The sequence below is a fragment of the Aulostomus chinensis genome, chromosome 17 (assembly GCF_037954235.1).
Source record: "Aulostomus chinensis isolate RoL2024-O1b breed Wild chromosome 17, RoL_Achi_v1.0, whole genome shotgun sequence".
Classification (NCBI taxonomy): Eukaryota; Metazoa; Chordata; class Actinopteri; order Syngnathiformes; family Aulostomidae; genus Aulostomus; species Aulostomus chinensis.
The window spans coordinates 13,518,135-13,659,032 of record NC_141336.1 but is presented as its reverse complement, the minus strand read 5'-3'; the positions used below and the strand labels follow the sequence as shown (position 1 = coordinate 13,659,032).

At 41.7% G+C, this 140,898-nt stretch overlaps 9 protein-coding genes and 1 non-coding gene across 18 annotated transcripts in view; 7 read left to right on the top strand and 3 right to left on the bottom strand.

Annotated features, from left to right (window-relative positions):
- myo10l1 (myosin X, like 1) overlaps window positions 1–14,124 on the bottom strand; it is a 47,170-nt gene extending 33,046 nt beyond the window's left edge. For both annotated transcript variants that reach the window (XM_086182457.1, XM_086182458.1), the window contains exon 1: window positions 13,767–14,124. In XM_086182457.1, coding sequence (XP_086038583.1) covers window positions 13,767–13,787 — 21 coding nt within the window. In that variant the 5' untranslated portion in view covers window positions 13,788–14,124. The remainder of the gene's footprint in view (window positions 1–13,766) is intronic.
- Window positions 14,125–24,536: 10,412 nt separating this feature from the next.
- On the top strand, window positions 24,537–36,575 carry atg9a (ATG9 autophagy related 9 homolog A (S. cerevisiae)). Its single transcript, XM_086183006.1, has 20 exons — window positions 24,537–24,698; window positions 25,006–25,061; window positions 26,265–26,416; window positions 26,525–26,568; window positions 26,735–26,799; window positions 26,930–27,079; window positions 27,559–27,700; window positions 27,813–27,953; window positions 29,125–29,245; window positions 29,359–29,534; window positions 29,616–29,738; window positions 30,876–31,063; window positions 32,197–32,350; window positions 32,515–32,694; window positions 33,264–33,476; window positions 33,572–33,804; window positions 34,070–34,187; window positions 34,280–34,544; window positions 34,876–35,024; window positions 35,111–36,575. The coding sequence occupies exons 3-20, from the start codon at window positions 26,314–26,316 to the stop codon at window positions 35,117–35,119; spliced, it is 2,574 nt and encodes an 857-aa protein (XP_086039132.1). The 5' UTR covers window positions 24,537–24,698; window positions 25,006–25,061; window positions 26,265–26,313; the 3' UTR covers window positions 35,120–36,575.
- Window positions 36,576–36,915: 340 nt separating this feature from the next.
- trnak-uuu (transfer RNA lysine (anticodon UUU)) lies at window positions 36,916–36,988 on the top strand. The gene has a single exon. It is a non-coding gene; the product is annotated as a tRNA-Lys (tRNA).
- Window positions 36,989–37,373: 385 nt separating this feature from the next.
- Window positions 37,374–41,722, bottom strand: c17h21orf58 (chromosome 17 C21orf58 homolog). 2 transcript variants are annotated; one of them, XM_086183090.1, is made up of 7 exons: window positions 41,678–41,722; window positions 41,497–41,545; window positions 41,229–41,302; window positions 40,535–40,708; window positions 38,138–38,228; window positions 37,926–38,059; window positions 37,374–37,832 (listed from the first exon to the last, which is right to left on the bottom strand). In XM_086183090.1, exons 2-7 carry the CDS (start codon window positions 41,528–41,530, stop codon window positions 37,614–37,616), a joined length of 726 nt encoding a protein of 241 aa, XP_086039216.1. In that variant the 5' UTR covers window positions 41,531–41,545; window positions 41,678–41,722; the 3' UTR covers window positions 37,374–37,613. The 2 variants fall into 2 exon arrangements, with proteins under 2 accessions (XP_086039216.1, XP_086039217.1); XM_086183091.1 differs by lacking the exon at window positions 41,497–41,545 and having other exon boundaries at window positions 41,678–41,721.
- Window positions 41,723–42,527: 805 nt separating this feature from the next.
- pcnt (pericentrin) lies at window positions 42,528–77,652 on the top strand. Of its 5 annotated transcripts, XM_086181983.1 has the most exons (62): window positions 42,528–42,689; window positions 43,462–43,491; window positions 45,669–45,839; window positions 46,310–46,453; window positions 47,260–47,409; window positions 47,548–48,422; window positions 48,507–48,845; window positions 49,352–49,745; window positions 49,960–50,376; window positions 50,463–50,681; window positions 50,861–50,956; window positions 51,063–51,206; window positions 51,311–51,388; window positions 51,473–51,560; window positions 51,706–51,785; window positions 51,952–52,249; window positions 52,379–52,479; window positions 52,706–52,817; window positions 53,027–53,153; window positions 53,382–53,501; window positions 53,586–53,664; window positions 53,818–53,922; window positions 54,027–54,138; window positions 54,222–54,262; window positions 54,345–54,479; window positions 54,592–54,838; window positions 54,918–55,068; window positions 55,551–56,004; window positions 56,083–56,280; window positions 56,427–56,498; window positions 57,189–57,293; window positions 57,624–57,776; window positions 58,476–58,622; window positions 59,989–60,149; window positions 60,554–60,726; window positions 60,841–61,022; window positions 61,115–61,277; window positions 61,450–61,692; window positions 62,171–62,403; window positions 62,586–62,693; window positions 63,541–63,561; window positions 63,897–64,133; window positions 64,248–64,421; window positions 64,593–64,745; window positions 65,091–65,258; window positions 65,361–66,374; window positions 67,247–67,417; window positions 67,534–67,723; window positions 68,051–68,385; window positions 68,471–68,573; window positions 68,683–68,855; window positions 68,934–69,209; window positions 69,362–69,519; window positions 70,015–70,144; window positions 70,287–71,069; window positions 71,440–71,652; window positions 71,773–71,979; window positions 72,895–73,121; window positions 73,202–73,281; window positions 73,373–73,493; window positions 73,571–73,698; window positions 76,323–77,652. In XM_086181983.1, exons 1-62 carry the CDS (start codon window positions 42,642–42,644, stop codon window positions 76,364–76,366), a joined length of 12,399 nt encoding a protein of 4,132 aa, XP_086038109.1. In that variant the 5' UTR covers window positions 42,528–42,641; the 3' UTR covers window positions 76,367–77,652. The 5 variants fall into 5 exon arrangements, with proteins under 5 accessions (XP_086038109.1, XP_086038105.1, XP_086038104.1 ...); XM_086181979.1 differs by having other exon boundaries at window positions 51,311–51,560; window positions 73,373–73,481; XM_086181978.1 differs by having other exon boundaries at window positions 51,311–51,560.
- Window positions 77,653–77,852: 200 nt separating this feature from the next.
- On the top strand, window positions 77,853–85,289 carry senp2 (SUMO specific peptidase 2). The gene is made up of 17 exons (XM_086182837.1): window positions 77,853–78,183; window positions 79,582–79,643; window positions 79,746–79,858; window positions 80,305–80,368; window positions 80,501–80,564; window positions 80,722–80,896; window positions 81,464–81,570; window positions 81,677–81,753; window positions 81,853–81,901; window positions 82,096–82,150; window positions 82,246–82,398; window positions 82,505–82,636; window positions 83,164–83,388; window positions 83,653–83,732; window positions 83,837–83,921; window positions 84,017–84,112; window positions 84,196–85,289. Exons 1-17 carry the CDS (start codon window positions 78,011–78,013, stop codon window positions 84,256–84,258), a joined length of 1,773 nt encoding a protein of 590 aa, XP_086038963.1. The 5' UTR covers window positions 77,853–78,010; the 3' UTR covers window positions 84,259–85,289.
- Window positions 85,290–85,725: 436 nt separating this feature from the next.
- On the top strand, window positions 85,726–89,614 carry LOC147246382 (transformer-2 protein homolog beta-like). The gene is made up of 8 exons (XM_086182838.1): window positions 85,726–85,889; window positions 87,098–87,237; window positions 87,368–87,527; window positions 87,773–87,961; window positions 88,242–88,357; window positions 88,454–88,573; window positions 88,700–88,770; window positions 88,990–89,614. Exons 1-8 carry the CDS (start codon window positions 85,827–85,829, stop codon window positions 88,998–89,000), a joined length of 870 nt encoding a protein of 289 aa, XP_086038964.1. The 5' UTR covers window positions 85,726–85,826; the 3' UTR covers window positions 89,001–89,614.
- Window positions 89,615–90,827: 1,213 nt separating this feature from the next.
- On the top strand, window positions 90,828–96,752 carry LOC147246381 (obg-like ATPase 1). Its single transcript, XM_086182495.1, has 11 exons — window positions 90,828–90,952; window positions 91,285–91,382; window positions 91,483–91,626; window positions 91,718–91,845; window positions 92,738–92,913; window positions 93,008–93,088; window positions 93,348–93,445; window positions 93,535–93,675; window positions 94,011–94,107; window positions 94,737–94,859; window positions 94,963–96,752. The coding sequence occupies exons 2-11, from the start codon at window positions 91,285–91,287 to the stop codon at window positions 95,062–95,064; spliced, it is 1,188 nt and encodes a 395-aa protein (XP_086038621.1). The 5' UTR covers window positions 90,828–90,952; the 3' UTR covers window positions 95,065–96,752.
- A 495-nt stretch (window positions 96,753–97,247) lies between these two features.
- LOC147246380 (transcription factor Sp3-like) lies at window positions 97,248–107,150 on the top strand. 2 transcript variants are annotated; one of them, XM_086182494.1, is made up of 9 exons: window positions 97,248–97,445; window positions 97,731–97,828; window positions 98,399–98,629; window positions 98,712–99,317; window positions 100,829–101,038; window positions 101,119–101,323; window positions 101,427–101,616; window positions 102,853–103,049; window positions 105,060–107,150. In XM_086182494.1, the coding sequence occupies exons 2-9, from the start codon at window positions 97,760–97,762 to the stop codon at window positions 105,314–105,316; spliced, it is 1,965 nt and encodes a 654-aa protein (XP_086038620.1). In that variant the 5' UTR covers window positions 97,248–97,445; window positions 97,731–97,759; the 3' UTR covers window positions 105,317–107,150. The 2 variants fall into 2 exon arrangements, with proteins under 2 accessions (XP_086038620.1, XP_086038619.1); XM_086182493.1 differs by having other exon boundaries at window positions 97,249–97,405.
- Window positions 107,151–109,077: 1,927 nt separating this feature from the next.
- uggt1 (UDP-glucose glycoprotein glucosyltransferase 1) lies at window positions 109,078–134,874 on the bottom strand. Of its 2 annotated transcripts, XM_086181852.1 has the most exons (41): window positions 134,823–134,874; window positions 133,752–133,890; window positions 133,595–133,674; window positions 133,131–133,261; window positions 132,912–133,024; window positions 132,272–132,446; window positions 129,838–129,934; window positions 129,656–129,734; window positions 129,332–129,432; window positions 126,224–126,323; window positions 126,055–126,115; window positions 124,057–124,148; window positions 121,611–121,761; window positions 121,382–121,501; window positions 121,213–121,298; window positions 120,687–120,822; window positions 120,446–120,577; window positions 119,867–120,031; window positions 119,383–119,503; window positions 119,191–119,289; window positions 118,978–119,001; window positions 118,156–118,250; window positions 117,849–118,055; window positions 117,601–117,732; window positions 117,321–117,451; window positions 117,145–117,240; window positions 116,760–116,862; window positions 116,570–116,649; window positions 116,281–116,470; window positions 115,809–115,967; window positions 115,603–115,688; window positions 115,414–115,498; window positions 114,346–114,434; window positions 114,166–114,270; window positions 113,987–114,071; window positions 111,778–111,960; window positions 110,659–110,819; window positions 110,463–110,577; window positions 110,109–110,225; window positions 109,397–109,547; window positions 109,078–109,312 (listed from the first exon to the last, which is right to left on the bottom strand). In XM_086181852.1, the coding sequence occupies exons 1-41, from the start codon at window positions 134,851–134,853 to the stop codon at window positions 109,293–109,295; spliced, it is 4,623 nt and encodes a 1,540-aa protein (XP_086037978.1). In that variant the 5' UTR covers window positions 134,854–134,874; the 3' UTR covers window positions 109,078–109,292. The 2 variants fall into 2 exon arrangements, with proteins under 2 accessions (XP_086037978.1, XP_086037979.1); XM_086181853.1 differs by lacking the exon at window positions 118,978–119,001.
- Window positions 134,875–140,898: the final 6,024 nt, after the last annotated feature.

The window sequence follows — 140,898 nt, the reverse complement described above, 5'->3', positions numbered from 1 at the left end:
AGGGGAAAGTGTAGAGTTTTTTTTCTATGACCATTTGTGACATAAGTCATTAAGAGGTGTCAAATTGATATTGCATCTTCCATGGGCAAAGTACTGCATGATGTTATCAACGTGTGTGAAGAAAGAAAAAAACATTTTTAAAAATGTCTTTTCTGAGCAGGTAATGCTGTAAGTTAACGCAGGCTGTGCGACGTGGTCAGAATCAAACACGGAAGCTATTAAAACAAAAACATTTTTCAGAAATAATCATAATGACCCATAATGTGTATTTAATGGCTAATTGGGTAAAGTTAAATATGAGAACAGTGTCATAAGGTCAGAATATCACATGTTTTATTCTAATGCAGCTTTTAAACCAGAAAAAGACCTAGAGAAAGAGAAAAAAACACCTACACTATACTGTGATACAATGGTATCCACATTCTGCAATGTATCGTCTAATGTCACTGCATCAATTTTGCGTCTTTTTTTCTTTGCCCCATCCTATATATGACAAGTTACTTGTTAAAGACAGTAGCCATGCGATGTCAGAGGGTAACTTAAAAAACTACCAAGTACTGAGAGCTACAGTACATGCTAATGTTAGCATCTAGCTCACACCACAATGGTATATGAGAATTAATCTCACTCTCGGCTTCACCTGAAAATACCTAACGAAAGTCTGAGCTGTGCAGCAGACTACATGTTACCTTTAATGCTAATTCATTATCTTTGCAGTTACAAGCCTGCAAACACCAAGAACCACTCCGACAATTAAAAAATTCAAGAGCCTCCACTGCTGTCCGTCCATTCTCTCCTCAACAACTCTCTATATATAGCCACTTCGCATCTCTCTCTCTCTCTCTCTCTCTCTCTCTCTCTCTCTCTCCCTCCCTCCCCCCCCATCTCTCTGTGCAGTCAGTCAGTCTGTCTCGTCCGTCCCCAGTCAGATTCCAGCACACAAAGTCCGTATAAAGATGTTGATGCCATGACTTGACCCGGTGACCACCACTCGCCTCAGGCTTTGTGAACCAGTATTTCACTCCATCCTGTTATAACAGATAATATAATATAACAATACAACTGATGACAGGCTCTGACCCCATTCAAACCTCTAATACTGAACCTTTAGGACGTTTTAGCAAACGATTACATCCAATATACAGAAGCTTCCTTCTCTCCTCCTCTTATTTACACTACTCATGTAGTTCTCTCCATTCTTGGCTTTAAGTTAATTGGACTTAAGCCCCAGATCGATGTCCTAGGCTGGTGCCATACGATCTCTGGGGTAAGGAGGAGACAGAATGTTATTAATGACCTGCCACCATACAACCTACATACTTGTGCTCCTTCTCGTCCTACACCCCCAGCCTTTACTGGCTCAGGCATACAGAATGGCCCTGCATGACAACAAACTCCCAAGCTTTCTTTGCGCTATTACCAATGAAATCTGAACCTGAAAGCAGTCAAAGCTCGGCCGACGGCTCAGTCATCACCTTTTCAACAAGCTCCATTAAACCTCATTGTCACTTTACCCTCAAACGTGACCCCCCCGCCCTCCCGTCTTGAAAGGCACTGAAAGACCAGCAAAAAAATCTGCTTGAGAAGCTCTATTCGCTGCTCTTTGTGCTGCAATTACTGTAGTTATGTTTGTCATCTCAAGTGAGCTGTACTTCAAATGACTGGTAGATCTCTCGCTGCACTCGGGCATGAATACTTACTACACCTAAAAAAATGCACTGTTCGCTAAAATAAAATAACACGGCAGCTGCCCAGGATGATCAGTTTGTATGGATAATTTGAGGCAACAAACAAGGAAGGAAGGTGGGTTTTGGTGGGTGAGGTAAAGTTTGAATGTTTTTGCCAAACAGCAGGAAGAATTATTTTTCTGATTGACAATGGCTTGCAAATGGGTGTACATTTTGTTTTCCTAATGATATTGCACATTATTTGAAATCATTCATTCATCCATCATCAACTACCTATCCTGTTCAGATTAGGTGGTGGGGGTGGGGGTATCCCAGCTATCATGGGGCAGGAGGTGGGGTACACCCTAGAGGAGTCACCAGTCCATCACTTGGCTCACATATAAAGACAGACAACCCTTCACATTCATGGGTAATTTTAACATTTCCAATTAACCTAACTTGCATGTTTTTGGCATGTAAGGGGAAGCAGGGAGCACCCAGAGGGAACCCACGCTAACACTGGAAGAAACATGTGAACTCCACACAGGAAGGTTGTATTTGAAATAATACAAATCCTTCAACTGACAATATTAGAACATGTAGGAAATGTCTACTGCAGTGCTTCATGTGTTATAGCACTACTTGTCCCAGCTAAAAAAAGTTCAGTGATTGTTGTATCCTAATGATATAAGGATGTTAAAATCATATCAATAAAATGTGGCCATGAAAATGCTAACTTAAAAGCTCCATCCATCCTTCCATTTTCTTCTGCTTATCCTGTTAAAGGTCACGGGGGGGCTGGAGGCGGTCCCAGCAGCCTTCGTGCAAGAGGCAGGGTTCACCCTGGACAGGTCACCAGTCCATCACAGGGCCAACACATAGAGACAGACAACCATTCACACTCACAGTCACACCTACGGTCAATTTAGAGTATCAATCAGCCTCGTCCCCTCTTGATGTCTTTGGACTGTGGGAGGAAGCTGGAGTACCAGAGAGAACCCACACAGGAACAGGGAGAACATGCAGACTCACACAGAAAGATCCCGTGCCTGAGCTGGGACTCGGACCCAGAGCCTTCTTGCTGTGAGGTGACAGTGCTGACCACTGCACCACCGTGCCATCCACTTTAAAGCTCTGCGAGTGTAAAATAATATCATAGGAATATCCCACAAATCAGTGTCCTCCTAACCCTCCTGTTTCCTGTCTATCCAATCTCTATCTAATAATAGATAATAATAAAACAGTATCAAAAAAAAGAATAATGGGTCATAATGTTCTACCATTTGAAGAAGGTTATCACCAAATTTTTCTTTAGAGAATCGAATTAATTCAAGGAAGATTCTGCATAAACATCGCCATGCATGGTTTTACTCTCAGAAAAAAAATGGAGCAGGTTAGTTCTTTCAAGAGTGAAGCACTTAGGGAGAGGACATAAGAGAGACCATCCTGACCATATGACAGTTTTTCCTTACTGAACGCACAGACAGTGTGTGTGTGTGTGTGTGTGTGTGTGTGTGTGTGTGTGTGTGTGTGTGTGTCTGATAAAGGTCTTGAGTTTCTGCTCGAGCGATCACATTGACCGCTGTGCCATTTGATGAACAAACTCTCTCTCTGATGAAGAACACACCCCTAGACACTCACGCTCCAACAAACACTGATCATTTCCTGACACAAACATATCATCACTGTCAAGCGTGCATTCAAACTGCACATTCAGGCGTCATTTATGAACCTCAACTGAGCTTCACTTTTACAGTAAAACACACAAACGCAACCAGAATTTGACAGATTTTCTATTTTATTGTGCTGCGCCTGTACAATCGATACTGATTTGAAGCTCAGCAGATATTTTGACGTCATAGCAGGGTAAATATAGTAATAACTGGTCAAATTAATTCCGATCCAACTCTAGTTCTTGACATACCCATTAGGTTAGTGATCCACGTACATGGAACTCAATTAATACTTGATTATCAGCTATTTTCTACAAAAATGTCAAATGAATGCTGAAAGACTTGGCTGAAAAAAAAAGGTGTAAAGGCCTGGAAATAGCTTGAAGGCTAAAAAAAAATACTGAAAAGCTGAAGCTAAAATAAACTGAAAGGTGAAGAACGCTGAATACTTTTTAAAAAGTACAACAAGCAGAAAATGGAAGCACAGATGTCTTTACGCAGGTGTTAGATGGATCTGAAAGATGAAGGATTTGCTCATTCTATCAATTCACTTCTGTTGTAAACAAACAACTTGGAAAAACTTATAATTTCAAAAAAGTATGAAAGGAAAAATCTACAAATCACACACAGTATATCCTTAAGAACTAAACATTTTTAAGCAGAATTGTTCTGTAGTAGAAGTAAAAACAAATAACTTTAGGGTCTCATTGTAAGTGTGTTTAATTCCACCTCATCTTATAATAATATGACAAAATGGCTGCTGTGGCACAGCCCATTGATCAAATCAGTGATGCAAAATATAATCACTATACAATATTGGTGAAATGTTACCACAGACTTGAACATTTCCAAAATTGCAGTTGCAGAAGAAAAGTCGTAGTTAAAAGCGTAATAAAATAAGAGGAGACAACCTGGAGGGTCAAAAAGGAAATGAGACGTTTAGTGCACTTAACCATATATGGAATGAAGGGGTTTTTTTTTTCCTAGTGACAGTGTTTATATGATTTCATGAAAACCGCCTGATAACTTGAAATCTGTGTTTTAATTCTTTTCTTTTTTCAAGTCCAATATAAACTATTAACAGTTACAAAAAGAGAGAGAGGAGTGACTCACAGGGATAAAACCATATCTGACAAGCTGACTGTCAAAAAATGGACGAGAGGTTACAAGTAGTGGGGGGAGAGGGAGAGAAAAAGAAAGAGACGGATAAATAAAAGATGAGTGAAGGAGCTGACCAGTAGCTACAGAAGCTCATGGGGGAAAATTAAAGACCTCCAGCATGAAGGAGGACATGAAGATAATGGGGGGGGGGGGGGGGGGGGGTAGGTAGGCTCTCTGGAGACTAAAGGTCAGGGGTGCGTTCAGAGATAACTTTGACTGTGTGTGTTTGTCTGAGTGCTACTGCTAAACATCCGACACACATCCAAAAACTGTTTTGTTTTTTTTTGGAGATCATGTTGTTTTATTAACATTTTATACATCCTCAACCGTCATAAGCTTCTGCCAGTGATGCGTGTCTGATTGTGGAGGGGATGTGGGCGTGGCTGGATGTGACCTAATCAGGCGAAGAGAGGAGGGGATGCATTAATCACAGATGTGGGACTACTTTTAGTAGCTCGTTTGTTAATGGATGCTGCGTTTATCTTCATCGCTAATGGGTTTCTGTTGTTTTCCTGTCCCCATTAATATAATTTTGAAAAAAATAATGAAGGAAAAAAATGTGTGTGGCAACTTGGCTTCATTCATGAAATTTTCTTACTCACAAATTTGTTCTTAAACACAACAAGATTTTCTCTTTTTTTTAGCCCCTGATTTTGTCATCCAGTCTCGTAGAGTAAAATGAGGGTTTTAATGTTTTTAAGAACTTTTAAGAAGACATTTTGCGCAAGAACTTTCCATGAATGGTGTCCAATTTTATTTAATCATACTTCTTCTCATGCTAACTACGCAACATTTTTACCGTTATTTTCTGGCAGCGTTAGAAGAGCTTAAAAAAGAAAACGATTTTTGAGAGGCACATGAGTTTGTTTTTGTTTTTGTTTGTTTTATTTCACCAAAGTTGCGATAAAGCCATAAGATTCTGCTGGCATTGAGCGACGCAGCTTACGTCATTGACCTAAACTGTGTCAGTAATATTCCATTAAAGGTGATAATACAATCAGGACAGAAAGGCTTTCAGTGGATTATGGCGGCGGGGGAAGGAAAGTAACAACTTGAGTGTGTGTGTGTGTCTGTGTCTGTGTGTGTGAGAGAGAGAGAGAGAAAGAGAGAGAGAGAGAGAGTGTGGGTGTGTGCGTGTGTTTGTGAATGGGTGTGCGGGTGTCACCTGTCCTATATGAGTCACATCTGTCAGTGGGATTACAGTTGAAATTCAACACTGCAGGTATAAAACATCTGGGTCAAATACAGACACAGACAAAGTCACTAATAAAAGGTTTAAATTATCTAAAAAAATATATAAAAAACTAAGTAAATTTCTGGAAATCATATCACACCCAGAGATGCAAAACACATCCATATGGACCTGCTTACATACATCCCCTGACCTCCCCTTATATTTAACTCTAAAATGGCCCCCTTTCTACCTCTTTGCAAGCCAACAAAATGTCCCCTCTTCTTCCCATACTGTCATTAATATGCACACAAATCTACACACACACACACACACGGGGAAGATATCAGCTCTACTACACTGTATTACTGGAGAAGTGCTGTACTTTTACTCTAGAATATCTGAAGCTTTGGAATAATGACCTTTTAACCCGTCCTGAATCCTAAAACAAACAAATGATTTATCCAAAGTAAAGCAGATCAGAGTATACTGCTAAATTACAGACGGGGATAAAGGCAGCGGATAGAAGCAGCTGTTAATGTTATTGTGTGTGTGTGTGTGTGTGTGTGTGTGTGTGCGCATGTGTGTGCGTGTGTATATAGTTTAAATCCTCTTTAAGAGGCCAGTTTTGAGCAGTCTGCTAATTATCACATTCTCTCTCATCTTGGATTAAACTACAGTCACACACCCCCACCAGTACCATGGCAACAGGACTCCACAGCAACAGTGAGGAAACAGGGCTCCATGGAAACAGCCTTTTTTCCTTCAGGCATTAGTGGGTGCTGGGAAATGGAGTTCCAGTGCAGGGAACTGTGATGTATACTGTTATGTCTTTATCAATTTAGAGAGTGTTTTCATAATGCAAATGGAAATGCTAGCAGCTGTTAGCGTAGCTTGTTGGGCCCGAAGAGACAAATTTGTGATTTTGCGCAATAAAAATAAGTCTGACTCAACCTTACCGCATACAAGAAGAGAAACATACAAAGGGAAGTTAAAGTAATTTTGGAAACACATTTAATATTCAAACTTAGTAATGTTCATTTCTTATATATAGTTTATGAGCCTCTTACCAATTTAGGATTGTACATATCACAATTTTAAATGCACTTGAATCCCGTTTAATAATCTAAAAATATCAACTAAACTGGCAAGAACTTAAAAAATCCAGAAGTAATTGCAATTTAATGAGGATATAAAGTCAAACTCTTGTTATAACACTATAATGATTAGAAAGTGACTAATATGACTGATCCCAACATGTTTGCCATCAGCAGGGTGTTGAGATCAAATACACTCACTTATGGAGCACAGTAGATGACCCAGATCATTGTGTCAATGCTACAAAACACTCCTTATACACTCATATAGTACTACATAAATATTAATGGTGTAATTATGGCATTATGCCATGACTGACTCTCCCATGCCACTTTATTACATACATTTGTACAATCTTGCATGATCAAATCAGTTCGGAAGTGATTATAAAGATAATCATATTTAGTTTTGATTGACACTGTCAGAAATGTAAATTTAAGTTCAAGCTTATTATTGAGGTTGCATCCTATTGAGAGGTGTGTTTAACATTGTGGAGAGCAGAATATTCAACACAGCTTTCCTTATAATGTTATCCATGACAAACTCAGTTATTAAATGTTTAGTGAGGCTTCATTAAACCCCATAACTTATGAGCTGGTTCTAAACTGCAGTCATATCAGAATTTACAGCGCACTCATGACTGTAGGATGACACACTGAACAGTTCTCAAACTCAGAATATCCCACAAGGAAGCGGAGAGTCTTTGAAAGCTCGATAAAGTAGATTTTGACGTCACAAAACGTGGCTGCATTTGTGGAGACGAATGAGAAACGTACCTGCTCCGTGCCAAAATGTGTCTCTTTGTTGTTAATTTAGTTCGCCTACAATAGTGAAGTGAAACGATTGTGAAGCTTCCTGTGTAACACAGGTAACATTTGTCTAAACCGTCACCTGCTTTATTTCATGTGTATTTTATTTATACAGTTGATCACATGGTTGTTGAATAAAGCTGGTTTTGTGGAGGTGCTGACGTTGCCTGCTTGTGATGAAAACGCTCCGTTCCAAAAAGGAACTTTCCCACTTCCCAGCTGCTATTAAAAGCTCTTTTAAAAGAGGAAAAAACGGTTCTGAGAGAGTTTCATTAAGTAAAACAGCTTTAATGCAGTTTGACTAACGTGGAGTTGTAGCGTCATGCCTGCGCATGCAGAACGAGCAGGGGAGTGAGACAGGAATAAAAGTGAGAGAGGGAGAAAAAAAAAAGTGTGCCAGAAGGAGGCGGGGAACTAGCGGAGCTGTGCTGTTTGTTGAAGGAGATGGAGACGCACCAAGAGAGAGTGGCCGCGGGGAGAGAGAGCATCAGAGGGAAGGGAACGACAATGACGAGAAAGAGAGAGGCAAAGCTGATGCAGCTCCTAAGCAGAACAAATGTGTTTGGAGCTACTGAATATAGGTCACACATCTCCAGTGACTATTCCCTTCCCTCCACTGAACCAGCTTCCTGCAGCTCATACCAAATCCTGTATAAATTGGACCAAACTCTATGGACACAGCCTCCGCTAAATTTACCCCTAAGCTTTTTACATTGTTGTTGGATGGGTTAAATGCACCCCGCACGAAGGAAAGGATTGATTTTGGGTTGTTGTTGTTGGGGGGGTTTTTTTGTCTTTTTTTTTGTTGTTGTTCCATGCTTTCTACTCTGAAGCTGCTTTTATATGTTTTGGTTGGCTTGCATAAATGTTTCAGTTTATTTTCAATCAGCCATACAGAGCGCATCCACATGATTAATATTTTACTGTAGAGCTGGTTCTTTGCGTGAAAAATCAACCTTGGCGAGAGAGCTTTCATGGCCCGATAAGTAGTTCCAATATGGTATATGTCGGCTAAGTACACTCGACAAATTGCGAAGTAATAAATAATGATTTAAAGCCTGTTCAGCTACATAATCTGAGGAGAGTGACGGTGTGAAGAGGAGGCGGAGGGAGACGGGAAAAGTGTGAAAAGTGAAGCAGCAGCCACGATAGGAGGCGCGTGATCACGTGTCACAGAGTAACCAAAGCTGTTCACTCCGTATTCACACCTGTCTGTCTCCTGGTTATCAGTTCATGGTGACTGGACACCTGTAATCCAGCCCAGATCTACCGACACAAACAGAAGCCCCTGAGACCAAATCTCATCTCATTAATGCCCGCAGAGAGAGATTCAGGTGGTGGGAATCACACGGTACATCCCAATGAATAACTCACAGGTTAAGGAGACATATACATTACACTACAGAGCTGTCATGTGAATAGAAAGTGAAAGGTTAGAAGTTTCCAGGGAAAATGCAGCTGTTTTTACGGTAACAAACACAAGATTTAAAAGAGATCATTCTCAGTGTATCTGGACGGAAGGAAAAATACAACGAAAAGAGTTATCCACACTGTATGTTTCCAACAATAATGTTGTTTTTATTTACCTGAGGAGTAAATTATCATACCACAAGCTGTTCTCTTTCGATCATTCAATCTGCATTAGCAGATGCAGTTTGAATGCTTCCCGTGGAACTGTACAAAAAATTCTTCTTTTTTTTTTTTTTTGAGAACTGAAGAGGTAACGTGTGGAGTTGTTCAGATTTTTTTAAAGGCCGAGAATTGGATGACACGATTGATGTGGTTTGTGTTTGAATGGTAATTTTACAGCAGTTGCCATGCAATCAGAAACACCAGGGAGAGAATATGCAGCATGCCAGAAGAACATGGTCAGAACCGCTTGAAAACGCTCGTTAAATCACTGACTCGCTGGGCAACCTTGACAAAAATGTATCTTGTAACCCAGTTTCCAAAGCATACTTCATTATTATTATGTTAAATGTTTTTGAAAAGTGCAGACTCAGTGGACCTGTAGCACATCGAGCAGGCAAGCCGACAACTAAGAATAACAAGCCTCAGATTAATGAGCTCCATTCTTAAAGCAATATTTCAACAACAAAATTGTGTTTTGTCTTTCGAGTACTCGCACATTGATGCCTCAGGCTCGCAAAGACTTTGCTTTCTTTTGCTGTATCACTTCTTTATACGTGTAACTCCGGAATGCAGAAAGAGCCAGCCATGTATATTCAGCTACTACAACTACAACTACTAAGAGCGGCAAAACTGTTTAAAAAATGTAGAGTATCAACTTTCAAGCGCATCATCTGGTATAATCCATGCCCTCTTTCACCAGCTGTATTCTCGTTCACCCACAAACACTTTGAATCTAAAACAAAGTTTAGCGCCAACCTTAAGGAGCGGGGACGAGCCATCAACAGACAACAGTGAAACTATCTAAACATCCTAGTGCATCGTCTCGTATGATGCACGTCCTCCTCAGCTTGTGAGCAAGCGTGACCAGCTGATGCCATTAGCTACCAGCTGATGCCATTAGCTTTCATGCTAAGTATACTGAATGTGGCTGGCACTTTCTGCATTCTGGGGACACATAGAATTGAGGCAGCGGTGTAAGAGCAAGCTCCCTGCACCTATGTGTGAGCACGTGAAATAAAATTTTGTCAATCAAGTGTTCCTTTAAACATCTCTGTCAGCTGATAAAAAACTAATTTCCCTTCAGTGTCAAGGAAGTGGCGAGATTGTGCTGCCTTTAAACAGAGCAAGGCCGGCTATTCCCCCTGTATCCAGTGTTTATTCTAAGCTAAGCTAACTGTCTTCTAGCCCCAGTTTAATATACCCTACAAACACGAGAGCGCCTTCAATCTAGCCAGCTAGCTCCCAGCACCAAGGTACTAGATACAGGAGAGGGTCCCCCTTCCTAGTGTTTGTTTTTGTGGTGTTAAATGAAAATCTACAGTTCCGGTATTGAAAATTAAATGAAGAAGACACACACAGATCCTCAGGGCAGAGTTGACTAATCTCACTTTCACCAAATTATTCGGGCCGTGTCAACAAACACTGTAGTGTTTCAGCGAAGAGGCGCTCTTCAGAACATGGTTCACTGCATTTTGTTGACATGGCCAGATTAAATTGGTGACGATTACTCAACTTTGCCCGGAAGACTCTTTTACCTTTGGGTATTCAACATAGAAAATGCTCCAGAATTTTCAAACCATTCTCACTGAAGACTCTGTTTTTTTTTGTTTTTTGTTTTTTTTATTCTGTCAATTGTATCACACTGATTACATTTTACTGTGTGTTTCCATTCCAAGTTCTTGGCACAGAATTTATTCACTTACCAATTTTGTGATAATCGATTGAATGTAGCAATATATGTACATTTTTCATGTGTATAGTTATCTTTCATCAGAATTAACTAAAACAAAATTGTTATAATTTTTTCTCGAATGGATTGGGTTTTTTTTTTTGTTGGATTTTTTTGGGCCCGTTAAAGATATATTTCACCATCTGCATTTAAAAGTCCATCATTTCACTGCTGTTGTTTGATTCCTTAAATTGTGCTTTCTCTGAAATGGAAATATTTTGGAAATTGTTGCTATATGACTAGAGAAAAACGGTAGTGGGGGGGGGGGGCTGTGGCGTTCTCTTTTGCTCAGAAGTTGGAGAACCTTCAGCAACCGGAACAAACTGGGCTTGTTGCCTACTAAGGTCACTCTGAGCTACTTGTAACTGAAAGGAATTGCCACTCTATCTATCGATTAGACAAACAAGAGAAACCAGGATCTTTTTCTGTCCAACCCCTGCAGCCAAACACCACCGCGCTCAGGTAAAGCTGCAGCTGAAGAATTACACGAGGTTTGAACAACAACCCTGGAACCAGCAAGAGTCACCCAGAGGGAGCTCTGGAAACACACAACATGGAGGAAGTTACACATTCGTATTTGCGTATATTTCTAACACTGGAATGATTTAAAGCGATTCAAAATCACAAAATTGTCCCAATAAATGTCTTTATAGACGCATCGGAAATCGGAAGGGGTAACACTATCGCTTCATTGAGGAACTGAGGTGAGTGTTCACATCGAGGTGACGGTCCGAGAATTTCCCCGCTGAATTAAAGGGCATCAACAATTCTCTGAAGGACAGGGTTATGTTCTGTGAATTCTTAGGGAATTGTTCAGGGGTCATTGCAATATGTTCCCAGTGCGTGCCCGATAATTTGAGCAACAGGGCAAACTGGTTTTCCAGTCTCCCTTTCATCTGGTTAAATGCAGATGAAAAGTTCTGTTGTAAAATGTTCATTTGCTGATAAGGACTGTAAAGAGTTGCCACAGCATCTTCCTTGTAAATCAGTCAAATACGTTACAAGGCAACATCCTTTAATCCAGCAGAGACGTTCTCTGAACACTCTGAGAACCTTCAAAGCATCCTCTTAATAGAGGGGTGTGTATTTTTTTTAACATAACCAGGGAGGCCTTCTGTATTTTTGTTTCGATTCAGAACTTTTAAAGTCACTACAGGTTCTATATTCTACTAGTAACCAGCCCAGTTTGAATATGAAAGGATTACTCTGTAGTCTAAATCCACCTGACATTTCACGCTCGGCTGGCCAGCCAGCTATCATGTTTTCTGCCTGGGTTGAGAGGGAGACCAAAAGAGAGATCAGCTGTTTACTCTTTCTGGTGAAAGGATAGGGCAAAAAAATGAAGGAAATAAGTTTGAGAGATGGAAAGATGAAGCAGTGAAACTGAGTTGATGTCGGATAACACCCTTGGACTGATCAGTCAGCGGCCCCCGACTAGATGAAGTCATTTCTGCATGTGTTAGATATTCATTGTATGCAGTACTGCAGGCCTGAACATCATAACTCAATAAGTCGGTCCATTTTAACAACAGGCTTTCAAAGTCTTTGCTGTGTGGGGCTGTGGGGTTTGCTAGGGTGGTCAGTCAATCAATGCAAGGATCAATATATCAGAGAGAGGGATGGCTGGTACATTTTGCTGTTGCTGTGTGTCATTATATTATTAATGTGACCTGAAAACAAATAAATCACATGGTAGCCACAATTCAAGTGTTGCTGTCAGGACGGGATGCATCATATTTCCCAGCAACAAACACAAAAAGAGCAGCTACGATCAACACTGCCCAACACACACAAGAGCACTTACACACCATAATAAAAGTCATGACATCACAGCCAGTGTGAGAGACATTTAAACCCGTATCAGATTAACTTAAGAGGCAGGGGGGATAAGTAGCTTGGAAAGGACGGATACTGGCATCAAAGAAGACATGATGATGTTTCGTGAGATTGTGTGAATGTGTGTGTTTGCAGACCACAACACAAATGAATTAAAGAAGGGTGTGTGTGGGGGTGGTGTGGGGGTGGTGTGGGGGTGGTGGTGTGCAATGAGAGCAATAACAAGACTGAGATGAAATCAAGTGAGGGGATTTTTCCAAGCATAGCCTACAGTGCATGAAGAGTGCAAGGATTTATTTAATATTCCATCATGATGCTCGATGTAACCCTTCATATCTCACCTACACACATATGTCTCTCATCCCGCACCTCCTCCCCCTTCCACTCCCCGAGAGAACGACCCTCCCACACCCCCTCCTCAACTCCCGCAGCTGTGCACCGGCCCATACCCACCCATCCATCCCTTCTCTATCCCGTTCACGGCGCACTTAAAATGCAGGAGAGGTGGTGGTCTCCTCTAACAGCAGCAGCAGCAGCAGCAGCAGCGTACTGTTGCTGTAACCCAGGCCAACACCGTGTACCCTCCGTTAACAGATTGACTTTAATCCCAGAGCCAGCCTTATGGATGCAAAAGCCCGTGTCAGCTCTCGTTTGGCCAATTTATCTGCGGCTCGGCTCTGCAGTAGATCAGCAAGCCGGTAGCCGGGCCTTAATACTCTGCAATGATCCTGAGATGAACACCGTTTGTTTTTAATCGATATAACGTTCAGCAAGCATGCTAATTTCTTATGGTTTCGTGTCAAGACGGTGAGGAACGGTTGCGGTCGAGGCTACTTGGCAAAGCAACACCTGCCATCAACCAAAACCCCGTGTAAATCATACTGCAGTAAATGCAGTGATATATGAGCGCTGATTTATGCGATGCCAAGATCGTCTTATATGTCACGATGTTTTGCTCGATAACAGTGACACACATTCTCAATGGCTTACCTCTACAAAAAACGCCTCCATCCTCCCTACTCCTCCCAGACGATGCGCGTCCGGCCCCGCAGAGCGCAGACACGGTCTCCGGTCTCTCCAAGGGAAGCGTGAGCGTGGTGGCCAAGTCTGAGGAAAGGTAGCGGTGCCTCTGTGTCGGCGTTTCCCATTCACCGAACATTTATCTTCCAAAGGGGCTCAGATGTACAAACAGCGATACGAAAGGGCTCTAATGCCACATGAACAAAATCCAAGGAGGCTGTTATGAAAAATTCAAACTGTCCCCGCCAGGGATCCGTCGGAGAGCGCTAATTGAAGCACCAGGTCGTGGTAGTGTTCCAGTATGTAAATATGTGTGTGAGTGTGTATGTGTGTGTGTGTGAGAGAGAGAGAGAGAGAGAGAGAGAGAGAGAGAGAGAGAGAGAGATGTGTGTATGCTGAGTATGTGAGGTGTGTGTGCGTGTGTGTGTGTGTGTGTGTGTGTGTGTGAGAGAGAGAGAGAGAGAGAGAGAGAGAGAGAGAGAGAGAGAGACAGTGCAAGGAGCTGAGATAGAGGACCAGTCCGGGGGCAGATTGAGCTTGATGTTGCCCACCGCGCACACCGACGGGGGCGGTGCAGATACAGCCTCCCCCAATACACGGAGCTCAAACAATTACACACACACACACACACGGCCGAGATATTGTATGAATATATGCTTTAGAAATTTAACAATAAAGCAAAAAAAAAAAACTTAAAAATTGGAACTGCATATTGACTTGAAGTTAGATCACAAAGCTCTATATTTAACCTGAATGAAAATGAGTGAAAAGGGGATGAATGCAAAAGGATTGAATTTAATTTTTTTTATCAATTTAGAATTAATTTGTAAAATTCAAATAAAGATGACCAGTTTACTGATCGCCAGTATCAGAACAAAAACACAAAGCAATTTCCATCCAAATTTTGCACAACAGGGATGTTTCTCTGCACCAGCTGTCACCTACTGTAGGAGTCAAAGTCAAATTTATTCATCCCGTGAGGGGAAATTAAGTTGTCGTAAGATATTTAAGAAACATTCAACGACACAACACACCAGTTAATAAATACCATAGAGACAACAATCACAACACAGATAGACAAGGACCAGTAAAATAAAATAAAACACAGAGCAAGATCGCTACATGGAGAGGTCACGATGAGCAATAGTCCAAAAGAACAGCGTGCCTGGAAGCATTGTCGAAGGATGAAACAAATGTATTTGTTAAGTTGTGTTGAGATGAAATCTTCCCTGACTCTCAATGAGTTTACCACAAAATCAGATATGAAGCAGAGCTGCCAGCAGTATTCACGCTGAGGCTTCTCCAAAATCGTACAAAGAGCAAGACTGAGAGGAGGAAGGTTAATATTTCTGTATAATCACTCCTAAAAAGAAGCCTCCCCTCACTGCATAGAAGGACTAAGTTGGGTTTAGTCAGTCCCTGTGGGGTCTGAAATTATATCTCATCATCTCACACATGTACACCTAGGACCAGAGTAGTGGGGGTAAAAACAACCCCAATTCACAACAGAAAATATTTAATGTCCGCAAAGACACCAGTTTATATTACTGAGGCATAACAGGACAGATGGTTTATGGGATGTACGCTGTGTGGGGTTTTACTCTTTGCGTACGACCAGGCTGCAGGGGCCAGGTGCACCCATCAGCAGCCCTGCAGGCAAGAGGCCTCTTTGGGGTACGGCATAGTGAAACTATGCTTGTTCCCTCTGGAGCCCTGGAGCTAAAATGAGGCCTCCTATATTCATTTGAGCGTGTGGAGGTATAATTTGGCTCTGGCCTCCATCTTCATCACTGAGACAGTTCAAAAGATGGACACAAAAACAGGGCCCCCCCTTTTTTCCGGTGTGTGTATGGACATACACACAATCAGGAAATGAAGTATGATCCTTCATATGAACTTTCCTCAGGGAAAGTGATACTCTAATAGCAACACAAACAGTACTAAAGCATTCTAAGGCACCAATCAACTTGCTTCTCTTCCCTCGAGTATCGAAACTTGCCTTTGTGATTCTAAATCTTAATAACTCAAAGAATGATCTTTATCATAGAAGCCTTGAGGATAAAAAATACCCAGGTCCTCGTGAGGAAAAGGCTTCAAAATCATCACATGGAAGGAGACAAGACTGTAGACACTTTGAGTTTTAATCATAAAGCCTTCTATTTGTAATGGCTGGTTTCAATAACAGGAAAAAAACGATCAGTTTCCATCATTTAGGTCTTCAGTTGGAGGAATGGACATCAAGCAGCGCTACATCGTCTTTAAATGTTCTTCGGGAAACAGTTACACTTCATGGAGGCTTGGATGTAAAAGAGAACATTTTGTATTTATTATATGACAGCGTCTCTCTGTAAATGTCACTGCTTCTGCTTTACTTTCATCCAGTGATATTACTTTCTAGAGATGCATTCAGGTACCACAACCTGTTTGGTTAAAGCTTTCTCAGCCTGATCTTCAGCAGTGATTACAAATCATGATGGACTCTCAAATGATCCCCATTGTTTGCTGAGAAGTCTGTCTTTTAAAGTTTAATGAAGCGCTTCCCTCTAGGACACTGACACAATTAATTTGATCAATTCCAGCAGTGTTTACTCTGCAGAGACACGTCAAGATGGCCGCTATGAGGAAAGGTTACACTTCATGTGGTCTACACAAAACACCACCCAGTGGGTACATCAGGATGCAAAAAACAAATGCAATTAACTTTTTTTTTCTTCTCCAAATTAGGCTACTGTGGAAGTCAATATCCCAAATGCAACAGCTTCATATTTTCAGGAAAAATCCCTGGAGTGGAGCGACAGGGGGTTGTTGCTGCTGACAATTACACAGCTAAAAGCCATCGACCCAAAAAACTCATCCAGCATGCACATGGGTAGAAACACAGACATATACTCGATGAAATATGTGGACATAAAAAAGTCTGTTCTATTAAATTCTCATTGCCATGACAACAGTGACTGAGTGACCCTCGGTGGTGAATTGATAGATTTGGTCTTAGCGAGCCTGCAGCAGAACTCTGCTTACTCATCTGACCATGGCTCAGTGTCTGAGGCTCTCTCCTTGATGTCTCCTTCTCGTTTTACAGTTATACTGCCTGTGTGTGTGTGTGTGTGTGTGTGTGTGTGTGTGTGTGTGTGTGTGTGATGAGAATGAATTAAGTCACTTTGAAGGACACAATCCAGACTTAACACCAATTAATTGGGGATGGCATGTGCTATTGAAGACAAAAGCTGTGTCCCCAAAAGGCCAATGCAGGTGTGGGTGGGATGGTTTTTGTTAGTTTGTGGAGACCCTTTGTGGAACAAATACCAGAAACATCTTGTTCTGTAGTGTGTGTGTGTGTGTGTGTGTGTGTGTGTGTGTGTGTGTGTGTGTGTGTGTGTTCTTGTACTTGCTACATGTTGAGGACTAGAATACGTACACATTTAACCAACAGAGTGAGAACATTTTTTTGAAAGAGAGGACATTGTAGCCAGTCCTCACATCTTCAAAGGGCCATTTGAAGGTCAAGACTTGGTTTTAGGGACAAGGTTAGAATTAGGTTCTGGTTAGGTTTAGGGTCAAGGTTAGGGTCAAGTTTAGGGTCAGGCAGTCAGTTGAGATGGTTAGGTTTAGGGTGAGGGGTTAGGGAATGCATTACATCAATGAAAGTCCTAAAAAAGATAGGTACACAAAGATAAGTACAAGGGTGTGTGTGTGTGTGTGTGTGTGTGTGTGTGTGTGTGTGTGTGTGTGTGTGTGTGTGTGTGTGTGTGTGTGTGTGTGTGTGTGTGTGTGTGTGTGTGTAAATCAGAGAGAATTGCATGCTGTGGACAGATCATCAATATGTCTTCCTGTAGAAAACACATTCAACATGATTAACTTTCAACAGTCAGAACGAGAAGTAAAACACATTTTTTACCGGAGGGGGACTTTTATCTGAATGTTCATATGCAAACATATTAAAGCATACTGAAACAGACTAAATATCCATTTAACACATGTATGTGGCGTGACTTTGTGTGTGTGTGTGTGTATGTGTGTGTGTGTGTGTGTGTGTGTGTGTGTGTGTGTGTGTGTGTGTGTGTGTGTGTGTGTGTGTGTGTGAGACTTGAGGGGCAGAAACCAGATGGTGCTCAGTACAGTGAGTTGTGGTATGCTGTCCTCTATTTATCAAATTAAGGCATCATTATACACAATGAATTTCTAGCAGCTGTCTTTGTAGAGAAATGGAGAAATCTGAAGGGAAAAGACGACGTTCCAGGATTGGGACAGACTTTTCACCCAGCTCACCAGGATTGAAGTCACACAAACCTAACAAATCTAGGATTGCAAAAGTGTATGTTTTAAGCCATTTTCAGGGACACAAATCGGACTAAAATTCAAATAACTGGGGCCAGCCTTCCCTACTGAGGACAGAAGCTTCTTCAAAAGGTTTTGTGTGTGCATGTGTGAGAAAGAGAGCATGTTCTACTAATAGGCATCACTTATTATGTCACAGCCAATCAGTTTTACAACCTGATGCCTCCATAAATCTCTCATCAGTTATTAACCTTCTCTGTCTCTATTGCTCCTGCTCTGTGACCCGACCCTCTCAAATCAGACACATCTGTTTACGGTTGTCTGAGTGGACACGGTGATTCAAAGACATGCAGAGAGACTCAGTTTGAAGTGCCCTGACTGGTCATCAAGGCCTGGGGGACAAAAGTGGTTCTCAATGAGTTCTTTTTGGCTTTCTAAGTGGTCCTACATATAAAGATGCAATTGTATGGAATAAAAAAAGATATATAAATGCCCTAAAATATATGATCAAAATTTTATAATCTGGCTCAAATATGCCTAGTTTTTAACATCATGAAATATTATTCTGCCATGAATCAACTGAGTGTTCAGGCAGTTCATGAATGAGCTACAGTAAATGCAGCAGCTTTATTAAACTCTTGTTTTCATCCATCTACATTATGGTTTGTGTGTCTTAGGGCAAACACACTAGCAAATGCAATATGAAGCAGATGAGGTTACTCAGAATTGCTCATTTCATTTTCTTTTCTCATCGATATTAAACTCCTGCGAGAGTACAGTGAACACATCTGTCCGCAGCAGCATCTTGTCAACTTTAGCCATTTTGATTCCCTAAAGGCTATTTTGGCCTTTAATTAAAAAAAAAGCTTTTCATGCTTTTCTTTCTAGTAAAAATGAAAGAGTTTTAAACATGATCAATTTCTTTATTTCAAATTGAATATGTTGTTGATATGAAATACACAAATGACTATAACAATATCAAATATTAAATTTGTACATATGTTTGTTGGAAATAATTATGTGTGCGTGCGTGTGTGCGCGTGTGCGTGTGTGTGTGTGTGTGTGTGTGTGTGTGTGTGTGTGTGTGTGTGTGTGTGTGTGTGTGTGTGTGTGTGTGTGTGTGTGAGTGAGGGACTGTGCACTCTGAACTCCCTGGGGTGAATGATGTATGCTTGTATGATGTTAAGCTCCCTTCTCACATGAACACAGCCTCTCACAGACTGACATATATGATGTCACCTGATCTGCATGACTCATCCAATACGCACGAATCAGCAGTAGTCTGAATAAGAAGTCACATTTCTGGGAACGAAGAAGGTCATCTTGGATTGAATTTGCTGATGAAATGTAGGTGTTAAAGTTATAACTGTGATTAGCAGACTGTGAAGTGTGTTAGTGCTGCTGTCTGGAGCTATGAACTATTTTTAAAACTTGTTAAGCCGGTAGTGCATTATCAGCAAATTAAAGTTTAGGTTTGACCTTCTCTTCTCTCCTCACAAGATTTAAAATATCATCTCAGAGTAATCAAACAAGTTTTCAAGTTTTGTGTGTGTTCCGATAACAGTTCCATCACCCCAGTGTTCACATGATTAGCATTTAATCTAACCAGATTTTTCATGACATTTAGAGACAATATTGCGTTTCACTTTGAAGTATATTTTGTGCCACAACTGATTGGTTTGATTTCGGTTTGAAAAAGTGTGCAGTAGTTAAATTTAGCCAGGTGTGACTCTCATATCAACAACAGGAACAAGCACTGTCATTTATATTTTAGGGATCATTCCAAGATGAATCGCATGAAAAGGGACACCAAAATCATGACCTCACAATAATTTTTAAAGCATTTTTTTTTAAAGTACACACTGTGGGTATTTTACAGGTTGAATAATACCATTGCCTTCATCTAATACCTCACACTGGAGAATATAATTATATTTTGACCTTTTTTTTTTGCCTTTAGCCCAATGTATAAAATTACTCAGTGTGTGTGATAGTGAATTAAAAAGCTTATCAGAATAAGATATTGCCAGCTATTTAAAAGGTTTCATTGTTGTTTTTACAGTTTATTTCAGAGCTACTCTTCCAGGGTCCATACAAATTAAAAATATTAGGAAAATTAAGGCTGCTGGAGCTGTGCGTCAGGGGTACCAGCACGGGAAAAACGCAACAATAGAAATTTAAATGGGAGGTTTTGTGTCTGATGCTGCACCCCATGTAACAACTCCATCCCCGCTGTATTAGATTCATAGGGGAGCAGATACAGGAAGGGGCCTGATCTTATTAAATTGTTCTGATGACTTCATTCCCATTTCCCTCCCCCACAACACCCCCCACCCTTCTCTACCCACGCCCCCACCTGCCATGCCCCACCCCCACTCTGACTAACCCAGCACCTCCCATGGGTTGTATGGCAGCATGACAGCACGTCTTTGGACCACATTAGCTATCAATGCAACCCCCTAATTCCCAGCAGACAGTTGGGTAATTTAATCAGTCTGCCATAGCCTGCAGTGGAACTTAAATGATTACACACACACACACACACACACACACACACACACACACACACACACACACACACACGTGTGCGCGTGCACACACACATCCATTTCACACAAATTGTAAACAAGAGGTGATAGAAGAGATCATTTAATTTAGATCTTTATGGGGTTGTGTTAATAAACCATAAGGGGGGAAAGGAGCCAAACTCTGAGCACTGATTGTACAACAGAAGTGAATGTTGACCTGTTAGTTTTTGGATTTGGTGACCAAAGTGATCATATTTGGATAAGCACGTGGAACTCAGGATGCATCCATAGGTCACATTAAACTGGATGCTGATTTGGCAGGCAAAATTACAATTTGATCAAATTGTTCGAAGCAGGAAAACTCCCCAGGACAAGATCGTAGATGTAGGTGACCAGATGCATGAAACTCTGCCCATGTGCGCACAAACAGAAACATCAGTTTACTGAGCTAACTAATGATATGTAAACTATAAAATATATGAAAAGTGTTATCAACAAAGGCCTGTGAAACTGAATGGCTATACAGTTTTATTTGCACGTATGAGCAGACCCGTATTATTACAGGGACAGTAATATTTGGAAACAGTTCAGAACAGGGTTTAGCCTCATGAAGATTTATTGTGTTGGGATCAAAATATTTGAAGTGATGCATAGAAACTTTTACCCGGATTTCAATTTGATGTCTCTCAGAGGAACAATTTTGGAAATTGGCTTGAGCTGGCTGATCGACTTCCCTCAAGACTCCTGTGGATTGGCATTGCTTATCTGCTGCTGTGTCCAGTCATTCTGGTGTGGCAGATTCTCTCTGCCTAAGGAGCCAAACTCTGAACGCTGACTGTATGGTACAAGCAGATGATGACCTGTTAGTTTGTGGATTGGGTTTTGGAGACAGAAGTTATTATATTTGGATAAGCGTGTAGATTTCGAGTTACATCCTAACGTCAAATTAACTGTGATAATAAACTGTTCTGCACTGTTGGTATTGATACAAGCTGCACTAGCATCACCAGTGGCTAGGCTAGCAACACTGGGGTTACTGCTGGCTCTGTCAGAAATGGTAGTGGAAGCCCCAGAGGAAGCTGATATTTTGGAGCCATTTCTTCATATTTGTTCAAGTTAGACAACACATTTGGAACTATAGGGGGGAACTGAACATCCTTTGGGAGCAACCCTAGAAGACTCAACTGCAATCCCACTCCCCATCTGTGTGTCAGGTGCTTTAGTGTAAAATGTGAAGTCAGAGGAAATCCGAGGAAGAGAAGGGGGCAGGTCTTCAGAATGCAGATGGAAAAAAAAACACAAAACACTTGCTTGTTTTCGATCAAGGATTTTGAGGATACTTCACTATTTTATGGTGTACCTTAACTGTGTGTAACCCCAGTTTGGAGATGTAGGACTAAGGTATAATATTCTCATAGACTTTTATGTGATTCAGACATCTTTTGAAACCAATGTGGGCCCCCCCTGTGGTTATTAGAAACAATGCAGATTTAAACACCCACAGCCACTGGCTTCACTCTTCAGACTGACTAAATCAACCAATCAAGTTTCATGTTCATTTTAAGATACTGTACCATTTCATTCACTGTAAATAGTTGTTTTTTTTGGGGTGGGGGGTGGGAGGGAGTCAGACCAGAAAAACTAAACTTCCTTGAATCGTGTCCAACTTGTGTCCATCTGTAATGCTACACCATCCATCCATCCATCCATCCATCCATCCATCTTCTTCCGCTTATCCTGTAAAGGGTCACGGGGGGGCTGGAGCCTATCCCAGCAGCCTTCAGGCGAGAGGTGGGGTTCACCCTGGACAGGTCACCAGTCCATCACAGGGCCAACACATAGAGACAGACAACCATTCACTCTCACAGTCACACCTACGGTCAATTTAGAGTATCAATCAGCCTCGTCCCCTCTTGATGTCTTTGGACTGTGGGAGGAAGCTGGAGTACCAGAGAGAACCCACACAGGAACAGGGAGAACATGGAGACTCCACACAGAAAGACCGCGCCTCGAACCTGGAACCTTCTTGCTGTGAGGTGACAGTGCTGACCACTGCACCACCGTGCCACACATTGCTTGTAAAAATTAAATAAAGTAATTAAACCAAAAACTCCAGAGATCATTCATCAGATGTATCAAAAGCATACACAGAATGACATTTCAGTTACTGCTTGGTGTTTATCAGCAAGTGAGCTCTGCTGTGACAGACCTTTCTACTGGATTAAATTGAATGAAGTCTAATCCTAATCACAACAGATTAAATTACCCAGATCACTATAATAGCTTGATTACACTGACTCCCACCAACTCCAAAGACCCCTACACACAACACACAAACTGATGTGCCATCATGTATGGTTTTATTGTAGGAGGAAGGAGAAGGTGACAGAGCCAGAGAAGCAAGCTAACAAACTGGAAATAAATTTGTGTGCGCGCGCGTGCATGCATGCGTATGTGTGTGTGTGTGTGTCAAGTGCCTCTCTGTGGTCCAACAATCAAAGTGTTTCTGAAAACTTAATCTAAATAGACGTGTGTAACTAATTTAGCTCTGCTGAGGAAAAAGGTTCAGTACACAAAGGTGCGTACATACAGCCGACATAAATACACAGTGATTGGTATTAACAGTGAAACTAATGCAGTGACACAGTAAACAAAAGCCCAGCTGTCACTCCAGAGGCTTAACAATCATCTATGAATATGCAAAACAGTACAGAAGGTGAGCTTGGCTCTCCTAACGTTCACCTTGCTACTGTGGAGTCAGCTCTCTCCTCTGCTTGAGGCTCTAAAAATTAAGGTGCATAGACAAAGAAAAGTTTGAGGGGACCATTTTTGACATTAGTTTGTATTATTAACTGAACAAAAATGTTATTTTTCTTAATTTCAGAGTCTAAATCTGAGTCAGGGTTCATTTCAAACCAATCACCTTTACAATCGAGCAACAAATACTTCACAAAGATGAACTTGTTCTTGACTACATGTTCATATATAAAGCACATTTGTTTAATCATATTGAGGAAATGTGCAAATACTGATTTAAGTTCTTACAACAACTACAGTTGTGAGCTATTATTTAGTGTATGAATTGCAAGACAAATCAATGCTAATTGAAAATAATGCATTCACTCAAGCTCCTTTGTGTACAAATTTGATGCACAATACACAAGTAAAGGGATAAATTAGCATCACAACGCCTCCTTACATGCTGTTTACACAGTAAAAGACCTGAAATAGTATTAAATAAACATAACATGGTAATTTAATACTGACATCCTGCTGCATAATGAATACTTCTGCATCTGTTACATCAATATGACTTCTTTTATCACTGATGAGTTTGTATTATTGATGACCAAAGGGGACAGTTATTTCTTGTTTTATTATAAGGTAGGCTACTCCACATATAATCAAAACAGGGGTGGATGGAACAATCCTAATATATCAATATTGTGATGTTAAATCTTGTTACTTTCTCCCACATGAAAATATATAAGCATAGAGGAAAAATGTCTGTATCAGGACTGTGACGCTGTATTTACTTGGTGTCAGACAAAAACCAAATTTGGCGGCATCAAGCCCCCCTCATCTAAAATTATATTTAAAGTTTTGTCAGAACACAATAAATCCCTAAATTAGTGTAATCTAAATTTATTTTAGTTCAGCTCTGCGTGACTATCAGATATCATTAAGGAATGTTTTTGTATACTTTCCTTTCCTTGCTCCTCTGACAGCGTTGTAGTACTACAAATAACAACCAGGCGGTGGTACTAGTCACACATTTAAGGAGACAAACAAGAGAGAATGTGAAGAGGCCATCATGGAAGCTCATACAGGGCGTGTCACAGCGGCAAACACACTCAGAGCCCGCCTCTACACAAATATGATTGGCTAGTCGCTCCAATGACGTCAAACTCACTTTCTGATTGGATGGTGTCCCTGTCTGTTCGCTGTCACTGAGACGCCACACTCTGAGCTGTTTCGAAAATGAAACTGGCTCATGGTTGATTTCTAGGAAGTCGCAAACGAATAAAATAGCTAAGATAGAAACCCAGGGATTCTCAGTTCCTAACGGACTCACTGGAGTCATCGAACAGTGACGGTAAGCAGTCCGAGCGGAGGGATTTCGGCGATAAGGGGATGTTTTTGTGAGAAAGGCAGGCCTGTGCTGTCAAACCACGACAACAACACCTGATTAGGCTCCCTCTTATTTTGGCTTGAACGTGTCACTGCTTATACTTGTGCAGCATAAATTCATTCAGATTTAAGCTGATTTTGACCTGTTGAATGAGCTTTGAACTGCATATGTCGAAATATGACTCAACGCCCTGCCCTCCAGTTTGTTCTAGGTAAGAGAAGAAGAACATTGGGAAGTATTTATGGAAGTGTATCTTACTTTTTCATTTTAGGTGGGAATGTTGAGTAAACATCAGAGCTGGAGAGGACGTACTGTACTGCCATGAAGGTAAGCATGTTTCTGTGGCTGACATTTAAAGCTGGGCTCTGTGACTATGTGGTTTGTACAGGTTGGAGGTGTTCACAGTTAATGAGGCATCAGGTTAAATTTACCTGCAGTATAAGTACTTCAGTCGGGAGTGATTGCAGTTTTTTGCATTCACAAATTTGAGTTAGTATTATATTATTGCTCTTGAGCAGGTTAAAGGTAATACAGGTCACTTTTTGTTATCTTTTACTGAGTACCTGCCAAATCTCATTGTTTTTTTCATTATTTTTGTGTATGCTATACTAATTTCCGTGCAATCAATGTGTTGAATCAAACTTAAAGGACTGTATTTGTTCATATTATCATATTAATTGAAGGCTTTTCACCACATGTACTTTGAGAAATCTCTCCTCCTCAGTGCACACACAATTTATTTCAGTGAGCCTCAGTCAGGTTGGATGTATAGGAGCGTGACCCCAGTGACCCTTCATGTAGCTTTTGTGCAACTATCCAGAGCTATAAGGAGGAACAGCATGGATCATTCTGATAAAGACACATGACTTACACTTATTATTACCTCCACTTAGGAGTGTTTTCAGTGATTGTTTGGGAGGAAAACTAACTGGTTTCCACTTTGGTGGAGGGGTGTTATTTTTCCTCTTAAAATTTGGAGGAACTCCATTTGACATTGTGAAAATTTGCATTTATTTGCATTTATTTTGCACTGTGTTGGCTGAGGTTCTGCTTCCCCACAGAATCACGCGTTAATAAAGCATGAAATCTTACACGTGTGTCCACATAGGAGAGGGGGAAATGTGATCCGATTTTCATTGTCTGCATCAGACAAAGTGGTTTCGGTCTTCTATAGCTGATATCCTTTAATTTTTATGAACTGCAATCTCTGGATTTACTCAGGACTTAAAAATAAAAACATTCAGTTTGTGGTTTTTTTGTGGTTGGCAAATTTTTAAAAATGCCTTCTTGGTGAGAGAAGTCCGAGTTGAATGGCCTAACAGCTTCAACTTGACAGAAACACTACAGTAAGTTAGACAGCCGCTCCGCGCAGGCAGGCAGATGATTATGGGGATGTTTCACGTTTAAAGCCGAGTTAATGTCAAAATAAAAAATGTCCCTTTTTCCTGTCTGTTACATTTTGTAATTTTCAAATCCCCGCCTCTTTTTCTTGTCACTGCTTTTTCCCCTCCCGTCACTTCTCACTACCAGTCTGTAGCAGAGGGCTTGACTACCTGGTGAGACTGAGGCTGCTGTCACTATGGCGCACTTTGACACAGAGTACCAGCGCCTGGAGGCGTCCTACAGTGACTCTCCCCCCGGAGAGGAGAACCTGCTGATGCATGTGCCAGAAGGAGCTAAGTGTACGACACACTCGTATACACAAATCGCACAAACAATTCCTTCTTTCGCGCACTACCAGTGATGCATATTAATAACAGAATTTCTAATTTGTAATTAATGCTTTGCAGCTCAATGGCACCACATAGAAAACCTGGACCTGTTTTTCCAGAGGATATCCTTTTAGGTGATCTGTTCATGTATTTCTTACACGCTACGCGTTCAGTGCCGAGGGACAATGTGAGAATAATCTGATATTGTTTCTTAAATTAAGAATAGTACTTTCCTCTGCTTTAATCATATTTTTGTTGAACACTACAATAATCCTTAACGTCCTTTACGTGTATAATCTGCATCAGAAGAATGGATTCACCTGTATGCTGCTGGGAGAGATCTTTGAGCTGGTGTATGTATCTGTTTAATAACACGTTGTTTAGAAGATATTTTTCCGTGGATTGTCCCTGTCAAGGGAATTGATTTAACTAATGAAGTTACTTTGTCTTTCTTCTACTGCCACATCTTCTTTGTCTATGCAGTCAGTTGCTGTTTGTGGTCGGCTTCACGGTGTTCCTAGCTAACTGTGTGGACTATGACATCCTGTTCGCCAACAAGTTTGTAAATCACACAGATTCATCGAAGGTCACCTTGCCTGATGCCTTCCTCCCCGTGGATGTCTGCAGCGCCTGGTGAGTGAGACACAACGTCGAGCAAATTCATTTAAGGCAGAGAATCTTTTTGGGGGATGTACTTTGTAACGGAGATGCTGCCGAATGGTTCTCAGCCTGGGGTTCGCAAGCCTAATGTGGGTTGGGATATAATTTCTGGGGTCTAAGAACAGATGTATGAAAAAACATTTGCCTGGAAACTGTAACAGTGATATTAGTTGTCATGGCATTGATTTTGTCGAGCGTGAGAGTCTGCTTACATTTGACAATTAACTAATGATATGTAATCTAAAAAAAATCTATGAAAAACGTTATTAGCGAAGCCCTGCGAAACTAATCGTCTATACTGTTTTATTCGTGTATGTGAACAGACCCATTTTCCTCAGCAAGATATTATTCAACCTTTCCTTGGGCAAAAAAAATCGCAGGAAGCAGAACTGGTTGTTTTGACTCATAAAGGTGGAGAACAGCAAAAATACATAAATCCTTTCTTCCCGAAGCATCCGAGACAATGCATTTGTCATCTTTGTGCTGATGATCTCTGGGGTGTTCTGGCTACATCGCTTGGTGAAGTTCATCTACAACGTGTGCTGCTACTGGGAGATCCGATCCTTCTACATTAACGCCCTAAAGATGACAATGGTGAGACAGGCACAGAAACAGTTTAGAACAGGATTTAGCTTCATGAAGATGTTGTTGTGCTGGAATCAAAATATTTGATGTTCAACATTTAACCCACTGTGCTTTTTTTCAGTCAGAGCTTCCCTATGCAACTTGGCAGGAGGTCCAGGCGAGGATAGTGGAGATCCAGAAGGAGCATCAGATATGCATCCATAAAAAAGAACTGACAGAACTTGACATTTACCACCGTATCCTCCGCTTCAAAAACTACATGGTTTGTAGAAACTTTTCCTGGATTTTGATTATTAAAAAATAATTGTTGAGAAAGAGCCTGTGAGAAGTTCCAAATGTGGGTTTTCGATACATTTTTTTTAAAACGCTCACAAGCTCTAGCTGATAAACTTCGATTTAGAAATGAAAAGTTGTCAAAAATATCTAATTGTGTTTACTTTGTTGCCAGATGATGGTGTGATATTTTTTTTTCTGGGGATCTGTAGCTTGATGTAAATCAGAGGAACAACTGTTGAGAGGACTGAATCAAAGAAAGAAATACTTTTTATGTTTATTTATGTAGAATCGTTCAAAAACAGTTTGGGAGCTAAAATAATACATGTGTGGACTCATCTAGATAAGGTCTGCCATGTTCATGGGCGTCTCCTCGATCCTGGTCTCATAGAAGGTCTCTTGGAGAAGGAGGAAACTTGGAGGAGAGATGCTCACGACGAAGCATGTCATAGACACAGCCAGGGGTTCCAACAACGATCTGAGGGCATCAACTTCTCCACCTCATGGCGGATGCAGGCATAGCAGGTCACTGCCATGTGTTCATTAAGGGCCAGAACCTCCTTCTGGATTTGTTGAGCCAGCTCCTTGGTGGGGGCCCGAACCAGAGCCTGAGTGGCCCTCAGCCTCATGCTGATCTGCTGGAGGGTGGCAATGGCGAAGGTGGCAGTCTTCCCAGTGCCAGACTGGGACTGAGCAATTACATCATAACCTTTAATGCAAGGTATGATGGCTTTCTTCTGTATAGCAGAAGGCTTCTCTAAGCCATATGCATAAATCCCCCGAAGCAGCTCCTCACGCGGGTTCATCTCATCAAACTGTCCACTGTGTGATTGCGGTTGCTTTCAGTGACATCTGCTCTATGACGGTTTTCAAACTTAGCAGGCATTATTGCAAACAAGTATTAGTACGTCGAATGCCTCAAAGGTGAACAAACTGCTGTTGTTCTAAGAATCCCCAAAGGTTGGCAGTACACTATGATCTCACAATTCTGATTTTAATCATTGACTTTGATCTCTTGACTTTGGTCCCACAGCTCTGATTTTGATCTGACTTTAATCTCTGACACCCACAGCATGTCACCCAGTAGAGATGGGATGATTATCGACACTTTCAAACACTGAAATAGCGTGACCTCTAACTTGTTTCTTATAATTCTGCAGGTTGCCATGGTGAATAAATCACTCCTTCCTGTGCGCTTTCGACTTCCTTTACTTGGAGACAGCGTGTTCTACACCCGGGGTCTCAAGTACAACTTTGAGCTTATCTTTTTTTGGGGGCCAGGTGTGAGCTTATGTTTTGGCTATAATTGATTTGTACATATGTGTATTTGACTCAAATTTCAGAGGTTCTTATTTTTGCGTCTTCTGTTGTCCTTTCTCTGATTTCTTTTGCAGGCTCTCTGTTTGAGAACGAGTGGAGCCTAAAATCAGAGTATAAAAGAGGAGGAAACCGGCTTGAGCTGGCTGATCGACTTGCCTCTCGAATCCTGTGGATAGGCATTGCTAATCTGCTGCTGTGTCCAGTCATTCTGGTGTGGCAGATTCTCTACGCCTTCTTTAGTTACACTGAGGTAAATAGAGCTCAAACTCTCAACAATGCCCATTTTACTGTCAGTGGTCAAGACAGACGTTTGTTGTATGTGTTAACATAGGTAATCAAGAGAGAGCCAGGTTCTCTTGGAGCAAGATGTTGGTCTCTCTACGGTCGATGTTACTTGCGTCACTTCAATGAGTTGGACCATGAGCTCATGTCACGTCTTAGTAAAGGCTACAAGGTCAGTCGCTGTCACTGCCATAAAGCTTCTTTTCACTGAGAACCCAGATCTATACCTTTTTTACTTAATTGAATGGAAACATTAGCCCTCATGTATCAATCCAGCATAGAAACTGTTGTACATCTGAGCATAGGAGTCATTGTATGACTGGATTTGTGTGATTTATTCAACTGGTCATACCTCGCCGATCACAGATAAATACAGCGGCTGAAATCATTCACCATTTAAATCTCATCCCCCAATGTACTCTGGTTTTAGAAGCCTCACCCTTCCATTTCACCACATGGAGAAACATAATCTGATGTTTAGGAGGAACTTCTCTAACCTGGAGAAACCTTCATGTCAGCTGATCAGCCGAACCAACTAGTTTTATATGACAGCCTGAAAAGTGAATTAAAAGAAAGTCAAAACATGCAGTTTTAATTAAAACCACTGATTGCGGTCAACAGGGTTGCCATCATTAATCAAACACGCGTGGGAGAGACGCATGGCTGTGCTTGCATAGGTTGCGGCAGAGAGAGACACAGAAGCATCACTTTGAGCATCAGAACATTTAATAACATCCTGTTCACTGCAATACTGAGCAGAACCCCACAGGCATGTCACTCCCCCGCTGAGCACGACAATCATCTGTCCTGTAATAGCCTGACGCACCCCCACTTGTTACCCGTGTACACATTAGGACTGTTGAACTTGTGCTCTTGCTCTGTAGCAGAGTTCATCATGTACTGAATATATTATCTGAATGTAAAGCAGTGTCGGTAACCAGAGAGGCAATGACTCCTCCCTCCTATTGCCTGTGTCAAGGCGATAACCATAAGCTATATTTTTATTCATGTTGTATGAGCTGCATGTTCTTAGATGACCATCAGAAGCATCCTCTGACTCCTCCTGGTCTGCTGAAAATTTGCACACAGGATCTCAGAGCTAACCCTGAGCTCAGATTTGATTGTAGCCTCCGCTCATTTCCACAGTGATAAATGAGATTTGTATTGGAATGACCAGACCGCCAATGCTCGCCCATTTCCTGTCATACATTAGTTTGATAAATGAGGGCAAGTGTTGCTGTGAAGAAGAATGGAGTTGATAATTAAATCTGTTTTTTCCTCTGTTTTTTTTTTTCCCTTTTTCATTTAGGCTGCATCCAAGTATATGAACTGTTTCCTCTCGCCACTGCTGACTGTAGTGGCCAAAAACGTTGCATTTTTTGCTGGGTCTCTTCTTGCAGTCCTTATCGCCTTGACCATTTACGACGAGGACGTGCTCGCGGTTGAACACGTCCTCTCATCCATCACACTGCTTGGAGTGTGTATCACAGTCTGCAGGTGTGGACGAGTGCATCTATAAACTACGTTCATCTCCCTAATGAGCACAAATGAGCATGATCGCTTTTTTATTCTCATTTAACCAGCTGTTTACAAACATAGAGACAAATAATTTAACGGTAAGTCAGGGTAACATATCTGTGTTAGACATATCCTTGAATTAGATGTAGAGATTGGAAAAAAGTACTTTAAAACCTCCCCAGAATCGTAATCCTCGAATGCACTTTAACATCTGATTATGCTTTATGAGAGGGTTTCCTTCCAAAAGTAACTATTAAGTCAGAGAAGTGTGTCATAAATTTAAATTTGAGTATTTATGAACATTGCCATGAGTTCATCATCAGTCAATACCAATAATACACAAGGAATTTATGTTAATTAACTAATTATGTGAGATCCTTGCTCAGAATTATTAAAACTCCAAATTTGAAGTTGAAGTATAGCGATTATGCTGTATTATCCTTTCTGTCAGGTCCATTCACGTCAAGAAACACAAGAGATGATAATGAGCTTGATTTGTTTGTTATTGTACAAATCGGCGGTATGGCTCTGTTCAGAGGAGTCCCCTGCGAATTTTTCATGAGCACCATGAAACAGGGGACCAGCAGCGTGAGGGAAGGTTCTCCCAGTTTAAGACTGGAAGAGCAAACATACCCCCGTGAACAGAGCAGCAACATGACATGGAACGAACTATGCCATGTATACACGACAAGGTGGAGCTGGGGAGGTGGAGGGTAGCAAGTTGCGAGCAGGAGCAACTGTACAGCAAATAGCAGCGGCAGCAGATAGCAGATAGCAGCAGCAGCAGCAGCAGACAGCAGCAGCAGCAGATAGCAGTAGGCAGCAGCAGATAGCAGCGATGATGCAGGCAGAGCAGCAGCCAGAAGCTAGCAGAGCGGGAGTTGAGGCCGGGTGATATTTAAGTTGAGAGGGGCCAATCAGAAGCAAGGGATTTGATCAGCTGATGCTGAGCAGCTGTGATCAGCTGATTGATCAGTTTGATTGATGGACGGGAAGCCAATAGCGCTTGACTACCACGGCCTGACAGAACTAACGCTAACGCTCAATTTATATCACTTAAGTTGCAAGATTTCAAAATGTGTTTCAAGCCACCGGTTTCTTTCTCTCCTCAGGTCATTTATTCCTGATAAGCACATGGTGTTTTGTCCTGAGCAGCTTTTGCGAGTCATCTTGGCTCATATCCACTACATGCCTGACCACTGGCAGGGCAATGCACACAGATATGAGACCCGGGACCAGTTCTCCCAGCTCTTCCAGTACAAAGCAGTGAGTACAAATACCGGACCTTGAAATAAATATTAACCCAACAACATTCAACTCGTTCAAATTGCCATAGAACCCTCTAATGGTAGGATGATGGCAGGATATTGGTTTCATCCAGCATTTTGTACGATGCGGTCACTGGCCTCTCTGTGTCTGTTTGCTGGCAGGTGTTTATTCTAGAGGAGCTGCTGAGTCCAGTGGTGACACCCATCATCCTTATCTTCTGTCTGAGGAGGAAGTCTCTGGAGATCATTGACTTCTTCAGGAACTTCACTGTAGAGGTGGTCGGGGTGGGAGACACTTGCTCCTTTGCTCAGATGGACATCAGGCAACATGGACATCCTGCGGTGAGGAACTGCCACATGAAGTGCAACTATACAAACACACACTGAATACACAGATCGTCCTAATCTGTAAATAATGTGTCATGTATAGGTGGGTTGAGTTACAGACTGGAGATAAACCAGTTTACCAGCATATTCTGTTTCTTAGGGCATTTAAGATGGCTACCATTAAGTATTGTATTTGTAATGTTGCAGTTACACTAAAATGTAATTAATAAACAACTCTAAATACAGCAAACGCAAGTTTCTAGCCTATGTGACAGTATTTGACTAAGAACTCATGGATAAGGAACTCTGCTATAGCTATTATTATTTCTAGTATAATACTTGTTATACTTGTTATAAGTTTGAACATCCTGGTGCATGGCCTATTTTAGTTCCCTCTGAAGAATGTACTAGTACAATAGTAAGGGTTTCCTCTGTATACATGTGCTGCTAAAACAATAATTTGATGTCCCATCCTTGAGGTACTTTCTGTTTAGTGTCCTACTTGCTTGTATCTGAGAAAGTACAAAGTAAGTGTATGAGAGTGTTGTGTATCTCTGAGTTGACGTTCTGTCCTCCCTCTACAGTGGATGTCAGAAGGGAAGACGGAGGCGTCCATCTACCAACAGGCAGAGGACGGGAAGACAGAATTGTCTCTGATGCACTTTGCTATCACCAACCCTCAGTGGCAGCCTCCACAGGAGACCACCCATTTCATCAGCCAGCTAAAAGAACGAGTTCACAGAGAGGCAACTGGGCTTCCGTCAGACACTCACCCACTCTCTTTCTCAGAGTCTGAAGTACGGTGATAAACATTCTAGCTTTAGTAACACAGTGGTGATGAGTTACATTTCTGGAAAAACTGGACTGACTGTTATGTCTGGCTCTCTTACAGCCAAGGAGCCTCATTGCAAACCTTCTGGCCGGCCCATCTACACTTGCCTCTGTTCATTTCTGTCGAGATGGTTCTTTAGCCAATCACGCAGCAGCTGGAATAAATGACGGTGCATCTGCTTTACGCTCGCTTTCTCCAATCAGCAGCAGTCTTCACCTGAGAGGCAGCTTGAGTGCAGCTCACAGAGCTGCTGGCCACACGTCAGCCATGAGCAAGGCAATGGCTGGCTCCGGGTAGGAAAATCTCCTCTTATATGGCTAACAAAACACCTTTTCGGGTTTCATCTCTCTCTCCAACTTAAAATATCAGTCATTCTGCTATATGGAAGTTAAAAATAGATTGCCGCTCACAGCTGTGAGTAAAAATCTACCACATATATAAGATTTGTATCAGTGACCCACCAGTCTTAGATTTAAATGCAAAATTTTGTGCATCACTTCTCTGTGTTCTGCAGCCTCTCATCCTCATTCCCTTCACATATTTGTGTTTTTCCCACAGGACTGATGCCAGAACTGTGAGCTCTGGCAGCAGTGCATGGGAGGGTCAACTCACGAGTTTGGTCCTATCAGAGTACGCCTCAACCGAGATGAGCATCCATGCACTTTACATGCATGAGGTAAGTGAGTGTGTACACAAATATGATTCACTTAGGTCCCTGAATAGCTCACTATATGATATGGGATATTCTTACTTCTTGTTTCCTTATAGCTACATAAACAACAATCACGCAGCGAGCTTTCCCGTCACACGTGGCACAGACAGGAGAGCGACGAAAGCAGCGACAGCGTCCCAGACGAGGTGAGGAGCGAGCCCAACACTCGCAGCAGAAACTTCCCTCGCTCACACACCTTCCCCACCACCGTACCCAGTCCCAGTGCCATTCCCACCTCAGCTACAAGCAGTACCAATGTGGGCCAGGAGGTGGTGTCGTCACAGAGCAACAGCCAGCGCCGCCATAGTGGAACAAACATAGGTGACTATGTTTTTAGTAACTTGTCCCCATTTCACAGCAAGACAGGATTTACATACAGCGGTATTGAATTATCAGGTGTGGTTGAAAAGTATGAAAATGTTTTTCTGTTGCTGTTCTTTTTGATAGTAGTGTCACTCATTCAGAATGGGACAGAAAATGATGGATTAAAAATAGTACGTAACTGTTCCCCTTTGGTCTGGCCGAAAACTAGTTTTTATGCTATTTCAATAATTGTCTGAATCAGTTAAAAACATTGTCCAGTTTTGCGGTTGTATGCAAGATATGGCAACTATTAACACTTTCTAATGTGCCCACTGCCATTGTTTTACAGACTCTTTAGGTGCTGGTGGGGTCAAGGTTGTTAGGTCGGCTCGTGTGCCCATGGGCGGATGGGCAGAAGAGGGTCAAGCAGCAACACGACACCATGAACCACTACCAGAGGAAAGCTCAGAGGATGAGATGCCACCACACATACACAAGGTAAATGCTGTTAGTGGGTGCAGAGCAAATTAGCAAAAACATGGAAGTGCATTGCAATTAATTTTTTTTACTCCTGATCTCTTTAGGTTACATAACCAAGCCTTGCGAAGTGCCAGTTTGTCTCCCCTTACATCGTCATTGGCATCCTTGACCAAACTTTTCTCCAGGATTGACCCGATCTGACATGGTTGAAGATGGGACATGTGTGAGAGCAGTCAACCATGATCCCTTCAATCACTGAACTAATGAAAGCACCTGGACAACTTATTTCCGTCAAAGATACAGAGGCAACTTAGTGACTTACTACTTGCCTTACAAGGCAGATAGCATACATCGCTGAATCCATGGATCACAAGAGGACCTGCAGGACTAAGTTACTTCTGATAGCTACTAAAAACATCAGATTACACAACTCAATAATATCAACAAAGATAATAATGAAAGTGCATGTGTTGTAAACAGAAATGTTTTTGAACACTTCAGAATCACTCTGTGGCCAAAAATACAAATCAGTTTGCTTGAAATGTTATCACAATAACCCAAACTGTGTTGTTTGTATGGTTACCAATTTTTTTAAAAACCAAATTACACAAGAAGGGACATTTGAAGAATGTATGGTATCTCTCAAACAATGACAGCATTCACCACATGGTGTTCATAAAGATGCGGGTAGCACTGACTTTCGTTGTATCTTTCTGTCCGTGTATCAATAGCAGGTTGATCTATAGTCTATCATATGTTCTCTTTGTTAATTCGCCTTGTTTTTATTTTCTTTTTTGCATTCATTGCATTACATTGATCAAGTCCTGCAACTTCCCAAAAATGCACAGTTTGCACTAATAGATGCTTGTTTAAAATCTCATTGAAGAACAAGATATTCCGTTTGCACACGTGCACTCTGTAAATAAATGTTATTCAGGTTAATTCACTGCATACATAAACTAAATTAGATCATCAAATAGATAAATTATAAGAATTGTGATGTCTTACCTGAGAGGATGCATACATTTTGATTTGATTTTATTATTATTTTTATTGTTTATTAAACACAAGGTTGTCTTAAGCATGTTATATTGACTTATGTGCCATATAAAAAGCCTTCAAGCACAAGTGCATGACCATCAGCCTCTAATTCTACTCAAGTTATCATTAGACCACAAGAATATCATGACCAACCTCCTTTTCATGCATGACCGCCATTCATAGGCCTACACATTTCTTAGAAGAGCAAATGCACTTTAGTACTTTGTTAATGCAGAAGGTGTCATTTAACTGTTTGTATGTATTTTTTTAAATCATTTTATTTATCAGAGGAATGTGCCATGGCGGTTTGTTTCAAATTATTTATCAGGGTTGTTGTTTCCTGTCGTGCTTTTTAATGGGATTAAGAGGCAGTAGGTGTCAAAATGCCAGACTTATGTCATGGTCAAGGGTGCTGTCATACAGTGTGGTAATGTAAGCGTAGAAGTGGTTCTTGTCCTTTTCATGTGTTTTAGACCCTGTAAAAAAATGTTACCATTTGTACATATGTAAATTCATCCATTAAAATTGAGGAAGTTGTTTTGTGTATATATTGTAAGAACAACCATAGTAAATATATTTCCTCCATTAGTATTCAGCCAATGCTTCAAATAGTTACAACCGTAAATACAAGAATACCTCAATGCGTTACTCAGAAGACGTTACCATGTTTGCTAGCACGTTTAGCATGTGCTAGCTAGCATGAAGCACTCCGGCTTGTTCAGCATGCTAGCAGAACGCAGAAATTCAGGAAGCTAGACGCATATAGAACGGTACTGTTGGGGCACCTACGAAAACATATCGTTTTTGCGACGAAAGGCCAGTCAACGATGACGTGTTTATATATGTAGCGTGTTTGACCTGTGCCAGAGCCCGGATAGCTCAGTCGGTAGAGCATCAGACTTTTAATCTGAGGGTCCAGGGTTCAAGTCCCTGTTCGGGCGATATGTTTTTTTAAGTTTCCTCAGGTCCTCTCCAGTAACTCATTTTCGTGACATACTGGCCCCATAGCTAGTATCATCAAAAGCTTCTATTTTAAGCCAAAAAGCGTGCGTAATACGGTGATTTACGAAACACATAGTCAGGTTGTAAGTAACTTTACATGTGAAGTTGATATGCCTTTACATTCATTTTTAAAAATCACTTTAGTCAAATCACTGTCAGCTTAACTGTTACACACCTTAACAAGCTTATGCCACAATGTCAGACACCCACCACTGAACAAGCGTTTGCATTTTCAGCTGAACAGCAATTATGGGGTTTATTTTGTCTCCCAAAACAGCAGTAAGTTATTAAAACATTCAAAATGAACCTTCAGTTCGTGGGTTTTGTGTTTTCTGGTGTTAAATACCAGGTTGTGTTGGTTAAAATGTAATAAGTGTCTCTTTTTCGTGCATCATTTGTACATCTCTCATAAACCTGTAGTTTTCGTTTGCTTTTAATTTCTAGGATTTTTATGATTGATCAGCTGTATATCTATTATTGTGTGTATGCAGAGACATCACGGTGCTTAGAATCCTTCAGAGACACATGACAGTTCAATAAATTACATAAGTGCTGTCAAAAACCCTACACATTGAGTGGTGGGAATGTAAAGGGTGCAGCTCCAAGGGGTGCTGATGGTCCTTCTGCTTGTCCTGCTGGGACTGATGGGAGCCATGATGGAGAGAAGCTGAGAGGAGGCAGCTGTGCTGCTGCAGGGGGAGGACCATTGTGGCGGTGGTAGAGAGTGCTCTCCCTTGGTTTAGCCTCCGGCTTTACAGAAAAGGATGTTCCCTGGTATCCATCCTGGAAATATATATTTGTGAATTTGCTTTTTAAAAAAAGAGTAATCATTGTGTTTGGGTAACTTCACTGGATATGTAAATAATTAATGTGTACCTGCCCAAGATATGGAGTGTGTGTGGCACAGGGCCCGGACCCTCCAGGTGGGATAGTCATGGCTTTCAGCATCATATTGTGCATTATGATTTGGTGGATCTGGGCATTTTGCATCAGCATCAGTTCCACCATGCCTAAAGACAGAGCACCCAAACATAGAAACATACGAATACAGATTCACATGACAAGAGATGTTTACTTTTGTTACATACCCTCTTTTATGCTGCTTGAACCTGATGTGGGATATGTTTGTGGCAGAGGAATCGGAGGCTGCTGTATGATGATGGCAGGCCTCTGGGGTAACTTAAGTGAGAAACAGAGAAAGAAAGTGATTTATTGTTTCTTTGAAATATTTAATTTACACAATTATATAAATACACACTACCAGTCAAAAGTTCGGACACGCCTTCTCATTCCATGTTTTTTCTTTATTTTTTACTAATTTCTAAATTGTAGCTACATAGTGAAGACATCAAATATATGAAGCAAGATATATGGGACTGTAGGCTGCACGGTGGTGCAGTGGTCAGCGCTGTGGCCTCATAGTTAGAAGGTCCCGGCTTGGGCACGGGATCTCTCTGTGTGGAGTTTGCGTGTTCTCTCTGTGCCAGTGTGGGTTCTCTCCAGGTACTCTGGCTTCTTCACACCATCCTAAGACATGCAATTGGGGACTAGGCTGATGGGACATTCTGAATTGACCATAGGTGTGAATGGTTGTTTGTCTCTCTACGTTGGCCCGGTGATGGACCTATCCAGGGTGAACCCCGCCTCTCGCCCGTTGATGCTGGGATAGGCTCCAGCCCCCCCCCGTGACCCTTAATGTAGCAATAAGCGGAAGACAATGGATGGATATATGTAGCAAAGAAAAAAATGTTAAATATGTTTCATACTTTAGATTCCTCAAAGTAGGCATCCTTTGCTGACAGCGCTCCAAACCCTTGGCCTCCCTTCAATGAGCTTCATGATGTTGTCAGCTGAAATGGTTTTCACTTCTCAGGTTCGCCTTGTCAGGGTTCATTTGTAGACCTTCTTGCCTTCTGAATGTGGTTGGGACCATCAGTTGTGTTGTGCAGAAGTCAGGTTGGTACACAGCTGACAGCCCTGTTTGACAACTGTTGGAGTTCATATTACAGCAAGAACCAGTCGGCTAAGTAAAGAGACACGACAGTCCATCGTTACTTTAAGAACTGAAGGTCAGTCAGTCTGGAAAATTGCAAAAAATTTGAATGTGTCCCCACATGTAGTCACAAAAACCATCAAGCAGTACGATGAAACTGGCTCACATGAGGCCAGTACCCCAGCAGTTAACAGCACCTCAGATTAGAGTCCAGATGAAAGCCTCACAGAGTTCTAGTAGCTGACACGTCTCTACATCAACTGTTCAGAGGAGACTGAGCCAATCAGGCCTTTATGGTCTAACAGCTGCTAAGAAACCACTAGTGAGGAAAAGCAACAAGCAGAAGAGATTTGTTTGGGCCAAGAAACTCAAGGAATGGACATCAGACCAGTGGAAATCTGGGCTTTGGTCTGATGAGTCCACATTTGAGATCTTTGGTTCCACCCATCATGTCTTTGTGCGATGCAGAAAAGGTGAACGGATGGTCTCTACAGGCACGGTTCCCACCGTGAAGCATGGAGGAGGAGGTGTGACGGTGTGGGGGCTTTGCTGGTGACACTGTCGGGGATTTATTCAAAACTGAAGGCACACTGAACCAACATGGCTACCACAGCGTCCTGCAGCAACACGCCATCCCATCCAGTTTGCATTTAGTTGGACTATCATTGATTTTTCAACAGGACAACGACCTCAAACACACCTCCAGGCTGTGTAGGGGCCGTTTGACCAAGAAGGAGAGTGATGGAGTGCTGCACCAGATGTCCTGGCCTCCACAGTCACCTGACCTAAACCCAATCCAGATGGTTTAGGATGAGATGGACCGCAGAGTGAAGACAAAAAGGCCAAGAAGTGGTCAGCATCTCTGGGAACTCCTTCAAGACTGTTAGAAAACCATTTCAGGAGACGACCTCATGAAGCTCACTGAGAGAACGCCAAGAGTGAGCAGAGCACTAATCAAAGCAAAGGGGGGCTTTTTGAAGAAGCTAAAATATAAAACATGTTTCAAGGTATTTCACACTTTTTTGTTTACCACATATTTCCATATGTGTGCATTCATAGTTTTGATGCCTTCAGTGAGAACCTACATTGTGAAGTCGTGAAAATAAAGAAAAAACATTAAATAAAGAGGTGTGTCCAAACTTTTGACTTAATGTATATTTTCCTGTCCCCATACAACATTGTCACATGTCCTTAAATATACGATCTGACAATGTATCTAAATATGCTAAGTGGAATTCATTGTACGTTCTGCAAAAAGTGCAAAATCCAAATCTTGCATTGTTTTTTTTTTTTGTGTACATTATGCTTTATTGTCCTTACTGCAAATCAGTCTGGATAACAGTGCTGATTTAAATACTTGTCACTAACTTGGGAAAAAAACAAGGGCAGAAGGGGATAAGGAACGTAAAAGAGGATTCTGTTCATTAAACACACGACATGGAAACAGAGAAATAGATCCACAGGGGGATTTGGATGTTTTTGAGTGTCTCACAGTCTGCTGGAAGATGAGTGGCAGCAGAGGTGGGTCAGATGGTTGAGGTGGAAGGTTGAGTGGAGGTTGATGGAGGTGAGTTGGTCTCCTGAGTGGGAGCAGTTGAGGGGTAGAGGCTAACTGTGAGCCTTTCAGCGGCCCACCCTCTAACAAGTCCTGTAACAAGTATTCCTCCTACAAAGGCAATCAAACAACATACTCATTCTCGTAATATGTGCTCACAAATGACAGCAGCCATGACTAATATTGTGTACAATTACAATGCATCCAGTAACTTAAAGCATTTCCTTCACAAAGCTTCAAGCAGCAGCTAGAAAGTTTCTTTTAAACATGGTTCTAAAAAGGTTTGAGCGTGTCTGAGCAAGTTTTGCAGCTGTCAGTTAGCCAGGAGGGTCGCCATTAGCGTAAAAAAAAAAAAAAAAAAAAAAAAAAAAAAATATATATATATATATATTTATAAAAGGTTCTGTCATTGTACAGTTTTGCCCATAAATTGTTTTCACTGCCCCTCAAAAAGTTTTACAGGTTCAAAAATGTTTCAAAGCTTCTAAAATCTTAAGAACTTTATAAATCTTTACCCTGCATGAGTCGTGTTATCTTCACCTTAATCTTTGTCATCTTTTTTCTTTGGAAGTATAATATTTAAAACTTTGAATACAATACAATTTGAATTTAGAAAGATTTTTGTACTAACCTTCAGTTTTTGCAGTAGCTCCTGCTTTCTCCTCAGTGCATGGTGCAGTGCTTCCATCTGAATATCGTAACTTCCTGAAGAGACCAAAGCTCTCAAAGACAAAGCCCTTGTTTATCCTCTTTCATGTTAACTTTACAATCAAAGTATGTCATCCTCATATGTTCCCCAACTCTTTTTTTTTGTGGTCAAAATGTGAAACTGTTCATTTGCTTCAACAAAATGGTATTAAAATCAACAAATATACACAATGCAGAAAATATTCTCTTACTTGAAGACTGGGCAGATCCTGCTCTTTTATCCATTACGTTTTACAGTTTCTAAGAATTTCAATAGAGAATTTTTTTTTTTACAGTTTGAATGACCTAAAACTGACAATATTGAATAAAGTGGCAACAATTTCTTATTAACTATTTCCACTTGAACAAAACACAACCTTGTCTTTTACCTACCTTCGTCAGCAGTTTGTGGCTAAATCTTCTAATCTCAGCTACGGGATTGCCTTAGTAAAAGGTAGGGAAAACGAGAGAAAATATCAAACATAGCTTTCTCTGGGCTCTGGAATAAAAACAGGTGAGATAACATTATGTTTGAAATTGGAGCTACCTGGAAAAGTGACATTTGAAGTCACGCAGGCTAGATGTAAACCCTTTTGTTTAGTTAAAATACACATTGGTTACCATGGGACACATCTGTTTACCACTGGTATGACATTTCCTCTAGTTTCTAGGCTGGGGTGGGAGGGGGTGAGAGAGATTTTCTCACCATAAAAACTTGACAAATTTGTTTTAGATCACATTTTGTGTTGATAAATAATTTCGTTGACTGCTATAAGTCCCATTCTACCATCATATTATAACAACTGAAATATGTATATAAATCTGTGTGGGGCTGCAATGGACGATTGCTTAAAAAGAGACATCTCGTTTAACGATGAGAATAAGTGACACCTCAGCCATAACTACGTAGTTCTGTAGTCCCAATAAAAAGCTGGACGCTACTTGGATTTAATGACTCATGTAGAAATGTAAGCAGGTGTTTGGTGTGTTGGCAAACTGATTGGCAACAAGAGCTGTCTATCTAAGCTTGGCCACCTAACACAGCCACCCTATTGGTCACCTACATTCCAGATTTGAGAAACACAGCCGATGGGAAGTATGGCGCTGGTTCATGTGGGAACATCTACACAGCGCCCATTGGCTGAAGATGCAGAAAGCAACGATGTAATTGGTCCGTTTGTGCGGGGAAAACTCGAAAAGGGCGGAGTTGAACTTACTTGGCGGCCATATTGAATATTATCTGTTGACAGTTGTATCTAAAGGAAGCTAACTTATGCGATAAGTGAACGACTACCTACCTTTTTGTCCGATTTTGGACATTTGTGCATAATTTAGAAGGTTTTGTTTTAAACAAGAGATGGATGAAGATGAACGACAAAGAAAACTAGAGGCTGGGAGAGCTAAGGTATGTTGCTAATATGCTAATATTGAATGCTAGCAGTTAGCTTACTCTTTTGTCATAGCTCTCGTTTTTTCATCCACTCAAAATTATTTTGTGTTTCGTTTGCGTGGCCTTGCTTCTAATTGCCAGTCAAATTATAGACGCGGCTCACTTGACTCGTTTGCCGCGTATAAATGGCGGGTTATGCATTATGTTGGTGATCAGTACATTGATGGAGCAACATTAACTTCACTTGATATGATATGCACATGGACTAAGTTAGTAAAGGTCACACGTTTGCGCTCCGAACAGAGTAGATAAAACACTTAAACCACCTAGGAGATAACAGTTTTATCATGTAACATATATGTTTGCAGTGTTTTGAGTGTTGATACTGCAAATGATGCAGCAAATGCATTTCCTGTTAGAAAATAATGCCCATGCGAACGCAATATAAAAATATTTTCATGCTACGTTTTGTCATAAGTTACCACGCTGTGGAAATGGACGCTGTGTTCACTACAAAATCTGGATGAGCAAACAGTTGTTTTCTGCTTCAGTGGAAGGCCGCATTAATAATGGGCCAATAATCAAGAATGCCTGTCATTCAAGCATAGTCAAAAAATTTCGTTTCTAACAAAGTGATAGGCTTAAAGTAGATAATGAAATTGTATTTGTCATGAATAATAGTCCATCTCAACCACATATTATTTTGAAACTCCTTCCAACAGCATAAGGGTAATGTCAGTTTGTTGGATGATATTTAGGAAATAACTACCAATATTCCTTATGACAGAAACCCTCCAGCATGCCACAGAACAAGTCGGTAAGTATTAAAAGAGAACTTTCACTCATGGGAATTTGAGCTTGTGGAAATTATTCTTTTGTGATTTCTCTTTTTGCTTGGGTGGGCAATAGGGGCATATTTCTGCTTTTCTGCACTCTGTTGTGATTACTCTTGACTTGAATTTAAGCCCCCCTCCTACTATGATGAATTACTCATAACACATGTTTTTCAAGAGGCAACAGGGAAAGCTGAATATCTTCTTCAGACTGCACAACTTCTGTACACTGTCATGCTGATTGCACGCCGTCAGGTGGTGCATTGAGCCCATGAGATTTTGTAATGTGATTGTGTTGCACTTGCATCTTACATGGATGGTGTTGCTATGGTAATGCACTGCTGTCAGTTGCCTTTACTGTGCTTGGTGCATCAAAAATCTCAGATTCTTTGCTCAATTGAAAACATGCCATTACGCATTGCTACAAACCCCTGAAAAAAAATGTTGTCCTAATGTTTTCATTGTTGTTACACAATGGTAGCATTCAATTCCCCACTTGAATCTAGCCACTACACCCTGCTGTCTAGTCAGATGCGGAAGTGGCCTTGAGCTAAACACAGCTCATCTGGCTGATTTGTCTCTCTGAGGCATGATTTGTGTTGTGGCAGGCAGAGGCGGTGAACAGAATGATTGTACAAAGGGTGGAGTTCTAGATGAGAAGTGAATGAACATATGAACCTTGGGAGGTGGAGAGAGATGTATTGTATAGAGATGGTGTGGTCAAGGAAAGGTGCAATCATTTGAATTAAATGTTAATCTTAAACCTGCTTGTAGAGATGGAGGATGTAGAGAATTACATTTGAGCAGTAAAGCACTCATCAAAGCTATGATAGGGTTTTTACGAGCAGACGTGCAACACATCATCCCTTTCACGCCGGCCAATATGCACACTCATTATCACCATGCACATGTATGTGACTCATCACACAAAGCAACAAGTAGGTCTCCTTGGGCCATGTAATCTCAAATTGAATTGAGTGTGCACACTCTGATGCTGCTTGCCACACACAGAGCTCTGTCTCCTCCTCTCATTTTCAGTACATCTCTCAGTCTCCACCCTCTTTCCTCGGTCTAGACACGTACAATCCCCTATCCAGAGTTTGTGGATCCCTCTGCACTGTACATTTGCTATGGCAGGGAGTTTTAGGATGATGTGTTGGGGCAGAGTGCGCTGTTTCTTAGAGATTGGAAGACCTACTGTACATCTGGACAGTAAGGCTGCCACCCTGATGAGGATGAATTGACAGGTCCGACCACCAGCAACAAAGGATCTTGATGGAGGGCTTCATGAGGGTCTCTGTCACAATATGAACTGCTGTAATCTGACTTAAGCTGCTTAAAGAAGAGAGAGCTAGACTGACAGAGAGAGAGAGACGTACACACAGACAGACAGAAAAGGAGGAGTATGTTGCAAAGCGAAAAATGCCTGAGGTGGATTTGTACCTCTTCGGTCCCATTGGAATTCAAGTGAAATATCATGGCTTTGAACAAGGATTTTTTTTTTCACTGTCCATGAACTTTACTTGTTTAGATTCTTTATTTAGATAGATTCTTTTATTTTTTCCATGTTTTTTTTTTTCTTTCCAATAAGGACTCAAGAAGCTCCAGTCAGCCGGTCTGCATCATCGTTTTTTGACTTTCTCTCGGCTGGAAAAGGAAGTGGCAGAGATGGATGTGAACTTTTTCTTACACCGAGCTCAGTTTCTGCCCTGCTTAGAGGTGGTTTAATGCCGCTCCAAAATTTGTGTTCCTCAAGGGTTTGATATTGCTACCTGGAGATTTGATACTCTTTAGCGTCATCTCCTCATTTTGAACCTGCATACCATGTCAGGTCATGGATTGAATCTATTCTGGGCTTTAGTTGGGGATTTCGTCTTGCTTCATTGGTGCAGCATCTTTTTTTCTTTTTTTTTTGGCTGAACAACTCTGACTCATCAAAATAAGGGATTCAAAGTTTTTTCTCTATACTATGGGGACAATCAACATCTTAAGAATTCACATCTTTCTGTGATTTGTGAATGACTTTTTTGATCATTTTTCATCTGAAGAGATCATTCTGATCTCCCATTTGACCCCTGAGCCTTGCAATGCTAATAGTGTGGTGGTGCTCAGTGGTCCTGACCTATGTGTCCATCTACCTCTCCTTGTCCTTTATGCGCAGCTTGCTAGCTTCCGACAGAAGCGGGCGAAAAGCGACGGTGCGGGGGCGGCGAAAAAGACGCCGAAGAGGAAGAGCCAGGTTGTCTCGCAGAATGACTGCGCAACGCAAAACCGCCACATAGAGCCAGCACCTTCATCAGCCAATGACACGGAACTGAACAGCAAACATGAGGTACACGATTAGAAAACAGATTATCAGTCTTGAATCATCAATAGAGTTACATGTGGACGATGGGAGGGGGAATCAAATTTGTGTTCAGCTCAACAGGATTGGTTTAACTGGTCATTTCTTTTAGTAAAAATGAATGAATGACTAAACTCTTAACAATGCATGGATCATACAACCTAACCTCCAGTATTTGTCAAATGTATTAAATCACTATATGCTTTAACAAGTGGACCATGCCCCTTGCTCCGTAAACATATATTAGAGAAATGGGTCACTAACCATCATGCTGCCTGCAGGAAATGTTGTCATAGCAACCTGGCCGGGATTATCTGTGATAGTATTTACTGCCTTTTTTAAAAGAAAAATGCACCTACAATAGAATGTGGCATACAAATTGCAGTATTTTTGTGGGTTCTATGATCTGTCAAAATGGGGAAAATATCGCTTGATTCTAAATCTCTTTAACCGCCTAGGACACCCAAACGACCAGGAATTCAGAGATTCAGCAGAACCAGCGATGGGATGATCAGCCTCCCACCAGGGAGCAAAGCCCATCTACTGTGGAAGAGTTGGAAAATGAGGAAATAGTTGCACTCATGGGCAAAGAACAGCTAAAGGTATGCAGTCAAACATCTTCTCAGAAAATCTTAATTCTTGCATGTTTTAGGATATCATTTTTCATGATGCATGATGAACTCCCCCTGTTTATTCTTTATTTTTCTGTAGTAGTTTCCTTTGGTTTATTGATGTTATGCTGTTCTAGATTTGAAATGCTGGCATGATTTTGAAGTGACTAACCAAAGGAAAAATGGGTTTAAAATAAGCATTTAGCATTCTAATGCTGCTCTTAATTACTCAGAGAAAATGTTACTTGCTAATGTACCAGTGTATTGTGATCATCTCAGTTCTGCGGACACTTTTTGTCCTCATGCTTTGTTTACCCACTAAGCCAGATAATGACAGTTAATGTTATGGCAGTGTGTGTAAAATGCATTGTGCTACTGTGTGTGTGTGTGTGTTTTGTGTCATCACTTACTCATGGGGAATGTAAATGTCTTGTTTTGCCTGGCTGCTTCACTGCTCTAAAGCAAAAACATGCAGCATGGTTAATCAGCACTGAGTGTGGAGTGGAACAAGGTTCAACAGAGTGTCTTAAAATTATGGAGGTGTTGTAATGATAGTGTAGTGTTCTTTTCTATAAGGGGGAATGGCGGATTTAGGTCATCCAGTCTTGTTTTCTTCATACATTCCTTTTGTACTATTATGTTGAAATGCATGCTGTACTCAAGGCTTTATGGATTAAAAAATTGGTTTGGGAAAATAACAATCTTTCCCTATATTTATTATACTAGTGCCATTGTGTTTGATTTTCAACCTGTGCTTATTGTATTTTCTATACTGACCCATTCTTTTGCCCTGGCAGCAGTTACAGCAGGCTGTGGAAAAACGAAATGAAATAATTGCCAAACTCAGCTCCAACCTGCAGGAGGCCCTGGCCAGTAGAGATGAGGTACAACTGGAGGCGCAGTCCCTTGCTGGTCAGATTCAGGCTCTACAGAGACAACTGCAGCAGGTAAGCAAAACTAAAAACAAATCTATGGTAGCGAATCAGAATTATTGCAGTTTTAAAACGTCACCTTTGGCTACAGTTTTTGGAAAAAAAAGAATTAAAAAAAAAGGTCTCATCTCCTGTCAATTTTCTTTCCCACAGACAAGTGTGGAGTTTCTGCGCATCAAAAGTCAGTCAACAGCAGAAGTTCTTAATGTCAATCAACAGCAGCATCGGCTTGGCAGTGGTTCCCAAAATAGAGACGTCAACCATAAGGAGACATTTTTGGAGGAATTGGAAATTCCAAATCCTGACAATGACACCAAAGCCAACACTGTTCAACTGAGGGCTAGACTAGAAGAGGAAAGGGAGAACAGCCAATGCATACGTGCCGAACTAGAGAAGGAGAGAGAGAATCACCAACATGTGCTTTCTTTACTGGAGGAAGAGAAGAGGAATAGACAAAAGGAGCAAGAAGAAAGGGAGGCTCAGCTGCAGGAGCTCCAAACCCAGTTGAACCAAGTCCAAACTCAGTGCCTTGAGATGCAACAGTTTAAAGAGGAGAAGGAGAACCTGAACCGAGATGTGCTTGAACTGAGGAAGAGGCTTCAGGAGGAGGAAGATGCACAGAAAGCCAGTTCTACCCTTCATATCCAGAGCCTTGAGGAGGAGAGACTTAGACAGGAGGAGCACATGAGGATACTAAAAGAGGAGCACAAAAAGGAGATGGAGAGAGTCAGGCAGCTGTTGGAGGAGAGGGTAAAAGAGCTTAGGATTAAAGAGGAAGAGGTAATGGGACTTAAGGCTTCTAAGAATCTGCAGAACCAAGCAAAAATTGGTTTGAGTTGTGGTAACAAGATTAGTGTGGATGAGGACAATCTGGAAAGTGGACTTGATCAGGATGGGATGAATGTATCAATACCTCGAGACCTTTTGATGGAGCGCTACTTGGCTTCAGCAGCCCCTAGACACTCACGCCTGTCAGTTAATGAAAGCTTTGACGAGTGCAGTCAGCTGGACATCTCTGCAGGATGCAGGTTTGAAGAACTGTTCTGTTTCTATATTCTTGGCTGCATAAATCCCTCAATCTTCTAACCTTTTTGTTTTCCCTCATTTCATAGTTTTGAGCTGAACAGTGAAGTGTTGGGTGACCAGCCTCTGTTGTCCATTTCAAACTGTCACTACGAAGAGAACCGCATCTTCTGCAGCAGCTCCCCTTGCGTCCCCGTGGCTGATGATTCTAATACTCACTCTCAGTGGCTTAACAACTCTGCCTCCGGAGAGTTGGAAATTGGTGAAGTTTCGGAGCAGCATTTTGAGGAGACGGGTCTTGAAAAAGAGCTTTTAATCCAGCAGTGTGGAGAGCTCCGTGAAGATCTGGCTGCCAAGGACAAGGACTTGAGTGTGTTAAGAGATGAAGTCATCAAAAGTGCTGAGGAGTTGGAGGAGGCTAGGAGCAGGTAAAGCTAATCCAGGGCTTTATTGCAAATCAATGGGCCTCATTCATGAAATGTTCTAATGCACAATTTATTTTATTTTTTTGAACACTGGGAATTGTAGCCCTCAATTTCTTCATACTGACACTGAGATAAACCTAATCGGTGTTTGTAACTAATTACTCCAAACATGTCTTATTTATCCCTTGTAACATTTAAGTCTTTGCCAAAGTGGGTGGTTGCCAGCTAGAGGTGCACAAGAAATATCTGGAGCAAGGAGCCACTTATACCTGTTTGGCATTTTTCCCATGTCTGTAAGACAAAATTGAGGATTAAAAAAACTCAGATAGCATATAAGAACAAATATCTGCATAGGACTTTTCATGAATGAGACCATTTGTCTTTAGATTAGGTTTAATGTTGTAAAGCACATTTATTATTCCTTGTGACAACTTCAGTTTTGATTTTCATTTTCTTTATTGATGAAGCTAAAAACACAAGATGAAGTTGGACTATGTTTGTGTCTTCAGGTGGGCCCAAGTGACAGAAGAACTTAGGGAAGCTCTCATGGAACTTGAGGAGGAAAAAGAGAAGAGAAGATATATTGAAGAGGAACAAGACAACCTTAAGAACAAACTCAGTGCCTTAATGGAAGACAGGGAAAATGAGAATGCAGTACTGTTGACAGGAATGGAGGCTGAAATCTCTGCCAAAACATCCCTCCTTCTCTCTGCTTCTTTGTCAGCAGAGGAAGATAAGCTGGTCGGGGAGCTAAAGGAGGAGCAGGAGAAGGAGTCAGCATTCCTGTCTCATCAAAAACAGCAGGAGCTGCTCATAGCGTCTCCACAGGAGATGAAAATGACTATAAACTCCACCAAACAGAGCCCAAAACGCGGAGATGACAATAAGCTGCAAACACTACAGGTATATTCAAACACGCTTACCAAGGGTGGAACAAACCTGCTGTTTTCTTCACACATTCATTCTCTATCTCATTCATTCTCTGTTGGTCTGTTCTAGATAATGGGAAATAATTCATTTAGTAGCTCTCAGTAGTAAAACCCTTTTTAAATAGGATCATGGTAGATGAAAGAATGCACAAAAATATTTAAGATTTTCTCTCTCTGCCCCCCTTAAGGCCCATTGTGACAGTCTCCTATCAGAGCTAGAGGAGACAAAAACAAGATTTAAAACCACATCAGCCTTACTTGATCAAAGAACTACAGAGATGGACACAACCTTAAAGGAGCTTGTAACTACTCAGGCCCAGGTACAAAATGTCCAGTCGGAGGTTGAGAGACTGCAGAATGAGCTGGAGAAGAACCAGAGCCGTTTGGACCTTGCTGAGAAACTGAGGGGTGACCTTGAATCTGAGATGCTCTTTCTGAGACAAAACCTAACCAACCTGGAAGAAGCACAGGCTCAGACGGTGCAGGAGAGAGAGGAGCACAGGAAAAAACAGAAGGAGATGGATGAACTGATTAAAAGGATGGAACAAGTGCTGGAGGAGGAACTTGAACAGTTTGAGGACCTGCTAAAAGCTAAAGATGTTGAGGTGAGATGTGTATATAATGTACACTTTATTTATTTTCCTCCAATTAACTGCAGTCCACAATTTACCATTAGAATTCATTTTCCCAGTTGGCTGAGGAAAGGGAGAAATGGGAGGATGAGCGACAGGAGAAAGTGAAGGAACTCCTTGATATGAAACACATCCTTGATGGACAAAAGAGGGATTGGGAAGAAGAGGTGAAGGCTCTATTGGAGAGGCAGGTCTTAGTTGTGGAAGAGGCCACTGAGATGCTGAGGACATCTCACCAACAAGAGATAAAAGACCTGTTGGATAAACATCATCATGAGGTGGGATTTTCAAACTGTAAACTTTAAAGAATGGCTATTACAAAGATTTTTAAGTGCAACATGGGGTAAAACATGAACAAATTTATTGGAAGTCAAAAATTTAGATTTGGTTCACCATTACAACAAGTTCTTGTTTCCCATATATGTTCCATGAAATGTGTCACTGTTGTAATTCCTAGATTTCTGAGTTGAACACTCACCATGCTACCAAGCTATTGGAGCGTCAGACCGCCATGGAGGAAGAGCAGAAGAGACAGATAAGCCTAATCAAACAGGTATTCAAAGAGGGGGGGACGTCTTACTGAAGTAACGCAAATAGCTCTCTGGGATATGAGGCATCTATAAGCAAAGTTCATTTACCTTTGTTTACATTCTTTGCAGGTAACCGAACGAGAGCATAAGCGGATGATGTCAGAGCTGATTGCTAAACACAATGAGGAGCTTCATCAAGAGAGGACAGAACTCTGCATTGAGCTGAAAGAGAGCATGGAAGCTGCCCACCAGGCCGAGCTGCAGCAGGCCCAGGTATCCCGCCGATTCACAGAGGCTGTAACCCCTTCATGCACCTGAATCTGTAGCTTCGTTACAAGAGTTTTAATATGACTGACGTTATGCTTTCATTCCCAAAGGCTCAAAAGCTGATCGAGCTTGAAGCCTTGCGCCTAAGCCTGACAAGCATCCACGTAGCCGAGCCAGAGCTCTCACAGGTATGTCTAAATCAGGACTTGACTTCTATCAAAATTCAGACCTCCATGAAGGAGATATTTAACCATGTGAGTGCTGTCCTGCAGGCCCAGCATCAGTCAGAAGTGGAGCAGATCAGACAACAGAACCAGCTGCAGCTAGAGCGACTGCGTGAGTTGCACCAACAAGAACTAGGTGAGTCTGAACTGCTTGTAAGGTCACCTGAATTATTAAGTTTGTCCAAAAAAAATCAAAGTGACAGATGTTACTTTCAAAGTCTTTGATGTGGCTGAATCCTTTCTTTAAAAAACAAACAAACCCAAACCTGTATTATGCTCAGGTGTGTTGAAGCAACAGTTGGAAACTTGTGTTGCTGTGGAGAGATCATCCGTGGAGGAAAAGCAGGCCAAAGAGATACAGGTGAAGCTGTCTAAAAATTGTGTTCTTAATGTTACATTTGAAGTTCTGTGCTGTTAAAATGTAAATAAATGCAGTTATTGCATTGAATATTGATAAAGTGATCATCATTGAGGTACTTCACTCTGTTTATGTATTGAAATTTGTATCGTTTCTCGACTCCGAACAGGCTCTTAGATCACAGTGGGTGAGGGAAGCTGAGAGCACCCAATCGACCCTCCAAGCATCTCTCTCACAGATGCAGAACGACCTCACCATCACCCAGACAGAACTCGCTAACGCTCGGGCCTCCCTTGCTCAAACCAACCAAGCTCTAACTGAAGTACAAGAAACTCTGTCCAAGAACCAGACAGAGCTGCAGGAATCAAAGGCCAGGCTGGAGAAGTTCCAGACCTCCAGTGAGAAGCAGAACCAGAACCTACAGGAAGAACTGAAACAGGCCTGGGCTGATAGAGATGCTGCTGCCTGTGAGTTGCTCTCTTTTATAATTCTTCCAGCCTCTGTCTTAACAACTGTTTTGTAGTCTTTTATATGGTGTATTATTTTGGAAAAAAAAGTGTTAATTCTGTCTTCTCTGTTGTTAAAATGCCGATCAGGTGCTCTGGAGGAGTTGGTTTCAAGTCACAAGTCAGTTCTGCAACAAAAAGAGCAGCAAGCACTCCACCTAGAGGAGAAGGAGAAGCAACTACAGCAAGAGGTGAACACATTAGCTGCGGTGGCATTAGCATGATTTTATGTTGGCACTTAGATCTCCTACAGCAAAGCTAATGGAACTGCTTGGTTGGGTTTTTCCACCTCTAGATATTTCAGTTCTTTTGCTGATACTGGTCTCTTGAATAGCAAGGACATAACTAATATTCAAATCAATCTTTGCAATACATGTAACTGTTGAGATAAAATGACGTTTCTTCTCTGTGGACAAGGTATTGCGGCTACAGGAGGAGAAGGACTTGCTGAAAAAGAACTCCGAGCAAGAAGTAGGTCAGTTGTGGACCCAGCTGGAGAGCATGAGGACTAGTCGCCAAGAGTTGGGAGGTGAGATCGATAAACCAACCCAACATCAGGGAGTGTCGTCTCCACTTTTATATTTTAAAATCTGTTAAGAAATTTGAGGCAACCACTAAACAGTATGTTAGTGACCTGCTCAAAATACAGTTGAATGTATGATGAATCTCAAATATCATCTTTATGTGTTTTATTTAGAGTGACTTTATTTTTCTTTCTTTCTTTTTTTATTGTTTCAGAGCTGAAGGAGCAGCTATTAGCTCGTTCTTCTCGTGTTGATGACATTGAGCGCCTCAAGACTCAATTTAATGAACAAAAACGTGAAATTAAAGAGCAGAATGAAGCTGAGCTGGAGAGCCTGAGGAGGTACGTGCACAGAGAGGCATGGAGGCGCATGCGTACTCTACCCTTGACGTCTGTATTCTCACTTCCACCACAGCTGTGATTTATAGAATGGAATAGAAACGGGTGTCTAGATTATGGTTATTTACGGAAATACACAGCGTATCTTGTACAGCTTTACAATATTTTATCCATGATCTTTGAATCAGACCAGATGCAAATGTTGCACACTGCTCTTCACTCCTCCTTCAGGTACTTTGAGAAGCGCTTGAGGGCATCTGAGGAGAACTACAGAGAGGAAATTGCTCTGCTGCAGCTGAGGCTGGTTGAAGGAGCTCTGGAGGAATCTGTGCTTAAAACGGCAGATGGCAGGTACGTCAGTAGGCCACTGACTTATCACCTGATAATTGTACTGAAACCTGGCATTCATTCATTTTCATATCATTGCCTATACAGCTTCATGTCTGGAGGCATACCTGAGGAGGAAAAAGATAATGTGCATTGTGATGCAGGTGTCAAACCAGAAAAACACAAGGTAATGATGCACGCATATGTGAAAATATTCATCGTGTTGGATATTTAAAGCAAACTGAAAGTTCCAGGCTCAGCTTTTACAAGCTATTTAAGGCATATATTTCTTAAAATTGCAAAAAAAATTATTTCAAGCATTATGGTTCCTCTCATCCAGGAAGTGCTTGACAGTTTGCGCCTTCAGCTGGAGGAGAAGCATGAGAAGGAGCTGGAAAATCTACGGTCTTCTTTGGCTCTTTCCTTTGAGGGAGAACTGCAAAAGGTCACACATATAAACTCTGTTTAGCACTCTGTCCTTTTTGGAGGCTTCTCTCTTTTGTCCTTACTTTCTTATTAATCTGTTTTGTTGTTTTACGTGTATATTAGGTGCGTTCAGATTCGACGGACCATTACTATGAAGATCTGCAGGAGATTAAGACTCTTCATGCCCTCGAGCTAGAACAACTCAGAGCCAAGCTATCTGACCGTCACTTGCAAGGTACTTTCCTTGACACCTCAAACTAATGTATTTCTGATTTGAGAAGTTGTTTTATTTAAAACCCTTGGTGATCTTTCCCCCAGAGGTTACTCGTGTCCGTTTGGAGGCAGCAAGGCAGGTTGAGGTGAGAAAAGATAATCCGACAATCTCCTTATTTCAAATTATTTTTCAGCCACATAATGCAAGGATGTGGTGATTTCATTTAGGTGGAAGTTGAACAGAGAATGTGGTGTTATGATGAGGAGCTTCAAACAAGAATGATGATCATCTACAACCAGGAGAACAGACTTGCTGACTTGAACGAACAGCATGCCGCAGAATTTAAGAAGAACGCACAAAAGGTACTTATGTCTGCAAACATGAGCCCTATATGAATATTTAAAGACACTTTTAACAGTACAATAAAGTAATGTCAAACCATATAGTTTAAAATTTTTCTGTGGACTATTGCAGTTGAAACTGGAGTTCGCTGGGGAGCTTATTCATCTTGAGGCAGCTCTGAAACAAGAGAAGGAAAATGTGCAGGAGCAGATAAAGAGGATGAGAGAAGAGCTACAAGTGCAGCATGAAGCTGAACTCGCTGCCTTGAGGAGCAACCTTATGAGAGAGATGGAGGAGGAGAGGACACGCTTGGGGAAAGCACTTAAGGAAGAGAAGGAGAAATTAAAGTCTCTACAGGCTGCACTCGACAACAGTGAGAGTAAGATCACTTTAGTGGATTGAAAGGAAGGTTTCATTTATTTCTTCTTCCTCATCTTGTAACATTGTTGGTGTTTCAGGCTCAGAGGTCTTAGAAGTGAAGCAAAAACTGGAAGCTTGGTATAATGATGAACTGCAAAAGGAAAAGAGCTGCATGGCAAAGGAAATCAAAGAGATCACCGCTCTCCTCCAAGAACAGGGTGAGGAGCGGCTACACCAAGTCCAGGAGAGGTGAGAACTAGTTTGGATACAGTCCCTAAAGCAGTAGCTTAAGTGTAGATCTGCAGCCTGAGACAACTCTGAATTAAATTTCTATGATAAATGAGTGTTGTGGTGTGTATTACACACACACACACATTGTAAAAAAAAAAAAAAGCTATTGAACACACACTCTAGATATACATGTATTATGATTATGTCCACTGACATGATTTCATTCTTTGAATTTATACTGTAACGTCTTTTTCAACGACAAAAAAAATACTGTAAAAAACGTTGATGTTATATAGATATGGCAGATATTCCATTTATGATAAAATGCAGTAAATTCTAGAATTTGGATTGACATGAACCAATCAGAGCAGTTTCTTGAAAAATACTTTGAAAATATAAGAAGACAACAGAAATGTTTTCTGCAGCAGTCCTGCAACTATGGTCGCACAGCCAAGTCAGCTGGCACATTTAAGGTTACATGATTTTGTCTGTCTTTTTAGGTTTCAAGAGGAAAAAGCAGTGTTGGAGAAATGTTTCGCCCAGAAAACTGAAATCTCTCTAGCAGAGCTGAAGAACAAATATCAGTCTGAACTGGAACACGAGAGAGCAAGTCTACAGAACAAACACTGCCAAGAGATGGACACACTCAACGTCAAACACAAAGCCCAACTTGATTCCCTCAGTGCCAGTCACAGAGATCAGCTTGTTGCTATGACGGTTGAGCTTGAGTCCAAGCACAACGCTGAGGTTGTTGCCCTGGAAGCAAACCTCAATTCCAAACGAAAGGATGATCTGGAACGTCTGGAGTCCGTGTTTCAAGAAACCAGTCAAGCTCAACTTGAGGCTCTAGAAGCCGAGTTAGCGCGCAGACACCAGGAAGAGAGGGATGAACTAGAAAAGAGGATGCTTGGTAATATGGACACTTTGGAGGCCACATACCTGAAGGAAATACAAGTAAGAACATGAGAAAGTAAAAGCACCATGCTTTTAATACTTATTTACATTTTAATAACATTGCATTTTTTATCTTAGACTCTTCGTGATGAAATGGTACAACTTGAAGAAAAATATCACCAAGACCTTAACTGTCAACAAACGGAGCACCGACAGATAACAGAGCGCCACGTTGCAGAGCAGCTATCCATCAGGGAGGAACTGCGGAAGGAGCTGGCTCAGCTGCACATGGAGAAGTTCCGGGCCATGGCAGCAGAGCTCAGCCACGCCCACATGGTGAGAACAGACAGTTTATCAAGAAATTTGGCTACTTGCCTCAGCTCATAAATTCTTTTTCATTGTCAGTGTTTAATTTCTACATTGAGATTATTAAAATCAACTCACAACAAACCTTCAAGTTAATGTCACGATTGTGTTTATAGACTGAGCTGTCATCTCAAAAAGAGTCCTTGGATGCTGAACACTGTAAAGCTCTGGGGACCCTGAAGAAGCAGGTATTAGTCTATTAAGCCCCCTAATACTCAATTTTTTTTTTGAAAGAGTTTTTTTTTTTTTTTAACCTGCCTTACCACGAGAACGCTGATTATACCGTGAATATCATGTGTGTGAACCCACTCTGTGGAATGAAGCAGACACTCTACCAGCACATTTTGCAGCTGTGTGAGAAGAAATAATTCCATATTTGCAGGTGGTAGTAGTCTGTAGTTGTTGCTAAGCCAGGGAAAAAAACCTAGGAGTGCAGTTATAAACAAAACAGTATGACCATAGTGCCTTCACTCCATCCTGTTTCTTGATGTAGGTGATTACTCTTACCAAAGGCCTCTGCAGCTGATTAAACATGATCAATCGGCCTGAAAAGCCACAGACAAGGACACACCACAACGATCAATATGAAACAAAATTTGACACTTTTTTATCAAAAATATATCTACTGGAATTCCAGTAATATCGATAGTTTCAGTTTTAGATTCCCTTTAGTTCTTACCATGGTAACAGCCACTCCTGCTGTCTATCGTAATAATAAACAGTCAATGAAAGGCATGGAAAGTGTTTAAGCTGTTACCAGAATGAAATCACTCACCATCAAATTGAGTGCTTCAGACAAACATCAAAACTCGGTTTCTGTTTTCCTCTTCAATGCTCTCAGAAATGTACACTTGTCTTACCATCTTCTGCTTTTTCAGGTTTTAGAGCTCGAGCAACAGCACAGCGCTGCCCTCCAGGAGCTCTCGCATACCTACGCTGCTGAGAAAGATCAGCTCGTCCAACAGCATCAACTCCAGCTTCAGGTATGTAACATTGCTACGTGGACTCTTTGTATGTGAGTGTTGTGTGTTGTGTGTGTGTTTGTTATGCAGGGTGAGTAAACATCCTATTCCCTGTCTGGTTTAAATGTGTGTCTCTGGAGTTTTGGTTTGTGTACCTCTTACAACCCATTAGAGAAGGGGATTACATTGGCATTATTCATCCTTTTTATAATGTTGTGTTTGTTCAAAGTGGCACAGAGTATTTAGATTTTTTTTTTCTGAAAGGGCCCCACGAATGTGAACCTTTGACTTAATGCTTTTTTTTCCTTTTCCATTTTTTTTTTTAATAAATTTTAAACGAATATGTCACAGGATTTGAAGGGTATCTCTGCGCGGGAGTTGGAAGCATGTCGCAGAGAGCTTGAGGAGGAGTCGTCAAGGCAACGTCAGCATTTCCTGGAAGAGATCGAGCTCCTTAAAGTCAAATCAGAGGAGAGCCTGCAGGACAAGATTAATCAACTGAAGGTAAAGAAAAAAAAAAACTGGATGAAATTGGAAGTATGTGAAGTCATTTTCCTAATGTTATTTTTTTTTGGCCATATAATCAATTCAGTATGTTACTAAATATACTATTGCAGTATTTTGCCTAATCTTTTTTTTAGCTTCCACATTCATTCACCTCCAAGTCCCTGTTTGAAACATTATTATGTAACAGCCCTGGATTACTGAGAGCCGTGTGTGTGTGTGTGTGTATGTGTGTGTATTGTGGCATTGCCCCTTTTAAGCTCCAGCTGCACCAGTTCACTCCTAGGAATCGTTATTTCTCTTGGACGCTATCCCACCAGAGCTTTATTCAAACCCAGTTTCCACATAATCCCACCATCATATATGTAGAAGTGTGCTCATCCGTCTGTCTGTTCTCTGAATCCATGTGCCGCTGGGGTGTGTGTGTGTGTGTGTGTTTGTTACTGCCATCTGAACAGTGGCTAAATGGGATGGATCTAAGCTTTTTATCCTCTGATGCAGAAGGTTTTAAGGCCGAAGGTACTTGTTTTCAGACATTTGACTTTTCCAAATGTGCATGGAGTAGTCTGCTTCTGTCCAGTGAGACATGGCCTGAGATCTCTCTAGCTGAGGAGCAAATAAACATATACTGCAGCTTTTTTTTTTTTTATTCATGCATCCCTGCTTTTGTTGCACTCCCTTTTTTTGTTTGTTTGGAAGACCGACTTTAAGGAGAAGAAGGAGGCGGCGCTTGAGGACCTGAGACAAACCTTCACATCTGAACAAGAAGAAAAAGAGCACAACTACACGGGCAAAATGAGCCAGCTCACTGCCCAGCTGCAGCAGCTAGATGCTGTAGTAGCCCAGGTACCAGACACACATTAACACACATCAAATCCCTGCCCAGTTTGGGCAAGACTAAACAGGTCCTTTAACAGAGGTGTTCTGTCATGGTTATGGAAGTGTTTTATTAACTGAGAACCAGAGGGCATGTAGAAGATGTGAGAAATACGAGAAAATGAATGCTAAGGCGATTCGTCCAAGGGCTAGACTTTCATCTAGGATAATCTGGAATTGAAGTATTTTGTTAGATTCTCAAATAACCTGGTATTTATGTTTGAGCATGTGTATAGCAACTTCATCCAGACCTTAATATACAAACAGATGGTTAAATCTGTGATGCTGAATGCACACCAAAAGCATTTGTGTCTTGTCGTTTTTTTTTTCTCTTCCATATAAAGTCTTTTGTGCAAAGTTTGAGGCAGGGCTTTTGTATTCATTTAGTTTCTGTAAACTAATCGTTTGGCAAGCGAATCTCTGCACTTTTCTATGGCACCTACTCTTAGTAGCTTGGTTCTTTATTGTGGGATATTAAAACATACACTCACCCTCTTGAGGTTAGCAAAGAGACTCTTAAGAGGGGTTGGGAGGGGGCTGTTGCCTAGGCAACAGCATTGTTTTGTTGATGCAGGTGGCTGCATGAGACATTTTTAATGGGAAGGAGCGGGAGGGAAGGAGAAAGAGAGGGAAGACATGGTGAATGCAGAGGAAGAGAATGAATTGCTTGACAATGGAAAGGTAAGAAATCACTGCAATATACCAACTACCTTCCCTCCCACACTTTTTTACAGTATTTAACTTTAGACGCTAGTGGATTTTCCTGGATACATTTCTCTGTGGATTTGGTTTTGATTCCGTTTAGCATGCAGGATCTGCTTACTGTTCTTGGCATTGGTATGATAAATACGGTGATATTCAGGATAGACAAAAGTGGGGAGGTAAGCCTTATTTTTGATGGACTTTCATTAAAATATAGAGTGGCTCTCAGTGTGATATGTGCATTTTCATAGTTAGACCCTTTACACAGCAACCATTGAACATGTCAGATCACGGTTCACATAGGAGGAACTATTTAACGACTTTGTTTTGGAGTATTACGTATTTCTACAAGGTTGTTTTTTTTTTAAACTATCCTTTGAACTTGACATCCAAGGACACTATGCACAAGCCATGGCTGTAAGACTTGTGAGATTTGTATTGAATTCATCTGAAGTCTTATTTTTCATGTTGCCATTCCTAAATACGTAGCACTTTCTCTTCCTGCTTTTAAAAGATGCTTTAAAAATGAACTTGATTATTTTGTGCGATTCAATTTATCTGACTTTTAGTGTTGTTAGAATTTACAATGTTCCATATGTCTTTTTTTAAAATTTGCTTTCAATTTTTATTTCAGCTGCGAGCAGAGGTCGGCTGTCTGCAGGGAGAGTTAGAGGGAAAGCGTGCGGAGATGGAGACCCTAGACACCCTCCTCCAAAGAAGGGAGCGGGAGAGTCAGGAAGGAGGCAACCTTCTTCAAATGCTGACAGATGACTTGCAGACTGCTAAAGAGGAAAGGTAAACAATATGAAGTGCTGTCTTGTAAGCACCGCAGTTAGCGCAAGTGTTATATTATGTGCAGTTGTTGGCTCAATTAAAACTCGCCATCAGTTCATTCTGGTTAATATTTCCTGGTAATGTTTAACTTTTTGACATGGCAAGCACTTTTGAATTGCAGCTTGGAGCTGTTCTGCCTTCAGGTTGCTTTTAAACATGAAATCAGGGTTATATTTGGTGAGAACCCAGAAATATAATTTACTTTACACACGGCCAATTTTCCAATCCAAAAGTATTAAACTGTCTTTTTTCATTTAGAAATAATGTTTCACTCTTGGCTTCGTTATTTTGTAAACTGCCATTTTGTCCCCCCCCCCCTTTTTAAATATTTCTGCACATGACTCTTTTGTCTAATATTCTTCCAGATGCAAACTACATCAGGCCAATGATCAACTAAAGAAGGTGCTGATTGAGATGCTCCGTAGCACTATTGCAACAGAAGAGCTGATTGGACAAAAGATCAGTGCCAGAACCAAGACATCCGAGCAAACATCTCACCAGAGGAGCTCAACAGGGAGCAAAGACGCACAAGAATCAGGTTTGTTGACAAGCTGCATGGTTAACAATTCCTGATCATATGGAATCAGTATTGTATTCTCAGAAAAAAGATGTTAGTACTCAATGCATAAGGTAATTGTCATGTCTTGAATAGGCATTTCAGTCGCAGATATGACATCAGACGACCTGGAGCTGACCCACCAGCTCTGTGAGAGCCTGCTGGTTTCAGATACACAGATAAATCCTGGAGGAGAGGAAGCAGCCCTGAATGCCTGCAGCCGACTGCGTCACACAGTAGATACACTTCTGGAGCTTCTCAATCAGGCCAACACACAGGTAATGCTTATACACCCCCAATGATGTTCCCCGTATTCAGAAATCATGAAATGTGTATGTTGAAAACCATGATTTTCTTACTCTTTCTCCAGTTGGAGCAGACTCATGACGTCCATCTGTCTCTGGAGGAACGATTCTCTCAGGGCAGAGAGGACTCAGCCCAACTCCTTGAGCAGCACAAGCTATTATTGGAGCAGATTGACCAGGAGGCAAAGCTCAAGAGTCAACTACAGCTGGAACTCCACAAGGCGGAGGGTGAGCACTCTGCATTGACTTGCTTTCTCTCATGCTGCCAAATTAAATGCCTTAATCCAGGGGCTGTAAACAGGCCTTGCTCTTTTGACAGCGCGCCAACTTACAGTTTAAAGTCTAAATGTCAACTCAACGATTTGGGAGACAGAGTGTAAGAAACTAAACTTTTTTTCAGGATTACTGGATGGCTTCATAGCCGAAAAAGCAGTTCTAGAGGAGAATCTGCAGCAGAAAGAGACACAGGAAGAAAAACTCGTGGAGGAGCTGGAGGGCCTGAAGATGAAGGTTCACCAGATGCAAGGCCTCTCTGTGGAGCTGGAAAGTCTTAGACTGAAACATCAGGAGCTCAGCGAGGAGCACACAATTCTCCTGCGTCAGAAGGAGCATCTCTCTGCTGGGCTGGGTGAGAGGGAGAAAGGTGAGCGAAGACGAGCACCGAGTCATGGCTGTCTGTTGGTATCAAATGTTACATGACCTCTTTAGTGAGCTTGTCCACACACTTATGTAATGGCCGTGCTCAGATGTGCCTTTTCTCCGTAGGCCATTGGCTCAATTTAGATCCTGACGCAGGTTTGTGGGTCAGCGTATGCATGTGATGAGGAGTTGGGGATGAATATGCTGTAGTTTTGCTGTGCTGTGTGAGGTTGCTTTTGTAACTGACATTGTCAGTAGCTTGTTACAAAGGCTCTTGGAGTGTGGTGTCATTTATTTCACCCCTAAACATGCTCAAGTGAGAACATTTTCTCCTGCCTTTTCAAGAGGAAATACAAAGTTGGTGTAGTGGTATATATTTAACTCATCCTCTGTGCCTTGCTTGCTTTTAAAAATGAAAAAGAGCAGTCTTTTTGTTAAAAACATTTTGCCCTAACATTTTCTTCTTCTTCGTTTTTTTTAAGCTCTATTTGCAGAGACAGAGCGTCTGACCCAGGATAGGCTGGACTTGCAGCGGCAGGCAGAGAAGGACCACAGCTCTCTCTCCCTGCGCCTCAGGGCCCTAGAGAGAGAGCTGGAAGAGCAAGAAACAAAGGGCCTGGAGACAGAGCTGCACCACAAGACCCATACTGAAGATCTCAATCAGCGTGTCCAAGCACTGGAGAAACAACTGAAACACGACCGGCAGTTCATAGAGGTGCTTGTTCTGTTTGTTGTTGTTGTTTTTATGAATTGGTGTATGAATGTTTAACAAATGATCATTTGTTTTGTATACACTTGACATCGTCTTAACATATTACTTTTACATTCCATTCTCATATGTTAGTGTAAATGCAGTGTCTTTATTCATTTATTTATGTATTATTCTTATGGAAACAGGAGCAAGCTGTTGAGCGTGAGCACGAGAGAGATGAGTTCCAACAAGAGATTCGCCAGCTGGAAGCCCAACTCAAGCAGACAGTCGGTGTGGACATCAAAGGACACAGGGTGAGGCCCCTTTACCTGATATGAAGTTTAGAGAACATTCAGAACTATCTACACTTTCGACAGTGTTTGATGTTCCTACAGCTGACGACGAATGTGCCTATGTTTACGGCGAATGCTTGCTGTGGTTTTTGTTATGCCTCAAGGGAATTGCTTTAAATTTTTGGCGGTCAGAGCTTGAGATGTTTTTGCCATTGCTCATGAATCCAAATGCTATTTAAGACTAAAGTTCACAGAAATGGCTAATAGTATTATGTGAAATGATTACATTTGATATCAGAAGCATAATCTTTAATGCGGCTTCACAATTTCCTGTGAACATAACAAAACACTTTTCTGGCTATAATCAATGCCTTGTCATTTATGCCTCAAGGGATTAAGTTCAGTTCCATCAAACAACTCAGACGACTGAATTTTACAGGCGTACTGGTTGGTGGAGACGTACAACCGCGAGGAATTAATTCTACTTAACCCCTGCTGCATTTTGTGGCCTCATCAGTGTGTTACTTTACAGAAATATGCTTCCGTAGTGTTTGCTGTGTAGAAGCTGAAACTATAGATCAACACATTAAGCTTTTATCCTGGAACAGGTTGTGATTCTTCAAGGTATTTTCCTGCTCTAGCATGTTATCCGTCTCCTCAGAATGATAAACTATTCTAAGGTGGTATATTTAAGGTATAAAATGCTTCCATTTCCTGAAACAGAAAGATGGTAAACATGTATGATTTGCAGTGTGTGTGATGTGTTCAGGCTCTCACTGTTTTGTTGAAGTGATGATTGCATTGTTTGTTTGCCCATGAGCCTGACGTTTGCAATGTGTTTATCCATGTGCTGAACGGATTGCTGTAGTTTGAGGACTTGGTTCTGCAGGTATGAATTCTAACTGTAGTTTGCTTCTCTCAGCTCCTGACTCTCATGCATGGTGTGGATTTTACATGTAGTCATCCATAGATTCATCTTAGTACTTTTTTGTGCTTGTCATACATTCATTCCATTTTTATCATTCATTATGCTTGTGTTCTTCACTTCATTGCTCCTTCACCTCCCTGTCACTTCTCTCTGAAATGGCTTGATTTCATCATTCAGTACCAGTGGCTGCAGATACAGAGTGGCTTCTTTTGCTTGAAAATCATGCAGCATTTCATCATTTCATCCAAATCTTGAAGCCTTTTATCCAAAATGCTGTCCCTTACACGTCTGTGTAGGTGGAGAGTCTACAGGCCATCATCAAAGACAAGACAGAGGACCACGCCTCGTTGCTCGCAGCCAATCAGCAAGCCCAGCGTGACCTTGCCGAACGCAATGAGGAGATAGACAAGCTAGCTGGACGAATGAGAGAGCTCGAGCAAGCGTTGCTTAACAGCGGAGAGTGTAATAGATCTGTCGGTCAACTTGAACAAGAGCTTCACAGAGCAAAGTTGAGAGAAAAGGAGCTCACACAAGTAAGAGCAGATGTTCACTTTGTCATGTAATTTGCTCCATTGTTAGTTTGCAGGCTAGTTTTTGTTTGTATTTCTGGGTAACTCCTGAAATCACTCATCTGATCCTCCTGTCAGGATAAGCAGGCCCTGGAGCAGCAGCAGTTGTCCAACAGGCTGCAGATATCCGCCTTACAATCCAAACTGGATGAGACAAGACACTGTTATCATGACAACACACGTGACCCTACCCAGGAGCTCAGGGATGCCCTGGAGACTGCTCAGCAGAGCATACAGGGCAGAGACCAAGAGGTGTGTACATTCTTATTCAGAGCAAGCAGTCAAGATGATTGATAGTTGCTGCAGCACCATCGTGTGGTTAAAATCTGAATGTGGATGCAGATTTGGACTTAATCTGAGTATGTTGCTCTTTTAGAACATTGATGATAGTTGTTTATTCTTTATGTAATCTGTATGTTTTAGGTTGAAGTTCTACTTGGCCAACTGGAAAATGCTCAGAGGGACTTGAGCGTCAAAGAGGTTGAGATGAAACAACTGACACTTCAGCTGGAGTTACTGACCAATCAGAATGCTACTCACGTTAATAATCTTCAAGAACAGATTGCAGTCCTCAAAGTATGGACCACTTGTCTTCATACTGTATCGATATATTGATTTGAGTTCTTTTACAATATGTGTGAAACTCCTAAATTTTATTTAACAGAACTACTGTATAAGCTCACCTTCAATGGGAGAATTTAGCTCAAAATCATGTCTCAAAATCCCAAATGAACTTTCAAATCAAAATATTGAACATCTCCAAGTGTAATTTTTATCTTTCCGCTGTGGATGATACTTTATCTATCTTGGTTTTCTATCCTTGAAAGTTTTTCCTTTTATGTGTAAAATGTCTTCTTGTTCATACATTCGTCACTATGCAAATCTGAATTGAAAATGCAATGGAAACATCGATTCTTGCAGGAGAATGTGTCAGCCCTCACCATACTCACTGAGGAGAAACAAGGACAAGGGCATGTGGAAGAGACCCTCCCCTCTGCACTACTCGAGGAGAAAAACCAGGAGATAGACCACCTTAACAATGACATCCAAAGGCTGGAACAGGAGTTGGAGAATACCAGGGATCATAAGGTGACAGAGTACACACAGAATACTAGCAGTCAGTGTTAAATTGCTAATGGTTGATCAGGCGTTGATTTAAAAAAAATGGTCTGTTTTTCTTTCTGTCAAAAGGCTTTGGAGGAAGAACTTGAGGATCTGAACTCACAAGTGGAACATCTTCAATCTGAAATCACAAGAGTGCGGCAGGACAAGCAGGAAGAAGAGGAGCGTCTGCATGAGGTCATCAGCACGCTCCAGGCAGAACTTGCCACACTTGGCCCCAACGTGCATGAAGTCAGTGACTCTCAGGATGGGGACAGCATTAATCCTTCACCTGCCCCCAGCCCTGAACCGCCACACTTCCCCATCCAAGAACAAGAAAGAAGAGGCAAGCCAAACAGCCTGAAGCAAGAACTCCTTCTGACTCATTCTTCCTCCTCTCGTTCCCTTCGATCACGTGTTAAGGCCCTTCAAAGTCAGCTGGAGACTGTTTTGGCAGAGAAAGAGGGACTGGAGCGTTTGTTACTGACTCAGGAGGAAGACTACAGAGGACATGGGGAAGAGTTCGGAAGAAGGCTGAAAGCTGAACGAGAGAAGGTTGATGAGCTTCAAGGGCACCTCGCACGCAACGAAGCTGAGCTTGAAGATGTTAAAGCCCAGGTAAAAGAGGAGAGGGAGAAAAGGAAGCTGTCTGAGGAGGAGAGAGACAGTTGCAAAACAAAAGCCCAGGAAGAGAATGCTCACCTCAACTCCCTGATCTCTGAACTCCAACAGAAAGAACAGGACAGAATGGGAGAGATTATGACATTAAAAACAAGAGAGCAAGAGGTGAAAAAAGAAATGGAGGTGCTCCAAGAAAGCAGCCTCACTCTTGAGGAACAAATCCAGAAGCTAAAGGGCAAGGTTGTAGACATGGAGGAAATGGTTGCTGAGGAGAGGGTAAAGGTTGAAACTCTCAAGACTGTGAAGGGAGAGCTGTCTGCTGAACGGGAGGCGCTGAGGAGGAGGGAGGGGCAACTCCAGGAGGAAATTGAAAGGCTCAAACAGGAAATTGCTTCAATGAGGGCTCACATTGAGGATCTGGCAGCTCAGCTCAAGGAAAAGGAAAAGGAAAGCTGTCAAGAAGAGGCTCAGAAGGAGGTGCTGGTGAGTGAACCAGTGTCAACACTTACATTGATCAACATAAAGTCATGTGGGCCTACAGACGTAAATGTCACTCCTTTCCTGTTTGTTCACCCAGAATGCAAACCTGTGTAACCTGCAGCCACTTTCAAATTGACTGAAGTATTTTGTTTGCATTATCTTTACATAAAGTTCATTTTTGATCCTACAAATCTTTTTCTGCTGCTGGTTTGAGAAGGTTATGGGTTTCCCCTTTGCAAATCAATACCTGTTTAAATTCATGCAACAGACGCTAGAAAAGTGCCCCATGTTCACTCTTGCCAACATGTTGTTGCTAGCATACAGCTGTGCTAGCTGCAAGAGCACATCTGGTTATAGTTAGTGTGGGAACCACGTCATCAGACTCATACTCACGCAGAGGAACCGTCTTTTAAAATGAGGAAGCAGAAGGGACATCTCTGTGAGCTCTTGTTTTCTAAGCTCTTGTGCAGTTTATTCTTTGTTTTTTTTAATGCTGACAGGATGTGGTAAGTTTAAGCTGTGGTTGTTGGTAAGGAAGCTTTGAGGCCGTAATAGCTATGCTGGGCTGCTGCATGTCTTTGCAGTCCGTTTTCGAGGCGTCTAGTTCTTCTTTGCAAATGTTCGTGTACAAATACAAAGCAGTAGATAAAAAGACTGAGCTGGATACTACTTGTGGTGCTTGTTGAATGCTGTTAATCCCATAAAGCACTGAAGATTTGTTATCTGCCACTTCACCAAAACAGAAGTTACGACAGAAGATCATTTAAAAAAACAAAGTGACATAAATCGGTTGTATTCATGCCTGGTGTTTTCATCATCAGACAAATAAAACTACCATGTTGATACGGCTTCCTAATGAGACACTTTATCCCCAGACCCATGCTGAGGTGACCCTGGCCAAAGCAGATGCTGCCTTAAGACAGAAGGAGACTGAGTTAGCCAGACTGGGGGCTGAGCATCAGGCCCTTAGAGAAGAACTGACTGTGGTGAAACAGGGTTTGAGTGTCAGTACAGAAAGGGCAGAAAAACTACATAAGGAAGGACAGGTGAGAAAATAATATGAGAACTGATCATTAAAAATAACCAGCAAAATTGTCAATATCGCATTGAGCAATGATAACTTTGACTGCTCGATTTAACCTCGGATATGTCTAACTGTCAGACCAAAGACTGTGCCCTGGTCGACTTGGAGACAAATAACCAGCGACTGAAAGCAGAGCTTCGAAGTCTGCAGGAGAACTTGGCTGTACAGGAAGAGGAACTGGCCTATCAGCAGAAAGAACTACAGCAACTCAAACAACACTGTCATCAGCAGGACACCCGTCCTCACCACCGAGGATGGTCACAGACAGGTGAGCGCTTGGTGATGCGCCATTCTAATACTCTTGATCAAAAATGTCTTTTTTTTTTTTTTTTTAAAGACTGAAGGAAAATACTGCTATTCTTGCTCTCATGGACCCAAATAAGAAGTTTCTATTCATTCAAACAACAGTGCAACTTAATTTGTCTTAAATGTGTTAGTTTACAAAATGGAACTCTCGCTTTTATGAATGCTACCTATCTTCTCATATAAACTTGCACGTATTCCTTGTAAGAACTTTGCTTAAGTGTAATGGTTTAGGATGAATACACCTCACTCAACAGTGAAATATCTCATATTTCCCCAATTTTTCTTTCAGATATTTCTCATCAAGCTTTCGAAGAGGCTGTGACCGTCTATCGTGATGACCTCTCTCTGAGCTCTCCGGAGGTTTTACGGAAACTTGAATGCTCTGAAGAAAGAATCCCTGAACGGTTCCAGACTTCAGTTCTCGGCTCTCGTCTGTCTGAGCTTAGCACGTTAAACAGCACAGGCCTTGACTTCCATCAGGTCACCAACTCTTCTAAAGTTGTGATGGAGACTCCTTACTCAAGGACCATCACGCCAGATCCAGCCACGCAAAGCACCCATTCCCCAGTGTCTGTTTCAGTCTCGGACAACTTTTCCACTCTCGACTCAGTGGATGCTGACAAAGTATGTGTCTAAAATGGAGTCATTAATTTCTAAACCCATGAGGATTCAGATTTCTGAGTTATGTTATTTGTTTTTAAATTTGTAGGTGCGTGAGTTGGATGAACTTGACCTAACGACACCTCCATCTCCACTTGGCTCCACGTCTTCCTTGTCAGCACCGGAATGGGCCAGTGATGGATATGGTAGCAGTGAGTATTGCCACACTCGGTCTTCCAACTTTGTCATTGTTTTGTATGTTGTAACTGATCTAGATTAAAGCATTGCTTCTTAACTCTTTGTTCTATTCTTGTGATTAAGATGTGAGTTCAGAATTGGGTGCGAGGTTGAGAGTTGAGCTGGAACAGACCGAGAGGCTGGATGCTCAGTTTGTTCAGTATCTCCGCTGTCGAGGAATGAACCCCACCACTAACACAGATAGTGCTGCAGGCAGTATGAGCTACAGTGATGACTTGTTGTCACCTGAGCTTCAGGTAGGCTTTTATTGCACAAACACTTGATAGTAGTTTTATTTAACAAGCTTGACTTAGTTTCTCTGCCTCTTTCTTCAGGGTCTATTGAAGAAAGTCTATCAAGAAAGCTGCAGAATTCTGACTTTGTCCCAACGTCGAACCACCTCCTCATCCCAGCCTTATGTATCAGATTTAAAAGGGATCACATTGAGTCAGGCCCAGTATCATAATGAAGAGATTTCCACCTTCAAGGACCAAGGAGATAAATCCTCCTATGATCCTCCTATGAGCTGGCAGCAGGAGAAGAGGGCGCTGCAGGAAACGGTGCTCGCACTCCGAGAGCTGCTCTGTCGAATGGCACAGAGACGCACACAGGTGAGGATTTTTGATTTTTTTTTTTTTTTTTTTTTTTAATTTAAATTATTTTGGGTTTGTAACCTTGGTTAACTGGATTTTGCCTGAGGGTTAATTTGAATAAATAGAATATCTGAATATTAAAATCCAAATATATTTGTTTCCCCCTTCAGCCTGACTCCAGAAGTGATGGCGAATGGCAACGAGTGCAGCAACAGACTGATGGACACATTGAATCCCAAATGAGGGCCGAACTGCAGGAGAGCCAGAGGCAGCTGCAGTTTGCCCATGAGACTCAGCAAGAGCAAAAGAACAAAATCCACTCGCTCAGGTATACACACAGGGGGCCCAGATCAAATGACGTCAACTGTGTATATTTACAACAAAATCCTGTCATGTGAAAGGAACTGTGATTTGGTGAAGAGCAGAAAACCATCAGTAGCCGATGAGAATGACCTTAATGGAAAGCGTCCCGTTTGATTTGAGACAAAAAGACTATTAGAAATTCAGCTCTAGCTTGCACCTCAAAACAATGACGTCTTCTCAGCTGATTTGGAATCCTTTTGGTCACATCACTTGGAAACTATTGAATTTTTGGAAATGCATTTTTGTCTGTATGTGAACAAAATATTGTTATTTCTTCAAACATCCAGATAAAATATCTGGGGCAAAAAAACAGACGTCCTATATTTCTAGTCTATTCTCATTTAGAGAGCCAGTGATGCTGTTATGATCGACCTTTTTCACACACTGTGCATTTGGTTGCTATCTTGATTGACAAATTGTGTAAAGAAAGGTTGGACTTGTGCTTTCCTTCTTTTCTCAGGTTGACTGTGGAGGAGGGGGAAGAAGCTTTGAAGAGGGAGCAGACCAGAATCCAGGAGCTTCAGCAGCAATTGGAGCAGGAGAGAGTTCTGAATCTCCGTAAAGAGAGAGAGGTGGAGGAGCAGAGAGAGGTAAAACATGGAGTAAAACCTTCATATAAGCATAGAAAACAAGTGTGACAAATTATCATGATAATTCTCGAGAAGAAGGATTTGAAAGATGAGTAAATGTGGAAAGCATGACTACGTTTTCTCTTTTTTCTTCCTCCAACAGGCTATACAAGTATCCTCTGAACAGCTCAGGTCAGAGGTTTTGGCCCTAAAGGGTCAAGTGGAGCAGGAGAGGGTGGCCTGCAGCAACCTTAAACGAGAGCTTCAGATAGAACAGTCCCGCAGTGTGCTGCTTGAGAAACGTGTTGACGACACTCTGACACAGCTGGAAAATGAACACAAACAGTCTGCCCACCTACATGACCTGGACATGCAAGAGAGAAGTGGTCTTGAGCACCTGTTGACTGAAGCCGAATCCCGCTTATCTGAAGTTCACTCAAAGCTTGCTGATGCTCACAAAAAGCTTGAAGAGGAGCAAAGCCGTTGCTCCAGGCAACTGGATGAGATCAGCCGCAGACATGAGGCTGACGCAGCTCGGGACAGGAAGTTCATCTCTGACCTGCGCGCCCAGTTAGAGCAAGAGCGAAGGCAAGGGGAGGAGATAGCGACTGTGACAAGCAAACTGAGGACTGAGCTACTACAGAACAGAAGAAAATGGGAAGAGGACAAAGCCAGGGAGGAGATGCAGAGGGAGGAGACTGCAACCCGTCATCGTGTAGCCACGGAGACCTTGAAGCTGCAGAAAGAAGAAGCCAGCCGTGCTTTAGCAGCGGAGCGGGAGCAGTCAAAGTGCCAAGTGGTGGAACTTTCAGAGCTGAAGCAGAAGCTGCGGCTACTGAAGGACAAGGAGAGGGAGAGGGAAGAGCAGTGGGAGAAGGAGAGGAGGAAGGGATGGCAGGAGCAGATGGAGAGGGAGAGGAGACAGGAGAGGACGAACAACAAATTGGTAAGACATCAATGTGGTTATCTACTATATTTTAAACTTTTCACAAAGTTAATGCCCATAATTTTTGTCATGGTTCTCCAAGGTCTGAGCCAGAAGTCCACGCTTTAAAACCTCTCAGTCACTAAATCACTCACTCACTCATTCACTGGGGGGGACACTAAGCAACATGTAGTCAGATGAAACATTGTGATTGGATGATGTCAGATGACACAGAGCGTCATCTCATGCTGCTCTCAGTGTCATCTGATAAAGTCTGATAACAACTGCCTTGGTAATAAACGAATAAATGTCAAACAGCCATACAAGCAAAAAAATAATAATTTTTTGGGGGGCTACAGTCAAACATTCTTATAAATTTTCCTGACTTTAGTGTGACCTGGAGCGGTTGAGGCGGCAGGACCAGCAGCGTATGCAGGATCTGCAGCGCACTCTTGCTGAGCTGGAAAGAGAGGAGAGAGAGATGGCTGCTCAGAGACTGTCTGGAGGTACTGGACATCAACACGATGCTGCCCCCTCACAGCATCTCCCCAAACCACTTCAGACTGATGGTGCCAAGGTTGGCAGCTCACAAAAAAACCAGCAGGTAAAAAAGTGGTTGTTACAAAATGCGCATGCCTAAAAGAAGCACATTCATTCAAGTTGTTGTTGTGTCATGCTATGGGTTGGGTTTTGTGCTCACATTTATGTCACGTTCCTGCTGTAGATCTTGCCATCGAGTTTACTGGAGAGGTTGTTGAAGGAGAACTCAGAGTTGACCGAGCGTGTGACATCACTGAGTCAGGAGCGAGCCACCCTCACACACAAACTTTCCTGCCTGGAGAGACAGCTGCGTCGCACAGAGAGCGAGCTCACCAAGGTCACCATGGAGACAGAAAATGTACCAATCCATGATGGGACCAGTCACAACAAGGTCATTTGGAAATACATTCACATGAACTCTTGCAAATAGTATTGTTATAGTTATTTTGAGTGTGGCACACTCTTTAAAGGATGACTTTATGAATTGTACTTTCATCAGACGCGTTGCAGTGGGAGTAGTAGACATTTTCCCTGATGACATTTTGTGTTATGAAAAGCAGGTGATCACTGTAACTGGTCATTTGTAAGTAATGACATCAGATTTGTCGTGTCCAGACAGCGTCACTCTATCTGCAAGGCATAAACGTAAGTGGGTCAATTTCCATGGAGAAACTGATGGGGAGTGATTTTAAAAAAGATATTTTGAAATCCTGTTTGAGTCTCCACAGCATCCAGACTGAGTTGGATCTGTGGAAATTAGATTCAAATCCGATTTCATGTGGTTTTCAGCTTTCTAGACTGACCAAAATCAGTCTGCACGTACTAAAAGTCGGATTTGCACTTGTCTCAAACCTGACCATATAGTTCCTGCAGTTATTTGCTCAAATGTGTCACATTTAGCGGCAAACAACCATTTTCTCTGTAGTGATGTTGGGTTTTATCCAAATAGAACGTTGATGTCTTGTTGCCTTAATATGTAGGACAGTTGCCTCATAAAGCATCATTTTTTGGGGGGTGAAAACATCAACTTCAAATGATTTTAAACGACACATTCGGAGAACACTTACAGTGATGCAAAAAAATTAGCATGATTAGCCCATGGTAGCTAGCCTGGAATGTTAGCTGGTTGCACTACAAACATAAACAATTGTTTTGGGTTACAGTAGTGGAGCTCTGAGATGAGACTTTCAGACATTCAGAAATGGGAAACGCCCCAAAAGCTCAACATTTGTCTGGCATCAGGAACCGCTCAAAAAACAGTCAAGACCTCCTGACACAACCTTTTTTTATTGTTTTGTGGTTGCAGGTGCAGCGTTTGTATGAGCGCTACCTGCGTGCTGAGAGCTTCAGGAAGGCGCTTGTATACCAGAAACGTTACCTGCTGCTGCTGTTGGGAGGATTCCAGGACTGTGAAGAGGCAACACTGTGTCTCATTGCCCGCATGGGAGCAAGGCCGTCACCCCAGCTCTCCTCTCAGCGTAGACCCCTCACACGATTTAGGGCTGCTGTACGAGTGGTTATAGCAATCTCAAGGTAGGAAATTATACAAGCTGTAAAGATGAAAGAGTGAGTTCAGGCTTTTGCGAGATAAAAATTCACTCTTTTCCTTCCAGAATGAAGTTCCTGACCAGGAAATGGCAGAAAGCCATTAAAAGACTATCAGTATATGGGAGTGTTGGCTTGCATGCTCCAGGTTGGTTCATTGAATGTTTATCCTTCAATTTGCATGAACCTTTTGCGCGCGCATGTGTGTAAGTGGAGTTTGACACTGATGTCTATCATAGGGTCTAAAGCTGAGGTTTTAAGGCAGCAACATCCAAGATCAAATTCAGATTCTCTAACAAGAAGTGACGCGGTGACAGCTCTTGTTCCACCCAGCAAATCACCCTTCAGGTTGCACAACAGGTTTGGTCTCTCCAGAACTTCAAATCTTTCAACAATGCATACATATTTTCTTTAAAGAGATGATCTCCTTTCTGTAGATCGTACTCGAGCTCCACTCTGGCCTCTGCAAATTCAGGGGGAACATGCCAAGATCCAGAAAAGTCCCTGACTGAATATATCCATCATCTGGAGAAAGTCCAACAACGGCTGGTGGGCTCCAGGCAAGGTTAGCAGCAATACACAGAGCACAAAAGTTGGGAGTTGATTTCAGAAAAAAGAGTTTGGAAGTTTGTTCTCCACTGGAAACACTGGGTGTTTCCTCATTTTAGAAATGGGTGTACCGTCACTTCCTTGCTTTTCATGCTTTGCAGTCACTTAATTTGAACCACAGAGAGTAATATCACACTGGGAGCTTTCACATGGCTTGGGGTTTATTCGCTTCAGAGATCAGACGACACAATATCAGGCCGCTAGTAGCCAGAACAGAAATGACACCTGTTTCTATTTTTATTCTGTTTAGTGTGTCACAGTGGGCAGCCAGTAGGGTCACCTAGTCATGACCCAACAAGTCATAAATGTGTTTTGCCTCCTGCCCAGTCTAAAAATATCATCAGCATGGTCTCGGTGACATTACCCCATAGGGCCACTTTCCTGTGAACTACAAGTGAAACTATGGTTGACCCCTCACACACATACATTAACATGTTCGTCCCGTCTGAGGAAGAGAAATATTGTGTTGTCTGATCCCAGCATTAGATGTATGCTTCCTGTATATGGTCACTTTTTCCTAGCCAGTGTTTTCCCATTCACTTCTCTGGACAGTGTGGCCAAATCTACAAAATTTGTTTGCTCTATCATCTCCCAACCTAGTCAACAAGACACATTTAGCCCCGCCCCCAAAAGAGGACAGGAGGATACAGGCAGCCTGTTCCCCTGATATGATTGGTTATCGGCAGCGCTGGCTGCAGGAGAATAGGACCTGGCTGTACCTGAGCTGCCTGTCGCCTCTTTACCTGTATGGTCCAGGTGAGTGTGAGTGTAACCTACTCACTCCACCAAACAAAAAAGCAGCATGATACACCTCCCACGATGGCTATTGACCATCATCGAGTGCACTTTGGATGGGAAGTGACATCATTGGTGTAACTTGTAACTATCCTGCAGGTATTTCACCTTTGTCTAGTTAAAGGTTCTTATATTTTTTTTAGGACAAAACATCATGACCGTTTTTAGTCACATCACTCTTTAATATTTTTGTCAGTTCATGTCTGCCTGGTATGAAGTTCAACATGCGCAAACAACCCAAAAACCTTAAAGAAACATGGCAGGTTTTTGGGGGGAAAATATGCTTATTGTCCATCCTCTCGAGAGCCAGAAAAGAAGAAAGTTTTTCGTCTTTCCTGTGTGTACGTGTGGATGAGGGAGCTGAGACCTGTCAAGACTGACAATTTAAAAAAAAAAAAGTATTGTTGTTTCATGAGCAAAATTATACTCAACCCCAGTTACTAATACAGGCAAGGACTGCATTGGACAAAAGTATATTTGATCTTTGACAGATGAATGCTAACCCTCTCCATCCACTGCCATTTATTTTGCTAAGCTAACTAGCTTTGTCTCTGTGTCTCCACTCCCTAATGCACACACAGAGGAGAGAGGGATGTCTATGCTCTCGTCAGAGGATGGCAAAAAAAGCACATATCCCAAAATTTGGTGTGTTCTCCTAACACCAAACTCTTGACTAGCTCTTAAAACAAACAAACAAAACAACGAGCACGCTGTAGATGCTGTCATTTTCTGTCCAACCTGTGATGTCATACCAGTTACTGTTGAAGGCTACTCTTGAATTTTCCACAATGTTGTCAATGCCAGTTTGAAGGGTTCACATCAAATCAAACCAACATATCCAACTCCGTTAATGTCTCAGCAGCTTTTATGGATCAGGTATTGTCACAGGGTATTCTAACTTCTTGCTAGCCAAGGGGGCATGGAGCGATGTATCCATAAAGTTTCAAATATTTCAAGTATTCAATGAAAGACAATAATTAGTAACAATTTATATAACGGCAGTTGCTTTAAGTTTGTCCTCCAACAAATAAGTGAACATTTAAGAACATTTTGCTTGAGTCACTGCTGACAATGACCCTGATGAAACCCGGAGAGGTCGCAACTGGTTGGTCATTCACAACATATTGGCACATGAAATGAAGGCATTTTAATTTTTCACTAATCTCACAGTGTGCCTTGGATTGTTTTGAAGGATATTTTGCATTTTTACATTTTTATTAAAATGCCACCCATGCAAAGAGCCCTTCAGCAGATGAAATACAAGTTGTTGTTTTTTTAAACTCGAATTGGAGTGAACTGAATTGTTTGAATTATTGGACTGTTTTTCAAATAACCGCTTTGTGCTCCAGCATAATGTGATGGCCATTTTTCACTATTTTCTGTTCCTGTATGTTGTTTTTTTTTTGCTGAAAAAAAAAATAGGCGTATTAGTTGGTTGCGTTAACTCGCAGGCAGTGGATACAGAAAAAATTCTTAGTGTTTTAGCAATAATTTTCGATTAATGGGTGTATTGTTGAACTTAATTTCATACGATTGGTGACGATGTTGAACTACCGAACGTCTGTCATTCCAAAAAATGAACCAGTTGTTGGATTTTTTAATTTGGATTGTTAAATATAGTCTTGACTCTGCTCCTGACAACTATCCAGATGTGTTTACTCCAGTAAATCTGATCACAAGCAGTCGTTTTAACGGTACATCAGTGTAGTTTTTTTTATGGCTTATGTTTGATCCCTCCATTTTTCTTATTTTTTAATTTTTTTATTTTTGTCTCTCTCCCATCAGGTCCGTCTGTTCTTCAGTCAGACCCAAAGAAGTCGGAACACTGAAACCATGAATGTCTCTGGTCTGCAAATCGCAACAAAACTGTCTATGCCTTACTTTTTTATGATGTAATTTTTGTTTTATATATATGTAAATTATTTTTTAAGATTTTCCTATTGCAAATTTTCTACGCACTGTGCCTCCAATGTAATGAAGGTCACTCTTAAGAACAAATGTTTTTCATCATTTTAAATAGTGCTGTTCATTATTTTTCTACTAATGCCTGTAATGTTTTTTTTGTTTTTGTTTTTTAAATGCTGTTAATGGAGCTTTATTCACTTGTGCACGTGTCCAAATGTACTCTGGTTTTATACTGGAAATCAGACAGATGGTTAATGTAAAAATTATTTCATTAAAGTTTTTTTTTTTTGTATTATTGTTTCCACCATCAAGTTAATAAATATTTTAAATGTGATAACAGTGACCTAACTGGTTGATTTGGTTGCTTCGACTGAGATTGGGGCCTGTATACGTTTTGTTTATAAATAGGTTTTCAAAAAATTATCTATTCTAGATATCTGACTATAGTTTCAAAATATGTATTGTAGAATATTCTGACAACACTCAACATTACTGGGACAGCTTCTCTGATCAGGTGGTTAGAATCTCAGAATAGCCACTTGGTTGTTTGAAGTGATCCTGATTAATCGTAAACGATTTTAAGATTTATTTATTTATTTATCACTATTTAAAACCAGTTTCTGCTCAGATAAAAGCAAGATAATAATTGTTGGCTATTATAGGTAAAAACTTTTGGTGATGTATCTTTACGCTGGAGTTAAAATTAACGAAATGCTGAATCATACGTGGGAGTGTGACATTTTTATTAGCTATTAGACCAATTTTTTTCTAAAATTTGGAAATTATGTTGTCATTTTAGTATGGAAAATTATGACAACATGACTGCTTCACTTTAGACATGTCGAAGAATTTTGTTTTTCCTACACATAACTTCGTGTAGATTGTCCAGTTTTGGTAGAAGGATGTGACCTTTTAATAAATTTGTGACTAATGCTTTTTAGAACTTTTTTTTTGTATATTCTAATGTAATACAACAAAATTTGTACAATTAATTTTTAAAATAAAAGTATCATTTACATTGTTTCCAAGTCACTCCATAAATATTTCAAATCCACATCTCCAGTATTGTTCATATTTGTGACTTATACCAAGACCACAATGAACCCACATCACCCAGTCAACTCAGTCGAACTCAAACTTTAATAATTTTAGGTCTTTTTCCTGTTAAGGAAATGAATGATAATGTAATGTTTTGTGGCGATAGCACAAGTGTCCCTTGTCTTTGTTTTATTTTGTAAATAAAGTTGCTTAAATTAAAAAAAAAAACAAACAAACACATTGTGTAACAAGGAATTGATTTCTGCCTGTGACGCCTCGTTTAGGGGTTTGCACGTTCTCAACGTGCACAGACGCCGCTAATCGCCGGGTTTCCATTGGGTTGTATTTTATAACCCCGCCCACTTCTCACACTGTGACGCACATCCTTTTAGATTTGAGCAGCACGGCGATGCTAAGTGGAGATAATGGTGTGTTGTGTGTCGTAGATAGTTAATAGTCACGTATACTGCGGTTAAATCGTCCTGGCCCGCGTAGAGGACCTAGTTACACTCTTCTCGTATTTGTCTGGGATGTATGGATGGATAGTTGACGGAATCTCGTCGCTGTTTGAGCCCGTTACGGGACAAAACCCCACCGAGTGGCCCGGGAAAGGTAACGTCAACGGGGAGATACCCACGCTACCTGGCGCCAGGGCACAGCGGCAGGGGAGCCACGGCAGACCGGTAAAACGGAACTACCAGAGGTGGGTGGCTGAAGACCCGCTATTTTAGTCATTTTAACAGGTCTATATAATGACGTTCCTCGCTTGTTGGCTGTAGCCAGGCATGTTTAGAAGTTAGCACTAGCTTGTAGCCAAAGGTTGTTTTTCCACGTTACATTTCAGACTCGACAAAATCTTAGTATTACTATTGTGCGTAGAGCTGCTTTGAGTCTTTATCCGGCAGTATTAAATACATGTCCTAATTTCAGAAAAGCTCATTTTTTGTCTTGTTGCAGTATGTCAACATGCTAAATGAATCCAAGCTAGCTTCCTTGAACTAATATCAATATCTAATTGAACTGTGCGATTAATTAGCGACATAAAATAATAATATGATTAAATCCAAAATGTCATGCTATATAATATATGGGGGGGGGGGTGACCTAATAAATCCCATTGAGTTTTAAGATATAATGTTACAGCTATATTGACTACTACAAAACTACATTCATGGACATTATAGTGTTTTCTGTTAAGTGGTATTGATATAATTACTTTATTGCAATTTTTTTTGTTTTCTTAATCACAAATTTATCATAATTTGGTGACTGCTTTTTCTGCATATGCAATGTATTTTTGTTGGTCTGAAGTGTCCTTATTTTTGTGTGGTCATGGCTAATTTTCTGTGCAATATCTTCATTATGGTACATCAAACATGTTTTCAGAGGGTCTTGGGCTGCACAGGGACTCACCCTGGTCGCCAGTTTGGTTTGTGATATTCATGGTACAGCTGGGGGCAGAGGAGTGTCTGGTTTAGGACCTCAGGATAGCTTTTCTGCTTATAGCGATGGTGTAGATTGTTTACCTTGTCAGCCTCTGACCCTAACCACAACCCCAGTGGACCATGGGTTGTTTTTGTTTTTGTTTTTGTTTTGTTTTTTATCAGAATGAGAATTGGCATCTTTAAATTACAGGCCATGGTTCTCTCAGGGGAAAACTGTGAATTGCTCCTTCCAGTTTGGGACTTAGTTGCTTTTCAAAGTGAAGGCATTTGATGATGATGATGATGGTTATTATTATTATTATTATTATTAGGATGTAGTGTCATCATCAGTAATACGAGCACTGTTCAGATTTGTTTTTAAAAGTAGCTGAGTCGAGTTAGGTTTCAACCTTCATCTATGTTCATAAGCAGAATAAGATCAAGCTTTTGCGTGGCCAAAATTTGTTTCCTATACATGGTGGCAGCGTTCAGTTAGCTCTCAGTAGAACTGCTGCTTTTTCATGTGGTGGAGTCAGCTGAGGTGATTCAGCTACTTGACTATAGAAAGTGATGGAAGAATCAATAATTCTTGTCTGACCTGTTAATGATCCTGAAGCAGTTTTACTGAGAGAAAGGGCGTTTTAATTGAGTATCTCAACCATTTTCTTTGTTTACAGTGTTGATGTTGCAGACAGTATTTGTCAGAGTGACCAGGTCGAGGTGAAAAGGCGCAGGCGAGGTTTGTTTTGAAGTTCTAAAAAAAAAAACAAAAAAACATTTCAATTCTTAAATGCGGCTTACATGGAGATGACTGTTCATTTGTGCTCTCCTGTGTTTTCAGATGTAGTAGTGAGCTTTGTGAAGAAGACTGTGGCTGGGGTAGCAGGTCTGCTCAGGCTGCGGAAACCACTTATGACAAACTGTGAGGGGCGCAGACATTGTGAAGAGACACAGGTTTGTTGTGGTCCAGCTCCATCCAGCAGATATGCTTAATATGAGTTGAATGCACAGCAGCTAAATGGTGTGTTGTTCTCTATCTGGTTCTTTTAATTTGAACCAGTGGGTTCTGCTTCATATCAATCTTCCTGTGATCAGCAACAGTCAACGACCGATGCAATCATCAGTTCGTGTCACACCGGTCTCATTCCCAAATTTGAAATAAGAGTTGATGGGTGAACAACTTTTCTTTATCAGTTCTTTGAAAATTAGTAAAGCCCTGAGCTGTAACGTGTGAAAGGTGTGAACATTTCTGGTTTAAGGATATCAGGGCTGAACAGAATGAATACTTGCATTTAAAGGTGCTCTCATTTAGGCTTGATTTTAGTTGATGAGATGACTTTGTGGTATCCCATTTTGGGTTTTTAATCTTTAAATAATTTTCATGTTCTGTGTTGATCCAGCCTGTTACTCTGGGAATAGATGAACTACACACCTCATGGCTGAAAAGCACTGAGTGGAGAATGGGTATGTTTGGCTTACTGCAGCAGTAAAAGGATCTGATGATTCCTGTTTTGTTACCTTCACTAATGCTCTATGTTTAAGTCCTCTCCTCCTAATCCTGCATGTCATTCTGTTGTTTTTTTTCTTCCTCCCCAGATAAACCAGTGGGTGGAAAGAATCTTTTCCCGAGTTCTTCCCCTCCCCTGTTGAGGAAATACAGGCACGTGGTTTGATATATTTGATTATTTTTTACTGCTCTATTTGCCTTTCATTCGGTTGCTTGGTTGTGATTACATCTGTAGAGCTGCATCATTTTTTTTGTATAGTATCTTATTATGGTATTTTCTTGGTAGTGACTGTCGCCTCTTTGAATACAGTGGCACAGCATTGACTCCAGCACTGCCTGATAGGGGGAAAGACAAGGAGAGGAGAGGGTCTCTCCAGCTACTGCCCTCCAGGACTACTGTGAGAGTGGGGACCTCCAACCCTGACCAGAGCTGCAACAGCTTTGGACACAACCGCTGCTACAAGCCTAGTCTCACTGTGGAGGAGGTAAATTCCATGGCCATGGCCTAAAGATACAGTAAGGCTTAGAAAGATAATTTTTATGGTATTGCCTTCAATCGGGGCTGTGCAAAGCAATTGAGAGAACGATATATTTTAATTTGGTATCATTTTTATTTATCTATTTATTATCTTTATACTGTATTAATATTCCAGCCTCTAGTATCGATATTGTATCACAATATAGCTTGATAAAAGTGTATCGATACCTATGCATACTATTGCAGCTGCATTAATACTTAATAGCTTAATTTTTCTGTTGTGTTGATACAATGTGATGTAACATGTTATCAGCCAACACAGGTTGATCGAAGCAAGTTGTATTTTCACTTTTATTTCGAATTTTTCATAAAGATATTTAAAGTATTGCATTATTGATCATATGGTTTCATGATATATGATGATAAATTTGTATTGTTACCCTTGTGTTGTGAGGTCCTTAACCTGGGTAAAAACAAGACCTTTACCCTCTGCTACCATTTGTTCAGTCAGTCAAACGATAGCCGTTAGCTAGCTGCACCTCATATCATTTACCATGTCTGTTTCTTCGTCCAGGCCATAAAGCAGAACAATAAGGAACACTACAGACGTTTGCTGGAGATGGTAACAGAGAAATACAGCAAAAGTCAACCACTGCCTTTTAATCAAACAAAACCCCAAGAGTGAGTATGGTACATTACAGTGTTAACATATTTTATGTTGTAATCCATTGAAATGTATAATATGGCGAGTGGGCTGATGGTTTTCTGTTGTTGTTGTTGATCTCAGTGTGTCGCTGTCGCAAAGTGAACACAGAGTGACGGCTTCGGGAAAGGCTTTCGAATCAGTGGCCAAAAAGAGTTCAGGTTAGGGTTTTATTTCATCAGCTGATTTAAATAAAGCTAGAAAATGATCAAACAATGCGGTAAACAAGTCACTCTGAATCAATTGTTTCTGTTGCACAGCTGCTCCGAGTGTGTTTACATGGAGAAATGCATCTGCACCCAAAGACAGGTAATGACACGTTGATCTGTATCAGTTTATTCATTTAATGACCAATGAGGAGACATAACCAATGCAAAATCAGATAATGTATCATTGTTCAGAGAATCAGTATGTTGTATCATAATACAGCTTGCACTCTACACCTCTAGTTGGTGTGTTATGACTGTATGTTAATAAATTCAGTTCATTTTTTTTATGTTCAGGTGGGGCAGCTTTACTGGCGCCTCCGAAAACACGCAACACATGAGATGTGCGAAGGTAGTATTTTTTCTGTCCCTCTCCTTCATCAGCTCATGCTTACTGGTGGGAAAATTAAGTGTATTAACACTGTCCTGTTGACCCGCCCTGCACAGAAACCAGAAGCTGAGTTGGACCTTTCCACAGAAGTTGCTACTCGCCTCAATCTAGCGGACACAGAGACTCCTGTCGTTTGTCTGCCTGACACACACACAACACACAACCCACATATCAGACACAGTGATGAGGACATACCTCGGCTTACTAGGGTGAGACTGAACGTGTGTGTTTGTTTGATTTTTTTCTTAATGTGATGAAGACAATAGACAGTATATCTTCTATTTAGTGTAATTTTGTGTGTGTGTGTGTGTGTAGGAAATGGCTGCCGAGGTCAGCAGTGCTCTGGCTCAGAGTGATCCCAACCTTGTTTTAAGCGCTGCTTTTAAACTGCGTATCACACAGAGAGATTTGGCTACGCTTCAGGAAGGTGGCTGGCTCAACGATGAGGTATGTAGTCCAATTGTTCTTGAGGAAGGACGATCAGAATGTGCAAATATGGAAAGTATGAAAGAAAATGAAATCCCTAGTTGGATTTTTGCTGTCCATCTTTTTGATGAGTGCTAGCTTCGAGGTGTAATTTTCAAAGGCTGCATCCCTGATCTTTTTTTTTTTTAATATATGGAAAAAAGCAAAGAAAATCAAGGATGTTGACATTACCAATTTGAGTTCATGCTTCAAGTGTGGCAGCAGCTACTGCACACGGTTGCTATTGAAACGGATGTCTGGCAGACATTCTCAAATTAGCAGAGCAAAACTATATGGAGGACAGCGTGATGTTCAGTGAACGTTATCACCTCTGCATGGCTAGAATGTGACCAGTGTGATAACATATACATACTTACACAGATGATTCCTTTTATTTTAACCAGAAAAGTTTTAACCAGTTTCGCTTTTTTTAGTCAAGATTGACAAAGATGCCAACAATAATGTCACCAGTATTTACTCACAGCTCACTTTGTTTTCTGTCTCTCCAGGTGATGAACTTCTACCTCTCCCTGGTCATGGAACAGTTCTCTGACCAAGCAGCAGGATTGAAAGTCTACTCTTTCAGCACCTTTTTCTACCCCAAGCTGCGGGGTGGGGGTGGCGGGCAGGCGGGGGGACATGCTGCTGTGAAGCGCTGGACCAAGGCGGTCGACCTCTTCCTCTGTGACCTCATTCTCGTCCCCCTGCACCTGGGCATCCACTGGGCGATGGCTGTAAGTCAGATATCTGGGAAATAAAAATAAATTCTTTGTTCCCATTTCATGTTTTTCCTTTTATGTTGTTGGTTCATATCACATGATGTTAATTTTTTTTATCCATTTATTGATTATTGCACCATTAGCAGAGATGAAAGAAAAATTATAACTATTGTGTCACAATATCCAATGTACATCTGCTATGGGACACTGTACTGTAAAACAGAAACATGATGATGAATACTTTAATAGGCACAAGTATTTGTCTCCCTCTCTTTCCAGGTAATAGACTTTAAATCAAAGACAGTCAAGTCCTATGACTCAATGGGCCAGAGGCATGATGACATCTGTAGTCTGTTACTGTGAGTCATCATTGACCTCCAGTTTCAGTCATCTGACCATTTCGAGCGCTGCTCTACACAATTTTTTAACTTTTTGCAAACATATTTTGTTTTTGTTTTTCCAGGCTCTACCTTAAAGAGGAGCACAAAGCCAAGAAAGGCAGAGACTTCGACAGTGCCAGATGGACAGTTGGCAGCATGCGGGCACCTGTAAGTCCAACTGTGACGAATGACGCGAGACTTAATCAGATATTGTACTTTTTAAAGATGTAATAAATGCGCTTTGTATTGTCCCTGCCATACAGGAGATTCCCCAGCAGAAAAATGGCAGTGACTGTGGTGTTTTTGCCTGTAAATATGCAGAGTATATCTCAAAAGGAAGGCCCCTCACCTTCAAACAGGTAATGCACACAATACTTTTTAGTTTTTGCAGCGTGGTTTTGATATTAACTCTCACCTGAATGTCTTCTCTCTTTCCCTACAGTGTCATATGCCTATTTTCCGCAAGTTGATGATTTGGGAAATTCTCCATCGGAAGCTGCTATAAAGGATTGCAAATAATTTCCTGTTTATATGAGACTTTCTCAATGGAAGCAACAGCTGTGTACAGTACGGTAAATACATTTGCGAGGAAGAACAAATCAATGGGCCAAAGAAGTGGACTTTTCAGAATGAAAACTAATCCTGTTGTGGTCTGGAGAAGTTAAACGCTAGTCTTAAGATTTGATTTTATCCCTGTTCCTGTCAGGGATGTTTTTTTTTTAAAAATATATATATAATGTTATAATCTCTGAGTTGTAATTGGAGAAATTTGGATGTAGTGTAAGAATTACACATGCTTTGGCACTACTGACTGAATGGCTTTTTTTTTTTTTTTAATAATTGTGTTTGTTTAACTGTTTGAAGTTCTTCCTGAAGTGCCTTCAGTCCTATGACATCGAGCTCAACTTGGAGTTTGGTTTTGCTATTTATTCACATAAAACTAATTTCTGTAGAACTCAAATGAGAATTAAGTTGCAGATTTAATTAGATTCCTTTGTTTCAAGTCAACTTTAGAACTGTAGGCTTTTTTTTTGTGGTTAAGATAAATAAAATGCATGGTTGACTGTGTTTTGTCGTGCTATTATTTGACCTAAATGAATGAGAGATTTCTGGGAGTGTGTATAGCTGATGTTTCCTTCCATGAATGTATTAATAGTTGATTCCCAAATGTACCATAACATGCTGTTAGTTGTGTGAGTCTTTTCCTTGAGCATATTGAGGCCAATTCGGACTTTAACATTGACAGCATAGAATACTGCATAGCAAACTACTGTATACACACGCATGTTTATTCATGCTATAAAATGTGATTTTCTTTTTCCTGTAATAAAGTGTTTCATTATTTTGTCTCGAGCAGCACTACAGCAGGGTTTTTCTCAGTGCCTGTTATCAAGTATGCCTACTCCAATCACATCAGATTGCTCTCAAAGATCTGTCGTTTGTAACAAAGTATTAAGAACATTTAGACCTGATTGTTCAAAACATTCTGGACATGAATCAACATGCAAAATTAAAAACTATGAATGCACAAAGACTTTGGTTTGATCACTTGATAAGATGTACTGATGGACCTCGGGAGATTTATAGTAAATACGCATATATATATACATAATGATACACAACCAAATAGTTAAAGAAAGTCCCCACATCCGGCCAAAATCTTAACTTTATTTGAAAGAGAAAGTTACTCTTGTCATTTTGTATTTTTGGTCATTGTTTGTCATTTCCTTAAAATTTTCCTAGAACAAGCAATAAATGCATTAGCAGGGATATTTATTAATTTGGTGCATGATCACGGAGACAAAATTTGGGTCATTTGTTGCAGAGACAGACATATAAAACATAACAGGGTCTTCGCCTGAAGTACCTTCAGGCTCAGGCCCTAATAAAACCGGTCCAGGTGACCTTTAACGTATTCGTACGTGAGCTTTTATTATTCTGAAAATAAAACCGGAACAGGACAGCGACTTTTCCCCGCTAACTCCCAAGTCAGATATAACTGGTTTGCTGTGCGGTAACGTCGGCCGGACGAGTAGGCAAAGCCGGTCGTTTGAGCTAGTTTACTACGCTTTTATGCTCATCTGCTGTCTACTTATTTTTAATATGAGCGACAACGAGAAAGACTTCAGGGATAAGGTGAGTTACCCTTAATTAACCTACACCAAAATTACGTTTCAATAAATGCTAACAGCTAGCTTAATAGACAGCTAGCGTTAGCTTGCTATTTTAAATGTTAACCGTGTTTGCTGGTTTGGTAATGGCAACAAGTTTTGAATTCCGTCCTCAAACTTAATGAAAATGATGTGTAATTGTAACCCTATCGTTAAACGCGACTCTTAGTTGTTCAATTGCTAATATAATGTCAGCTAATGTTATAGAGTCGTAAGCTAAAATACGCGGCCTCTAAAGCACCGCGAGAGATTAGGCCGCCGCCCGGCGTTGGAACTTTGATTGACTCGCTAAAGTAGGCGTTACCGCTACCCATAGAAATACTTGCTACTGGTAACGTTTACCAGCTGTTATAAACTTTGTATAAAGTTTAAATGTTGAATGTGAAAATTTTCAATCAGCTAATCTATGTTTTTTCTGGTTTTGCTGTTTTTCTTTGTATCTGTTACCTCTTGGTTTTAACAGAAACCAACATGCCTTATCACCCTTGTTTGTTCTTTGTTAAGGTTGAGGTTGGAAGAAAGAAAAAGGCTGAAGACGTTTCAGATGTGAAGTTGTTAATATTTGAAGCTGGTGTTGATGCATGCTAATGTATTGGAAGCTGAAAAGAAGCGATCAAGATCTGACCCTCTACTAGTGTTGTAATGGCAGATGGTAAATTGGGGAAGAGGAGGAAAAAGAAGTCAGAATGTCAAACAGAAGAAAGAAGAAATGAAGGGTTGTTTTGAAGTAATGAAGTTACAGAAGTAATGAAGTTAAGATCAGAAGTTTACCAGGGTATGAGTAATTTCTTAACGCCTGCTATGTTCCTACTCTCTCTCATCCTGTTTCTTTCTCTAAAGCATGCTTGATTTATTTTATTTTTTTCTGTTGTATCAAAAATATCACAGGTCAACCCCTCCAGACCTTTTTTAAATAATAACTTTCTGCAGTTTTTGTCACAGCTAACTTATATGACTTTTACTTTTAATATACGTTACAATGTATACATTTATTTTTTAAAAAACGAAGTAAATTCCTATATTTTTATCAAACATGCTAAATGTCAACATGTACACTCCCTCTAAAGGGGAGATATTAGCCCAGGCACCTCCTGACCCTTTTTTTTAATGTTTATAATTTTGGCACAAATTCAAATTTTAAGTGTTATTGAACTCTGTGTCTGGTCTATCCAGGACTCACGGCCTGGCTCCAGGAGTTCATCCCCCCGGGGATCCGTGAAATCCGCTAGCCACTCACCAGCACGTTCCAAAGATGGCTCCCACCGTTCTAGATCGAGATCGCACTCTCGATCCAGATCTAAATCTAAATCAAGGTAAGACAGCATTTTCATTGTTTTTTGTTTATTGTGAAAATTAGAAAAAATATTCAGTGCTGTAGTTTGTATTTGAGTGAGAAAGTAAAGTATAGCATTGTTTTGTTCATGATGTAATGTGTCTCCACAGGTCTCGCTCCCACCGCAGCTCACGCAGGCACTACTCCCGCTCTCGTTCCCGTTCTCACCGCCGCCGTTCCAGAAGCAGATCCCGTAGTGCAGAGTACAGACGGCGTAGAAGCCATAGCCGTTCCCCCATGTCCAACCGCCGCAGACACATTGGCAACAGGGTATTTAGTTTTTTCCTATGTGTGCTTGGTTTAGGATTCCCATTGTCTTTGTAGTTTCTAATTTAAATGTCTCTGTCCGCCATTCTTGGTGCCTGTCAGTGACATAATTCCTCCCATCCTTCTTTTGATTGAATCATAAATCGGTGATCTCCATTAAACAAAAGTGGATTGGAAACAAGAGTGGATTGCCCAACCCTATTGCCTTGTATTTTAATTTCTTTTCCTGCTTCTCTGGACTTTTGTAGGCTAACCCTGATCCAAACACCTGTCTTGGTGTTTTTGGATTGAGTTTGTACACCACTGAGAGGGATCTGAGGGAGGTTTTCTCAAAATACGGCCCTTTGAGTGATGTCAACATTGTGTACGATCAGCAGTCTCGTCGCTCAAGAGGATTCGCGTTTGTCTACTTTGAAAACTATGAGGATTCCAAGGAGGTAAAAAAGGACAAGATAGTTGACGTCAATTCATGCAGCCAACATTATCACTAGAAAGCTATGATAACTATGGCCTTTGCTGTGTCACACACATAAATGTTTTATCATTTGGACAAACAGCGGGTGTGTGTGTGTGGTTTATTGGTGCTGCACTGCAGCTCATCCTGGGCTCAGCTGATGGTGATAACCATATGAATGTGCCCAGCATAGCTGGAGGTTAATTAGTCTGAACTGCAGTTCTGTCATCATCTGACTGGGCAATGGGCTGCGTGTCTTCCAGGCGAAAGAGCGTGCTAATGGAATGGAGCTGGATGGGCGAAGGATTCGAGTGGATTTCTCAATCACTAAAAGAGCGCATACTCCCACTCCTGGAATTTACATGGGACGGCCTACTTAGTGAGTGTGTGGTTAACAGGCTGATAGTTTTTTGGGTTTTTTTTTAAACTGTCATGTGTGATATGTTGCTAATCTTTATACTGTACATATTTGTAGTGGTGGTGGTTCATCGCGGCGTGTCTCTAGGGACTACGACAGGGGCTATGACAGAGGTTATGATCGAGGTTATGACCGAGAATATGATCGCTATGACGAGAGAGACTACAGGTCATACAGGTGCGTTTCTGCTGGCTGCGTCCGAGTATTTCACCAGACTTTGTTTATAGGACTGGTGATGGAGTTCTGACAGTGTAACATTTAAAGTTTTAAGTGATCTTTTTTTGCTTTGATTTTCTTCAACAGACGAAGATCTCCTTCCCCTTACTACACTAGAGGCTATCGCTCTCGATCCCGATCACGGTCCTACTCACCACGTATGTTACCATATTACTGCAGTGCTGCAGCAGAGATTACATCAGATTATCCAAACTGAAGTGATTTTATTGTCTTTATTCATCATATTAGTTCAGTTAATTGTGTAATACTACAGGCCCTCTAATTTGGTTTAGATGGTAATTGAACACTGTTGATAAACTTGTTTGTATTATTCCTGGAAGAAGTTAAAGTCTTGCTCTCTTTTTCTCTCGCCACAGGTCACTACTGAGCAGCAAGAGAAGAGTCAACAGATTCAGTGTTATTGTTTTTATTTTAACGTTTTGACCAGACACAGTTCATACCTCCTCCAAAGACCTACAATTCTCCAAATTCGTTTTCAGAAAATTGGTCACACTAAAAAATAGGATCTGCATTATCAAATCGTAAGCAGTGAAGCGTTGCTACATCCGTAATCTGTTGTGGTGGAGATGAAGATCTCTGTCCAACAGCAGTAGCTTCTTATTGGCTCTCACTTTTCTCTTTGCTCATTTGACCTAAAAAAAAAAAAAAAAAAGTTCTTGCATATTGCGACTACCGTGGTTATTAAAGGAAGGGCTGGCTCGTGTATTTTCGGTTTGGAAGACTGGTTTTTGTATACGCAGGTTTTTCTGTGACAGTAATATCAATTTCTAGTTTGCTGTTTGTATGTAGTTGGTTTCTTGTTTATGTTGTCATGGTGGATATTTTTATGTATATAAAAGTGCAGAATAGTCAAATTGCCCAATGATATAAGAGCCTATATTACTGCTGGTGTTGTACCATGTAGTCACTTTTAACATTTGTTTTTTGACATGACAGTTATTGTTTTTCTTGGCAAAAATAAAAATATACACCAATTTCATGAATACATCCACGTTATTCAGTTGATTTCTTTCCATGTCGCCCACTCAATGGTTGAACATGAAACATCATTTTTGCAGCAACTTTCACGTCGACGCGACTTCATTCCCAGGACGACTGAGCGAACACTCATCCGAGCAGGGTTGCCACAGTACGGTAGGAAGATTGCAGCGGCTATTATTGACTTGAACTATTTTCATAAACTCAACAGTGCAGTTACCTGATGGGACATGAGGAACATGATGAATTTGAAGTCTACGCAAGGGGAAGTTCCACAAAGCAAAAGCTGGGTTACCTAAGAGAGAGTTTGTCAGAAAGAAGAACAGTGAAGTTCTGCCACTTTTTTTATCAATAAATATTGAAAAGGATTTTTTTTCTCAAACTTTAGCCTGGAAAATATGACCCCCCCCCCCCACACACACACACACATATATATATATATATATGCACACAAAATGTTCATAGCTTGTTTGATGTGACGAATGTTTGTATAAGACACTAACAAGCTGCTTTTTGTGATCAACTGTCCTGCATTTTACTGACTACATAATTCATCAACATAATATCTGTACAATGGTCAGTAGTACCAGAAATGCTGCATTACAATGGCGTAACATTTTAAACTTCGTTTGGTTCAAAGATCAGAACATATCCCAGGATCTATTTTGAAAATGCATTGTCCAGATCAGGTTTGTGAGGTCCTCTAGAAATGGAGGGATTCAGTTATGTATAAGGATTAAAAAAATCATGCAGAATTTATTTTTGAAATATTTTGAAGCACGAATGCTCCAAAAATACACATACCTTGAAATAATTATAAGGACTGTTCCTAAAAAAAAACCTCAAACACCAGAAATATGAGTTTGAGCAAATGAAATACAATTATATTAAAGAGTTGACAGTTATATTCACACTTAAGAATACAAAAAACATTAACGGTCGAATCTAACACGAGGGGACGAGAGGCGACATAAAATACAACAAATTACAGTTTTATTAGCTTTATGGAGTGTTGCATGCGTGAAGTATTTTTCCAGCTTCAATAAATCCGGTACGGCGCATTTCCACCTTGGTACTTGAATGTATGAATATCACATTTGATATTAGGTTTAATAAAAACAAATGAAGACATAAAAACAAAAGTTTTCTACAATATTTAATCTGACGTCACGTATTCGCACATCAGTGACGTACCATTGAGTTTATCGTCCAATCAGAAACCTCTCCTGTCAAAACACTTCCGCTTAGCTCAACAACTTGCCTTTCCTCGTTAGCGCCCGGTGAGAGCAGATATCGTGGAGTGTGCACCACGTAGACCTCGGGCTAATAAGACAAATAAAGGTACTAAATAAGGATGTTTCCCAGTTCATAAACGTTAAGGTAGCTTTTAACGAGTACACAGTAAAGACCGAAGCAGCTGCTCAGTCTGATATTCTGGACGTGGAGTAGAGGCTTCAGTTAGCCGCTAGCTAACGTTAGCATGTCGTGTTTGAATGAGAGAATGAAGCTCTGTTGACACGTTTTTCAGCGGAGCTAGCTCAGTAGGATGGAGATACATGATGTAATAAACCCAAACCCAATTCCACCCGGATAATGTTCAGTACATGTGAACATGGTTCTGGTGAAATGTTTTGAAATGATGTCAGCCTGTAAGCAACTTCTAACTCTTCTAGATGCCTCCAAAGAAGGGAGAAGCTCCCAAAGCGCCTCCAATAATTGGACGATTTGGAACCTCTCTGAAAATTGGAATTGTGGGATTACCTAATGTTGGGTAGGTACATCATACATTCATAATTGTTCAACACAATTTTTTTTTTAATCCAGCATCATTGTCATCTAGCTACTGAGCTGCAGCTTTCTCTTTATTACAGGAAATCCACTTTTTTCAACGTGTTGACCAAAAGTCAAGCTGCTGCTGAGAACTTTCCATTCTGCACAATTGATCCAAACGAGAGCCGAGTACCTGTGCCGGATGAACGTTTTGATTTCCTCTGCCAATACCACAAACCAGCCAGGTGTGTGTGATACCTGTATGTTTCCAGCCTGTTGGGTGTTAAATTCCAGTCTGTCTCACCAATCACCCTCCTCTTGTTTGGCTGTGTTTAGTAAGGTTCCTGCTTTTCTAAATGTTGTGGACATTGCTGGTCTGGTAAAGGGAGCTCACTCGGGACAAGGACTTGGAAACGCCTTCCTGTCCCACATCAGTGCCTGCGATGGCATTTTCCACATGACCCGTGAGTTACAACCGCCTGCAGCTGCTGTGTAGTAACAACTGAGTAGGGTTGACAGGTGTTTGGGGGCGAGTTAGATCCTTTGTAACATTTGTTAAAGAGACGGAACTGGACAATAACTCCTAATAACTAATAGCTAAACTCAGTAGGTTTATAGCATTGATCCAACTGGATCTGTAAATTAGACTGGAACCTCTCATTGAACTTTTGAACTTGAACTTTTTTTCTCAAAAGTGGTCCTCGTCATTGTTGTTTACATCCTAAGATCAAAGTTCAAGATGAATTTAGCTTCAGTATTTGAAACAATATCTGCCCTTTGTCAGATACACTCCTGCCAGTTTTATAGGCTACAGGTGCTAATTGATGCTAATTAATGCTACAGATGCTAATTCTATTAATTGATATAAATTGTATGAGGTCGCGCTTCTACCTCATTCCAATTGTGTCCATATGTTATTTTTCCTCTTCAAATATTTAAGAAATCCATTTTGCAAAAATACTGACTCAGCTGTTCATGATCACAAATTTTTCGGATCGTAAATCATCCCAGACACAATTGAAGGATGGTATGTAATTAAACCGATGTACTCTCAAGTACTCTCTTTCAAGGAGTGATTAATTTTTGGATTCAGAAAAATACTCGTAGTCAGACATTAGATTTAATGTGGTTGAAAAATATGAAAATATCCTGAACAACCTGAGTGAAAGTAGCCACACACAAAAAAAAGCAAGTGACGCTCTTATTAATATCGTGTATAGTTATTGAACAATAAGTCCGAATAGTAAGTACCGTGAGAGTAACATTGTTGATTGTAAATGCTAACATTCAGCTGTTCTACTGATATGTGAGCATTATAAACAGCCTCGCTAGATCTGTAGGGCTTGTGTGTTGAAGGTGCGTTCGATGACGAGGATATCATCCACGTGGAGGGGAACGTCGACCCGGTGAGGGACATCGAGATCATCCACGAAGAGCTGCGGCTAAAGGACGAGGAGATGATCGCGCCGATCATCGACAAACTGGAGAAAACCGCGGTCAGAGGAGGCGACAAGAAACTCAAACCTGAATATGTAGGTAGTGAAGACTGTTGCGTGCTTTCGTGTCGCTAACGATGATGCGAAGGTTGCTAATATTAACCACCGACGTGCTGCTTCTTTTGTTCAGGATATCATGTTGAAGATAAAGAACTGGGTGGTGGATGAGAAGAAACACGTCAGATTTTACCACGACTGGAATGACAAAGAGGTCTGTGTGTCTCCGCTTGTGTTTGTGTAGTATTTTTGCGCCAAACTAGTGTGGCTGGTTGCTTTCCCTCTACAGAGTACAGTAGGATGATGGTTTTTTTTCTCTGTGTTTTACTTTGCTTTAAATTTCTACTCAACAAAATACCCGGACTTGACATTGATCAGGAGATCTTCGGACTCTTCAAATACGTAATCTGTGGCGTCCCAGCAAAGAAACTCCTCGTTTGTAACAGATCGTCCTGTTTTCATCTCATTTACAGATCGAGGTACTGAACAAATACCTGTTTCTGACATCCAAGCCCATGATCTACCTGGTCAATCTCTCGGAGAAGGATTACATCAGAAAAAAGAACAAGTGGTATGTTCACCTGCATGTAGTGTGTGTGTGTGTGGGGGGGGGGGGTATGCATTAGTGTGTGTTGATTTAGCTTACACTGCTGTTTACAGGCTGGCAAAAATCAAGGAGTGGGTAGATGCTCACGACCCCGGCGCTATGGTCATTCCACTGAGTGGAGCTCTGGAGTCTAAAGTACAGGACATGGAGGAGGAGGAGAGGAATAACTACTGTGAGGAGCAGAAGACACAGAGGTGAGACTCAGAACACACACACAAGCACACACACACGAGCGCACACACACGTGCGCACACACACGTGCGCACACACACGTGCGCACACACACGTGCGCACACACACATACACTGAAAAACACCAATGTGTGGATACAGGACCAGGATGATTATGCATTTCCTGCTGTGACATTTTAGAAAAAGTTCCTAAATTTTAGTTAAGAGTCATCTGATATTTCACAAACAAGTACATCTACTTAGATCAGCTTGATTGGATTTGTGTGTGTGTGTGTGTGTGTGTGTGTGTGTATCTGTCTGTCTGTCTGTCCTTTTTTTTTTTATTTTTATTTTTTTAGTGTTCTCACCAAAATCATAAAGACGGGCTACGCAGCGTTACAGCTGGAGTACTTCTTCACAGCAGGACCAGATGAGGTGCGAGCGTGGACCGTCAGGGTGAGTGCTGTACTATTACTCAGTAGCTCCTGACAGGATCCTGAAAGAAACCTGGTATATTGCATGAACACAACTTTAATCTGCAGTAAACATGATAAAACTAAGACAAAGAAATGTTATTTTGAATGATGAAATGTTTTCTCTCTCACTTGCAAGTAACTGATCTGATTTAAGTAGGTTACTGCCAATAATGGACCAGGCTTTTGGACTTGAAGTACACTATTATTATTTTTTTATTATTTTTTTATTTTTTTTAATTATTTAGTATTTGCTGTAGGTTTTGATATTGCTATCTTCCTGTTCACCAAGTTGAACTGCTTTTTTTATTTTGTCACTATACAGTAACAAATTATTGTGGACTTCAGAGGCCATGCTTGTGCTGTTCTTTTATACCGGTTCGTTAATTTAAGCTGAATTGCTCAGCGTAATTCACCGATGTTCCTTGCTCTCATCAGCACAGTTCTGCTACTTTTATGGGGACGTGCGGGATTTTAAAAGTGCGATTTTACACACAGAGCTGCTAGCTTTTTGGTCCCATCACTATAGCGGACAGTATGTTGTGACGATATTATTTCTAGCCGTTTATTTAAATCAGCAACATTTCTTTTTGTGGTGTTTGGACTCAATAGAAAGGTAGCCGGGCTCCTCAGGCTGCAGGGAAGATCCACACTGACTTTGAAAAAGGCTTCATCATGGCTGATGTGATGAAGTTCAGCGACTTCAAAGAGGAGGGCAGCGAAAGTGCGGTCAAGGTGTGTGTTTTGTCTAGCGCTTCATTCGCTGTGTGCACGCTCTTAGAAACAACTTGGGGTTTTCCGCTTCTTCTTTTTTCAATATAAATTTTCTGTTTCACAGGCTGCTGGAAAATACAGGCAACAGGGCAGAAACTACATTGTGGAGGATGGGGACATTATCTTTTTCAAATTCAACACACCCAACGCCCCCAAAAAGAAATAAGGAGACGACAGAACAACGGGAGAAGTCAGAATACAGTTGTGGTCGGGTCCCCGAGAGCTACACTCTGTGCTGGGTTTCGTATTTCTCTCTTGATATTTAGAAGAGCACGTTGCTGCCTGGTTGGCTGGATGAATTCGCTAAACCGGCTTCTTGGGTCTGGACCAGAATCCATAAAGATGATTATGTATGAAAACATTTCTGTTTAAGTACCCCGGACATTCCTAATATTCTGAGGAAACCTTCAAATGAATTCCACTTGTGAGTCAGCTGTTTTGGAACATACTCCCTAGCATTCATCGCCTCAAGAGAGAACAGGCATTTTTATTTTATTGAGAAATGGACACACTAAATTCCCACATTTTAGGACATTTTACATCAGAGCTTTCATTCTTGTCAAAACATTTGATACCACCTGCTCCAAATATTTAGTTCTATAAGACATTCATTTGATTTCCCTAAAAAAAACAATACATTCCCTCGAAAAAAAAAAAACTTGATAATAAATCTCACAATTCCAGATTGGTAAACTCGCTGACCCTAATTTCTACGTTCAGTCCATTAAATGTTCTTATTTAATGTCATCCAAGTGAGGCAATGTTAAGTGTAACCCAACAATGCTAGGAAAGGTGCCATCTTCTGACTCATAATGTCATGATTGAAGAGAGAACGAAAGCTGTCCCCCAGTGTTCTACTCGCCGGCTGGACTGAGTTCTGTATTCTGAGATGATCAGACACCCGAACAGAGAATGTTGTTAAACTCACTGCTTTTATTAAGTTGGTTCAAGCTGTTTAAAACTGCCTGATTCTTCTTCATGCTATGAACTCCTACCCGGGTAATAAGACAACGCTTCATCTTAAGGATTGCTCCGGATCTTGTGGACCGTCGAGCTTCGAACTGCATCTTAGCCTCCTCACTGCCTCTTTCTTTTTCATGACTACCTTACATCCCCTAACCAAACATTTTGCCAAATGCCTTGTTGAGGGATGAGGTAAAAAATGTTATATAAGAGAGCAGGGATCCAATAAATGTCCCCCTCATCAATATGCACGTAAATAAAAGGAGACAAACATCCGTCATGTCTGCGTATTTATTTGTAGAAAGCGTATAGGAATCTCATTACAGAAATAAACTTTTACACCAGACCACGACGACCATTTTGGACATAATAGTAGTCAAGATTGTGTACAAGCCTTTTTTCCCTTGAGGGGCCAAAAAAGCATTTGGAAATAACTTTTGTGTGCGTACCACTGTTAGTCTATTCTCTCATCACTCGTGTCACTCCTTAAATCATGACACAAATGCAATCATCAGGGATTCAATGTAGTCATAGGGACTTTTTATGTCACAATAAGAAAACACCATAAACTCTGATTTATGTAAACGTTTATGTCATTTTTTTCCTAAAATTACATCAGGCAGGCTGTACCGAATCTCATGGTGGACCAAATTTGGCCCCTGGGCCCTAAATTGGCCAGTCCTGATCTTGAGGGAGTTTGTAATCTAAAATTAGTTTTTGTAGAGGTTAAACTTGCTCTTTGAACTCACTGAACTTGATGTACAAACATTACATTATGTGATGTTTTATTTGCCCAAACTATGTTTTTTGAAAATTAAATTCATCAGTCATATCAGAAAGTTCTTGATGCATGAATTTCAATAAAAAAGGTTATACTTTATTGCAGCACAATTCACGTATAACGTTATTTCTTTTGAGGTCATTATTGATTATGTAAGAGAGCTGCGAGCTGCTAACAATGTGGGAGTAAATCATGTGGCGTTAGATGCTGAAGTTTTTTAGAAAACTGTCTTGATGTAATGGAGGCCAGCTGTGAACAGTAAAGTAATTAAACTTATCCGACTGTCGTTTAATGCTACTACGATGTTATGAGTTCCAAACACACTTTGTATGAGAAGGAAATCGATGCGAGTGATGGTTAACTTTGTAGCAAAGTTAATTATTCCAACACAAACGCTAATTTCGCAGCCTTTCACTCATGAGAATTCAAAGACTGCATTCCAGCTCTCTGAGCTCGTTGGACAACAGGAAGCACACGTCCTTTAAAAATGACCGACACCCCGCTCGGCCAATTAGGTACTACTCCACCGTCACCTTAGCCAATCGCCTTAAAGAAGAAAGGCGGGACGTCCTGTAATGTGATGCAAATTCGACGTTCTCCGTGTTAGTCCCACCCTTTTGTGTTTCCCGCACCGTCAATCAAAATAGAAAAAAATCGACCCGAATTCACCGATCAACACTAGCCCGCCTTTGATAAAATAATCATGTTCGGAGTTTAGTTGATCAGATAATCCTCCCGGTCACTACAATTTACGCAATGACTGGTACGTAAACGTTTAGCGCATCGAAGCGTACAACTAATCGGTGAGTTTGTGCAACCTACAGCGGAGCAAGCTGCGTCTTTTTATCTTTGGCTCCACAGCTAACTAGCTAGATATGGTTAGCTAACTGGGCTAGCTGGCTACCCGCGGAGTTGACAAAGTAAACAGTCGATCTGGGACGAAATCACCCCAGAATCCCCGTCGCAAAGTTGAGTTTCGCAGTCAGCTCCTTTTGGACTGGAGAGTGGGGATGCTTTGCGGGATTTTCTGGCAGACAGGAGTTGAAGATTACAGAGTTTTGCTGAGTTTCCCCCTCTCTCCCTGCTAGCGCCAGAGCAGCCACTGGAACAAGGAGAAATGGCGTCCGCGGACGTGGACAGCAGTCAAAGCGAGTTTCTGCAACCCGGCGGCACAACGGAAACACAGGTATCCGACATTTTCTAGCTCGTCTTTCTCGCTCGCTTTCGATAGCTTGTTATGTATTTGAGAGCATGAAGTTCACACGTTTTAAAATTTTGATGGCATGGGGTGAAAGCCGTACACTTCCTGTGTTCCCCTCAATAACGGCCACCCACTTTACCCCTGTAAAACCCGCCCATAGTGGGTAGGACACTGAAGGCAGTCACTTGGGTCGGTCTTGCTGGAAGATAGCCGGCGTACCTTGGGCTGGGAGGATGCCGAGGTCGGACAATGTCGCAGGGATAGCGTCCATAATCAAAACAGTAGCGTGCGATTGTACTGGAATAGCTACCCATCCCCCACACCCTGCCTTCCACCATTTCTGAGCTTGTTATCTTCACTCTCTGCTGCTGGTTGCATGTAGCTTGTGGCTATTTTATCAGCTAACCCTCTTCTTTCCCTCATTATAACCCCGACCCCCTCCCCGAGGATGATTTACTCTTTAATAAATCAGTAAAATCTTTGAGTCAATAGCCAGGCAAAGCTGAGATGAACACTTGTGATCTTCATCTAATGATATGTTAATATTAACTCCAGACAACAGACATGCCAGCCATTCAGTTGACGGGTTCAGACCGATGGGAGGTGTTAACTCCTGTCTCATCTGGGAAGGAAGATCAGGGAGTTGTTCACATTCCAAACTCTGGGATTGTCACGTCCAACGGGCAGTATGTGCTTCCTATTGGGAGTCTCCCTAGCCAGCCCATCTATGTCACAGCGCCTGGGAGTGAGGCCGCAGCCAACGGGGTGTCAGGCATCCAGTATCAGGTAAGAAGAGACAATTACTTCAGACGGACACTCTTGTGCGCATTTAGGTTTCTTTATAAAAACTGTGACTTTAATTTTCTAGGTCATCCCACAAATCCAAAATGCAGATGGAACGCTCGCAGGGTTCCCAGCACAGGGCTTGGATGATGGCACGGGACAGATCCAGCTCCTTCAAGATGGCAGCCAGGGAAGCATCGGAATCAGCTGTGCCACGACAACAACCACAGACCTCCTGACACAGGCGGGACAAGTGCAGTCTATCCAAGGTGTCCCGCTGGCTGGAGGCTCTGCGTACACTGGTGCAGTGCCTGTAGGGCTGCATAGCAACATAACATTCGTCCCCATAAATAGCGTGGATCTGGAGTCACTGGGGTTGACTGCAGCACAGGCGGTTCCTATAGCAACAGGGGTGACACCGGAAGGCCAGCTGATCATGAGCGGCCAGACACTGGAGAGTCAGGGTCAGGACGCCAGCACCAAACAGTCACTGGTAACTGTGAGTGACGCCAGCGCCAACCAAGAGCTCTACGTGCCAACCACCACCAATTCTTCCTCCAACTCCTCCCACCTTCCAGAGACCATCGACGGCACGGGGGTTCTGACCCAAGCCACCGCTGTTTCTGCAGGCGTGTCTGACCCCTCCTCCTCTGAGAACTTCAACTCCCAGCACCACCTGCAGCAAATCCAGGTGAGACACGGAGTAGAATTTATAAGTGTTTTGAAAAGTGAGAAAGCAGGAGGGTCAACCCAGTACGTCAGGTCCTCCTCAGCATCTTTTAACAAACAGAGAACTTCTGAGCCTGGGGAAGCAAGCGTGTTTGTCTTCTTCTCTGGTTTTATAGGCAGACTCCACTCGGAGTGTCACGATTGATGAGTGGAGATGATAGAATGAGAGGAGACTGGCAACAACGATTAAATTGATCAGGAGTACCGTCATTCTTGTGGATGGATTAAAAACATTTTAACCCCAAAAGGCATTGCTAAAAATATATGCGGTCCCCAAAGTTTGGAAATGAACCATGAATATTTTTACATGTAAAATCTGTAATGTAATGATGTGTTTGACCTGCTGCTAGAACAAAACACCACCCTCTCTCCTGCTGTCCACACACCTCAGTGATTCCTGGCATGGCGGCAGTGGCGCCAGCTTAGAGACTGATGGTTGCAATAATGGAATTTGAAATATAAAAATTGCTGAATGAATGTAGAATTAACGTAAAGGGGAACTTTAAATTTCGCCTCGGCTCAGCGGCTCTAAGCAAAATTACGTACTTGTATTATGGGTGCCAGAGTTGAACTGGTTTTGATGCTTGGACTAAAAATAATTCTGCACCCCTCCCCCTCGAGGGCCTTCGAGGGTTCCGAAACTTCTCATTGTGCTCGCAGTACATTGTGTTTCATTGTCATCAACCCTTTAGCCAGTTAATGATCTCAGCGTGTTCTTACTGTGGCAGCTAGACTTCATTCACAATCATGTCCAGGTGTTACTTGGTTTCTGCTGGGTCTCAAGAAAGTCTTTGAGTCGATCTAAAATGTGTATTTTGGTCTCAGTTAGGATTTTTCTGGGTCTTCAGGATGAGTTGCGACCACATCTGTGTATCGTGACGTGTGTGTGTGCGCATAGGCCTGCATCACTTTTATTTCTTCATAAATCAACACAGAAACAACAACAATTGTAACTTTGATTTATCGGACAACACCCAGTTAGCAAGTCTGCGCCCAGCGACCAAGCTTTGGTTAGTTTTTAGATCGTTGTTGCTGCTGTGGTTGTGATGTTGGTCTGAGATTGAATTTTTCTTCAGAAGTCTTAAATGTAACCTGATGCGACCCTGGTCTGTTGGACTCTTGCACTCATAAAAACACAATGTTACTAGAATCGGTCAGCAAATATCCTTAAGCAGCTGTTGATGTATCTGGCAGCTCTGTCAGGTGTATCATTGGTGTGGGAAACTATGGTATTAGTACTCGTGTGTCATATTTACAGTAGTACAAAGAGCTGAAGTGAGCAGGATGAGGCAGACGAGGACCATGAGAGTCCCAGTTAGAGCTATGACATCATAAATGAATGCTGACCTGCAGCCAGCTGACATTCTTGAATAATTAACTCAATGTCTCCTTTGTGTTGCACATAAAAATGCCACAAACGCTTCCCTCTTGTGCTCCGTGTGTAACGTATGATGCCGTTGGCGTGTCCTGCAGGTGTCCTCCTCCAACGCCACCACTATCTCTCAGCCCATCCTGCAGCTGTCGGGGGACAGCCAGGCCCAGGTAGCCCAGGTGGCTCAGGGTCAGGACCTGACCGGTGCAGGTCAGACCCTACAGAGCGTACAGCTGGTCAACCCTGGGACCTTCCTCATCCAGGCCCAAACTGTCACAGCAACTGGACAGATCCAGTGGCAAACGTTCCAGGTGAGATGGAAAGAATGATCTGAAGAAGGAGTTTTCCTGCAGAATGTCTGTGTGTTTAAGTACCGTGATGTTCTGTCCAGGTTCAGGGTGTCCAGTCGCTCCAGGGGCTGCAGTTGCCTCAGGGGCAGGGCGGGGCCCAGCAGCTGACCTTAGCCCCGGTCCAGACCCTCCCTCTGGGCCAGACAGGCCAAGTCAGCCTACCCAACCTCCAGACAGTAACCGTCAACTCTGTAACACAAAGTGGAGTTCAGTACACGCAGGGCGAAGACGCAAGCAGTCCCGCTGGTATGGATACTGTAGTACACACCGTGTTCATGTGCCAGTCTAAAATAACTGGGATAAATCCTGAACCCTCACTGGCTGCTCCTCTTGTCCTTACCTGCCCCAGGTATCCAGATAAAGGAGGAGCCGGACTCAGAGGAATGGCAGCTGAGCGGCGACTCCACATTGAACCCCAGCGACCTGAACAACTTGCGGGTCCAGATGGGAGAAGATGACATGGACACGCCGAGCGGTGAAGGAAAGAGGCTCCGCAGAGTAGCCTGCACCTGCCCCAACTGTAAAGAGTCTGGAGGAAGGTGAGTTGCTTTACACACACACACACACACACACACACACACACACACACACACACACACACACACACACACACACATACAGTCGCACATCACATTGAAACACAGATTTAAAGGAGAAGGTGAAGGAAAGATTTTAAGAAGTAACTCTGAAAGCCATAAACAAACCAGGGAGGGGAGTTATTTTACAAGCGCTGCATGATTAAATGAAAAGGCCATTTTGTCATTGTCTTGTCTAATATTGGGATTTTTTTTTTAATTTTTTGCAATAATACACAAATGATTTTATGAATGTAAGAAAATGCACCAAATTTACTGGGAATTTATAAAATGTATACTTATGCAACACTCTTTTCAAAATCTACTATATTAAATAGATGGCAGTAAAAAAAATGTTTTTAAAAAAAATAAAAGCCTTTAAAACATTTTTGTAGTACGTTTTAGAAATAATAACAGCATAGTTTTTTGTAATAGTATGATAACACAGTCATTTATATCTGCAGCAGAAGTCGTCTCTCGCTCTTACTTTTATTTTTGAATGGTTTATTTGTCATCTTCAGAACCTGGCCAGGTATCTTTTCAGTGAAAAATAAGCTTTTAAACAGCCTCACATTTTTGTTCAAAATTTGATTCCATTCCGATCCCTAACTGGCCTAGCTGGCCACAGTCCGACACCTCACTGGCGAGTCTTATTTTTGATGGACGACATGTCTGTTTCCACTCAGCTGTTTGCACCAAACAGGAAGTCTCGGCACAAATGGCATAGTATATCCAGTCAAGTTTTCAAAATAAGATCCTACGCGCAGGTTCCTAATCGCCAAAACAGGCCTGTAAAAGACACCGTATAAACACGTACTCTATGTGCTCGTAATAGAAACACATAAATTAAGAGACAAAGACCAGATTAGCAGAGTCTGGCCAAGTTAACAAACCTGGCGGGCAGATACTAACTGTCTCTGTGTCGCAGCCACGCCCGGTGGAAATTCAGGGTCAAGCTCGGAACTTGTAAAACATGTAAGGCCAAACTATTCCTTCAGGAGCCGCAACAAACAACAACCCTAATCAGACACTTCCCACTCCATCATCAGCCCATTTTGAGGAAGCTAACAAAGGAAAAGTGGCTAATGCTAGTAAGCAGAGGTCAGAGCCGAGAACCAGCCTCTCCTATCCTTCCAAAAAAAAGGAACTGGTGCATCTCTAGTATTTAGTTCCATAACACTGTCTATGTGTGTGTCACAGAGGTTCAGGTATGGGGAAGAAGAAGCAGCATATCTGCCACATCGTGGGCTGCGGGAAGGTTTACGGGAAGACATCCCATCTCCGAGCTCACCTGCGCTGGCACAGCGGAGAGAGACCTTTCGTCTGCAACTGGATGTTCTGTGGCAAGAGGTTCACCAGGAGCGACGAGCTGCAGAGACACAGGAGGACACACACGGGTGAGTTAGATGACTGCGCGCAAATGTGTGTGTACACTGCAAAGTTTACTCATCAGACAGAAAGAAGGAACATTGTGTACTTGCTCCTAAAGTTGTTTGGGCCTGTTCATCTATAGAAGTGGCAGCTACATCGAAATCAGAGGGGGTTCATGTTAATTGAAGCTGATCAGGGCACCACCACACCACAAACCCACACACACACATTCGCTCACCCAGCCTCATCAAACAGCAGTATTAGATGGGTCACTACTGAATCACTGGAGCAGGTGGAAAGATTTTCAACACTCCAGAGAAGAGTAAAGCAACCAGGGGCTGCTGCCCACTGTTCGCTATTTCAGTGTAACTGACCAGAGACGAGGCCTCTAAACCCACAGTGACTCATTTCCCTTTTAAGGGTTCACATCCTTTTGTTACATTGTGAAATAACACAAGCTTTGGGTTTTGTTCCTTTAGGCATCTTTAAGTGTGTGTGTTTGTGTGTGTGTGTGTGTGTGTGTGTGTGTGTGTTTGTATACATGTGTATATATGTATATAATATATGTGTGTGTGTGTGTGTGTGTTTGTATACATGTGTATATATGTATATAATATATGTGTGTATATATATGTGTGTGTGTGTGTTTGTATACATATGTGTATATATGTATATAATATATGTGTGTATGTATATAATATATGTGTGTATGTATATAATATATGTGTATGTATATAATATATGTGTGTATGTATATGTATATAATATATGTGTGTGTGTATATATGTATGTATATATGTGTGTATATGTGTATACATACATACACACACACACATATATATATATATGTGTGTGTGTGTATGTATGTATACACATATACACACATATATACATACATATATACACACATACATGTGTGTATATATGTATGTATATATGTGTATACATACATACATACATACACACACACATATATATATATATATATATATATATACACACATGTATGTGTGTATATGTATACATATGTGTATATATGTATATAGTGTGTGTGTATGTATGCGTGCATATATGTGTATGTGTGTGTATATATGTAGATGAAAGATGTTGGATTTGATTTCCAAATATATAGATAGCTGTGTACAGATATATAGATCTTACCCTTATTTGGTATGTTGTTATTTCGTGACGCTGATTGTCATTTAAAACCTAATGCGATTCATCAAATACTCTGGTGCACAGATTTGGGTGCACATGTAGATGTTGTTCTGTTTTCTTCAATATTACTTTGTGTAAAACCAAAAATAATGCAACATGAAGCACATCCCAGACTTCGTTCACCCAACTTGCTAAAATAAATAGATAAAAAAGGCTACTGTTGTCTCACGAGCCATAGTTAGCTACTGACAACAGTGTCCTGTGGATTAGCCAGATTTCCATGATAAACAAGAATGACTGCCGGAGTTTGAGAGAAAATCCCATTTAATTGCGTTGAACAAACCCTGTAATGTTTTGTGAAGCCCCACGACAGTCAGGATTCTGTGGCTGTCATCTGCTTTAGCTTTTTTTTTTTTTTGCTCAATTAATCAACCACACAGTCAATATTTGTTAAGGGCTTATCGTGTGTCGATGTAACGTTTCAAGTGAAACCCTGCGGCGCTGCAGAGACGTCTGCCCGACACATCACGCTCCAAAGACTTAGGAAAACAAGCTTGATCCACACAGATCAACAACAACCACACTGTAGGCAGTGAAATTGTGGAAATGTAAAAATCAGCTTTCAGTCGGATTTGCAATGTCACTAAAATGACGTTGAGCAAGAAGATATTTTAAACCATGCAGCCCTGTGTGTATTTCTCACATGACGCCTGCAGGATCCCTCACTGGCTAAAACTAAGTTGTCAGCACCCTCTAGTGGACACCTGCACTAGCTGTTTACTGGACTGCAGTTCCTTGTTACTGATGTATCAATGCTAACCTGTTAGCAGCCCGGTGAAGATGCTAATCAGATGTTTTCCGTGTCGCTGATGTCACAGGAGAGAAGAAGTTTGTGTGCACAGAATGCTCCAAGAGGTTCATGCGCAGCGACCATCTGGCCAAACACATAAAGACTCACCAGAATAAAAAAGGTGGCGTTCCCACCTCCACATCGCCGCCCACCACCACTGACACTGTCATCACCGCCGATGGAACCACGCTCATTCTCCAGACCACCACCGCCCACGACCTCGTAGCTAATCAGGAGATCCCATTGCAGCTGGTTACCGTGGCGCCCGGCGAGGTCATGGAATAAGTTGGGAGGGAGATGGGTGAGAACTGGCCTATCCCAGGGACCTCTCGGGCTTCTTCTCTTCCTCCCTTTTTTTGTTTTTTGTTTTTGTTTTGTTTTTTTACATATGAATATATACGTAAATATATATGACAAATATATATATTTTAAGTAAGAGTTATCATGACTTTGTGTTTTTGCAGTCTTTTTATAGGCAGGCAAAAAACATTAAAAATGTGGTTGCTATGTACACGCGCGTCAACGGACACACACGAGCAAACATGCATTAACACTCAGAACACCCCATGAATACTCGACACAATGAAATGCCTTATTTTGTATCATACTCTTGTATAAAATGCTGGAGGTGCATGTTTTTTTTTTTTGTTTTTTTTTTTTAAAGCTTTGCAGATGATGTAAACTGTAACAGAGATACATGTTTTTGTGAAGACGATGATGATGATGAAGATGATGTCTGGAAGACGGCAGTAGACGAGCTCTCCTCCGGGATGATTGACTCTCAGATCTCATCTCCGGAGAATTCGGACTCAGTTGGAAGCTGCAGGCGGGGAGAGCTTTTCTTTTTCTTTTTTTTTTTTTAAATGCTGTTTGATATTTCTGGAAAGTTCAGGAGAAGATTGATACAAATCAGCGATAAATCCACACTCTGGCGTCTTAATCTTAGTCTGGACAAACAAAACTGAAGTGTAAAAATGTAGTTTTACAGGCGATTATGTGCCACAACATAAATCTTCCAAGCATCTTTACTGGTTGCCTGGAGACAAGGATTATTGCTCATGGATTGTTTTGTTTTTTTAATGTTTTGGGCAGATCACGCTAATCACAGTTGTAGTTTTTTCATAATCAGTGGATCTGCCGTTGACTTTCTGGATTAATTGACCATTTTATCAAATTTTAGCTTTCATTTTCCAAGATTTGGAGATTGTCAGATGAGTCTTTTTGTCCCACACAAACTCACTCATCGCCCACTCTTCTTCTACTACCACAATAGTGTCTGATTCATTTTCTGTCAGGGAGTCGCTGCAGCTCTGATGCTAAGCTAAAGTAGCGAGCTGTCTTGAGTTGCGTCAATCTTCTCATCCTGAACTCTCCAAAATGTTAGCTGAGCGAGCAGCTGCTGTCAACCAACAGGGTGGTGGTGGTGATGAAGATGATGATGATGATGGTGAATTTGGTCAGCGGAATGACGGCGTCACTAAAATGACGTGAACTTCCTCCATCGTCTGGTCAGAGGGAACAGAATGTCTCATCTCCTTGCGAGCACGCCGTCCACTGTGCTTGGTCAAACAAGTCCCGTTTGCTTTATTTTCTTTTTCCTCCTCCATTTGCATACTTTTTTTGTTGTAAATTCACTTCGTACTTCAGTTTGCTGGTGTTGCTGCGCGGGCGGGGTGCGCGGGTGGCGCTTCTTCCATCAGCGGCACAACAGAAACACGCGCCGACGTCGCCGCCTGAAAGAATCGGATGCAACAAATCAGCGAACCCATCAGGACGCTCCTGTCACGGAACATTCCAGATGATGCAGGACTGGTTCTGCAATAACTGGCCAGATGTTATTGAAAGATGAATACAATCACGCCATTGTTTGTTTGTTTGTTTTTTTTAAATTTTAATTCATGTAATCCTCAGTTTGTCCTCATGTTTGTAGCATTCATTTACATGTATATTATCTTATTTTCACATTGTTTATAGAAGCCATTACTTAGTCAACGGAATTTATTTCAATGTATCAAAACCTTATTTTAAGTGATTTTTTTTTTTTTTTAAAGTTGGTGTAAAAATTGAATGTTACCTTTTTGTAAAACCTTTTTTCAAATGGATCACAATAAAGTCTGAAACCTTCAGTAAGAAGCTCAGTTTGTATTTAAGCAACTTTAAAGGCCCGGAGTTTAAATGTCGGTCGGGTTTGTAGCCCAGCCTCTTCATGCCAGGTGAGAGGAAAAAAAAAAATTATATATATATATATATATATATATATATATATATATATATATATATACACACACACACACACCCAGTCAACAGTTTGGACACGCCTTCTCATTCCATGTTCTTTTTTTTTTTGTACTACTTTCTGCATTGTAGATACATAATGAAGGCATCAAATATATTTGACTACCTGTTTGACAACTGTTGGAGTTCATATTACAGCAAGAACCAGTCGGCTAAGTAAAGAGACACGACAGTCCATCGTTACTTTAAGAACTGAAGGTCAGTCAGTCTGGAAAATTGCAAAAACTTTGAATGTGTGAACGTGCAGTTGCAAAAACCATCAAGCAGTACGATGAAACTGGCTCACATGAGGCCAGTACCCCAGCAGTTAACAGCACCTCAGATTAGAGTCCAGATGAAAGCCTCACAGAGTTCTAGTAGCTGACACGTCTCTACATCAACTGTTCAGAGGAGACTGAGCCAATCAGGCCTTTATGGTCTAACAGCTGAAGAAACCACTAGTGAGGAAAAGCAACAAGCACAAGAGATTTGTTTGGGCCAAGAAACTCAAGGAATGGACATCAGACCAGTGGAAATCTGGGCTTTGGTCTGATGAGTCCACATTTGAGATCTTTGGTTCCACCCATCATGTCTTTGTGCGATGCAGAAAAGGTGAACGGATGGTCTCTACAGGCACGGTTCCCACCGTGAAGCATGGAGGAGGAGGTGTGACGGTGTGGGGGCTTTGCTGGTGACACTGTCGGGGATTTATTCAAAACTGAAGGCACACTGAACCAACATGGCTACCACAGCGTCCTGCAGCAACACGCCATCCCATCCAGTTTGCATTTAGTTGGACTATCATTGAATTTTCAACAGGACAACGACCTCAAACACACCTCCAGGCTGTGTAGGGGCCGTTTGACCAAGAAGGAGTGTGATGGAGTGCTGCACCAGATGTCCTGGCCTCCACAGTCACCTGACCTAAACCCAATCCAGATGGTTTAGGATGAGATGGACCGCAGAGTGAAGACAAAAAGGCCAAGAAGTGGTCAGCATCTCTGGGAACTCCTTCAAGACTGTTAGAAAACCATTTCAGGAGACGACCTCATGAAGCTCACTGAGAGAACGCCAAGAGTGAGCAGAGCAGTAATCAAAGCAAAGGGGGGCTTTTTGAAGAAGCTAAAATATAAAACATGTTTCAAGGTATTTCACACTTTTTTGTTTACCACATATTTCCATATGTGTGCATTCATAGTTTTGATGCCTTCAGTGACATATTTTCATATCTACAATGAAAATATTAAACATTAAATGAGTGTGTCCAAACTTTTGACTCGTAGTGTACATACATACAGTATATACACACACACATATATATATACATACATATTTTATATACATACACACATATATACATACACACACACATATGTGTATGTATGTACACACATATAAATGTATGTATGTGTGTGTATATATGAATGTGATTGTTAGTCTTCGTTTTCCAGGAACTCAGTTGGACTGAAGTAGAAACACATCAACCTACACCTCTGATCAACCAGGTAATGTTAACCAGCTTTACATGACTGGGTTTTCATGAACCTGCTCCAGTGTCAGATGTCTGATCTGAGCTATTCAGGTCCTCCAGCCAGACTAGAATCAGAACCAGGATCTACTAGAACCTACACACACCTACATCAACAAGGCGAAGAAGTTATACAGAAAAAAAACTATTTTTATTCATGATTCACAAATTACACTCTCACTGCTTACAGACACATATACATAAAACCTTATAACCCCCCCCACCCCACCCCACCCCACCCCACACACACACACACACACACACACACACACACACACACACACACACACACACACACACACACTTAAAAAGAACAAAAACAGAAGCGTAGTTGGGCCAGTAGCAGTGGTTTGTGGTCTAGCAGTCCCTGGAGTCTCCGGAGGCAGGACAGCAGCCTCTAAGTGAAGTGGACTCTTTAAACAGAGCTCACGTCACAGATCCTCACCGATCACATGATCCTCACAACTCTGTGTGACCAACTAACAGAACAGAAAGTGCACAGTTACACACAAGCAAACTAAAACGTGACGGTTCTTTCGAAGTGTCTCGTGTGTCCTCAGTACCTGGGTCGGGTAGATTTGTTGTGTGGTTTTGTGCAGCTGCTTTATGGACCCTGGTTTGTAGACGTTTGATTTCCTGGTCGTAGTCGGTCCACTCGGCTACGATCCTCACCGCAGCCTGCAGCTTGGGCTCCTTGGTCATTGGGTTGTTACACTGACAAGGAGGAAAACAGTTAACAAGCCCCGAAAGCACAAGTGTGACACGCACAGGAGCTTCAGATCAACAAAGATCAGCTCAAGAGGTGTGCATCTATTAATGGCGAAAAGCTCAGTACGGTTGAATAAACCTGTTTGATGTTTTAACGACTAATGATGGCTGACTTCAAAGGGATACTGGCTCACGTTAAACCTGTCTGCCCTCCAGTGGCCATCAGGAGGCACTGCAAGCTAGAAGCCCCTTGACTCTCTGACAGGGAAGGCGAGAATTAAAACTGAGCGCTGAACTCTTATCAGCACGACAAGCTATATGTGTGTGTATGTAGGATTCATAAACAGTTCATAAAAAGAATTAATATCACATGGGCCTATGCTGAGCAGATGAATAATCCATCATTACTCACATAGCAACAGCAACAAATTAAATAAAAGGAGTGAGTTGTTAAACCTGTACTGTCTGCGTTTGAAACTACACAATAAATGGCAAACTGGTAAAATCTTCAGCTTATGTTCCGACCCCCCACCACCCACACACACACACACACACACACACACTTACCAGGTCGATTGTCTTGGCGCTCTTCTTTGAGCTGTCGTCACACCAGGTCTCACACCACAACCACTCCTGAGGTAGAGACTTGATGGGCACTTGGTGGATCATGTTGTTGGGAAGATCCTAAAAAAAAGGTTCAAAAGTTCAAAAAAGACCATTTTTGTCTTTTTTTTTTATCAATTCTGAAAACAGTTCTGCAAGCCAACACCACCGTGAGTTCCTCTACCTGAAATACCATCCCTGACTGACATACATGAACGCTTGGAAGTGCTCTTAATATGTTGAGACTATCCGAGAGTAAAATGTTCAATAAAATGACAAAACATGCGTGCAGCCTTTAGAACAGACGACATCACCGACCTGGTCCAGGTTGGACAAGCTGTTGGGGTCCTGGCTGAGCCCCTGGTACTGACCACGAAGCCGGTCTCCTGCTGCTATTTTCCTAAACTTCTTCAGGTCGACCACATACAGGGCGCTGCGGAACAGCAATGGTAGGAACACATGAGTAACCGACTCGTGCGTCTCTGTTCAGTCGAGTCCACTCCAGCGTGCGTACCTGATGTGGTACTTGCGTCCGGCAAGGTGACTCGCCCAGTAGCCTGACTTCCAGAAGCGGTAGCCGTCCATCTCCCTCCGACTCTCACAGAACGGAGTGTACCCATACGGAGCTCCGTCCAGGTCCAGGTCACGCAGCTCCTTCAGGTCTGTACGTACAATCTGGAGAAGTCCAGGAACAACAGGAGGGATCAGCCAACTCTGATGATATCAGGACTTGTTTCTAGATTAATTAGATCTTGATTACATTTTTATAGATCACCAGGTTACATTCTGAAATGCTTTTGTCTGAAAACAATGGTGGACAGTGTCAGTGTACTACCAGTACAACTAAGCTCCAGAAAATCAGAAAATATTTATTTTAAATGATGGAAACGGACTTTTTTTTCTTTGCATGTGACTAATCAGTAAATTTGATTTTAAAAAACTCGAGCACAACTTTTCACAGTCAGTTAAAACTAAAATCTGCCTCGAATCAAATAAACTGTATTTCATTTACTGACACTGCCGCGTCCTCCGTGGTTCTTCCAGTACATTTACAGCAGCAGCTTAGAGTTAAGCCTGGTTTATGCTTCTGCCTCGTGGCGACGCTGTACCTACACCGTCGACGCAGACCCCTACGCGGACCCTACGGTGTAGCCTGACGTCGACGTGTTGTGACGTGAACGTCAAGGACTGTGATTGGTCCGCTCAGAGGAGGTCGCTGAATGCACAAAGAGGTGGAAGAACCTCCGCGACAAATATGTGCGTCTCCGGAAGAAAATGGCCACAAGAAGTCATGTTTGTCGTGTTCAAACTTTGCAGTTTGGTTCATGAAAGCCAACAGTCGTTCAAAGAAAAGCACTAGACTTTCTGTTGTAAATAGTTTTGTTTTGGAATCTGACAAGAGCCCCCGAAACCATACAAAGACACAGCCACACCCCCTAGCGGCTTGGCGGTGAATTGCAGAGCAACGCGTTCCTTCGACGCAGAACTTCGAATGCTCAATGACGGCGTAGGGTCTACGCCGCCGCCACAACGCAGCCGCAGCAACGCAGCCGCCGCAACGCAGCCGCCGCAACGCAGCCGCCGCAACGCAGAAGCATAAACCAAGCTTAACTGTTCATACGTCGGAGCCCACCTGGTCGGCGTCCACAAACAGGATCTTGTCCACAGCGAGAGGAAACAGCACATCCAGGAAGAGGATCTTGTAGCCCCAGATGATCCTCTGCTTCTCGGTCTGTTGGTGGAGCCAGCGGGGCCACTTATACTGGACCAGCTCGTACTGGAAACCGTATTCCTTTGCCATGTGGGGGATGAACTCCTACGAAACACAAAACACACCAGTCAGTGAGTGCAATCCTTCCACTGAACCTCCTCAATGATTGTCAGTCACCCAGAAGACCGCTGAGTAAATCACCTCCAGGTGCCAGCAGATCTGAGCATGATCAGATGTGGATTTTCAAAATTAAAGCTCAATTAAAGGCCTCTGAGTTCAGACTCATATTAAACCTCCTGCTTCATCAGAACTGTTTCACTTCTGAATCTTGAAGAGATTTGATGAAAGCTCTTCTCAGCAGCTGGAGTTTAGGCGCAGCCATGAATCACACGTACACATTTCCTTTAAGTGCCAAGAACTACAGTACCCACCATCCCCTTGCAGCTCCATGGTTAACTCACAGTAGGACAGCTATGGGCGCCCTAAATAGTTTTGAGTAATTGCCTGAAAAGTGTTTTAAAAGAATATTATGATGTCGCACTGAAGTTGACCTCTGACCTTTCTGATATAAAGTGCCCCCACTTCATCATTTCATGCTGTTACTGTAACACTTTTCTATATCAATGACATTTCTAAATGCTGGCATTATGTCATAAGGCACCTGAAGGACTCGCCCTGGTTCCTCTGCATGCCCCTCCTTTTAAGATGCTAGATCTGAATCCATGTTCACACCACATTCACACGTGGTCTGGGCCACAAGCGGTCACGTTCTCTCAGTGGTGTGTACGCACATGCGTCCTGAGCCATGAAGGACCGCCTCATCAGCTCATGTCCTTTGTTAAAGCAGTAATACAAACTGATGCAAGTGTGAACATCACAATGTCTGAGCATGTGAAAAGTGGGGACTCTGTCGGATTTTCTCTCCGGTGCCCCTGGTACTCCACAGAAGCATATGATTAGAATTATCATTATTATTATGATGGCTTCAGTAAACATCTTTATCAGGGAGGTTCGTTAGTAACAAGCATTGCTGTTTTTCTTCTGCTCGTTTCTCTCTCTCTCTCTCTCTCTCCAAACACCTGACCACATCCAGAACAAGACAGTAATTCCATCCATCCATCCATCCATTTTCTACTGCTTATCCTGTTAAAGGTCACAGGGGGCTGGAGCCTATCCTAGCAGCCTTCAGGCGAGAGGCGGGGTTCACCCTGGACCTGGACACATAGGGACAGACAACCATTCACACTCACAGTCACACCTACGGTCAATTTAGAGTATCAATCAGCCTCGTCCCCTCTTGATGTCTTTGGACTGTGGGAGGAAGCTGGAGTACCAGAGAGAACCCACACAGGAACAGGGAGAACATGCAGACTCCACACAGGAAGATCCTGTGATGGAGCCGGGACCGGAACCTTCTTGTTGTGAGGCGACAGCGCTGACCACTGCACCACCGTGCCACCTGATGGTAAATCCTTCAGTATTAAAATGTCAGTGATAGACACGGTCCACAGCAACAAATAAACATGTTTCCGTGCCGCAGGTTCTGCACACTTCCTCGTGCTGCTTGTATCACACACAAACTGCTGTGGGTAAATACCGCAACGCTGCAAACAGACGTATTGTAGGTGTTTATTTGCATATCACATGGAGAAGAAAGATCCGATCACAGGAGCCACACTTGGGGTGTGAACACTATCAGCAGGGCTGCTCACTAGAGGAGCACCAGGATGGTTGCTACCTGCAGGTGAGGTGAGTTCACTGTTGTTGCTGATGCTGACTCAGTTCTGGACTCTGGACTTTGGCTCGTACGCTCACTGAGGGAGATTCTTGCTATACTGTCAAATTAAACTTACTGCAACGGAAATTCTTTTTCCTTTTTGACGCGAGTGTTGCTGACTGAAACGCCTCCGGCCACAGCTGTCACTGGCTCGGAGGTGTAAAAAGAAGATCATGGCGAATATAAAGTTGAGCCCAGAAAAGCACTGACATCCCCAGACTGATCAGGAGATCTTCGTCTGTAACCAGAGTAAAAATCTGATCCTGTTCCACCTTAATGTTTGTCAAACCTGTCTGAAGTCCACACCGGTTACAGACAGAGATGAAAGCCCAGGTACCGTACATCATGTCCTACCTTGAATGTCGGTGACAGGTAGTTCTTGAGGAACCAGAACTTGACAGGAGTTCTGGTGTTCTTCAGAACTGACAGCATCATAATCCTGAGAAGGAGGAGGAAGAAAATAAATCTCAAAGGTGCTGAGAGAACAAATGTTCTCATGCACATGAGAATGGGAGGTCCTCCCAGAGACTCACCTGAGGAACCTCTCATACAGATGCCCTGAGGCAACTGAGAAAATGTTGATCACATCGTCTTTATCTTGCTTCGTCTCCTCCGTCTTCCCTCCACCTGTGAACCCTCTGAGAGACAGTTTCATTAGGTTACTTTCGTTATGTTCAATCTACATGTATTAGAGAAACAGGTCACATCTGTACCTGGTTAGAGATTTCCAGAAGCCGGTGTCGTTCTCCTCCGTGCCGTCACTCAGCAGCTCCTCGTTGATCTTGTCTGGTTTCTTCTGCACCTGATGGATGTCATATTTACAACAAGTTAGTTCCTAAACCAGCGAACACTCTCTGGGAATGTTTTCATTCCACTTAACATCACCACTGATGACATCACAATAGGTGTAGTGCCCTTTTAAGACTCCCCGTGTGCCTCGGTCTTCATGATTAGTTGATGGAACGTACAGAATATTACAGTAATGACACATGATTACCGTAATGAAACAAACATCCTTGGTTACTGAAATATGCAGAAATCAGACATTGTGCAGTCTTTTGTGAAATTATTATGCAGCACACAAACAACTTTAATTACACGCTGTGACATAAATAACCCAACATGAGCAGTTGATGAGAGTCGTGCCCTTTTATATGTGTAGAAGAAACTAAATTAAAGTGCGTACGTGAATATTTACAGCGTTTGCAGTTGTATCACACTCTGGTGAGGCTGGATGAGGTACAACTTACATAACGCACATCTACGAGCTTTAAGTTGATCAGCTTGGAAAGGCAGGTTTCATACATACATTTACATGATTTCTTTGCCACTCGGGGAAATTTTCATGTCCGTTTTTCTCTCGTTGGCAGTAGTTTGTTTTCTGAGCGTTTTTTAAATCACTTTATTTTCTCATCCGCTCAACTAAGTCAGCTTTAGTGTTTCCATTCGCTGCGAGCGAAATGCTAAACTGTTATTCTCATGTTTAACGATTCATATGGTTAAACATGAGTAAGAGAATGAAAAAAAAATGTGCAATGCAGCCATGTTATGCTAATGTTGCGTTTTTCAAAGTGTAAATCTCCACCGACGAATGCATGCACATAATGGAGATGTTCAGCATAACTCAACAGACTGGCGTTTCTTCCACTCATTAAAATTCATGAGGATGGCGACAGACTGAGGTGCCTGGAAATGCTGCACCGTTTTACATCTGAATGTATTTTTTGCAGTGACTTCAGGCAATATTCCTGCTATTATGCCTGATAGCTGCCTGGGCTGACCTTGACTTTAATGATCCTGCTCTTGAAGTTGTTCAGAACGACAATAATGTCATCGGAGTCTGCAGGTGAGTCGGTGCCGTCGTGGCTGCAACAGAAAAGGGACAGAATGAGATAAAAATAGAACCGGCAGCACAGACGAGAAACTAGATTTATAGAATTTTTGACGCAATGGTGAGGTCGTTCTCTCACCTGTAAATCTTGTAGATTTCATCGGAGCGTCCTTTCCTCAGCTTCAGGATCCAGGCACCAGGGTTGGCCTTCAGCTGGAAGTAACCCTACAAAGTAGAAAACGGCAGATTTACACCCTGAAAGAATAAAACACTGATCCAAACATGTAGCAAAGACGTAACACCAGCAACTTTTTTGCACGAGAAGAGTCTGATGCTGTAACTTACGAGGTTGGCCATGACGATGGTATCAACAATGACTGGCTCGGAGGCGGTTCCCAGGGTGAACTGGAGGCCACGCGGCGGCTGTCCTGTGCTGACGTCAAAACAATGGCCTTCCAACAGGAGGTGCTCCAACTCGTACTGAGCTGCAACAATATTCTCCACCTGCAACCACCCCGAAACAGGACAAATAATGTTTAATTCATAAAGCCTGATATCAGCAGCAGGGGGCTTAAAGGACAGCTGTGGTTTAACAGGAAGAGAAGAATAAAACTCTCCCAAGCAGGCAAACGCACATGAAAAAAATTGGGTAAATTTGGGTGATGCAGTACAATGAGAAAGCCAAACTCCCCATGAGTCAACCGGAGATCAATATGTAATATTTAAAAAAGAGGGAAAAAACAATTTCAATATCATACCACAGTCCATGATAGATGCAGTAAAGCTTTCACTACCAGCACCCCTTCACTGAATGTACCTCTTCCAGGTAGATGTTGTCCAGGTCATAGCGTGTGCGCACGGACTCGACCATCCAGCTCTCTGGGGTGTTGAGGTTCAGGGTGAAGAGGGGAGACTGAGGCATGTCCAGGAACTTGGCCATTGGACCGGAAGCGAAGCTACCATCTGCCTGGAACACCACCTCTGCTTCCAACACGTAACGGTAAAAACTGGACAGACGACACGGATCAGGGGTTAAAAAAAGCAGGAATCAACTCAAGTCTGGATTCTAGGACCCTGCTGTTTGCTGCGTTTTGTTAGATTCTCACCTCTTCAGCGGCATTTCTGACAGTTTGGATTGGCAGTTCATGAAGACTCGTAAGTTGACGTTTACAAGCTGCTTCAGAACCTGACAGAGGCGATAAGAGAGAGGAGATGAAGGACACAGATACGGTCAAAGTGATGTAATCAATAATGAAAGAGACAGATAAAATCAGATCATGACAACAACCAGCCTACCAACAGGAAAGGAGCAAGTTTCTGTGCGTCCCTGGTTACAGGATCCACCACAGCAACAACGTCAAAGTACACGTCTCCTTCCTTGGGGCGGATCTTCACAGCACTGAAATGAACAAATCAGTGACTAGTAAAGTTAATACCAAGATGAGATGAACGCTATTGGCTGCACAGCATGAAAGACGTTTAGAAAATTCATTCTGAACCAAAAATGGAAAGATAAATAACAAAAAAAACAAACAAAAAATAAAAAAAAGATAGATAAATAAACAAAAAAAATTCTATTTGCCTCAGATGGTGCAATGACAATTAGAAACGTAGTCAGAAAGCTGCTTTTGTTTTCATATTCGCTAAATTTGATTTTTTTTTTTTTTCTTCTTCTACTTACCTGTAGCGATCATCAGCAAAGCCATAATCCACCCTGGCCTCTCCTTTAGGCTGAGATGAGAGCAGAGCGTCCACCTTCATCACAAGATCACTGGCCCTGAGAGAAATCCTTCATTATCTCACACAATTTAAAAAAGATTTACTCGAGATTTTGCGACAATCTTTGGGTGTCACAACCTGTCCTCCTCAATTCCAAACTGTTGGACTTTGCTTTTGATTCGCTCTCCAGACGTCTTCAGGATGATGCTCTCCAACAGGAGGAAGTCATCCTGGTTAAACACTTCCTCATCTTCCAGTGGACCAATGATCTGTAAATAAAACACAAGTGTTGATTGAAATTGCCGCAGTGGAACAGTCGAAGTGTCCACATTCCTTCATAAATAAAAACTATGTTTGCCAAGAACGTACCCAACGTGGAAACACTCTAAAAAGTAAAAGAAAGTAAACAGTGACTCACTCTTCCATTGCTGATAACGGCTCTCTGTCCTTTCTTTAGTTTGAGCACATCTCGGCAGTAGGCCGCGTGGGAGAGCAGGAAGTCAAATTTGGGACTCTCATATGCACTCTTGAACAGTGACACATCCATCCCCTATTGGAAACATAGAGGAGAGGGTAAGGAAGTTGAGAATAACAGTGGGATGAGGGAAATGTGTTAAGAAAACGTGGATTATCCCGACCAACACTTGTACATGTTCATGAGCTCACCCCGACAGCAAACTCTCCGATGTCCACCCCCTTCTCCAGGGCTGCAGCCGTGTCCTCTTTGGCCATCTTGGTGATGAAGTTCTTGGCGTTGTTGGCATTTTGTGTCTGCATGGCGACCCAGATCGCACGTGTCACACGGCTCGTCTCGGCGGATGGAGCAGCTGATGGGTTGTTGATCATCCCCAGTCGCACATTGTTGCTGGTTTTCTGTTGTTGGGTCAGAGGAGAATTCAGGTTTGATAGATTCATTTGTTGAACAATATGTTATAAAATCTGTTTAAATCGTTATAAAGCAGGATTTCTCTACCATGTGTCTGATGGCATCGTAGAGGAGTTGGCGTCCTGAGGGCTTGTCGAAGTCTCCCACCACCCAGAAGGTCACAGGACGGATGTAACCGTCATCTAATAACCACAGAAGAAGAAAGGTGGGCTTTCAGATTAAGGGACGGAGATGACAGTCAGTCGACACAAACCAAAGCCAGGCTACATTGACTTCAGTGACAAGTAAGCTATTGTTCAGCATCTCATTCTTCATGCAGCTACAACAAACACTACATGACCCGTCATGCTCTCCTTCAGAAAAATGGTTGGAACAAGTTTAGTAAGCAGCTTTTGCAACACATTTTTAGTACTTGTTATACTCTAACACGCAGGGATGCACGATAATATCAGCATGTCGTGGGTAACAGCAGATATTGGTCAGTCTTTTTAAATGTAACTGTCTGATCGCCGATATCAGTATTTGGCGAGCAAATCGATTAGTTTCTTATTTTTTGTTCATTGTTGCTATTTATGATGAAGCAACAATGGGCAATGTTTTACAAATGTTTGGAAATAAAATTTGTATTTATATATATATCATATAAACTCGTTTTTATACAGATATCGTCGCCAAATCGGTAGTAAAATATCAGCATATTGGCAAAAAAACAACAACAATATCACGCATCCTTACTCATAAGTCTATCACATGCCATTTGTGTGAGCTGGGAAATGAAGTATGTATGGAGGTGTGGTCTGCAGACATAACTCAATGCTGCCAGCAATGTAGAAAACAGAAAAAAGACGGTGCAAGGGAGGAGAAGGAGGAGAAGGAGGGGGAATAAAAGAAAAGAAAAAGGGTGATTACCATGCCTGTTGGTGGAGGTCATCCCTGATGCAGGCGAAAAATGTTAAAACACATGAATAGGAGGGAGACGAGGAGAAAGAGGAGAGGACAGAGGAGTAAAGAGGAGAACACATGAAGAGTGTTTAGGCTGGACGGTGACGTATATTTACGGCACTGAAAAAAAGGCCCCAGATGTAACACGGTCTTCGACTTTGTGATTTATAAGCGTTTAACCTTTTTTTGTCATGTAGTTCATGCTGTTGGCCACGGCGGTGCTCTTCTCTCTGGTGTCCAGGCTAGAGAATCGAGCGTAATCATCTACAAAGTAGTTGTCTGTAAAAAGTGAAGAGAGTTAAGTAAACCTTATTGTTTTTTTTTCTCTCTTTAAAATCGGAATGATTTAGATTAGTTCCCATCCCTACTCACTGGTATCAGACAGGTCCAGGTAGGTCCTGCTGGTGGACAAAACTCTGGGGTTGATGCGAGGAACCACATTGGGCTGGTTCATGATGTAGTCCACAACGTCGTGATCAGAAACCAGCTCACCCTACGAGTTACGAGAACCCAGAATCAGGAGGTTCAAGGACATCAACAGATCCATGTGTTCATGCGGGTGACAAGGAGCCAAAGGATTCAGCTAGTTAAGTGTTGGGGGGAGAGATGGGGACTGTGACATTGGAGTTCTATCACTTCATGGGAGACTTGATCTACTAGGCGTCGTTTTGCCTGCTGGGGTACCATTATTAAAAATCGAACACACCCACCAGGCCTCTGTAAGAGGTTAGAATTAAGGGTTACAGGTTGGCTGTGCATGTAAATACATCTAGAATCTACAGAGAGAGCACACAGCAACCTGACCATGGAAAAAGTGTAAATCTTTAAAAAGGTGCACAAGGGGGCACTAACTGACCAGGTAGACAGCTCTCTGGTAGAAGGAGGTGGTCTCCAGAATCTTTTGCATGGTGACTGTTTCTAGTTCATCTGGGTCCAGGTGTTCACGCTGGTACGGTATTCCGTTGTACATAACCACAGGCAGGGGGCCCACACCTGTCTGCTCATAGTACGCCCGCCCTTCCTGGAAATGACAAATCAATCAATTAAAAAAAATGTAGATCTTTCTTTTCCAGTCTTTTTATGCATGTTAATAAAAACTCTCACAAACCACACTGACAATCATATGACAAGATGAGGAGGGGCTAAAGTTATTTTCTGATGTACGTTCATCATACATGCAGGATCATTCATGGATTATGGTCATGGATAATCGCTACCATCTTCACATCAAAATCACACGAACATCCGTCCACTTGGTTTGATTACTCTCAATTCATTATTAGAGATGTGTTAGTATGTTTAATAAAAGATCCGTCTCGCTCTCCCTTGCTTTGAAACCAGTTTAATCCACAAAATGTAACACAGTTGTAAAAGTTTGCTGGTGTAACTGCTCATATCAGTGAAAATGTGGGAGTGTCTGGCGCTGCCGTCTCACCTTCCTGTTTGTGTCGTAGCTGGAGTCGGCTCCCAGGATGCTGCTGACCTCCACGTAGGGGAACCTCTTCTCTAGAACTTTAACTACATCCCCGACGCTGAGCTGACCACCGATGGCCACGCGGTTAAACATCTAGACGGAAGGAAGGAAAATGGACAAGCAATTACATTTATGAGACAACAATCATCCGTAATTTCAAGCGAGCTGACGTGAGCCAGCGGATGTAAAAAGGTCAACTCACGGAGATGACAGCTTCAAAAGCACTCTGGCTGTCCACTTCATCGCTGATGTAGTTGTAGGCTCGGACCAGTGCCACTCCCGCATCTCGCATCCCATCTATGTCATCTTCATCTGACACCACGAACACCAAGCCAATTCTAAAACACGCAAGCAAACACTGATCACGTTTCTTCCTAAGACTCTCTCATATGTATGATGACCAGTTGAGATGCTGAGTGTGTGCTGTCTGCTTCATCAGTATTCAAACAAACTGACCATCCCCCAGATGCCACATGCAGAGAGGCTTCAAAGTTCTCCCAAACTCTCACCTTAAAAACACTACCAAATTAAAATGGATTTGAACGCATCCCCAATGACTACAACTGCAACGTCTTAGTGGAAGTTTCTGTACTGACAAACCAAAATCATCCCAAATTCAACAGAAATATACGAAACCAATACAAATACAAAGAGCTAAAGAATCTACTTTTCAGAGTAACTGGAATCCATTGGGGTTATTTTGTGTGTATGAGTCTGATGGCACCAACCTGAGTGGGATGTTGTTGGAGTAAAACATCTCTGCAACACTCAGCAGCTCCACAGCGTTCTCCTGCATTGGATCTAGAATAATCACCTGCAAAACGCATGCAAACACACGTTGACAAAGATGCACGTGAATTCTCGTGGGGGTTTTGATTTCGCGAGGCAGCGTCGCACCAGGTTGTGGAAGTTCTTGCGGATCTGCCTGATGACTCCTGGGAAGGTCGGTCGGAGCAGCTCCTGCACGTTGTAGGGCCACGAGCTGTACCTGTGATCTGTCTCCAGGTTGTTAATCCACTAGAAGAAAAGAAGAAGAAAGGATGAGTGAAGACGAGAATGGTTGAATGGTGAAGCTTTAGCCACAAAGTTGAAAGTTTGTTTGAGTGTTAACTAGGCGATCTCTTACACTGATGGCGGGGTTGCGTATGTCAACGGCATAATCGGAGTCTGAGGGCTGCACATTGAGCTTCAGGATGTCGTGGATGTAGGGCGTCTCGATGAGCAGAGAGCGCAGACCCTCCATCACCCTCGCCTCACTGCGCAGCACTTCAAACAAGCTGCAGGCGACATACAAAATACCAAATTTAAATATGCACAAAGATTTCTAACTGGGCACATTAGTCCCACTCTTATCGAATAAAAAACAAAAAAACAAAACAAAACTGTCTTTTAGATGTATTTCAAATATCTAAATTAAATCTGGATGCAAGTCAGATAATAAACAATTTGGAACACCACAAAATTGTGCCAATCATTTAATCACTCATAAATTAAAACAATCACGGTTACCATCTTATCTGAAATGCACGTCGCAGTCCTAAATTAGTGTATTATGTTTCTTTTACATAATTAGACGCTAATTTGCATTTTCTCCCAATTTTCTAGAGAGAGGCAGATTGCAGAGTGTTGTTGTTTGCTAAAAACTATAAGGTTTCTTCCTGCAGCTAAGAGGGGAAACAACAACTTCTGCTTGCATGGGGACATCAAATCAAGGTTTGAAATCCAGGATGACAACACATCTGTTCCCTGTACGCTGTGGCCCTTTTCTACTTTCACTGGTTGGGAATTGTGTGCGCGCGTGCACGTGTTTTTTAGGCATTGCATGAATGAACGTGCGTGCTGCTATTTAAATGACAACTTCTGAAATTTGGGAGACACAAGCTGTTTTCTACTGAGGAGACAGCTTGTGTGCAGCGTGTCTGTCTCTTGAGTCTCCTCTGTCCCGTCAAGTTTGTAACTACACCTTTCAGTCCTAGTCCTTCCATGTTCCGCGATAGTTGCTGCACGCAGGGACATTCCTGCTCGCATGGAAAAGTTTACAGCGCCTATAAGCGACTTCTCTAATCTTTAAAGTGAATCGGAAAAGTAGCAGCGGTACAAATCACCTGAAAAAGCTTACAGTTAACACTGCTCTTCTGGGTGTGTAAATGCACACTGCGTCGTCTTTCTCTCTCTCTCTCTCTCTCTCTCTGTCTCTCTCTCTCTCTCTCTTAAGAGGGAGATGCTGGAGTGAAGCGACGCTACTAAATATGCATGAGCGGACAATATACAGGACCAGCAGGAATCCAGCAAAGCTCCCTGTGATGAAGCAGGCGTGATGTTCACAATAATAATCTTTCACTCTGTAATGTTTTATCCTTGAACTGATGCGTTTGTTCCGGTTATCCTGTTTGTGTGTGTGTATGTGTGTGTGTGTATGTGTGTGTGTGTGTGTGTGTGTGTGTGTGTAACAAGCAAACACCGCATGCATTGTACATCCGCCTCTGTAGGTGCATCATCACGTCTGAATGAATAGTTGGAAATATATTGTGCTATTGACCTGGCTCCTGCCGGCCAGTGGTGCAAACCCTGCTTGCTGCATTGAACGGCGACAAGATTTGCTGTGCAAACAACACTGGTTCTACATGAGAAAATGATGCCTGCATTCATCCGAAACTTGCAGTGACACACGACATAAGAGAGAGGCCTCTGTATAACGTGTGCCTAAAATAATGAAGTTGAAAGGCTCTGGGTACCACTTTAAATTACAAATCCAAATGGTTTCAAGTGCTTATTGATTGCATTGTAAACACTTCATTAACCAACAGTTGTAAATGACTCATTCGGGGTCACTATATGGCAAGAAGAAGGTTGCTATGCTACTGCATTTGTACTCCTCTAGGTTAAACAGGCAATCAGATTTCCCTATTTTTGCCCCTTAAAATATAATATTATACCAAATTTCTTTTTGCCAAATAGTCACCCCCATTGATATTTTGAGAAATAACGGACATAAGTCATTTGCAACAGTTAATTAATGGTTTGAGACATTTACGATTAATAATGCACTTACAACCATTTACACTGTGATTTATGGGAACATCACCGGCATTTTGAGACACGGCGCAGTTTTTTTGTGTAATGATGACGTTGCCAGCGCGATGAAGTACGAGAGAGAGAAGAAAAAAAGGCATGCAGCCCTCACAGCAGGAGCTAAGACATGTGTCTGCTGGAAGCTTGAATGTGCCCTAATGCCGAGCAAACCCGGGTTCAAAAACCCGTTTTGGTCCGCGTGTTTCAGTATAAAAGGAGTATCACTGTAAAATGGTTAGAAGTAAATGTGGGTATTTTCAGGTTGGAATCTGCAAAAACCCAAATCAACAGCCCTCGTCTTGTTTATCCAGTGTTTAGTGTAAATATTTAATTAAAAGTGGTATTTAATATTGAATCAGAGACTCAGAGACAAAAAAACCATGAGAATTTTAATGTTGAACAAATCAAAAAAGTGTTTTATAGAGTGAAAAAGATTGATGCACATGCACTTCCGAGTAAGAAAAACAATAGCAGAGATGTTGGTGAATGGTTGTGTGTACCTGAAGATGTCCTGTGTGTCCAGATCTATATGCAGCCCATTGATGAAGAGCGCTGAATCGCCAGGCTGCAGACCAAACGTTCCTTTGAAAGACTGCAGAGGGAAAGAAGCGTCAACACAAGTGAATGTCCTGTACGCATCAAACACTAAATCTCTCCGTTAGCCTCCAGCTGAGCGGCGCGTCACACCTGACATCAAAGCCGGCGATCGCGTAGCCAATTGTATTGTAAAACTAATTGTGTAAGAGTCAACAGGAGGCCAAAACGAGACAGCTCCAAACGTGCGCTGACGGCTCTGTTTAAAGTCAGTCTGTTTAGAGCCATCCGACTCCACATTAAACAAATCTAATTATTAGAGAAAGGGTGTGTGAATGTGTGTGTGCGTGTGTGTGTCTGCATGTTTGTGCATCTGGTCATGCTGGTGTAGTCAAATCTCATTACAGGAAGACAAAGACATCAGATTAATCATACTCCAGACACTGCAATTACAACAAGACATGATTAACCCAAATATTGTTCATCCTGCTAATAAAACAGAACGCCGGCTTGAGAGCGAGCGCAAGCAAGAGAGAGCAAGAGAAAGAGAGAGAGAGCGAGCAAGAGTGTGTGTGTGTGAGAGAGAGAGAGAGAGAGAGAGACAGACAGACAGACAGACACAGAGAGAGAGAGAGAGAGATGGGAAACGTCGGTGAGCGTGTGTGTCCAAACTACTTCAATCAATAATCATTTCTCTCTGCAGGACTCGCTGCGCCCGCCGAATGAATCACCGATTCAGTAATTAGGACGTTTGCTGTTCACCCACCCAAACTCCTGTCTGCACAACAAGATAATGCGAGCGCAGCATGAGGAGAAGGGTGGAGAAACACATTTGACAGGAAAAAGGGTTGAATACCTATTACATTAGCACTGCAAGCCAAACACGCTGCTTTTTTCTGCTTCAAATCAGATGTTAAATATATAATTTTCACATAATAATAAAATGCGAGAAGCCACTCTAAGAGAGGTGATACCACCATTACCCGTTACACTGCACCTCCTCTTTATTAACTGTTAAACTGTCCACCTTTTCTGTTGATTACTTCATGCTTATTGTATTAATTCCATATTTATTCACACACGGCAGTGTATGGAATGTCCACCTATGTGGGGTGCCAATAAAATCCATATTTTCTCATATTTGCATGATTGTCATCTTGTCCTAACTTGTTTTTGTTTTCTTTGCACACATGGAACCTCCATATGTGTTATTGTTAAAGTAATTTCATACATTTTCAAATGTGTGCTCCAGCCAGTTGTCCTAGTATTAGCTGGAAGAACATTCATTGTCATTGAGGTGAGGAAAATAATGGATTTTTCACAATATAATCTTCTTCCATTTGGGTGTGGATTTTGATTTCAGATATTGATACTTGTAACAGTGTTGTTCAAAAAAAAAAAATATCAGTGTACACATCCTATTTTTACTTAATAAAGAATACTGAAATGAAAAAATACATTGGGGTCAATACTGCTCATAATATTGATTTACAAATATCAGAAAAAAATGTGCTGCTATGGGGAATTCAGTCAGCTACATTTATGAATACTGAAATCTTTTCAAGTACAGAACTGATATGGAAAGCGTTTTGATATTAATAACCAAGGTCCTGTGTGCGTACATACAAACTTGGCCAGGAAAGCAGATTCAGAAGTAAAATTCTGAGATATTTTCCTCGAATGGTAAAGTGTGGGAAATATTCAGTGGCTATATTCAACAATTCTATCTGGTTTTTTTGAATGTCTCTCCTATGTTTGATCAGATCTTCACAGCTAAACCTAAATGATCTCAGACTGCAGGACGACAACGTTATCAGGAAGGGAAACAACAAGGGAGCAGTATTCAAGAGAGTCAAGAAGTAAAGCAGCTGCGATGAAGACAAGTTGACCTCATAAGTCATAAAGACCAACTAGTCCTTGAGACTAATACGGATATATAGATGAATGAAGGATCAAACTCGTACCCTCTGGTTTTCCTCGATTTCTCTGCGGATGTCAGAGCTGACCACTGTTTTCGTGATGGATCTGCGAGGGGAAAAGGTCAGAATGAAGTGTAAATACAGATTTATCAGTATTTGTTTAAACTTCTTATTCACTGGAGCTGTTCCTGTTGTGTGTGTGTTGATTCTATACCTGGCTTTAGTGGGAAAGTTCTGACTGAGGTCTCTCATAACGTTGAGGGCATCGACAGCAGGAGCCGCGAGGATGCGAGCGGCTGTCTGGAAACTGAGGTCTATAAAAGAACAGGTGGGTGGACAGGAAGGCAAAGAGGGCAGGAAAAAAAAGAGAAAGATGAGTGGACAAAGGGAGAGAACAGGAAACACTCGAGGGTGCCGGGGAAGAGAAAGTTTCAACAAAATAAAACTAGGATGAAAAATCGTTGGGGGATGTGAAGACGCTTTGTATTTTATTTACATACAAGAGGATAAATCATCTCTGCTAACTTGCAGCAAGAAAGCTACATTTTTCTTGACGCTAATCTGTATTACAGAGACACAGAATTTAGGATTTATTTTTGCTCATACTTTCATATTTCATAACATTCAACCTTACTTTTTTATATTTAGACTGACAGCTGATATTTACCAATGGCAAATGCATCTGTATAAAGACAAAGTTTCAATGATATTCATATTCTGTACACATTGAAAAACATAAACATGGTGAATTTGACAAGGAGATGGTTTTCATTCATCCCAAAATATTTGTAAGGTGCCATAAATCAAATCAATCTATAAATAAATTTACTCATCAGACCAATACGAGAAAAAAAAAAATCATGATGTGCCAACGTCACTGCACATCCCTAATTTGTCTAGAGGCAAATTATTTGTTCCGATGCCTCCTTTTGTGTTTATAAATTACAACCATTCAAGAGCACTAAAAATAAAAGCTTCTATTGTGCTCATTACAGGCTCAAGTTTGAGAACAAGCCAACTTCTCCAGTGAATTAGATAGTTTTAGTTGGAGTCAAAAAACTTGAATGGTGCACAAGGCAGCTGCAAAGATAATAATGCACCTTTCTGTGTTATAAAAAAAAGAACCTTCGATGTTTTCTGCAACAACATGAAACCTTGAGAGCTGCAAACATTTCGCTCGGATGATTTATAAGCCGCTTGTCTGTATAAAAGCAATGTCAGAACAGACTGCAGGAGAGAGGTCATATATTCTTTCATTAAAAAGGAAAAGAGACCATTTTAAAATTCAAGACTTTAAAGAAACTGCAAAGAAAGCCAAGATATCAGTGAGAATGTTTTTCCCACGGCATCACAGGTCCAACTAAAGAAAACCCGGACAGAAAGAAATCTAACAGACCAAAAGCTACAACTTTCAGGATGTTTTTGCGAGTCTCAAAGACGACAACAGCTTCACGGTGTCTTGGAAGCAGCAGGTTTGACAGGTGGAGGAAGAAAGACATTGATAAAATGGCTAAAAAGATACACAGAGAACACTTGTAGGTAGGTGCTCTGCACTGAAATGCATTTCAGTAAAAACACGGGTGTTTAGACCGTCAGTGCGTCTAAACAGGTAGAGGAAAACCAGACCGGTCGTGCATATGCGGAGAGGCTCTTTAGAAATGTTGATATATGGGTATTTAAAGCATTTGCATGAAGGGGAGGAAGAGTGCAGCAAGGATTATGTCAATGTAGTGAGCATCTCTGTAATGGTGTGTGATTATTAGCCCCTGGAGGTCTCCCTCTCTTTGTAAACAGGCTGAGCTAATGAGCCCCAGCGGGGAAGAAGATAAAGACAGACGCCCACATGACAGTCTGAACGTCGAGCTCAACCCAATCTCACTTTCCCCGCCGTCCTTTATTCAGCACCATCAAAGCAGCCTCACGCTAGTCATAGAAATGAGACTCTTTAATGCAAGTGGGATACACAAATGCATATAAAGTAGGGGGAACAAAATATGTTCGGGGCGGACTGAGGTGAGGATAAAATCTGAAAGTGCAATTCTGTCTGTGAAAAGTGTGTTCATAGGTGGCGTAATCCTAATCAATAATACTTTTATGTTGTGGCAGACGATGCCCTCATATCTATCAGGAGACCACTGATTGATCGCACTTATTGATTACAGAACTAGACAGATACATTTTCAGTGGCGGTTTTGATTCACTGATGAAATGATCTCACCATTAAAGTGGCACAGTAATAACGGTATTCATTTATAATCGACGCGTAAGAAAATTCGAATCAGCACCTCGCCAGTGCATCTCCTCATAATATACTTTATGGTGCAGCGTTGGAAATTAATTTTCTTTTTAATTCAAGGCGTTACTGAGATAACTTTGAATATGTCAAGTCAATTTTACTTAGCAAAATATCTCTACAAAGGTTCCCTCAAGACACTTTCTAAATAAAGTAGGTCCGCTCTTTAATTTAATTTAATTTATGGGCAAAAAAAGTGTTTTTGGACTAAAATGTTGTCACATTGAAGTTGACACTTTGGAAATAAAATATAATAAACTTCATCATTTCATGCTATTAGATATTTATGTGAAATTTGGTCATAGTTATTAGTGTGTCCATGTCAAAATTTGTTGACAGTTATGTCAACTGTCAGTGCTGTTGGTGGATTAAAAGCAAGTGTTTTTAACCCCGTATTTATAAAAAGGAAAGCAAGCTGAACCTGTGTTAGGCTTGAGACATACTGTGGCTCTGAGTACAGTTTAATCAGCAGAAACCCAACACAAGATGTTAAGGGTATTAATCAAGGAGATCATGTTTTAGCTCTTTATATCTATCTCTGAAAAAGGCATCGATCAGCTGCAGCTATTTCAGAACGCTGCTGTTGCAGTATCCCCATCAAGAAACAACTGATATTTTGATGAGGAAGACTATCTAGTATTTCAGCCATTAAAGAATTATCATTTGTCAGCTGTAGCTATAAACCAGAGCTCAGTTCAAGTCCTGGGGGTTTATTTACAAGATCATAAAATCGATTTACTCAAGATTTATGAGACGGAAATGATGCCTTTATGTTTTAACTGAACAAGGAAGTGTTTATCAGTGCTGCAAGTTCAGAGCAACTGAGTTTATTTTTATTGGTCTGTTATGGATCTTTTGGTTTTGCGTATTTGTGCTGTCACATTTAGGAACAATAAATAATAAACTGATGAAGCCGAAAGGAAATAACGCACACTTCCTGCATGGTCTGTCTACATCAGGAAATCTAATCGCGCAATAGTAGACAGCAGAAAAAGAAAAGAATAGGATATGATACGGGAGGGGACCCACCTTGCATTTGCCAGACTTTAAGAGGTGCCATATCATTGGTGCTTTCTACTAAATGTTTCCTCAACTCCTTTAACTGTTCTTTCAGCTCTGGGTAGAGGGTCCTGAAGAGAAAGAAGAAGAGAGAGAGGAAAAGAAAGAAAAAGTGTGTGTGAGCAAGTGCATCGAGGTCTAAATTGCTAATTAGAATAAGTCAGATTCACGGATTGATTTGTTTATTTCCAGCTTAGTTAATCAGAGATATTAGTGTTGAGATCAGTGCTTCGAGGGAAGAAACTACATCGGAAAGAAAGAGTTTTTAGAATTAGCTGACACAGAGTTACTCACTTCAATTTGCCAAAAAGAAATCCCTGGACCTCATCCACCGGATCGTTCTCCCTGATCACTGTAGCATTCACCTCCGCCCCTGAAACCACAATCAATTAACTTCTTATTCACATCGGGACTCCTCCAGGAATACACCATTGTGGGCATGTCTGTATCGACAGTGTGTATTCTTGGGTATGCACCTTGGACTTGTGTGTCATCTTTCGCCTTGTACTCCTGGCTTTTGATGGCCAGTTCCACTCCATAACCAGACAAATAGACTTTCTCTTCACTTGGATTCTGGAGGGGGAGAGGACGCATTGTAACTCAAGTTGAGGAAAAGGTTAATGGTCTCAAGCTCCGTTGCGAGAGCTACTGAGCTCTCAAACTAGTTTCATTGTCGCTAAACTGATGCAAACTAGAATGTAAATAAAGACCGACAACCTGACAGCTTGCAAAAACAAGAAGCCAAGAGATCGTGAGAACGTGATCAACCCCCCGTGATTAGTTGTAGTATGTCATAAATCACGACCCCTCCGTGGTGGAAAGGCTAAACCACAATGAGAAATACTGCATTAGGGTTGTATGCCTCCATTATGCATTCCTTTGACCAACACATCTTTAATCAGGTCATCTTTGAGTCCCAGGTTGTACAATATCTGGAGAAATTTCCTCAAGGTGTTCCTGAGATATAATCTACATGTAAAGTCCTCCTTTGAGCTAGTGTGCTCCGATTCCTTTGTTCGCAAGCCTCTCAGCACTGTGTTACAGTAACACAACTGAGCTGTTGCTAATCAGTGTGAGTGAAACACAAATAGGCGATGTAGCGGCACATTCGCACTTGTTGTAAATGAACATCCTCATTTTGTCCTCTGCTTTGACTCACCCGTGCATGTTTGCTACATTAGCTAGCCTCCTAACCCGTAGCAACAACGACAATGTGATGGAAGCTAACGTGTGCACATTTTTTAGTTGTAGTCCGATGACTTTACTGTATATTTCACTGTGAACATATTGCTATGCTAACGGTGCAGTAATTGCTGGGTGAGAGGGCAGTCTGTAGCCATATCTGTAGTTGCAGGTTAGTCACAATTTTCAATGGCTATAACCTTTCATTCTGTTGTAAGAGGTTCTAGTAACATTGATTTTGAATATATTCTCACTCCTACTGGGAAAATTAAGCACAAACACATGCATGACTGCTGACTTTTTCTTTTGACAGCTTTCTTGTCCAGACAACCAGCTGTTGCTTGTTAAGCGCTGAAGACACTAAGTACCCCTGATTGGCCCCCTAGCTTTGAGGCAAAAACAAAAAGTGTGAAGTGTTACAACCTCTCAAGTGTGCAGAGTTCTTGCCTAACAAACAGATGGTGAGGATGATTTAGCATAATTACAAGGAAAACTTATCAACTGTATTTGCATGTGAGTGAAGAAGCAATCCAATTTCAACTTGACATGATAAATTACAATCATCTTTGGTGTAAATGAGGACCTCAATTTAAATGCAGGGTTGTTGTTTTTTTGTTTTTTTTTAAAAGATAAGTGAAAACACAAGTGGTTTTCAATCATCTTCATTATGCAGTACATTTACTGCTGGGAGCTGCCAAGAATTCAAGGCCACTAGGACAGAGGCTAAGAGGACAGTACATATTCATTTAGTCTGATAAGGACAACACTTTTTAATGTAACTTCCTAAAAACACTTGATTTGATGATGACTTAGCCAAAATATGAATTGAGAAGATTTAACTGGGTCTAACAAATCTACATACTCTACATAGATAGATGCCCTGCTTTACTTGCGTCGCAATGACAGTTTGTAGATGGATAGGCAGGGTTGTGATACCTGTGCAGTTTTCATTTAAGATGTGACCATGTTGAAAACATTCACTTCAACATAATAGTAGACTGAGGAAACCAACAAATGTAAATAACTAAAGCTAAAATGGTGAATTTGTTTACCGTGCTTATATAATTCCATCCATCCATCCATTTTCTTCTGCTTACAGTAGACTGCTAAGGGTCGGGGGGGGGGGGGGGCTGGAGCCTATCCCAGCGGCTTTCAGGCGAGAGGCGGGGTTCACCCTGGACAGGTCACCAGTCCATCACAGGACCAACACATAGAGACAGACAACCATTCACACTCACAGTCACACCTACGGTCAATTTAGAGTATCAATCAGCCTCGTCCTCTCTTGATGTCTTTGGACTGTGGGAGGAAGCTGGAGTACCAGAGAGAACCCACGCAAGTGACTTGAATCTGGAACATTCTTGCTGTGAGGCAACGGTGCTAACCACTGCACCACTGTGCCACCTGCTCATCTAAATAGTTAATCAAATCAAAACTGTCACTAGGGGGCAGCATGGCTCAGAAGTAGAGTGGCAGTCTAACAACCGAAGGGTTGCTGGTTCAATTCTCAGTTCCCCTGGTGACCATGTCAAAGTATCCTTCAGCAAGATACTGGGCCCCTAATTGCTCCTGATGGCCCTGCAATAGACTGGCGACCCATCCAGGGTGAACCCAGCTTCTCACCCAGTGTCAGCTGGGATAGGCCCCCCTCCCCCATCTTTGACATAAGCAGTACTTTTATTCAGAATTGTAAACATATTTTGTATTCTTGTATTTGTAACAACTTACAGCCAGGTAATGACGGAGCACGTAACTCGCCAGGCCTTCGTTGACTTTAGATAATATGACTTGGTGAAACATCTGGAACTCTGGTTTTCCAAATTCTGCATACAGGATGACAACAGGAGCATCTGGATTTGATCCTGGGTATTTATGATCCCCCTTGAACAGGTACGGCTTCGGTCTGAAAGAGAGTATCATGAAGATAAGCTCTAATTTTAATTAGTCTCGAGATTAATGACAAGGTGTTACAATTCTCCAAATCCACGATTCCATTTGATGGTCATAATTAGATGTTTATTTTTCAGCACCGACTACTTTGGTATCTTCTTCATTGTCTTGATTTGCAAAGATCAAGGGATCATTGGTTTCATCTCATCTGTGTGAGTGTGTGCGTGAGTGTGTGTGTTTGGGGGGGGGGGGTGTAACGAAGATGATTACGCTAATCAAGAGGAAAACAACTTTTGGACAGCACAATAACTGTGAGCCAGCAGTTGACCCCTAGAGTCTGAAAGTCAGCTCAAAGCATCTGAGAACCTGAAAATGGTTACCGGGATCCTGCTTGTGATGAGAGAGACTGGACACATTATAATTGCAACATTTCTATTAATAAAGTCATCACGCTCCATTTGAGTCTGCCTCTAGTTACCTCTCTGGCGCTGTTTTCAGCAGTGCTGCCAAACTATCTGGATCACACGTCTTCTCTCCGTGGACACTGAAAAAGGCTGAGCAGCCAGAGGGAGGAGGCTGATTGGCAGCTATCTAAAAAAGATAAAGAACAACATGATAATTGTGCACACGGGAAACAACCTTTACAAGATTATTACCCGCATTCACGTACAAACATACTCGGTCATCTTGCTAGTACCTGTTGGAAGGAGTGCACTGTTGCAGAGTAGGCTCTAAGGGAGAGGGCAAACTTCAGCATGTTCACCTGGACAGAACTGAGCAAGGCACCAGCTTTCTTCACAATCAGGTCATAGTAGGCCTGATCTGTGTCTGCATGACAAGAAGCAAACAGTTTAAACACTGGGATATTTAACACATTTTCTATTTATCAAGCTCCTTCTAAGCCTCATCTTGGGAAATAAAAAACAGGAGACTGACTTAAGTGTACTAAATATACAGGCAAATAAAAGTTAAAACAAAATGAAAACATAGCTTGCAGCTTCATTCCATCATGTTATTGCTTGCGTAAGTATTTGCACAAACCACTGACTCTGCAAATGCTACCAAGAAGCTTGCATACACATCATAAATTCAGCTGCTTGAGGCACGAAGACTAAAAGTGAAATCGAATTTAAAGCTGGTAGAAGCAGCTAAATACACTACCATCATATTCTCCATCTATGTTCTTATTGGCCTCAACAAAGTCCCAGAACTTCTCCTGGCTCTCCTCAGCCAGGAACTCACTGAGGAAGAAGAGAAGATTAATACATCTCAAAGATAATAGTAAAATGTGTAAATCCACTCGTGTGAAGGTGGTCACCTGGCCTCCAGAAGCAGAGGTGTACTAGCCCATTTGGCTGTCAAGGTAGTGGTTACAGCCTTGGAGTCTGCACCCCAAGAAACTGCAAACAGCTGTGAGAGCAGCACAATCCAAAGAAGCCACATCCTACAGCCTACACCTGATAGTGGAAAATACAAGGTGAGATGTAGTAGCAAATGGGAGTCGTTGGAATGATGACACACACAATAAGATCTGCAATGCTGGTAAAAAAAAATATATACACAGTATGCTGTCAGGAAGCAGGAGCACATAGTGACGTTGTGTGTATTCAATTTACAGTTGATATCATGGATCTAAGTAACCAACAGTGAGAGTGAACACAAGCATGACAGCTTATTTGAGACCGTAATGAGAGATCAACTACTTCTCTCTCTTTGGATAGATTCTGGTTCAAGGTTCAACTTTTTATAATCATCCTGTGTGTTTCCTAAATAATTACCTAGACCAAAGTGACTGATCTCCCGCACTGGACTCACTCAACACCATCATCCATGCTTGATTTATCTGAATACATTTGATGTCTAGGCACTGGTCGTGACAGAGCGATTCAAGTGGAGGTGGATATCGCAACAACCTTATGATATTAGGAATCTTACAACAGGACACGATGTCACGGGAACACCAACAGCGCTGCCACAAGTAAACAAACGGCAATGATTTCCATCCAATAGGAATGATCAGCGTGGCTCCTCCGTCCAATTAGCGCACAGTTTCGACATCCGGATTGTTTCAATGACGTGAGTTGTCACATTAGCTACAATCACAAACTACCTGCTAACTCTAAATAAATCTTATAATATATTACAATTTGAGAGATTTGCAGTTGTACAATGAGTGGTGACAGCGAGCTGCCGTCATTTGAATGAACACGGATGTTAGCCGCCAGGGCTAATATTAGCTAACTGAGCTAGCGCCAAACTAACCAGTTTTACTTGCTCCGGTTATTCACAGGCATTTAAGGATGAAACCTAAAACGACATTTATAATTACGAGTAAACACACTGGTATACACATTCAGCACAGAAAAAAACTATGTTTTAATCTACCCACCGAAGCCGGCTGTACAGCTTCCTGCATTCATGATCCGCTGGGAGTGGGTGGGTCCTGTCGAGCCGATAAAGTAACTACACATTTGCCTGTTCAAAAATAATTCTAAACGCATATAATCGAATGAACTAACCGTGATATGAACTGTCAATCGCCGATTTCTCTCACAGATAATTGAAGAATGAGGAGTGACGACACGACTAAATATGGAATTTAACATTTCCCCCTTACTCCTGCAGCACAAGCCAAACTTTGGGATTTTATGTTTGATTCAATCAACCATAATAGGACGGTAATAACACTGTCCATTATAAGAAAATAGGCAAATGGCTGCCCAGCAGGCCGTAATAGACTGGCTGTTTTGTTTATCTGTGTCTGTCTTTGCTGATATCCATGTGCAGTTATAACTGATTTGGCCAATAACTGACACTGATATTGTCTGCATAAAAAGTGTAGGCCTATATGATATTTACTTTTTGTACAGAGAGAAGAACATATGTAAATATTGTCCATTTAAACTTTTAAACTTTTCTTTATTAATAAAATATTTGGAAAATCCCTTAAATGATCTATTTACAACATTGTTTCCTTATCCTAAACAGAGGATGAGCAAAAAAAACACTTGATCAATGCTTCGCTAGTTTTTGTATCAGCCATTGGACTGATTTAGAGGTTGTTGTTTTTTTGTTTTTAAAAGGCCAAAACCTGCTGGTATCAATAATAAGGCAATATGCCCATGCATCCCTTTCCAAAAAGGTCAGGTCGTTGAGGCAACCTTAAAATATCTACAGTAATTCTTGATTAGGAATCTGTCTGAAATCATCTTGCCCTCAGGCTGGAGTGGGACACACAGTGGCCCTTTATATAGTAAATACAGCAGAGGTGACAGAGAAAACCTGACCCAAACACTCGCGTGTCCACCTACGTTAACCGTTTGCTTCTGATGGAACATCTAGGCTGCACAGATTCCCAAGACCTAAGATTTGTCAAATAGATTAAGAGTTAGTTGGCATGGTGGTGCAGTGGTTAGCACTGTCGCCTCGAGTCCCAGCTCCAGCACAGGATCTTTCTTTGTGGAGTCTGCATGTTCTCCCTGTTCCTGTGTGGGTTCTCTCTGGTACTCCAGCTTCCTCCCACAGTCCAAAGACATCAAGAGAGGACGAGGCTGATTGATACTCTAAATTGACCAGAGGTATGAATGTGAGTGTGAATGGTTGTTTGTCTCTATGTGTTGGTCCTGTGATGGACTGGTGACCTGTCCAGGGTGAATTGCCTCTCGCCCGTAGCTGCTGGGCTAGGCTCCAGCCCCCCCCCCCCCCACCCCCCCCCATAATATAAGCGGAAGAAAATGGATGGATGGAGATTAAGAGCCACAGACTGTGTGAAAAACAAATAACCAAAACCCTTATACAGATGATGCTGCAGGAGACCCTCGTCACAGAGACGTGTGACCCTTTCAGACTTGTTGGCTCAATAGGCAAACGCAAACGTCTACAAATAGGGTGAATATTTACAGACCTCAACAGACCTTCATGATATCAGTCATCAGGGCAACAGGCATCGTTCAGACTGACAACAACAGATTCCCTGGGTATGACAAACAAAGATAACGTAGAATTAAGCACAGAGGCGAGGTTGTTTGACGCATTATAAAACTATGCAAGACAATATTAAACTGTAATCATAATTGTTCTCAACCTGCCAAGCCTCACTAATGAACAGAGCACACGTTTCCATTTCAACAGGACAGCAGGGAGTGCCAGGTCCATTTGCAAACAAAGCAGGGGTGTATTATTGTTCAACTATTTATAACTACCCCTAATTTGCATTTTAGTTTCTGGGAAATATCTTTGGTATGCAACAAGGCACAAGGTGTGAGGACCCATACAGTTTGGTTTAATCATTGAATTGAATTGAATTGAATTGAATTTATTATTTTCTACCAAGAAAGTAACTTTTCTTTTATGCATAGTCTTTCATAATAAATCAAAATAAAGGGAATTCTCTTATAATAAGAATAATTATAATTATAATAATAAAAAATGTTCATATTGGCAATTTAAATTTAAATAGAATCTAGAGAACCCTCACGTTAGTCTGAGCTGTATGGATGGTTGGACATTTATGTGAAAGACCTGTACCAATTTAGCAGCAGGCACTGGCAAAGAAAGCCTTATATATTTGAGATTTGAATTGTCAAAAGTGGACTTTATAATTTGAGCACAGCTCATTGAAATCAGGTTTGCTTTAATTCATGATAGCCTTGGGAAATAAATCCTTTATTTAGAATAAGCCCAAGCTGTCCCTTTGGTTAGCAGTATTTGTTATGTGGTAGTGAAAAAGCAGACGATCGTCTCTCTTTGCTAAGGACGCCTGGGATTGACAAGCCTTTACCTTGAGTTTTTCAGGCTGGCTGCATCTCTCAGACGGAGTGTCCCTCTGGGGCAGATTGGTAAAAAAGTGTCATGCCCTCCCATCTACCTGTTGTGTGGTCTTGATAAAGAGAAGACAAAAGGTGCTGAGACATTGTCCCAAGATGAAGAGACATGGATTTTGAGTTTCTAATTTTCTCGCTCTGCAGCCTAAATTAAATTGGACAGCTGATCCTCCAGAGGGAGCAGTTCCAGGTTTTTGATTTAACATTTTATAAAATGCAGCGACATTAATTATCCTGCTGGATTTGACCTTCACTTGAAATTGCACATGCAGCCAACTTAGACACACACACACACACACACACACACACACACATACATACATAGAGGATAGGAAGGGATGGTCTAGAGTGTAGACTTCATCTCCAATTTTTTTTTGTTCTGTTTTCCTTAGGATAAATACATTTTAGCCCTGAACTCAAACCCCATTACCACCTAATTCCCTGACCTAATCCCTTATCTTGGTCCTCATCATGAATCCAACCACACTCCCATGGTTGAGTTTGGCTTGGACCACCAGGTCTTGACAGTCATTTTAGCCCTCTTATTGGGTTAATGGTTAACTTAGTCCCTTTCCCCCCCCTTAAAGTGAACTCAGACTGATGACAACCATTTTTATGCAAAAAACTCAGATCCCTCTGAAGCATTGAGACCACCGTGTTGTGGTTTGCCAATGTGTATGTTGCTTGTGTTGTACGTCGCTTTGGACAAAAGCGTCTGCTAAATGAAATTGTAGAATTGTAGAATTGTGAACCAGGTTCCCTTTTCCATTGAGTTATAGCCCTCTAGGCTTGCCGTAGAGAGACAACATGCACGCTCTGTGCAAATAAAAAAAGTCAGTACAGCGGCAGCTATCTTGTTCCAAGCAGTCCAGGTCTGAGCTTGTGAACAGAAAGAGGACTGAGGTCCCATCTGGACTGAAGATGACCAGACAGAACTAAGTTCTTCATTCAAATGAGCTGATAATGTGAACACATAAAGATCCATTTCTGTTGGTCCACTTTGAGAGGACTGAGTTTGGTTCTCTTGAAGAGGACTGTGTGTGAAAAGACCCTCAGTTCATTACAGTGATTCCAGGGTGCAACAAGGCTTTGGTGCCCCACCTCAACTCATCTATTGGGTGAAAAATCAGTGTTTACCAATTCGGGATCCCACGAGTATTGTGACACCTGATGAAGACACACACACACACACACACACACACACACACACACACACACACACACACACACACACACACACACACACAGCCCACAGGACCTATTCATCTGCCTAGAAGGTGACATCTTCAGATAAATTATGGGAGATGTCTGTCATCTTCTCTGGGGGGTCACATATGAAATGGCAACACTCCCCCCCCCACCTTCACACTATCACACGTCAGCCATTTTAGAGGTTGAAAGCCTCAACGGGGGACCAAAACGACCTCAATTAAACCTCCATTAATATTGATACATTTTGTCGTTTCACGTGAGTTGCTGCTAATTAAATGTGTCCCTGACTGTATAATGGGGGTCAGCCAGGGTCACTTGCATGAAGCCATTTTACCACATTACAGTCAACAAACACAAATCTTAAATACTGATGGTGGTTACCTTGGCATTTGTAACAGACAGAAACACACACACACACGCGTGCATGAAGACACTGTTAATTCAGCAACAATAAACTTTTTAATTAAGATCAGCACTTTTTTGTGCATGTCAACATTTATTATTTCCCCTCTTTTACGTTCTTTTGCGTGTCACTCCGTGTGTATGAAGGGAATATAGTACCCCTAAAACAGCCTCAGATTTCATGTCTGGCCTTGACCCAGGGTTGTAATCCTTTACATTTCTCCAACATCAACATTTATGTAGAGGTTAATACGTTTGCAGCTCTTTATGAGCTACTAGGCCACAGCTTCTCTCACACACACACACACACACACACACACACACACACACACACACACACACACACACACACACACACACACACACACACACACACACAAACATAATAAACATATTTTAGATGATAACGGGATAGTGGAATTCCTTAGATTGGACACCCACTGTTAGCCTCCAAGAGGTTCTGATCAACCGTTTATTATCTCGAGGAATGATTTGACCTGGGAGTTTAGCCAAACCCGGAGAGGAAGGTCAGATAACTGCTCAAGATGTACAATTTATTCACATTTGTTCATTCCTGAAGGAAAATGTGCCCTCCCACACTGGTTTGCACTTAATGCCCTGCGCTGTTACTTTCTGACAGAGCAGGACATTACAGCTCTGCAAACTGTCTATAGAGTTTTACCCACACTGTATTTCTGATGATAAAGGTCCTAAGACTCAAGCACCAGATCCTCTAGAACTACAATAATCTTTCTCTGATGCATATGAAGGAGGAACTCAGTATGAACTTATCTGCAGAATTTCACACTGAAAAATAAGCGATAATAATGCGAGAGCTTTTTTTGTTTGTGCGAGAGAAGCATGGGACCAGCAATGACGAGCTGCATCTAGTTTGACCTCGTAATAATGGAATGCAGCCAGAGCCAGATTCCCCTGCAGGAGCAGACGAGCACTTTCTGACAAACAGACCCATGCACATGTTGGGCCAAACAAAAGCCAGCCAGCCCTCTGCAGTATCTGAGCCATTATTGTTTGTCTAGTCCAGCTGCACTTGAAATGACAGCCACCCAGACCTATGGGGGGGGGGGGGGGGGAATTAAAGACTGCGTTCATCCCAATACACCATGTACCAGCTGCCAAAGAAGCTGCACAGTCTTTCCTTTCTCTCTACCCTCCATCCCTCCTCCCCTCATTTCCCTCTCATCCTCTGTTCATATATCAGGCACAAAAACATCCTCTCTGATTCCTCGTCTCTCCTCATCTCCCTTTCAGGCTTGCTCTGGTCGTTGTTGCCTGCTCGCTCTAATCTCCCCTTTGCCCCTCGCCGTCCAAAATTCTTTTCCCGCGCTGCCACAGGGAGTCAAAGTTGAAGCTCATCATGACGCTGATGAGCGGGCGAGAAACCCCCTGCTCCGCTCACTCTCCTCTGCATTCTCAGACAAGGACAGGGAAGGATATTTACACCGGACCCTCAGGATCCATCCCTGCTCATCCTCATGCCACTAGAGGCAAATTTGTCGGGCTCAGTGTGTCTGTAGATTGACTGTAGATCACCGCTGGCAGGGCTGATGCTGTCATTACAGCTGGGCGGAGGTGGGGGTGGGGTACGGTGCTTTACAGGGTCACGGTCCTGTGGTTAGTCACGATGAGACGGAGAAATTCTCTAGTTATAGATGGAGCCACAGTAACCTCAGGGGGAGAGGTCACAGATGAATACTGGCTTAATTTCATTAAGTATCTTGGATGTCATTTCATTTTACAAGCGTATCTCAGACAAGAAGGCTACATGGATATGGAATATGAGCATCAAAATCTGTGCAAAAATACTCCTTCCAGTCGCCAAAAAATAGGTCTTCCACATTATTAATCCAGAATGTGATCAAAGCCATCTCCAGAAGCTTACAATATGGGAATTTCATCAAAATGCTCTAGGTTTTTTGAGATATTGACCATGATATCGAATCCAAAATGCATCGCGGACATTTTCAGAAGCCAAAACATTCTGTTTTGTGGAAAAAACACAATCGG

Excerpts from the sequence above, each read along its gene's own strand:
- atg9a (XM_086183006.1), top strand. The coding sequence starts at position 26,314 with ATGGCGCACTTTGACACAGAGTACCAGCGCCTGGAGGCGTCCTACAGT. Across the intron at positions 32,351-32,514 it reads AGCTCTTCCAGTACAAAGCA|GTGTTTATTCTAGAGGAGCT; the intron begins GTGAGTACAAAT and ends GTTTGCTGGCAG. Across the intron at positions 34,188-34,279 it reads ATGCACTTTACATGCATGAG|CTACATAAACAACAATCACG; the intron begins GTAAGTGAGTGT and ends GTTTCCTTATAG.
- c17h21orf58 (XM_086183090.1), bottom strand. The coding sequence starts at position 41,530 with ATGGATAAAAGAGCAGGATCTGCCCAGTCTTCAA. Across the intron at positions 38,060-38,137 it reads TTCAAGCAGCATAAAAGAGG|GCATGGTGGAACTGATGCTG; the intron begins GTATGTAACAAA and ends CTCTGTCTTTAG. Across the intron at positions 37,833-37,925 it reads ACACTCCATATCTTGGGCAG|GATGGATACCAGGGAACATC; the intron begins GTACACATTAAT and ends ATATATTTCCAG.
- pcnt (XM_086181978.1), top strand. The coding sequence starts at position 42,642 with ATGGATGAAGATGAACGACAAAGAAAACTAGAGGCTGGGAGAGCTAAG. Across the intron at positions 52,250-52,378 it reads TGATAGAGATGCTGCTGCCT|GTGCTCTGGAGGAGTTGGTT; the intron begins GTGAGTTGCTCT and ends AATGCCGATCAG. Across the intron at positions 54,839-54,917 it reads TGCACTCGACAACAGTGAGA|GCTCAGAGGTCTTAGAAGTG; the intron begins GTAAGATCACTT and ends TTGGTGTTTCAG.
- senp2 (XM_086182837.1), top strand. The coding sequence starts at position 78,011 with ATGTATGGATGGATAGTTGACGGAATCTCGTCGCTGTTTGAGCCCGTT. Across the intron at positions 78,184-79,581 it reads GTAAAACGGAACTACCAGAG|TGTTGATGTTGCAGACAGTA; the intron begins GTGGGTGGCTGA and ends CTTTGTTTACAG. Across the intron at positions 83,389-83,652 it reads GCATCCACTGGGCGATGGCT|GTAATAGACTTTAAATCAAA; the intron begins GTAAGTCAGATA and ends CTCTCTTTCCAG.
- LOC147246382 (XM_086182838.1), top strand. The coding sequence starts at position 85,827 with ATGCTCATCTGCTGTCTACTTATTTTTAATATGAGCGACAACGAGAAA. Across the intron at positions 87,528-87,772 it reads GCAGACACATTGGCAACAGG|GCTAACCCTGATCCAAACAC; the intron begins GTATTTAGTTTT and ends GGACTTTTGTAG. Across the intron at positions 87,962-88,241 it reads ACTATGAGGATTCCAAGGAG|GCGAAAGAGCGTGCTAATGG; the intron begins GTAAAAAAGGAC and ends CGTGTCTTCCAG.
- LOC147246381 (XM_086182495.1), top strand. The coding sequence starts at position 91,285 with ATGCCTCCAAAGAAGGGAGAAGCTCCCAAAGCGCCTCCAATAATTGGA. Across the intron at positions 92,914-93,007 it reads AGAAACTCAAACCTGAATAT|GATATCATGTTGAAGATAAA; the intron begins GTAGGTAGTGAA and ends TCTTTTGTTCAG. Across the intron at positions 94,860-94,962 it reads GCAGCGAAAGTGCGGTCAAG|GCTGCTGGAAAATACAGGCA; the intron begins GTGTGTGTTTTG and ends TCTGTTTCACAG.
- LOC147246380 (XM_086182493.1), top strand. Across the intron at positions 97,829-98,398 it reads GCGGCACAACGGAAACACAG|ACAACAGACATGCCAGCCAT; the intron begins GTATCCGACATT and ends TATTAACTCCAG. Across the intron at positions 103,050-105,059 it reads ACACAGGAGGACACACACGG|GAGAGAAGAAGTTTGTGTGC; the intron begins GTGAGTTAGATG and ends CTGATGTCACAG.
- uggt1 (XM_086181852.1), bottom strand. The coding sequence starts at position 134,853 with ATGAATGCAGGAAGCTGTACAGCCGGCTTCG. Across the intron at positions 121,299-121,381 it reads GCAAGAACTTCCACAACCTG|GTGATTATTCTAGATCCAAT; the intron begins GTGCGACGCTGC and ends TGCGTTTTGCAG. Across the intron at positions 119,002-119,190 it reads GAACTACATGACAAAAAAAG|GGATGACCTCCACCAACAGG; the intron begins GTTAAACGCTTA and ends CGCCTGCATCAG.